A 109451-nucleotide genomic window follows, 5' to 3' on the forward strand; every position below is an offset into this window, starting at 1 on the left:
GGCTACCCAGCGCGGCCAAAATATAAGCAGGACCACGACGACCAACGCACGCCGCGAAGCCAACCGCTGAGCTTGTTGCGCATGCCACGTGATTGCAGGCCCAGACCAGGGGCCCTATTCTCGACTGCACAAATTCCCGGGAAATCTGGAAATTTGCCGGAAGTCTTTTCTGATTGGCTTTCAATTTTGGTCGCGTGCTTCCGGTTGACAAAGCGGTTGTGAGTGTTGTCGTCATTTTGACGTTTCATGACATTTACTGTCAACAGTTCTACAGTACGCCTTATTTCTCCCTACGTGAAGTGCACAATTCTTGGCCTGCAATGAAAAACTAGACTAACTACACCGGACATGACAACGTAAGCCTGTCTTTGCTATTCAACAACAATATTGTTTGTAATACACGTCCTCTCTGTGATTGGCCGAGAAGGCGTGACGTAATTTAAACAGTTGGCGGGACCTACACGTCACGCTTTGTCAACTTCAGCCTGCGTAAAAGTGACATGATGTTACGTTACATCTTGAAAATGCAGGCTGCTTTTGCCGCGAAATAGGTCAAAAAATTTCCCCGACCTTCGGCGCCGTGAAATGTCCGCGAATTTGCAGGAGGCGCAGTTTTGCATGCACGCGGTTTAGAGCATGTTTTCTACCGAAACAAATTATAGTTTCTACTGTTTCCAAGTCAGCGATCACGGAGCACACAAATGACGTGCAGTATTTTGCTTTTATGTTTGGCAATAAAATAAAATTATTTGTTTGGCGTAACCGCAACATAAGAGGGCAGTACAAGCCTCTCTATGACGAAGAGAACCCAAAGCATGGCATTTGTCCACACTCGTCCCAGTAAACTGCTGGGTCACATGATCGAAGTCAAGAGAAAAATAACAAAGAAAAGTGAATCTTTTGTTCATTACAGCGCTGATTGAAGTCGAGCTCGACGAATGAGTGAATTGGCGACATCTGTACGCTCCGCAGTTATCAGGCGTAGCGCTTGTGTCATACAAGCGATGGTCGCGGCCATGGTCGCGGCCGTCTTTTTCTCTGATCACGCCATGAATTTGTAACATAGCAGCAGACGATGTCGTGGCGGCGATGGCAGCCGGGAAGGTGATAATGCAACAAAGCTTGCATTAAAGCAGAGAGCCCAACTAGGTTACTAAAATCGATTGATATAAATAAATAGATACGGTAAAAAATTGTGTGGTGTTCTTTAGCTCGACATCCGCCTTTCGCTCGCTTTTGGATCAACGTTACTCGATCGCCTTGTGGTGTTGATGCCAATTTTGACCTGCAGAAATGTGTTTCTTTTGCCGGTCTCAGCTACCGTCTCAATTTTTATAGTACATGTCAAGTGTTTTTATATCTTTCATGCACAATATTTGATACATTGGGTGTGATCCTTATGAGTGTAGCGCCAAATTACACTGCATGTCGTCAGAGCTATACGTGCATCACGCCACTGATTTCTTACGTTGTGCTTACGCAAAAACATGGCGAATTTCCCGGGACTTTGTGCAGTCGAGAATAGGGCCCCAGCATAGAGTTAAGACTACTCAGACCAGCGACTAATACTACTCAACGGAATGCGCAGGAGCACTTGCTCCTAGAGTGTCTCAATGCCAGTGCCGCGGTACAGGGTGGAGACGCCCCTTGAATGGTCCGTGCCTGCGGAACTGGGTCAACGTGTTCAAACGTTGTCTTTTTTTTCGTTTCCCACGAGACCCAGCAACGCGAAACAGATAAGATGATTCAAACTTCGCCAGTAAATAACGTTACGGGGATAACTTTAGCGCGGTTTTGATACAATGACTTCCTTCAGCGGCGAGCGAGTTACCCAAACGGCGGCGCCAACGTACACGTGACTCCAGTGCTCTCCACCCTGTACGGCGCACGCTTGATTCAAGGCACCCAACTTGCGCCGGCGGCGCGGCGCCCTCTGCGAAAGCGAAATAAGCTGTCGCAGCATAACAACAAAAGAAAAAAACAACAGCGTAGCGCGCGCGCTACGCTGTTGTTTGTTGTTGTTGTTGTTTCGTTGTTTTGCACCTCAAGTTAATTTGGTTTGGCTTGGATTTGCAACACATTGTAATTACTCGTGGCCGATTTATTCTGCGAGGAGCGACGGAAACCAGAAGATTCCAGTTCAAATTAACTGTTCTGGATACCAACGCATTCGAATTATCGGGAGTTTTCCCCCTTTGAAATATACAGGGCTGTGCCAGGACCAGGGCGTCAGTTCGAATTAACCGTAAGGTCGAATTAAACGAGTTCGAATTAACGAGCTTTTACTGTATATGCAAAGTATTTGTTACGACGCGTACCTCTCTGAAGACTCTTCGAGACGTGAAGAGAAGGGGTCCACGCGTGGGCGTACATGACCAGCCAGCGCCGCTTGCGGCAGGAAGTGAGCGCATGCGAGGCAGAGCACCGTCACTATGAGGGGAATCATGTCGGTCGCTCGTCACGAAAGTATACCCCCTGGACAATTCACGAGTGCGACGGTCTGGGGAGTTCAAGGATCAAACCGACCGGACCCGCGTAGTCAGCACTCCGGAGCAACTGCGAAGAAAATTTTCGCGATGATCGCTTTAATTTTCACGATGCTGTATAATACCGCAAAATATCGAGACCCAGGGCAGACAATGTCGCTCCTATCTCAGAGTATGCTTGGTATTTTTTTTTTCATTTCATTTCATTTCACTTTATTTGAAATTCAAGTATGAAAGGTAAAAAAAAAAAGAACTCCTTATTGTACCTTTAGCCAGAGGCTAGTGTAGTGCCATAGACGCAGATTTAGTGTTGCAAGACCATTCGTTTTTTTTTTCTTTTCCATCAGTTTACCTCACAAGGCTTGTAGTACAGTCATGTCTCGTTAATATGGACACATCCGTTCCCCCCAAAAATCGTCCACAATGTGAGGTGTCCATAATAACGAATCATCGTAAAAAACGCAAACATTAAGGAACACGTGCTGAAGGCGTGTGACTTTTGAAGTGGCGTATTTCCTTTTTCGGCTGAGGGGAAAGCTCTTTGCGTTTACGCTTAACACCGTACGGATAAGAGAAGCGTACAGCCTTGCGTTTTACGCGCATCGAATATTGGCATGAAGTATTATCGTCCTCCTTTCTTGTTCTCAACCTCAGGAATTTCTTATTGCGGCGTATATATGCCGCACCAGGTAATCTTGTTTGATAGGCAAAGGGTGTCACCGTGTCGTCATTACCCTAGAGGGTTGTTCGCTGATCACCAACGTTCCTGATCTAGTTCGATGGCACTGGAAGGAAGGCCGTTCCGAGATAAATGCATACTTCGGCCAACAGTGAATTTCTGGTGCGCGCTGGGACCTCTCGGGGTCACCAGTCATACTTGCTTTTTTTTTTTGTGTGTGGACCGGTGTCCATTATAACGAGACGAAAATGCCTATATATTTACCTGTTTTGTCCCCAAAATATCCGTCCATAGTCTGGACTGCAGGTTTGTATATTAACGGGGGTGAATTGCATGGTGAGAGACTGGTCCCCGGAAATTTCGTCCGTATTGCGGGGTGTCTATATTAACGGGGCCCATATTAACGAGACATGACTGCATTAATTTTCTGGCCTCTATTGCATTTCACGGTGTATTCTGAGGACGTGCGCTACAAACCACGGTACAAACAACCGAAAAAATTTTCTGACTCTTTCCACAGTGAATACTTCTTCGGGCGCGGACGCACGCAAATTGTTTCGTTCCGTTGCCCATTTAAAAGGCTACTATCGGTGAAACCATTTTCTATGCGACCTTTTGTTATTTATTCCACCCTTATATTAATCTGCGTCATACAAAAAAGCTTAATTTGTGGCCAATAAGTGGGTTACATATCGAGAGTCTAGGCAGAGGACTACGCCAGAAAAAGGGTTATTACTTCATGCTTTCATTTTACTTTTTGCTCGTCGTAAGTTAACGGGAGGGGCGAAGAAAAACGCTCACTGAACTAACAAAGGCTTGCCTGTGGGCCAGTTGGTACGGTCTTGGATGGTTTCGCACCAAGGTATGCTTTGTCCTTCCCACTGTCCCTATACCTCGTTTAAGTGTATGCAGCGCACGATAAATTTGAATTCAAGCCCCCGGAACAAGCCCTGCAGACGGTGCACTGAGTGAGGCGTCTATCTTCCGGGCCGCACCCTACAATGAAGCGCCACTATTCCGCCCCCCTTGCCTCCCGAAAGAAAAAAAAGATCAGCCTTGATCCGCGCCATGACACAAGTATTCAACTAAACGTCACGTTTCCGCTGAGCAACCGATGGCCTCTCAGATTGGTTCACTTCTGTCCACCGTCCGGCCCCTGGCTCCAACCTCGGACAGGGCCCACTCCCGGGTCGTCGTCATTCGTTACCAACAGGTAACGGCCGCTCCTGGCCACACAACTCGACATTGAAACATTTACGCTAGCAGCACGCACACGAGCAAGCCTTGCTGTAGAGCGCAAAGATGAGAACGCCTACCTTCTTCGGTCGCAATATGGCGCAACTCGGGCGGAGCGTGAATACGAGAACGTCGTTTTCTTCTCGGGGGCTGCCGCAAGCCCAGGAGGGATATGGGTGACAAGGCTTAACGTCCCTTGCCCATGGAACAGACGCACGTAATTAGAAGCCGTTTTCAGCGGCAGCATGCGCGGCCATTACAATTGCTGCATTACACCGTATCGCCTAGTGTTGTTGGCTAGGTGGCAATGGATGATGACAGCGATAATGACGACGACAAAGATGATCACGATGACGATAACGATGATGCCCCTCCTGATATGGCGCATACCGCATGGCTCATCAGGAGATGAGCCCACGGCTGGAAGTTTTTGAACATTTCCATAAGGTGCACTAATAACCACCCGCCCGCGGCAAAAAAAAAAAAACTTCAAAGCCACCGTCAAAGATATACAGACATAGTTAGGATATACAAGGATATGTGTCGACGAAAGTTCAGCAAACTTTGGTTGATGCATACCCCTTTGCGCTTTCAATTTAATTAAGGCAAACTTGGCTCGAAAGTTATTGATTCCGCCTCAGTATCACGTACAGGCAACATGCTTCCGCCTTTCAGAGTGACATAGCGCTACTGAGCACGAGGACGCGGGTTCGCTTCCCGTCCGCGGCGGCCGCTCTTCTGATGGAGGCGAAAAGCAAAAAAATTCCCCCGCACCTCCCCGAAGGGAATCGTGCAGAAATGCGAATGCATTGGGTGCACCGATGAGTGTGTTGCGAGTAATGGCGTAATTAATGACGAGAGTGTGAACGTAATCATTTATTCATCAGCACCTGTTTGTGTTATCGTTGTACCTGACGGCCACAATCACTGCCTTGTGATCGCTAAAGTGCACGGTCAAAGGGTCTTTGAGAAGCATACGCGCGTCACAGTTTCGCGTAAAGACCAGATCAATGCAACTCCCGTGAATGGTAGTGGGGCACGTGTCGAAGCCGGCAGAGAGACAATGCATAGAGTGCCTGGTCTGCATGTACTCGACCAGCCACTCGCCACTCTTCTTGCGCACGTCAACGTTGAAGTCGCCAACCAAGACTATGGGGTCAGAGGGTTTGGAGCGCACGCGCACACTTTCAATAGCCGCGTCCAGAAATGCATTCGCATTTACGACGACGACGATGACGAAGGCAGAACTACGAGGCGCGAGCGCACGTGCGACGACGACGACGACGGCGAAAGAAATGCATTCGCATTTACCACGACGACGACGACGAAGGCAGAACTACGAGGCGCGAGCGAACGTGCGACGACGACGACGACGGCGAAAGAAATGCATTCGCATTTACCACGACGACGACAACGAAGGCAGAACTACGAGGCGCGAGCGCACGTGCGCGCGCTCACGTGCGCTCGCGCTGGAGGAATGCAGGCGCACGCCGGCCAACGAAGCAAGACAACTCCCGGCTAATAAATGCATTCGCGTTTAAAACGCCCGTGTGTACGAGATTTCGGCGCGCGTTAAGATCCCCAGGTGGTCAAAATCAATTCGGAGCCCTCCACTACGGCGCGCTTCATCGCCTGCGTGCGTCGCGCGTTACACCCTACAATCAATCGACATACAAGTGACAACACCAGCTCTGTCGACCGTAAATCTACGACAGCGCATATCTGTCACGTGAACGGATGGTGAGGTTCTTTACCAGCTGAGAGAGATGGACGCAGGAAAGCCGTTGATATGTTCGACACAACACAAATTTAATGCACGCTTGGAAAAACCCTAAAGCAAAGCCCTACAGCAATCAACTGCACAAAAACTATAACCAATCAAACGGGCCCTGATTCAAAATACAATTCAAAATACAATCCAAATCTAAACGCAAACGTCTCTACAATAAAGTTCTACACAATTATTTAGAATCCATTCCCGGTCGCCGGCGCTGACGTGTCGCACCCGTTGCGTGATCGCGACTCGGTGGTAGCCGTCCTCGTCTCTCTCCGGTGCCGGCGTTCGATGCGCGCGGTCACTCCTTGGACGGCGTGGGCTCCGCGCGTACCGACTGGTTTCCTCAGTGGCTACCCCCTGGTAGCCGCTGCCGCTGGAGGTCCTTGATGCCGGCGTTCGACTCGCGCGGTCATCCCTTGGGCGGCGTGCTTCCTCGTTGGCCATCCTGGTAGCCGCTGCCGCTGGAGGTCCCAGGTAGGCTCGGCCCGAACGTAGCCTTTCGGGGCCGTCGAGACGAACGTCGATGGAGCGTGGACGTTGGCCTCTGGTGCCCGACCGATGCCGCTGGGGCCACGGTGGTCGATGGCCTGGCCGCGTCCCCCTGGCTCGCTCCGTGAATCTCACGTGCTCCTGCCGCCTCCTGGTTTCTTGCCTCCCGGTTTCTGGGCTCCCCCTTCTCTTTGTGCGCCCCGCTTTTATCCCCTCTGTGCTTTCCCGTGGTGCACTCTCATTGGCTCCTTGCCTTTTCCATGTCCATATATGGCCATCACGCCACTGGTCTCCTGCGCGGCGTTCTCTGATTGGATGACCACTGCCCTGCCATATTTTACCATTATGTCTCGGGGTTTAGGCGCTGGCGTTCTCTAATTGGTGCGCTCCTGGCGCGCCGTTCCAATTGGCGTTTCTTTGTTCTTTTTTCCTTTATGGGGGTTTTGATACATCCCCTCTCGGGGGGTGACAATTACCCCCCCCCCCGCTTTAAGAGTTTTTTCTCAGAAAACTGCTTCATCTTGGTCACCGATGTCTTCTTTGTCGACCACCATTGCTCTCTTCTCATGAGTCAACTGTTTACCACCACTGATCACTTCCCACATCACACTTTTCAGTTGACACTTCACCTCACCACTTTTTCCACCCTTGTCGGTAGTTCACTCTTGTCTACGGAACACACACACTTGGCTCCCACCACGTTCCCGTTTTCTCACCAATACATCACTTTCTCAACCCCAGAGATACTCACTCTTTGTTAACATGTCACTGCAATCAAGCACTTCCAAGATATCTAATCCGTAACACCATTTCTCGATCCGCAAAAAATAACCTTTTTCCTCCTCCCACTCCTAAATCCTCGTTTTTGCAACTACTCCGTTTAAATCGACAGTTGATACCCTTAGAATCACCTTGCATTTTTACTCGGCTACCTCCTTATTCGTACACTCCATGCACGTACACCAACTTACTCATACAATCTGCTCTAACACCACCATAATGAAAAACTTCAATAAATCTCACATTTTCCACCACTATTTTTTCAATCTTACTTCCGCCACTAACTGATTTATCTCTACATTGCATACATCTACACCACCCCTGTTTTTCCCCCGACTCAATGATTTGTTTTACCACAATACACAACTTATTTGTCACCGTTAAGGGTCCTGTTCCTGTCCAAGTCAGCTCCGTGTTTTTGATCGGGGTTGTTGACCTATGGCTTCATCTTCACCTTCTTCCGCCTCAACCAGTGAGCACCCTTTGCTACTCGGTCAGCTTTGTTTAGACAATCGGCTTTTGTCACACCGCTAGATTGCCCGGGGCATGCAGCCTGTCTCAATAGTCTTGGTGGAAACCAGCGCCTTACCGTTTCACCCGCCACGCTGCGCTTGCGCGCTGCTCTTGGCCCCCTAAGAGCTCGCAAGCCGCTCAGCGCATTATTTCCTCTAATATGTGAGCTACCTTGCTCACCGTGCTCACTCTGAGCCTCGTTTTTGCCTACTCTCATTGTTCGTGGGTCCTCTGTCGTAGGGCGTGTTAAGCTTCGGCTTGAAGCTCGAGCGCCGCGACGTAGGTCCCACACTCACCGACCCCACCGCTACGGAGCCGTCCCCCCCTCATCGTTGCCTGACACTGTCTTGACGCGGCCGCTTGGCCGCAGACTGGTCCTGGTCGCCAATTTTCAAGTCGACGCCCTGTTGGGGGGCGGGAGTTTCCAACGCCGGAAACTGACCCGCCACGCTCACCGGGCTCTCACCGTCGCCGTCGTACGTCAGCTGGTCTCCTTCGTTGGCACTTTGCGCAGGTAGCACTACGACGGCGACCGACTCCTTCACCTCAGCGCTCTTTTCAGGCGGCGCGTCCTCCGTCACCGGGTCTCCACCGCCGCCTCCTGCAGCCGCCTCCGCCTCCTCCTTGTCCACGATATTCTCCGTTCGGTCCACATCCCCCACCGGTCCGGCCACCTTCGCGTACGTTCGCACGCACTCATTCGCTTCATAACCGAAGCGGCGGCAGAGAGTGCAGCGCGGCACCTTGCAGTCGCGCCTCATATGCCCCGTGCCAGAGAGAGAGAGAGAGAGAGACAGAAAACATTTTTATTGAGCTTCATGCGGCTCAGGGGACGGTTGTGGCCGCTGGCTTGTGCCGGGCGGCGACATCGGCAGCTCTGGTGACCAAGCAGGTTTGCACCTCTAGGTCTGAGCTCCCCAGCGCCTCCTCCCACTGCTCATCAGAGGAAATTAGGGGAAAGGGATCTTTAGGACACCCCCAAAAGATGTGGGGAAGGGTGGTGAGGGCTCCACATGCAGGGAATTCTGGGGAAGGGTATAATGAAGGGTGGATTCGGTGGAGTATAGCGGGATTGGGGAACGTGTTCGTCTGAAGGAGACGCCACGTGTGTTCTTCGGAATTAGTTAGCTTGACGTGAGCCGGGGGGTACCTACGGCGGTCGAGGCGGTAATGCACGGTTATTTCTGTGTACGTGAGAAGTCTGTCTCTGGCGGATCTGGCCCCGTGATAGGGTTCAAGGCTTGCCCCGGCTCGGATTGTGAGCCCTCGAGCCGTATTGTGGGCAGCCTCATTACCCGCGAGGCCAGCGTGCGCCGGAGTCCAGACAATTTCTACCGGGGAGTCGGGTGGGTGGCGTCTGAGAATTTTGGATGCCTGTGGCGAAACGTGGCCGTTGGCGAAATTTTTAATGGCCGCTTTGGAATCGGAGATTACTATCGAGGGGGTCGGCCTTTGGGAGAGGGCTAAAGCTATTGCCGCCTCCTCCGCCGTGGCGGGATGGGAAGTATTTAAGGTTAGGGAGTCGAGAGGAGGATTGTCAGGGTCGTTAATAACTGCAATGGCGAATGCGGCGCGGTGCCTGTATTCTGCAGCATCCACATAGACCACGTCGGATCGAGCGGAGAGTCGTTTTTGGAGAGCACGTGCTCTCTGATCCCTGCGGCTCGCGTGGTATATGGGATGCATGTTGCGGGGTATTGGTTTAATTAGAAGCTTTGCATGAGTTTCAGAAGAGAGGGGAATTTTAGCCTCAGGACAGTCAATATGACCTATACCTAGCCGCCTGAGGATATGATTACCAGTGGGAGTTTTAGACAGACGGACGACCTGATTGGAAAGGTGGGCTTCTATAAGCTCCTTTGCCGTATTGTGCACGCCAAGGCCTTCGAATCTGGCAGTGGGTGTGTTAAGGGGGAGGTGGAGGGCAGATTTGTATGCCTTTCGGATGAGCCGATTAACCTTATCTAATTCAGTTGCAGACGGGTTCAGGTAAGGTTACGTAAGGAGAACGTGATCCTACTGATAATGAACGCTTGGATAAGTCGGGTTCTCTCCTCCTCCTTCAGACCCCTGCGGCGGTTGGAGATTCGTCTTATGAGCCCTATAGTTTGAATAACATGTTCTAATTTCCGGAGAAATTGTGTGTTAGCCCGATTATTTTGTATAAGCATCCCCAGAATTTTAAGGGTAGAGACCTCTGGAATCGGGTTGTTTTCTATATGAACTCTAATGTCGGGTGGTACCTTGAATCTCCTCTTCGGCGATAGCAAAAGGAGTTCGGACTTACTGGGGGAGCAAGTAAGCCCCGCGTTGGCAGCTTCTTTTACTACTATTTGAACGCCCTCTTGTAGGGTCTCCTCTATATGGGAGTCGCTTCCACCATTCACCCACAGTGTGATGTCGTCGGCGTAAAGGCTGAATTTAAGATTAAGAATTAGCTCAAGGCGGCGGGGTATGTTAATTATGGCCAAATTAAATAACAAAGGGGATAATACCGCTCCTTGAGGTGTGCCTTTAGAGGGGAGATCAACCGTGCCGGAGGTAATGCTCCCGATTTGAAGGATGGCACTTCGATTGGACAGGAAGCTGCGAATATAGTTGTACGTACGAAGCCCCGGGTTGGTGCATTCCAGTCCAGTAATTATGGCGTCGTGAGACACGTTATCAAAAGCCTTGGCCAAATCTAAGGCAAGGATAGCCGCAGTATCTAAATTGTTTTGGGGGACTATGACTTGTCTGGAGATTTGGAGGAGGACGTCCTGCGTCGACAGGCCCGTACGGAAACCAATCATGGAGTGAGGGAGCGGGTAGAAATTCTGGATGTGGGAAACCAAGCGTGCATGAATGATATGCTCAAATAGCTTTCCCAGGCACGAGGTGAGAGAGAGAGAGAAAGACTTTATTGCACGATCCTGCGTGGGGATGGGGAATCAGGAGACCCTGTGAAGTAGGCGGTGTCCTCTTCCCATTCCTGCCTTGGTTAAGGCCTCGAAAGGTATTGGGCCAGTGGCCCGGCTCGAGCTACTAAGCTTCCTCCAGCCACGCAGCCTCTCCCCCGTACCCTTGAATGAGCACGGTAGTGAGTCGCGCCGGCGTCAGAGTGCTCCGTTCGCTCTTGCCGAGCCAGGGCTTCCTCGAGCCGCTGGATGGCTTGCCTCTGCTGCGCGCAGTTCGGGGATGTGATCATTGTCACTACATCCGGTGGGATGTCGGTCGGGGTAGTGTTCGCACTCGTAGTGTTCTCACACGTATCACTCGCGCACTCCGCGTTTGCGCACGCGTCAGCGGTGTCCGCGTTTGGGGTGTCACAGTACTGGGGATCGCGCACTGCACCGGTATTCACTCGTCCGCCACCCTGTTCGTCTCGGTGGTGGTGGTGGGCTTGCAGGATGTGGGACAGGGTAGCGGGTTCACTCGCGCACTCACTACACATGTAGTCTTTGAAGCGTCCTGGGCACACGTAGCGCGCCAGAGCCGGTGTAATCACAGTTCTTGTTTGTAGTTGTCGGAGTAACACCTGCTCGTGCCGGTTGAGTCCGGGATGAGGTGGGGGTTGTGTCCTTCTTTGCTCTTTGTAGTACCGGAGTATTTCCCCGTACTCCAGTAGTGGTTCGTAGTCTTCTTCCTCTTCGTTCTCCTCGTTGTCGTTTCCTTGCTCCTCGTCGCCTTCACCGTCATACCCTGCGGCCCGCGCCGTGTTCGAGAGGCGGGGGGGCGCCGCGCGGTGTGTAAGCTCGCGCGCGACGGCGTCCGCCCTCTCGTTCCGGTTGGCTACTCCGCCGGGTATGAGGCCGACGTGGGCAGGAAACCACCTGAGGTGTGTAGTGTTGGTCTTCGGGTCGGGTAGTGGTCGAAGGAGGCGGTGGGCCGGAGGACCCACGCTGCCTTTGCTGTAGTTGACTATAGCTGACTTGGAGTCGCTTAATATGGTGGTGATTGTTGGAGCACTCCTCAGGGCTAGCGCGATCGCCGCCTCTTCCGCTTGTGTAGCGTTGTCCGCTGCGAAGCTCGCCGCACTCATGGTGGTACCGTCCGTGGTTCGAATGACGGTCGCAACGTAGGTTCGGGGTCGGCGCGGGTAGCGGGCCGCGTCGACGTACACCGCAGTGTTGTCGGCGCTGTATGTTTCTGCCAGCGTCCTAGCTCTCGCCGTTCGCCTTTCCCTGTTCCTCTATGGATGCGTGTTACGAGGTAAGGGTGTGACGACTATCTGTTCGCACAGCGATCGTGGTAGTCGTTCGCGTGGTCTGGCGGCGTCAGCCCCGCCTTCCACATCCTGCCTTTCCCGCGGAGCTGTTGTGGCGGCGCGGTTCGTGCTGGGGTAGTGGCCGGTCCTGTGTAGTATCTCTCTTCCGGTCGGCGTTTCCCGGAGGCGTGCGATTTGTGCAGTTCTCTGCGCTTCGCATATTTCGTCCAGGGTATTGTGGACTCCCAGGGCTTCAAGCGCCCTGTTGCTGGTGCACTGTAGTAGTCCGAGGGCGACTTTGTAGGCTTTGCGTATAGCAGCATTGATCTTGTCTCGCTCCTGCGCCAACCACGTGTGGAAGGGGCCGGTATAGGAGATCTGACCAACGACGAACGATTGTAGTAAGCGGAGAAGGTTGGCTTCGCGCATGCCTTCGTTTCTTGTGGATATTCGGCGCACCAGTCGAGCGGCGTTGTCTATGCTAGTCAATAGCCTGCTCAGGGCCGTACGGTTGGTGCTTCGTCCTTCGTCAATGTGGTACCCGAGTACTCTTATGCTCTGGACGTGTGGTATTCGTGTGCCGTCGTGCGCGTGGAGGGCGATGTGGGAAGCGTCCTCGGCGGCTTTCTTTCTTCATGGGCCGGGCGGTGTGAGTATTAGAAGCTCAGACTTTTGCGGCGAGCACCGGAGCCCGGTGTCTGCGAGTCCGGCCTCGACCTCGTCTATCGCCCGTTGTAGTGACTCTTCTATGTGTCCGTTGGTGCCCCCAGCCATCCAGATGGTGATGTCGTCCGCATAAATTGTATGTCGGACTTCTGGGATTTGTTGTAGGCGCTCTGCCACTGGTATGAGGACCAGATTGAAGAGGAGCGGGGAGATGACGGAACCCTGTGGGGTACCCGTGCTCCCTCTCTTGCGCTCCTCCAGTTGCGTGTTTCCAATTTGTATGCTTGCGGTCCTGTCAGTTAGGAAAGCCCGAATATAGTTGTAGGTTCGCCCTCCCAGTCCCAGCTTGCTGACCTGCTGGAGGATGGCTGAGTGGCGGACGTTGTCGAAGGCGCTTTTGAGGTCGAGGCCCAAGACGGCTCTGCAATCCACCTTGCTCGGCGCTACGATGATGTCGTGCCAGATCTGTAGTATTGCGTCTTGGGTGCTGAGCTTGGGCCTGAATCCCAGCATGGTCGTGGGGTACACTTCGTGGACCTCCATGTAATGTTGCCATCTGGTGTTGAGGATGTGCTCAAGGACGTTGCCCACGCACGATGTGAGTGATATGGGTCTGAGGTTGTCAATTCCCGGCGGCTTGTTCGGCTTTGGAATCAAGACCGTCTTTGCGGCTTTCCATTGCTTGGGTAGTGTTCCGGTGCGCCAGCACGCGTTGTAGTATTCGGTTAGCGCCTTGATGGCCGTGTCGTTTAGGTTTCTCAGCACCTTGTTGTGTATGCGATCCGGTCCCGCTGCCGATTTGCAGTTCAGGGCTTGCACTGCGCTTCGGACTTCCCACTGTTGTATTTCTGCGTCCAACTCAGGGTTCTGCGGTCCGCGGTAGTCCGGGTGGGTGACGGTCGGTGTGTCCGGTAGGTACTGTTCGTTGAGTCTTTTCGCCAGTTCTCGTTCGCCGAGCGTTTTGGTCGCCTTGTGCAGGATTTGGTTGAGTCTGTGTTGTTGGTAGCCCTTACTTTTCGACTCGTCTTTCAGGTGTCGGAGCCACTTCCAGGCCTTGCTAGTGTGCAGCTTCCCGTCCATCTCGTTGCACAGGGCGTGCCACTGCTGTGTGTTTAGTTGTCGACTGTGCGATTCAATCTCTCTACCGATCTGCGCGATTTTCTTCCTCAACGATCGGAGGTGTCGGCGCTTTCTCCACCGCTTCTGCAGGGATTGGCGGGCCGCGATCAGGTGAGCGAGTTTCGAGTCGACGCTGCGGATGGTGTTGTCGGCGGTCACCGTCGTGGTGGCCGCCTCGGCCGCCTTAAGTAAGCCACCGGTCCACTGTTCGATGTCTTCCACTTTGGGTGCGATCGTTTGTTGCCTGAAGGCGTTCCAGTTCGTAATTTTGTGTTTCGTTTCATGCGTGGTTGTAGAATTTGTGGCCCGTACCGGAATCTCCACCTCTATAATGAAGTGGTCGCTGCCCACATTCACCCCGGTGTTTCTCCACTTGGCGGGTCTGCCGTCGGGTAGGTAAGCGAAGGCGAGGTCTGGGTTGGAGTCGCGCGAGGCGGACGTGCCGATGCGCGACGGCTGTGCGGGGTCCGTGAGTAGATGCAGGTTCCTGCCCTTGGCTGTAGTGTTGTTGTATCCCGTTTCTCTGTGGTGTGCGTTGAAGTCACCCGCGATGACGGTGGGCGCGTTCACGACTTTCCTGAGTGTTCTTTGAAATAGCGTTCCGAAACGTTGGCTTCTGTGCTTTGGATTACTGTAGGCGTTGACGACGAACAGTGTCTCCTTCTTCTTCTTCTTCCCGACAACCACCTCGGTAACGCACAGTTCGAGGGCCGTGTTGTTTCCCAGGAGGTTGTCGTGTGGTATGTGTACGACTCCCTTGCGGATGAAGGTGCATACTCCTTGTGCCGTACCGGTGGAGCTGGTGCGTGCGCTCGGAGGGGTTGCTTGCGTCCGATAGCCGGGGATGGTCGGCGTTCGTTCGCTGTGCGTCTCCTGCACCATCACGATGTCCGGAGGGGAGTCGAGGCTTTGGATGTATTGTTGTAGGGCTGCTCTTCGGCACTGGAGGCCGTTGGCGTTCCAGTGCCATATTTTGATGCTGCCGTGCGTTTCCCTACCCATGGTGTTGCTGTTGTGTGGGTTGTTCGGGCACGGGTGTGCCTGTGATCTTTGCGCTCAGTAAGGCGAGCGTTCGTTGTATTTCGAGTAGGGTTTGCTCCACCCTTCCCATGCGAGCGTCCATGCGCGCTTCTAGGTCGCTCATGCGTGCGTCCATGAGTGCTTCCAGGTTGTCCATGCGAGCGGCAATTCTTGCCTCGAAGTCGTCTTTTCGCTTGAGTAGGTATCCTTCTAGGCCTTTCATTGCCCTGTTGTGTGTGATGGTGCTCGTGGTGGTCTTCTTTGCGACTCTCCCAGTTGTGACTTTGTGTATTTCTTCTATCTGTAGCCGTTTCCTAGGAGGCTCGATCTCCTGTGTCTCTTCTTCGTTGATTTCCTCTTCCTCCACCTCGTTTGTGAGTTGTTGTAGTGGTTGTTGGGGCGCGTCATCTGCCTCCGCGTTTTCCATCATTTCTGCGGGAGCGTTGTACGTGTCGTGGCTGTCTGCCGACCGGGATGAAGCTGCAGCGGTGGCATTAGTTTTGCCTTTGATCTTGAGTGTGAGTGTTTCTATTCGTTTGGTAAGCGTGGCATTGGTAGCCTGTAGCGTTTGTATGATTTTCTCGAGCGCTGCAATTTTTTCTTCTTGGTCGTCGCGCTTGCGGGTGGCAGAGCGTTGTCGTTGCGCGCGCTTCGACTGCGCGGTGGCGTTCCCTGCGTTGGCCGGAGCAGCTGTCGCTATCTTGGCCCACGTCTTCGTATTGTTCTGAGTAGGGTTCTTCAGAGCACTCCGGACCGTGCTGCCGGATCTCTGGCGACTCGCGCTTCTTGCGGACGGCGAGCGATGTGTCTTAGTTACCCCTTCGTGCTTTGGGAAGTCGTCCCTGCGTGATAGTCTGACCTTTGGTGCTGTGGTTTTGGTGGCCTCGGCGGCCTTCTTTTTCTCTTCTCGTGCGTGTTTCCTCGTCTGGAATGACGTTTTGAATCGGTTCTTGCAGCGCGGGTCCCCGGTGGGGTGAGCGCCGTTACAGAGTTTGCAGTTCGGCTTGCAGTCATTGGTGTGGTCCGGCCCCGGATTACGTAACCCACATGCGAAGCACGCATTGACTTCGGGCGTGGGGCAGACGTCCCGTCTGTGCCCGACTTGGCCGCAGAGCTTACACACTTCTCTGTGTTGTTTGTACGCCGTGCACTTGACCGCGACTCCGGCGTATATCACGTATTGTGGTATCTTGTCGGCTTCGAAGGCGATGACTACCGCTTTCGTCATTCCTATGCGGCGTGCCGCTCTAAATGTGGAGTTGAAAGGGTAGCTGAGGTTCTGAATGATGTCCTCTTGCGTATCTTGTAACCCGATGTTGTGGATAACGCCCTTGACCATGTAGTCAGGAAGGGATCCGTATGCGAACACTTCGTACGCCTTGGTGTCGATCACGATGCATCGTATGCGGGCGTACATCAGAGCTCTGTCGTCGTCGGGGGTGCTAATTACGATGTTCTGTGCCGTATTGGGGTGTAGTGTATCTTCCGTTGCCGTCTGGCTGTCTATGCCTGCGGCGTTTACGATGGCTCGTTTGAGCGCTGTAGGTTGGAGGTCGGCTATGACTAGGCCGCCACGTGGTCTGACTATTTGGCTTCATCCCTGTCCATTACGCTGGGCATGCGGGCTGCCTTTTCCATTGTAGCGTTAACTTTCTTGATGAATTGCGCTCGAGTGAGGGAGCTTGTAGACTTACATTTGGCTGCATTGCCTTCGGCTGTTGTAGTAGTTGCTGTTGAGGGGGCCGCTTGGCTCGGCCTAGCATCCTCCCCAGTGGTGTTGTTTGGTCGACGATTGCGGCTGCGTCTGACGAGGAGCCAGTTTGCCGAGTCGCTTGCATCGCCAATTAGCTGTCGTGTTTCTTCGACAGTGCCCTGGACAGTGATTGATGTTCTTCCTCCGTGCTGGCCCAGCAGAGGGCCGCGTCGGAGGCGGCGGCGGGCGTCGTGTCCATCTCGACGGCGGCGGCGGTTGCAGCTGTTGTGTCGCCGGGCGCCATCTGGCGGGCGGCGGCGGCGGTGGCCGTGGCCGGTTGGAGGTGAGGGATATGGGCCGGAGGTGTTCCAATGCAAGGGGTTTTCCTGGTTTGGCAATAAATGTAATTTTAGCATGTTTCCAGGATTGTGGCAGCGTGCCCTGTTGCCAATAATGGTTGAAGTAACCAGTAATGGCTGTGATGGAGTAATCATCAAGATTCTTTAGCATCTTGTTGGTTACCTGATCAGGGCCCGGGGCCGAACCCGATCGCAGCTTGAGTAAGGCTCCTCGTACTTCTGCTTCAGTTATGTCCCTATCCATATACGAATTTGGCAAACCGGTGTATGGAGGGAGAGGGTTGCTAGTGCCTTTGGGCAAATACATGTCCTTTATCTTATTTACTAGGTCTGCATCCGTCCCTGGGAATCCCTGGATGATGCTGGTAAGGCGATGGGCTTGATCTGTTTTCGACTGGTTCGGGTTCAGGAGGTGTTTGAGAAGCTGCCATGTCCGTTTCATACCCAGGTTGCCACGCATCTGGTCGCAGATTTCGCCCCATTGATCCTGAGAGAGTTGTAATGTGTATTTTTGAATTTTCGCATCCAGTTCTGCTAATTTACGGCGCAACCTGTGGTTTTGTTTGTTGCTTCTCCAACGTTTTTGTATGCTCTTATATGCGTTCCACAGGTGTTGCAGGTGGGGATCTATAGTCTCCGAAGGTATGTCTGGGTCAACTGGTTTGGTTACGGCTCGCGTGTCTGCAACCAGTTGCTTTACCCAGCTGTGTAGATCTAATGGGTTATATGTTATCGATGTTTCTTTGTGGGCTTCTCGACAACTCCTGAACTCGTCCCAGTTTGTGAGGTGCTGCTGTCGGCGGTGAGTTCTAATGATGGGGGCAAGGGTGAGATCAGTTTGGATGATGAAATGATCACTTCCAAAGGTGCTGTCAGTGATGCTCCATCTGGCGTTTTTGACATGGAGTGTAAAGGTGAGATCTGGGGTGGAGTCTTTTTGAGCGCTGTTGCCAATCCGGGTTGGAGTATTGGGGTCTGATTCTAATGTAAAATGGTGGATCCGCGCCTAGTCCCAAAGGTCTCTTCCCTTTTTTGTGCACTTGGAATAACCCCACGCCGTGTGTGGTGCATTAAAGTCACCCACTACAATTAGGGGATTGGGGCCGGCTTCTTTCCTGCCCAGGGAAAACAAAAGATTGAATCTGTGATTGTGCACACGGGGGCTACTATATACGTTCAGAATGAAAAGTTTAGAACCTCCCCTTTTTATGGGAAGTACCGTGATCAGATCGTGGGGGATTTCGACGCTATCAAATTGGGTTCTCTCCGCCGGGATGTTTCTTTGGATTAGGACGGCTGTTTTCGGATCCACTTCGTTTTGGAATGCTGCTCATCAACGATCCTGCAAGGTACACCCGAGTCGGCTCATCCGTACAACGGGACACGAACCCGGACCTTACTTTCTGTAAGGCGACACGCAGCAACGCTGGGATACGGTGGCGCAATACCGGCGAAACGCTGGGCAGCGACCATTGCATCATAGAGATCACAGTACCGCTAAGGACCATGGGGCGCACTCCCAAAAAACAAAGCATAACGGACTGGACAGCCTATCGTAAAGCACTGGAGAACTCCCCGACCCAGATGGACGACATCGAAGAATGGATGCAAGCTTTAAAAAAAGCGGTTCGAACAGCCACCACAGACGTCGAACTCGACGACTCCCTCCCTCAAGCCGACAGCCGACTTGCTCACCTGCTGGAAGCAAAGAACTCGTTACACAATAGATGGAAGAAACAGCGGCACAACCGAAAGCTTCGTAGGAAGGTCGCGATACTCAACCGCGAGATTGAGAAACACTGCGCAGTCCTCTGTCGCCAACAATGGAACGCAGTGTGCAATGAAGCTGACGGACAGCTGCACAAAAGTCGAACTTGGCACTTGTTACGCCATCTGTTAGATGAGACCAAGAGCAAAGGGACGCAACACCATGTACTTGCCCGCATCATACACCGAGCTCAGAAAGAACTTGGCGAAGCCGAGGTCTGCCGACGTCTAAACGACAAATACTTGCCCGCTACTCCCCCCGAACCTCTCCCAGACTACACGGGAGCAAGCAACGACCTCCTCGATAGAGACATCGAGGATTGGGAAGTAAGGGCAGTATTGCAAACGATCAACAGCAATTCAGCAGCCGGACCCGACAAGGTCACGAACAAAGCTCTCCGTAACCTAAGCGATAATGCCATCTCCGCACTAACACGCTTATACAACAAATGCTGGAGCAGTGGCCGATTGCCCAAAAGATGGAAGGAAGCGAAAACAGTCCTTATTCCTAAACCTGGAAAGCCTCCTAACATCGACAATCTGCGTCCCATCTCACTCACATCGTGCATAGGCAAAGTTCTGGAGCATGTGCTGTTTAACCGATGGCAATTATACCTAGAGAACGAAGGATTGTACCCAAACACAATTCTGGGTTTCCGAGCGAAACTAAGCACACAAGATGCTATGCTGCTACTTATACACGAAGTCATAGACCAATCAACCAACACCCTCGACAACAGAGCAGTCCTAGGCCTGGACCTCCAAAGTGCGTTCGATCGAATCCGCCATTCGGCAATCCTGGAACAAATATCTCACCTTAATATGGGACACCGGACCTTCTGCTACGTCAAAGACTTCCTGTCGAACCGAACAACAACAATTCATGCGGGGGATATCCAGCTCCCCACAAAGTCGTTGGGCAGCGTCGGAACACCGCAGGGGTCGGTAATCTCACCCATGCTGTTCAAACTGGTAATGATTGACGTGGCAAACAGGCTTGCTAAACTCCCCGACGTCAGGCACACAATATACGCCGACGACATCACCCTGTGGGTGACGGGGGGCAGCGATGGCCACATAGAAGCCACCTTACAACAGGCAATTGACGTGATAGAAAATCGGCTGAGAGGTACCGGTCTAACATGCTCTCCCTCAAAATCTGAACTCCTCATCCTACCACCACGAGAGAAATGCGCCAGTACATCTACGATCACAAGCATCACCCTTCGAACAAGAGACGGGACTGCAATTCCACATGTCAAGACCCTGCGTGTCCTCGGGCTTCATCTGGACGGGAACAGAAGGAACGGCTCCACCATCAGCAAACTGGAAACAAAGGTATCGGCAGCCACCAGACTCATCCGAAGGGTGTCCACCCGATACGCAGGCATGAGGGAAGCAAGCCTCCTCCGCCTTGTCCAATCCTTTGCAATCAGCCATATTGCATACATCGCGGCCTTCCACAATTGTAAATCAGCCGAGCGCCAGAGGCTCGACGCAATCATCCGCAAGACGTACAAGGCAGCATTGGGGCTATATCCACACACTAGCACGGACAAGCTCCTTGAGCTAGGCATACATAACACTATAGATGAAATAGCAGAAGCCCAGCATACAGCGCAGCTTACAAGATTATCGCTAACAAGAACGGGACGCTACATACTGCAACGGCTCGGCTACCAAAATCAAGCACTACAAGACGACACGGAACATGTATCACTCCCACAGGACCTGCTCCGCAGACTCCACGTATCGCCGATCCCCCGCCACATGCACCCCGAACACAACCAAGAGAGAAGGCTCGCAAGAGCGAAGGCACTCACGGCATCGCACGCCAACGACTCGGGAGCGTACTACGTAGATGTGGCCAAGTACCCAAATCAGCCGAACACGTATGCGGCAGCTGTTATAGCCGCCAACACCGGCGAACTATACACCGCAGGCAGCGTCAAAGCCAAGTGTGTGCATCACGCCGAGGAAATGGCGATCGCTCTGGCACTCACAAGTCCGAAGTGCACCACTGTGATCAGCGACTCGAGGACAGCGATCGTGAACTACGCCACAAATCGTGTCTCCCACAGTGCAGTGAGGGTGTGCGGGGCCCTACCTCCCAAAGAAATGACGATGACTATTAGGTGGTTCCCGGCGCACGCCGGCCCGTTGGGTACGGGCAGCAACCGCAACGAGGAGGCGGACCGAGCAGCGCACGCGCTCACCGGACGCGGCGCAAGCTCCAGCCCCCAACTTGCAGAGCAAGAGCTCGACGAAGCGTCGTCACTCACCACCTATAGGGACATCCTTGAGTGGTATCGAGCTAACCGCCGGACCTTCCCACCACCGCACCCTCGTCTGACGAAACGAGAAGCGGTCGTGTACAGAAAACTACAAACTAATGCGCTAATGACTCCGGTGATAGCCAAACACATGTGTCCAGAAGTGTTCCCAAGCGACGTGTGTGTGTTGTGTAAGAAGGACAGAGCCACAGCATCTCACATTCTGTGGGACTGTAGACTACACCCCAGTGAAGCCAACACAGCCAAAACGCTCCCGCCGCTTCTCGCAAGTGCGACCAGAGACAAGGACTACGAAATACAACATACGGCCGTCCAGCAGGTGTTGGGGGCCCTCGAACGCCAGCGCCCCGAAACTGCTGCCTCCACTGGAGGCAATGCATGAGTAGGGAGCCGACGACGAGTGGCGGCCCGACACGACGACTAGGCTGCGTCCCAGCTGCCGGACTCAATAAAGATGTTTGCTCTCTCTCTCTTTGTAACCCGAAAGTTTAATAGCTTTGCCCGGTTCTTGGAGGGCTATAATGTCTGGGGGGTTTTCAACCGACTGAATATGGAAGTGCAAGTTGCTTCGCTTTCTACTAAAGCCCCTGCAGTTCCACTGCCAGACTCGGACGACCGCGGTGCTTCTACTCGAGGGCTGGTCCATATTAGTTGCCACTTTGGGGGACGACGTGCCCTGTTGTGCCAGAGCGCCTGGCCCAAAAGGCGTTGCACGAGGCGACGCGCCGACAGCGAGGCTGAGTCACGCCTCTCCCTTTGTCGCTGCGGCGCGGCCGAATCCTGCATCTCGAAACGCTGCGGCGCGGCCGACTCCTGCATCTCGAGACGCTGCGGCGCGGCCGAATCTCTCAGCGGAGAACGACCCAAACAAGGGCATGTCGCTACGCCCGGAGGCGAGATCACGGAGACGGCGGCAGCATCGCTCTCCCTTTCCCCATTGGCGGCGCAGCTGACTCACCGCTTCGCTACCATTCGTCGGAATTCAAACTTCAGGCAGCGAGAGCCCTGATTGGAGCATTTCGAACTTCTTGGGGCCACAACGAACTCCCGGGCTATAAAAGAAGCCCGGAGGCTCTCATCGTCGGCATTCCTCGGCGGCTTCTCTCCGGCACCAGTCTCTTCGGAAGCACCGAGTAAAAGGGTGCTGTCGCCTTTGTGCGAATGATTACTGTAACGTTTGCTTACCCTGTACATACTGTATATAAATGTTACTTCAAGTTTTCGTCGGCTCGAGAACTTCTTCGCTCGGCTCTGCGCCGCGTCGATAGCGGACGGAGCAAGGCAACATCGCTACACCGGTGACTGCGCTCGGGTGGCCAGTCGCAACAGCGGAGACAGCGTCGGGATGGCTGATTCCCAACGTCGGTGACGAGCTGAAGGCGAGTCACAACCTTGGCGACCGCCCTGGGATAGTCATTCCCAACGGTGGTGCCAGCGGTGGGATGGTCATTCCCAACAGTGGTGGCAGCGGTGGGATGCTCTTTCCCAACAGCCCAGACAGGTTGCTGACGCTGTTGAGAACCTCTCTTATGTATGTGAGAAGTTCAGCTCGGAGGTTATCTATGCTGCCTTGGAGGTTAGATTGAATTGTTAACATATTAGCCTGCTGAGCTTGGTGGTGTTGCTGAAGCTCGACAAATTCATTTTTCTGCTCGTGTAAGAGCTTCCAGGTTGACGCGACACTTGCTTCGAGGGCAGTGATTCGCTTATCATGCTGCTCGTCATGCGTGGCATTCTCAGCTGCGGCTTGGCAGGTTTCACCGACTGCTCTGCGTTTGGTTGCGGGGGGTGTTGGGCTCGGTTCTTCTAGAGGGCGGTTTTCAATTTGCGACTTCAAGGCTTTGTTTTCCTGACGCAAAGCGAAATTCTCCTGTCTGAGCAGGTTAATCTCCGCTCTGATGCTAGAAAGCTCCCTTATTAAGTCAGGGGGGAGAGAGGAGGGGGGTTGGTGCAGGGAGGATGAGCAGTGCGAGGGAGCACTAGAGCCGCTCACCTTTTTGTCGCCGCTCGGCTGTCTGTCTTGGGATGGTTGTATGGGTTGTTTCTTGAGCACTTGTAGTCCTCCAGGTGAGTTCTTTTGGCTGGGAGGGCGTTGGTGGCCGCTGGCAGGGTGCTTCCCTCCCCCGGGCTCTCTGGGTTGTCCTTGCTTGGAGGGTTGGGCGTCCTGCTGCTCGGGGTTGCAAGCTTGAGCGTAGGTTTGGGGGCGTCTGCGGGGTTGGAAGCGGCGGGGACAGTCTGTTGCACCGGTGATGTGAGGGCCTTCACAAACGATGCACTTGGGGAGGCAGGGGTGCTGGTCGTCGGGGTTAGGGGTTCCACACTTAGGACACCTTGACGGTGGCTTTGCGTTGGGGCATACGTCTTGACGGTGCCCCGGCTGCCAGCACGCGGTGCAGGCCTCCGTTTTACGTCGGAATGGTTTGCACCGGTACATCGCGGCTCGGTACCGGATCCAGAAGGGGACCCGGTTGGCATTAAATAGGATCTGAGCGTTATTGGAGGTTCCGAGCCGTTTCGCAGCGAGAATCTGTAGATCGGGATTGTAGTCACTCACGCTTCGGAAAACTTCTTCGGGTGTGTCGTTTTCGGGAATGTTGAAAATTACTCCAGTTGCCGTGTTGGCGGGAGCAGAAACATGCGAAACGATTTCGTACTGCTGTCCTTTGGATGAGAGGGACTGGATGGCAGAGTATTTTTGTGCGCGTTCTTCCGAGGGGGTACTTATCAACAGGTAGTTCGCCACTTGTTGGACCCGTATTTGGTCTACCGGGTTCTGAGGGAGGTTGGCTCTTTGAAAAATGGCATCCGCAAGAGAGGCTTGAGTGACTGACCTTAGATCGAGTCCCCCTCTCGGTCGGAGAACGATCTTGATGTCTGTTTCGGGAAGTGGCGATGCCGGTGGGTTGCGCCGCGCAGAGCGGTTGCGAGCGTCGCGATGGGCTTGGTGGTTCGAGGTTGGGGCCTGCAAGGAAGCGTTCCTGGCGTCGAGGTAGTTTCGTTGTCGGCGGCGAATATCCGTCCAGCCGCCTTGGTTGAGCTCGACAGGATCGATGTTTTCTCCGGCTACGGCGACTTCCATAGCCACGGTGGTTGGAGGGAGCTAGGCCTAGCGACTAAGCCTAGCTCCGATGTGAGGAACGAACGAGGTGGGCTTCCCACCAGAAAGATGCAGGAATGTCCGAAAAAACGTTTTCCGATCGTTCCTTACACCTTCCGGCGTCCGCTGGTACCGGCCTTCTGGGTCCAAGACGACGATTTCGGCTCAACACTCGAAAAATAGCGGAGCTCATGCGGGGCACGTCTGGTCAATTCGAGCGACTAGAGCCCCCCCCCCCCCCCCTCCCGTGCCAGAGCAGCGAAGGCACTGCGGGGCCCTGCCGGGCACACGGAGCTGGTGGGGCAGGTCCTCAGCCCTCACGCCCGCGTTGATCTTGAGGGTCAGGACCGCGTCGTCGAGCCCTTGTCATGGACGCCTTGTACACGCCAGCGCTCCCGTGAAACGTCGCTGACCCTCCCGTAGGAAGCCAGCGCAACTCTGACGTCGTCCTCGGTCCCGTTGTGAAGCAGCCAGTGGAGCTTCAGCCGCAGGTCCTGGTTGGCAGGGTCGATGACGAGGCGGTGTCGACCTTTGACGTGAAGCTTCTTTGCTTCCAAGATCTTCTTGACGCCTTGCTCCGACTTGAACGTCACCGCCCATACGTGACTCATTTGGAACGCCCCCACGGCAAGCACCTCAGGGAGCAATTCCAGCCGAGCCAAAGTATCGCGGAAATCTTCAACGCGATACGGGCGGGCACGCATGTCACCGTGCAAAAAAACGGTATTAAAAACAATACGTCCTGTAGGCAATGTCGGCAACGAAACTTGATAACCATCTTCCTGAGCAAGAAACCTGTTACCGCGGCCAACATTGGCCGCACTGCATCCTGCGTCCGTTCACTGCGGTGGCCGGAAGCAGAATCCGGATCCTCTACACTACAACGACAGACGATTTGGCCGGTGCTAGCTTAGTCTTAAATATTCGAATGTCGTCGGACGGCACTCTAGCCATGCCTGCAGCGATCAACTACAGTGCCGTCGGACGGCACTCCAGACAATGCGTTATAATTTCCCTTCACAACGCAGTACAGTCCTCCTTCCTCCTTCACGTTCATCGCGTCACCTGTTTAACTCGTTAAGTTTACAGCACCTACATGGCTCAGCTAACGCTTTAAACAAATTCTTTTTACCAGCACCCATAGAAGATTGGAATAAACCATTGTCAACGAACGCGACCGCTCAGTGTTCAAGCAGTGATTCACAAATCCTTTCAGTTGTTAATCTTTATTTTCATTGTTACGGTTTCTTTATGTTAATCTTTATTTTTATTGTTACGGTTTCTTTATGTATATACGTATATATATATATATTTGCTGTCTTTCTGCCATTTTATTACGAATCTGCCTCACTTCTACGCCTGTACCATCGAGCATCGCCTACTGTGGAATTTTTCTACTTGCTTCCCCCTTATTAAATACCCCGCAAGGGGTCCTTAACGGCACAATAAATGATGATGATCAGTTCAGAACACTGACATTAACGACGACGTAAACATCATTAAAAGCTTCTGTTTACGTTGATTCCCACATGTTCGTGGCATCCACAAAGTTTTTCGTTGTTGAGGCAGAGCTGTTCACGAAGAAGAAAAGTGCACGATCCCAGCCATAAACAGCTTCGCTGTAAAAAACTTTTTCTTACTTTGTCTATGGTCCTGGTTGGTTCCACGTAAGAAACTATTGCACGCTAACCGGAAATTACTGTGGCACATTTCTCAGAATACCGAAATCCAACTTCGCGCGTGGGACGCTACAACGCCTTCAAACACACAAACTGTGACACGCCAGGCAGAACTCATAGAATCGCCGACCTTTCACTTTCCTTTTCAAATATGTGGGAAACCGCGTCATATTTATTTCCGCCCGTGACACACGAAAGCAGGACGTAGTACGTTCAGCCTCCGGCGTGGCTTCCGTCTACGTGCACGGTGTCGCTGGGCGCCATCCATGTGGAACCGGTGGTGATGAGGATGCCCGTGGCAGAAGACGGAAGCTTTTTCTCTGTCACAGTGTTTCCCCATTTTCGCAGCTTTGTCACCTGCGTGAGGGCATACGCCCAGAGCGTTTCGTTAAAAAAGAATAAAGCATCGTGCTGCAGTATTCGAAAAACGTTTCGCGCTGAAAATATTCAAGCCTCGTTTGAGGTGGTTTCTTCTCATCATACAACAGATGGAAGCAAACGTTTCATTCCTAGATAAGCCTTGGTTTCTTCCACAACGCACACACCTCGCACAGGTAATCGTCGTTAACTTTAAAACGTGTGCAGCTCAAGGCTTTCGATGTCAGGTTTTAAGGCTACGGACTCGTACAAGGCGGTAAAAAATAATTGAAGATCCACTGGTTGGTCTTCAAGATTGCGTGACCATCTCGTTTCTCTCTCGCGCCGACTTGAAGTTAGCTCCGGTGCGCACGCCTTGTCAGCGTTTCTCGCACGTACCTCGCGCGCACTGCTGGCGCGCTCAGCGCCCTACGCGTTGCAGTGGTCGCGTTTGCTCGCTTTGGCAGCGGAACTGACTGCATTTAGCTTCTTTCGTTGTTCACCAGGATCGGCCTTTCATCGCAGTCATTCCCATTCTTTCCCCTTCGCACACTCGATTTTGCAACGCATGCAACAGGCCGCGGGAATCACAAGACCCGATGAGGCAGTGGCAGCTCTCTGGCCTCGCTGTCGCCACTGTTTTGTTCTTTTGCGCATCTGTTACATGCGGTGTTGACGAAACCACGCCATAACAAACACATCACAAGCGAAAATTTTAACACGAAAATGTTTTATGCCCGGGTAGACCAAGATCTCAGCGACGTCATATCCGACACGGAAGTGAGGTCGCCATAAAAAGTGCAATTGACGCAGCGGCGCCCAGATACGAGCCCACGAACTCTCTCGCCTCTCTGCACAACGGGAAGCACGTGGCACTCTGGCCACTGCGCTATGAACAGAGACGTGCGCAGCTCTACGAACGCGCCTTATGTCCTTCCCTATGACTCATTCTGATGGTGCTGCCGTCTAAGAGAGGCGAAGCTAAGCAGTGCATCATGACGTTAATGAGCGCCGACAGTTGGCGCCTCGATGCGAGTGCTTCCGTGCGCGGGGGGACGAGCGTGAATTGAGGAACCCTTCGCAGTCGCGTTGTTCCCATGACCGTTATTTGTTTCAAGCTGCTGCATGCATTTTTGGTTTTGTTTGGTTTTGTTTGGTTTTGTCCGTGCATGCATTTTTGGTTTTGTTGTCCCAGAATGAACCGGTTATTTTTTGTTTCTTGCGTGTCGGCGTCACTTCATCTGGCGGGGTCAGGCTCGCGAACCCTTCGCATATGGAGGAGGTTCCTTTAACATTCAACTGCTCCTGTGAAGGCCCCTTTCACTTTCGTGTTTTACCGATTCCTATGAAAGAGGGATCAACCACAATTTTTTTGCCGACATGGCCGATCTATTCCTCACGCAGCAATAACCAGAGCGCAGTATCTAATGGCAGTTTTCACGAAACACAGTGCTGCGCCTGTTTTTTCTTCGTTTCTATCCTCTAATAAACTCGGGGCGCTTCGCATGTGTGAACGGCGAAGTTGCGCACTGAGACGTTGCTCAGTGCCATCACGCCACTCACCGCATCAAACTCTGAGCTCTTCGGTTCTGCAAAGACCCGGTTCTCCACGTCGTCCCGGAAGGTGGGCTGCATGCGCACGTCGTCCTTGACGCATCGGGGCAGCGAGTAATACCGCAGGCACGTGATCAGCTGCGTAGATGACCAGCGGCCATAAGTGAAGGGCACAGCGCATCGTGCGGCAATGAACGCGGCATGCACTAAGCATGTGGGAACGGTTCATGGGCATCGGCAAGATTCTGTCTTGAGGGGGGCAAACCCATTGCATTGCCGTAGAAGGGGCAGAGGTTGGGGGGATAAAAATATAAGTAAAATTCCAGCGCACCCAACCGATATTAAAGAAAGCCCATTTGTGTTATTAGGTTTTTAAAATACGGAATTTTAGGTGTTATGTTTCAAGATGTTTATCAACGGTCATAAATGTACAACGATCGACTGGAGCATGCGTTACGTAACGGTAGCGTTTTCGATCGAAGGCACGGATTTCCGAAACAATTGCACCGATCAGATCATCAAGCAAAATTAAATGACATGTTGAGGCGTAGTTGCGAAAAGTTGGAATTTTCTGTGCAAACCCTTTATTCTGTACATCACGCATAAATACAAGCACCATGCGTCCACAGAAACGCGCAGCACAAAGTGGTTATTCCTGTGAACGCTCTTTGCCTATCCTCAATTTGTGTCCCACTAAACCGGAGACACCCACACCAGGTGTACGCATTACGAGGCACGAGCAATGGGAGGAGCTCCCAACCCGACATCCAAACAGCAGTCGTCCAGCTGGCGGAAGACGCCGCCAGGGCCCATGGGTTCCTGACCGCCGTCTGAAGGGACGAGGACACTGCCACTCCCAGCAGTGACTCCGCCTGAACAGGGGCGACTATAATATAGTTTTTCATCATCATCATCATCATCATCATCATCCATCACGATGTAGCTGAAGCATGCTGAGCCCAGCCAGATGCCTGTTGTATGTACATCGCCGACCGAAGCTGCGCTTTCACACGCCGATTAACGTTAACGAAATACTCGGTCAGGACAACATTTCTCGGGCAGTATAGGCTGTATTCACTGGCGAGGCACTCATGATGGCAACAATGTGAGTGCGCCGTTACTGGTTACGTCGGGCTCCGCGGGGTGGCGGTACTTGTCTGTGCTAAGCACATGATGTGCGTTACAAAATCTACCCCACCGAACGCAAAGTAATGCATCGACTCCAATGTGAGTGCGGTTAATAACGTCTTTGTTGACACCACCGTTGAGAATCGGGTTGAAACGAAGCAGACGACGCCTGCCGATGTTTTTCTGCGGCGTGCGGGCGCAGTGGCACAAGCCGCGCCATATACGTGGTCATTTCCCGTGTTGCCAAGCGAAGAAATTGACAGTTTAACTTTAACTTAATACCAGGGGGTGACTGATATCGAGATGTAATTGAATTGTGGGGTTTAAAGGGACACTGAAGTGAATTTGTCAAGCTCCCGTTTTTGCTTGCACTGTGTAGACTGGCTCAAATCAACACACTATTCATCGTTTATCCGGTTGACAAATCGGTAATTATTTTACAAAGCGCGAAAGAAGAAAAACTACCATGCGCGGTTTGCGGCGGCCGCACCAACTAAAGGCTGTGACGTCAGGAGGGGGGGGGGGGCACCGTGATTGGACGATGCCCAAGGTTAGCAATCAAACAAGTTTCGGTTTCGGTTTCGGTTCTGTAAAACAACATGCTTGACATCCGATGGCGTTGTTGGATGGCCATTCTCGATATCTCAGTAATCGCCGTACTGCGCTTCTGCCATGTTGTCGGCTGTCAAATGTCCAAGATAAACCTCCCAGGGCGGCTTGGAATCGTAGAAATCACTAGACGAGGCCTACGCAGTGGATGAACGCCCTCCGCGTCACCGCAGACTCTCAAATGCCATGCGCTTTTCCCGCATATTCGGAGGTTGCCTTACTCATGTCTGTTCGTAAAAAGCTAGTTTACGCCAGGCCAAGGGTGTGCTGATTGAGGCCTGGGCCCACTGCCCGCAAGCAGTCGGTGCTTGTGGCAACAGCACGCCAACGAGAACTCGCTAGCGCGTCATTGCCAGTATGCGCGCGTTCTGCGATCTTGCTCGTGGAGCAGTGAACGTTACGGCCAAAAAAGGGTGAACTCAGTTCAGAAAACATCGGCCGCATACGAAAAAATCAACTTAAAAAAAAAAACACATGTACTCTCGGGGATTCGAACTTGCGACTTTCAAAACAGTAAACCTAGCGCCTCAGACCACTAGGCCGTGAGCCAACACTGACCGGGATGGATATATAAGGTCTATAATGTATAACCAGTTTACACTTTTATTTATTTGAAGCATTTCAAGTACTTTATGTGACTATTTGTTGTATAGCGCTCCTGCAGTAAGCGTCTCCCAGACTTCCACAATTTCTCACGTCTAGCAATTGCATTTCTTTGACGGAAAAGCGTTCGCAGATGTGCGGTCGTGCTGCTGACCGCTGTGCTTGTTTACCCAGCGCAAAAGATGCTTCCTGCTCCCTAGTTTTGCGCTGTACGGTAAAAGTTTCAGTTGATTTTATTTTCTTAGCACCTATATTGACTTCGCTGACTCTTCTCCCGCCTTCAATTGGCCTTAGATTTTCCTACTAGCGTAAAGTCAGCGAAGCGTCGCATGTGCACTTGTGCAGCGCTTGTGTGGAGCGACCCGGACACTGAGTTTGACACAGTGTACAAACTAACAAAGTAAAGAAAGGCACATTCTTTCATTCACAAAGGTGTTGTGGCTTAGTTTCAATTGAGCGAGCGAATAGCGACGACCCGTCGGCGGCCGGCGGACGAAACGCTGGGCCGACTGACTCGATCGGTAGGTCGGCTGGTCGGCGAACCGTGCAGTAGCGCAGCCATTTTCCAGCTCATCTCCTGCTGACGTCACACGAAAACGCCACAGAAAATGGGCGAGCGTAAAGAGAGGAGGACAGCATTTTCGAATTGATTTTTCTACTAAATAAATTCGCGTAAACGCGGCCAGAGTGGTCGAAACAAGGCCTACGGACTCCGAACTACAATTTGCGCTAGTAATCCCGCAATGTTTAGAAATCACTTCAGTGTCCCTTTAACACGCCGAATCTACGCATGGGCTACGAGGCGAGCCGTAGTGGAGTGCTCTGAATTAATTTTGACGGCCTGGTGAACTTTAACGTGCACCGAAATATCAACAAACTGGCGCTTTCGCTTTTCGCATCCATCACAAAAGCAGCCACTGTGACCGGGACCGAAACCGCTCCTTCGGCTCAACAGCACACCGCCTTAGCGCTACTGAGTCACGCGGCGGGGGGACATCGGGATGTATCTTCTCGGCGAATGCCACCAAATCCACGGGGTATTTATTGAAGTCTGTGTTTTTTCCCGATCGACGCCAATGTTTAGCTTCATAGTCGAAGTTGCAAAACGGTAGTATTTCTTAACTGACTCGCAGTGCTTCGTTTTCAAATCTTGCTCGTTCCCTCGACGCCTTTAAGTGACGCAATAAAAGTAACACAAATGCATGGTGTCTCCAAATCTCTCACATCGTGCTGATGACAGAGGTCCGAGTAAGGGACGAAGATTTAAAAGTATTTGTCCGCAGTTACGGAGTGTTTGGCCGGCCTGTATTTGGCGTGCAATGATTCGCATCCCACTGAATTTTGTGCCAAGCTGTCCTACGGCCTCGTAGTTCTCTGAATGTAGGTGCGTAAAGCTGTCATCCGGTTTTATCTTGTGATCGTTCATTATTTCTGTCAGGAGGTGGAATGGGCTGCTGAACCTCTAAACTGAACATATCTCCATTGGAAATGTCTATTTTTTTACCGTAGCGCGCAGATGTTCTATACTGTTATTTGCTACTCATGCATAGGTAGAACACCAGCTTTGGCTCGTTCAACAAAACTAGGCGTGTTTAAGAGTTCTCTCCCTCTCCCGGTGAGAACCCGACGGGCGCCCACCGAATGCGACAGATTAAAACTAAAAATGCAGCTTTCGATAAAGCTATTCTAAATATGTTTTATTGAGTGTATGGTTAGAACCAACTAACTCAATAATTTATCCAGAGAGCATGTACATCGCCCGAAAAGAGGCGAATTTCACGGTCCATATTCAATCCATGGTTGCGCGTAACAAGGAGATTTGTTCGAAATAATAAAAAAAAAAATCGATAAATCGGTAAGAATCAGCTTTGAATCGTCTTTTACCCCAAACGTGGGCGTACCCAAAAAATTTGGTACGCGAAACACTGGGGCGACACTTCTGGGTCCGATGGAGTTTACCTCCGAGGGATAATTCGAGGGCGAAGTGATGTCGAGACGGCCCTGCGATGGTGGAGGTTGCTCCGATGCGGTGATGGTGGTAGAAACATCTTTGGATTCGGGATCATCAACAAGCTTGGAACGTTTTCTCTTCTTTATCAAGCAAGGTGCTACATTAATATAAGCATCGGGGCTTCCCCTCGGGTTCCTACACGCAAACCATTACAAACGAGCCCCAACATAATTCACAATCGAAAAACTCTTGCTCAACTGAATGCCCCTCGTGATGAAAATCAGGAGCTCAAGGCAGAAATCCTGAAGCGTAAACGAGCCCAACAACCTAGACCCCCGCCCTCCTCCTAATTGCCATCCCCCCAACCTCCCACATCGACGCCCCCTTCATCCCCAAGTACTAAACGCACTCCTACCTTTAAAACCAAACTGAACCCTCAAATTACTCAAGTACTGCAAACTATACGTACTGACGTCCGTCAAGAACGACTCGCTCGACAGGAAGATTGCAAAAACACGCACGGCCACATCGACACGCAGGTGAATCAACTTCGCAAACTTCTACAAATCATTACTCGCCTTCCGCTCATTAACATATTCAAGGAGCTCCCGAGGAAGATCCTATATCCGGGTCCGCAAATTGTCTTACGACTTCCCCAATAACTGCATTACAGTGGACCTGCCACAACTTTCAGCACCAACGCACTGCTTTACTGATCAAAGTTAAATGAACCCAACCTTACTTTATTCTCCTCCAAGAAACACACGGAACTCCGAGCGTCCCCCGTTATGTTGCACACACGAACCCATGTATCACGCAATTATCGCGCGCTTGCTCCAAAGTAAAATCAGATCTCACTCCAAGATATATATCGCTACCTCACCCATCATGCCTCCTAGAGGTATCGTTTCCTAATCACAAAGTCGTTGCAGTTCTCACACGCCTCCCTACTGGAAGCAAAATTATTCTCGCCTCAGCCTACTACAAACCTATCGACAGTCCCTCACGTTCCTCTGAACTTGCCTGGATCCTGGCTCTCAACACCCATCACCCGAATATTCTAAAGACTCTAAAACGTCCCACGTAAAACAATACCATCACCGACAAAATTCCTCATCAGATCTCCATCCTCAAATCTAACGGCATTAATCTCGCATCGACTCGTAGCCTGGAGACGAGGAGTCATCACCGGACAATCAGGCAGGCACTCGGCTCCACGGGAGTGTACTGTGATGATAAATTGAAGCACGAACAACGGAGCGCGTGGCTCTCAGTACATGCAGCGCACCCTGACAAAGGGCCGCGTATGCGCAGCGCGAACAAGTTACGAGAGTTGGGGACCGGTAGTGGTAGTAGAAAACTTTACTATAAAGTCGGGCTATCTAGCTCTCAGAGGGTGGTGCCCTTAGTCCAGGGCCCCATTTGCTGCTGCGATCCGTCTTGCGCGGTCCATCAGTCCGCGCTGGTCGTCCAAGGCTGAGCTGGAAAGAACGGCTTCCCATCCGGAGGGTGAGGGGCTGGGTATAGGCATTGGGTCGGGGGTTTGGGGCATTCCCATGTGGAATGGTACAGGTTCGGGTGTCCTCCACAGGATGGGCATCTGTCTGGGTACATGGTAGGGTAGAATTTGTGCCGGAGCGAGAGGCTAGGAAAGGTGTTAGTTTGTAGCTGGCGCCATGCAGCGGCTTCCTCACGGGTGAGTTGCGCGTGTGGCGGAGGAAGTGTCCTACGGGAGAGTCTGTAGTGTTGTAGTATATGTGTGTATGTGAGTGGGATACTTTCTGTCTTGTCTGGTTTGGGTTGGTCTTCCACTGGCGCCCGGAGAGTGAGGCCTCGGGCTACCGCATGAACGCGTTCATTGCCAGGGAAACACGCATGCCCAGGTGTCCAGATTAGACGCACTGGTGGACCAACCTTTCTATGAAAGACCACGTGTTTCCATCGGCCGTTGGGCGCTCAGCACGAAATAAAAAATCTATACCTATAAAAAGTAGTGCCCGACTGACTGACTGACTGACTCATCAACGCCCAGCCAAAACGGTTAGATTTAGAGACTTGAAATTTCACGAGTTTATTTGTGTCATTGAGTAGGGGCTCACTAAGGCGGGTTTTTCAGAAATTGCACTCCTTACCGAAGAAAAGGGCGAAATTGTGGCTTCGCGAATTCGTGATTTTCTCGGTCACCCATTCACATATCGAAGCGCTTTTTGCTGATATATGTAGCCCTTAAGAATATCTAAAAAGTGGTTTTTGGATTTCGCCCTAACCTACGCTAGCGAGGTGATTCCGCATTCCGGAAATAAAATGGTGTTCCTAAAGATTATCAAATAAATCTTTCACCGATCCAGTTATTCAACTGATTTTTGCTAGCATGTGTTACTCATACAAATGCACAGAACCGTTTTTAAGGATTTCGCCCTGCGATGCCGCTAAAAGAGTCAAATTGTTTTTTTACAAATGACACGGCTGGTGAGCCAAAAAGGCCTAACAGGTTATGTACACGTCTATCCAAACTGCTCTTTCAAACAGCAACAGATTGCAAGGGCACATTCTGATTACGGTGTTGGAGGTCAATATTTCTTAAAATTTTAAAAATTTCACCTTGGACAGAGTGAAAAGCGGTAAATAGTTTTTCAGATATTAATTTTTTACCGCCCGCCTTTTGAGATATCGAACTGGTTTTTGTTGAGATAGGCAACTTACTCACGTATCTTAACACTGTTTTACATTTTTCAATGACACCCTCCCAATAGAGGCAAGCAGTATTTCGGAAAAACATTGTGTTTTTGCACATTCGTAAATAACCACGCAGCCGGTTGATATCTCCCATTTGTTTTTTCTTGAAAATGCTGCCTATTTAATTGCCCAAAAACCACTTTCAGGATTTTGACCTAACATGCGGATAAGAAGGCGAGCGAGATTTTTTAATCTGCATCTTTTTGGACGTAAAATTCAGTTGCGTTTTCCGAGTTCGCTTAGCGACCACCATCTGTTGACACCTTCGGCAACTACGCGTCTCCCGTAGGAGCCGGTGTCATATATGATAAAAAAGAGAAGATGTACCAGTAAAAAGCGCAAACGTTAGCCCTCGGCATCTGTTGGGACTTCCTGCAACCCCGCGCCTCCCGTAAGGAGCCCGTGTTACTTATAAAGCTGTACTGATGAGCATCGTTCATATCTTCTGAGATAGCACTTCCTACGAGGAAGAATACCCCTCACCCAGCCGGCCTCCATCATGTGTTCCCAGCACAATCTCCTGCCGAATTCAAGTTGTGTTTGCAACCTGGCACTCTTCTGATATCATATTAGGAGTGCAAACAAACCAAGCTCCTCCTTCTTCCATCCACTTTTCCCAACCTAGAGCTGTGGGAGAACCTGGTGACTAACAGCGATCTGGATGTCCTGGCAATACTTCCTCAAGAGCGAAGGCTGCCCACTCATCACATGGCTTTCTGAAATTGGGAACCACTCCCACTTCACCGGCTCAATAAAACTTTTTTCACTCACTGACTCACTCACTCGAGCGCGCCATCTTGGTGCAGTTTATTTAGCGAGAGTATGAGTAAAACACGAGTGCCAGTCGTTTCACATTACCACGACGCGCCTGCGGTTGGAGCCCATGTACTGACAGCAGACAGGCGTTCCCGAGTGTGTACCACTTCCCAGTGAAGTAGCCTAATATAGCGAATAAGAAATAAACCAACTTGTGTTATACCCATTGCTGTTCTTAATATAATGGCCCACCCGGGCGCCGCCGAGTACTACCGCTAGTAAACAATTACATGCGTGCGCCACTTTCCCTCATCGCAGCAACATAGATAACGCTAGCGTGAGCGGGTGCCGAACGTGGTGGGAAGGCAAACCAAAACGCTCACACGCCGAACGGCGGTGTTTCCATATCAACGTTGGACACAAACTCTCGTAACGTGTTCGCACCGCGCATACGTGGCTCGTCGCCAGGATGCGCTGCACGTACTGAAAGACAGGCCGTCTTTGTAACGGCCGCCCGTTTCAAAGGGAAAGGCACCATGGCATCATCATCAGCCACGCGCTCGGTTGTTCGTATTTCAATTTATCACGATAGTACGCCCTCTAGATGTCGGCTGCTACCCGACACGGATTTTCCACCTTCTCAGTCATTACCGCCACGAATACGGCTTCTATGCCAAAAAAAAAAAGGGGGGGGGGGGGCGTAAATTCTTCGCTGTTCTACCGGGAGTCGCAAGCACGACGTCAGGCGATGCAGGAAACTCGGTGGTCCACTCACGGAGGAAAAGTGGTAGCGATAGATGGCAAACGGGGCCGAAAGAGTTTCAACCGTGACATTCAGCAAATGCTTTCGAGCACGCACCCAAAGGCTCTTGCCATGGTTGCGAAACGAAGAGCGCGCATCTCAGCCCCCTGTTGTGGACGCATGCATTTACTGTGCTTATGCTGCGCAGTCCCTCTAGCCTGTTGTTTGAAACACAACGGGGCCCCGCGGCGTCGGAATGTGTTATCATATTCACCAGAACATCGTTCCTCGCAGTGATGGCCTTGCAGTTTCAGCAAAGCTGTGCGGAAAAAGCAAATGCACGCTCCGACTCCAAGCCGCTGCTTCCGACCAGAATGGTTCGCAGGAGCAAGCAAACCGAAGCCAGTTTTTTAAATACATTTGACGCGGCCCTGGCGGTGCTCAGCACGTGCCGTTAGGCGAGGGGGGTCGTTAACAAATAACCCAGGCATTGCTAGGCCGGGGATGGACAAGGTAGGTTCGGAATTTGTCCAAAGAACATCAGTTTTTCCTCAAAAATGCGACGGGCAGAATTTGCAGGGTAAAGGCGCCCAGTGGTGGCTGGCTTAGACCTTTGTTTATGGTGCCTACTTGCGTTCCCACTGAAAGAACCCCAACAAAAGCGGCCCCTCTCCCGCTACCAATGTTTTGACGTTGAGGTTCCTATGAACATTCTGGGAAGATCCTCATCACCAGTTTTAGCGGAAGAAGAAGGAAGCGCAAATGAAGCAGCTGGTCTGAGGAAGCGTGAGGAAGAAGGAGGGGGGGGGGGGTGGTGCCCTTTTTGCACTCCCCTCCCGGCGCCCATGGAATGGGCTCTATATGAACCAGTGACCTTGAAGCGGCCTTGCGGTAGCTTTGCGGTGGCGGCGCTGCATGGTGCACGTGCCCTTGGAAACTCAAGATTCCTGAAGTTAGGCCCTCGGGTTCCATGAATGCTAACAGCCGTTAACAAACACCAGCCTCTGCTTGCTTGGCATATGCACGTACAAGCTGGATCACCTGCCCCCAGTCGTTCTGTTGTGCTTGAAACCTATGGGACCGCCACCTCTTGCCAGATGCCTGTAATGTTCCCGTGTGACGTCCCCGCCCTGCTCTGTGTCGAATTCAATTCCTTTCCGGCTTCGGCGTACGTCTTAATGACGCAATAAACAACACCGGCAGAATCGGCTGTGGTCCGCTGTGCCGCGCATGAGGTCCTGGTTAGCTTCTGGGAGCTTTCATTTCTTGGCGGTTTCTTTCCCTTTCCGGCGACGTTGCGGTGCGCTGTTTGTATGCGGCGCGTGAAGGCTCATGATGTACATGGGCATCCGCTACAGTGGGTCCGAAAGCGCTCCGGGCGATGCGCCAGGACCGCACTCCCTGTTGTTTCCCATAGAAGGGTCGGCGGCCTATCCGGACTGTGGTTAAACGGGCCATGCAGACAAAACACAAGTTTGGTTCATTCGAAAGATTGCCTCGTTAGAATAATACTGACACCACTTTTAACGCAAACTTCGGTCATATAAGCTATATATTTAGGAAAAAAGGGAATGGTCATGCGACCCACTAGCTCATTTCCCGTAACAGAACCTATGATGTCATATGCCCAGCTGTGCGATTGGCTGAGGCCGAGAAAAGCAAACGCAAATTAAGCAGAGCTTATCAGCTTGCCGAACGAGCTATTTGCGCTTAAATGTAATGCATATTCATTTTACAGCAGTAAGATTGGTGCGGTAAACAAGGAAAGTTGCGATAATACCCGTAAGCATAGAAGTACTTATGCGAACTGCTGTTGCTGCTGAGCGCATTATGCTTGATTTGTCTGCACAGCTGTCCGCCGCTTTGGAGTTGTCTACATGACACTGGCTGATTGGCGTAAGCGACGTTGTCTTACGTCACCCTGGGGATACCCCATGTTTTACGAAACGATTACTTTCTACAGTAAACAAAACAAACAAGGCAGGTTCAAATGCGGTCAGATACAAAGAAACGGCGGACAACGGTCCGGAGCTAAGTATGGTAGCGCCGTCTGGAAGGACTGGCGACAAGCAAGGCTGCGGAGCTGAATGACACAGTTGAAATTCGTTTGAATATGCGCACTTATGACTTCACGGCAGACGTCAAGGAAACATACGATTTAGCGGGAGAATCAAAATTTTAACCTAATGTGATTCATTTCTCCCTGAAGACGGAATCATTTGTTGCCGGCCAAGCGCTGGGGGCGCTATAAAGCGCAGAATCTTACGAATAAAACAAACTTGTATTTTGTCTGCATGCCCCTTTAAAGGGGCTGTGGTGAAAGTAACGAGAAGACCAGCGTTCGGCTTTCAAGGTGGTGATGGAGTCGGTTGGTACGCTGGTACCAGGAAATGAATGGCGCGTACCCGACAAGCGAGGCAGTGAGCGCAGCCGATCCTCGTCTTTCTCTCTTCTTACTCACGCCCCCTGCCAGCACACCTTCATTTCTCAACAGGGGCCTCGAACACAAGCTAGTACACCTTGGTTTCGTTAAAGGCACTGCTTCGTCACGATAAGAGCGCCGGCAATTTTATCGCAAACTTCGAACTAACAACGAAGATATGAGCAAGGAAAAAGTGAGCCAGTGGCGACTCCCCCGCCACTTACCGGCATTATCCCAATGACGGCACTTAATCTGGTTTGTGCGGTTGAAGCCACTCTTAACAAGCATGCCTCGGCGATTGCAGCACGACATCTAGCTCCATTTAGTCGTATCACTTGAACGCTAATTTAAACACTGGAAACCCCGCTTTTAGTGCTGGTCAATATTACGTCACCTCTTACCATATTGCCTCACTGCAACGCAAAATTTGAAGTTTTTGCAATACTTCACGCATTTTTCTGGTTAAATAAAACGTCTTTCGCAGCTGGAATGGAGTTTAGTGAGTTGCCAAAGGCTAGTCCTTTCAAAATGAGCAATGTTTTGTTTTGTCTTCATGGTCGCTTTAAACTTCCGATTCACGTTTACCGCGCAAAGTACCGCCCAGCCCACCCGATTGCGGTCCTTTCCGCCTAATATGGCTCACCTGGGCCATGGCCGAGATGCCCGGCAGGCCCCCGCTGGCCCCGAAGGCGCCGACCAGTTTCGAGGGCGTCTGGGACACGGTGAGCATGGTGGGCACCATGGAAGTCATGGGCCGCTTCCGGGGCCCCAGCTGGTTGGCCGGCGAAGGATCGAGCCCGAATTGCTTGCCCGGCTTGGCGAACGCGTCCATGTAGCTGTTGAGCAGCAGGCCCGACGTGGTCGAGAAGCCGCTGCCGAAACTGCGACAGTTCAGCCAGACGCGTCGGTTTTAGAGCGCAGCTCTTAAGCGCCCGCTCTGGCGGTTTCGCGTCTTTCGTCGGCGTGAGCCTTTCTACAACCGATAGAACGAAGGGGCCCCCTAAGATAGAGCGAGCATGAAAGCGCACGATGAAAGTACGGTGAAAGTGTAAGGGGGAGGGATGCACGGCGGGCGGAACGAGACATCTTCCCCGGCGACTCACGCCGTCGTGCATTCGCTGATAACGCGATCACTTCCTTAGGTGCAGCAGCTATTCGCCGTCGCCGATGAGACTGCAATTCGCGCTGCACTCAAATTTCTCATTAGGAAGAATCGTAATCGCCAGCAACTTTTAGGGGCGAAGCTCCTAAAGCCATGGGTCTGTCCATCCCTTGTGTCTCGTGGTACGTGACCGCCGCATGCTTTCGGAGATGTCGCAAAGTGGGCCGCGTTGCACGCGCAAGAACCGGCTGCAACCGGCTGCGCAAACTCGGCACCGGGAGCGCGAGCTTGTCTTGTTCGCCAACGGAGGCGCGAGCGCACGTGCACTGCGAGGGGGAGATCACGCAAGAGATCACGCCACGAACGCAGACAGTCGTTCTCTGAGATCGAACGAGACGCAAGGACCTTTGCTCGTTTCCTCTCGTCTTGTTCGGGCACAAGTTCGCCATAAATAAAAGTTCTTTCTTTACCGTTGTGTCCCATCCTACGTGACAAATTGTGGTAGGGGTGCGGGGTAGTCCTCGATGGCGCGGGGTCTTTCACCAGGTCTGTGCCTGGGAGCATTGACTCCGAAAATAAAAGTTGATTTGCACAATGTACGCACACAGTCTTACGTCTTTCTTAATGATGTAATGGGCGAACTTTCACGGGAGAGTTACGGTTACCGATGATCTCCCCCTCTCGAGCTTCGCCCCACTTATCATCATTCATTCCGTGGATATGGCGTGATTTTTTTTTAGTTTTTTTGTAGCATGAGCTGCACTGTACGAGGTTCAGCAGTTTCGCGTGGCTCCTGGAAAGCCGTGCTGCGCGAGCAGTAACGTCACACGGCGCACAAAACGTTGCTCGCTGCCCGGCGTCTCTCACACACCCCAGACGCCCAGCGTCTTCGCCGACCTCCGTTCCGCACGTGGCGGCCCGGTCCACTTGATGATCATGCGAGGGGTGGTCAGGTTTGGAATCGATGGGTCGTGCGTCACAGCAACAGCGACTTCCGCCTATGGAACCAGCTTAGCTCTTGGGCGATTGGTGACGCTGCGCCGGAGCCGCTTGATAAATATACATGTGTCACGTAATGCGTATACCGTGGGTGTGCCATTGAAGCAGCAGTAAGCATGATAATCAAGCTAATGCTAGACAACCAGGAAAGCTAAGAATAACCAGCAGAGCCTTAGCTCCCGCTACGTATATCCTGGCATAGCCGAGCTAAGCCCCTGCTAATATATTATTTTGCATGCCCTTCGGCTTGCTGCGTAAATGCGACTGCGTACGGCTTGTATTTTGGTTTCAAACGTCAAAAATTGACCTCGCGAGACGAAGAATTTGTGTAAAACCGCCTTGAATGCTTTGGGTCGTGCTCTTTGCGAACATGTCATGGGATGATCACGTAAGTAAGTTGGGTAGAACCACCACTTTCATTGGTCGTGGAATATACATTCTCCCCAATTCCGCGAAACGGATCCTATATATCTCTATTTTCTGTTCCAACTTAAATGATTGCCAGCCCCTACGGGGTACTGCAACGCATTGCTCTCCACTAAAAATTCCTGAGCACGAGGTCGCGGGTTCGATTCCCGCCCGCGGCGGCCGCTTTTCTGATGGAGGCGAAAAGCAAAAACGCCCGTGTGTACGAGATTTCGGCGCACGATAAAGATCCCCAGGTGGTCAAAATTAATCCGGAGCCCTCCACTACGGCGCGCCTCATCGCCTGCGTTGCGTTGGCGCGTTAAACCCCACAATCAATCAATCTCCACTAAAAATTCACTCAGAAAAACGAAAAAAATTCGTCTGTAATGCGAGTTATAGATTGCACGATGCAAACCATTGCTTATAAACGGCGTAATAAAAAAATCATGTCTAAGTATCGCTCGAGTGGTCGGAATAAAATAGAACACCAAGAAATATAAAGTATGGACGCAATCTGGCCCGGTTGCGACAAAAATGAACCGATTACCCTTAGAGAAATGAGGAACCCTAGGCGGTTCTCGTTTGGATACCGGACATTACACATTATTTAAACAATTATTGAGGAAGTTATTGTTGCTGAGAGGCCAGACAAACTGCTGATTACGCGGACGCGTCTACGCACTGGCCCCAGCCAGCGGCGCAGCAGTTGCCCGTTAGTTAAGGTAGTCGGCGCGCCCCACTGCCGGCACTGCATGCGGCCTCGTGCTCCTCTCGGGGCCAAACATGAGGGCACCCACAATACCGGCGTATTCGTTCATCGCCGCTTCACGCCCAGAACGTTCAATCTGACATTACTGTTTTCTTATTCAGACGTAATAAGAGGCGTTTAGGTGTTCTAGATGTTTTAAGTGCGGAGCACTTAAGGGGCTCGCCCTGTCGTCGTAGCTCGCTGTAACGGTCGGTGTCAAACGACTGCCGGAATCAGGCGGTGCTGTGAGATAACGGACCCATGGAGCCAGGCGTTCCGTCGTTAGACGTCCCGCAGAGGCTTCGAAAACCAAGAGGTTTATATAGTCGACACTACTCGAAACTGGTGAAAAGCTACCGCTTGTCATACATCTCGCGTTGTTCAGAGGAAAAGAAACTGCAGGTACCTCTGACGGAAAATATATGTAATTACCCGGCAGCGCCCGCATATCCATTTAGTTCGGAACGCTCGTTGGGGTGGCTTTTGCGACAGTAAGCGAAAAAAATTACGCCGTATTCCCATGGGGGGAACCCTGAGGAGGATGCGAAGGAGCAGTGGAGGTTGGTTGGTGTGTAAGTAGAGTTGAAGTAAGTAGTGTGAGTAGAGTTGGTGTGTGGTGTTAGAGTAAGCAGCTCGGCGTTTACGTTGTCGTTACCTCGCGTGCCTTCGTTGTATCAGTAGCCTCTTGACGCCGTTTTCGGCGCATCTCGGCTTCACGTACGCGGACGTCGGGATCCGCTGCTGCGGTTTCGCGACAGCGGCTCGGGCCCTCCTCTGCGCAGCCTTGTCTTCTTAAGCGGTGCTAACGTTGACATTAACGTTGGGGCTGATGCTGTTGGTTGTACTTGCGTCAGCACTCACGTTGACGGCGATGTTGGCACTGGCATTGACATCGGCACTCATCCTAGCAGCAGCGTAGCAGAACCGGTGAAGGCGGGGGTTGGAAGCAGACTGAACGGCGCGCAGCGCGTGTGCACACCTTTTAATTCCTTTTAAGATTCCGTGTTCCCCCCCTCACCCCAAGAATAAAGAAAAATAAAGTGGGGAACAATACCCGCTCCAGCAAGGCTATGGCAGGTTTAAAGCCAATATAAAATAAATGAATGGGGCTAAAAGCCAAACTTTCTCTTTTTTTAATGAAAGCCAATTTGCAGGGTTAAAAAAAAAAAGAAAAACTACTTTTCACGTTCCATATGCTCGGGCAGCAGGTACATAGAACGTGAGAAGAGAGTCGGCAATCAAGGATGTGAATGAAAGTAAACAAAGAAAACAGGTAGCAAAATGTCCTAATTGTGAAGTGCAGTTGAAAAATGTAGTAGCTAGCTGCGTGAAAAACAAAACCCGGAGAGGCAGCAGAGGAGAAAAAAAAATACAAATACATATGGTGTTTCACTTATAAAGTTCGCCACAAATGTCCGTCTAGAGGTAGCTGTTTTAAAATGAAAGTCCAGTTGGGGTATTCCCGTTCACGAGAATATCTAACTGTGACGCCCTGCTGAAACAGCGAACACATTATGCACAGTATCCAGAAAATACAAAACGAAGCACCGCCGAGGCACTGTAAAGGTAATAAATAGAAAGTCACTGGGTCCAGCGTAAACACTGCTGCCACTCACTGTCACATGGTACACGCGATAAAAAAAAACGATACCACGCTGAAGAAAGGCACGAATTGTCCCAGGGAACAGGACTCCAGAGAGAACACGTGTTTCCTGTCATGTGCACACAAAACACAACTTGAGGGAAAAAAAAAAACACACGCACTGGAGAGCCGCACAGATCACACGTGACATGTTGGGCCGCAGGAATGCCCAGGCTTGTGGATGGTACGTCGCCGATGAAGGACCATTGGAGACACACCGGCATCACACGTCGGGTAAGGAACGGGAAATGAAGTCGACGAGCTCGATTAGGATCTGGATGGCTTCAGAATTATCCAATAGATGCCGAAGGTTTGGCGGTTCAAGTGGTGGCCGCACGATGCGAAGCAGTCGTTGAATGTATGATGACGTTTTTTAACACTGCGTCAGATAGTGAGAGACGGAAGTGGCGGCCGCACCGCAAAAGCACAGGCAGTCCGGCGTAAGTTCGAGACGGAAGAAATAGTGAGGGAATCGGCCATGTCCAGTTATAAGGTGAGTAAGTTTTTTAGACGGCGGAAAAGAAGCAGGCAGATTGAGAACACTCGGAGTCCAGCGGAATAATTCTGTGTCACTGTTGTTCGATGACCACGCCTCCTGCCACAATAGGCGACCTGCTTTCAATAGCGACGAGCGGACAATATGTTTGGATATTTTCCCGCACACATCCTGTCCTCGCGTAGCAGCACTTCGCGCGACTGCGTCGGCGATTTCGTTTCCCCACACGTTAGAGTGCGCTGGCACATGGTACAAGGCCAAGGAGACCGAGTTCGAGAGCAAGAGAATGTCATGTTTCAATTGATGGATTGTGGAGGACTTATTGAAAGGATTGTTGAGTGCCAGAAGTACAGAAAGACTGTCAGAGTATATATTGACAGGAGAGGAAGGCCTATTGTCCAGGAGGAACTCGATGAGTTTTTGCAGGGCTATCACTTCAGCGTCAAAGGATGTAGTGGGAGAAACTAAACGGAACCTTCTTACGGCGTGCACGCGGTCAGGCCCGTTCAGAATGACAAAGGCTGCTCCAGCCGCAGTGTGTGTGTGGGAACCGTCTGTGAAAGCGTGGAGAGCGGAGAGATGAAGTCGCTGGTTCGCCTCCGCGCTCGTCAGGCGGCCACTTCGGACACGAAGACGTCGCGCAGGGTGAGTGGCGAGACCGATGGGAAGGTCTACGTCGGCAGGTCTGAAGGAAACCGAGTGGAATGTGATTGATTGTCGATGATGAAACAGTAAAAAGATGCGCACAGCGATGTCAAGGTGAATGTGTAACGGGAGCGCATTGGCGATAACCTCAAGGGCTGCTGTCCTCGTCGTGGTGTAAGCTCCCGTGATCGCGAACAATGATGACCTAAGCAATGAGTGAACTCGAGCTTTTAAACTATGGTGTTGATTTAAGTGCCACCAAGCGGGAGCGGCGTAGGAAATTGCAGGAAGGACGATCAGATGATGCAGTTGACGCAGATGAGAACGGTTGACGAGGGTGTGCATGCGTGCAAATCTAGTGAGTGAACCAGCCATTTTCTCAACAATTGATTTTAAATGGTTGGTGTGGGCCACAAAGGTCAAGTGGTTGTCAAATACAACTCCTAGCAGTTTCATTTCGGTGACTTGCTTGAGGGTTACACCAAGAAGTCTGATGGTACGCTTCCGTATCGCACCTCGGTCACCTCTTGAAACGAGGAGGCAAGAACATTTGGAAGGGTTTAGCCTTAGCTTCGCCTTCTCTGCCCAAGTAGTAATCTTGGAAAGCGTTTCATGGGCAGTGGCTTCTACTTGACGGCGCGTGCGCGCGTGAATGACGATAACCGTGTCATCTGCGTAGGCCTGTAAATACGTGTCTTCCGGCATGGGAATGCAGAGCATGTCAAAAATATAGGCATTCCACAAAAGCGGGCTAATGGGAGAACCTTGAGGAGACCCCTTTGTTGTGAAGTGGGTAATGTTTCCTGAGGACGCCTCGTAACGAACAGTGCGCCCTTCAAGGAAAGATTTTAGCAGCTCATAGATGTTTCTAGGGCAATTGTGTGTGCGAAAAAAGTACAAAAGTCGGGGGTGCCAAATAGTGTCAAATGCCCCAGCGAAATCAAGGGATATAACAAGAGACAGACCACCATGGTCTCGATGGTGTTGCAGACGGCTACGCAAATCAAACAAAGCGGTTGTTGTGTTGTGTCCCAAGGTAAAGCCATACTGATGTGGATGAAGGAGCCCTGAACGGTGTAGAAAATAGTAAAATCGTGAATTTAGCATTCGTTCTAGCAGCTTCCCAATCATCGACGTAATGCATATTGTCCTGTATGAAGAAGGCTCCGTTGGCGGACGTCCAGGTTTCAATAAAAATTTAACGTGGGCTTGCTTCCAGTGAGGAGGAAAATAGCCAAGAAGAAGGCAAGAGTTGAACACGTGAAGCAGGAACGAAGAGATGTGGTAAACAAGAAGATGAACCATGGGAGTGGTGATGTTATCAGGTCCCGGAGCAGAACCCAAATTCAGTTTTCTGGAGGCCAATCGCAACTCATCCAGAGTAAAAAGCTCGTCGTGGACTTCCGCGTGGTATCTGGTTGTGGCAATGACGACCCTCATTGCTTTGTGGGCCAGAGTGTCGTCTTCATGGCAATCAGAAGGGAAGTGAGTTTTCAGGAGGAGACCTGCCGACTCTAATGTGCTTGTTGTCGACGTATGATCCGGTAAGTGCAGAGGGGATAAAACAGAAGGTACTCGGTGCTTCCGAAACGCGGCTTTGAATGGTTGCCCGAACAAGCTCTTGCGGGACGCATCTGCACATGCCTGTCTTAGGGCCTTGTCCTTGGCGATCTGTATGTGCTCTCTGTAGGCGGCGAGACTCCTGTAATAAACAATACGATGATTTGCCCGCAAGAGTGGATCCCGGCACTTTTGGTGCCGCCTCCGCAATACTCGCACCGCCGATCTTTCCCTCGCCAGAGCGTCGCTCCACCACGCGTTTCCCCTGTGTTCCTTCAGGGGTCGTTCAAACTTATTTTTTAATCTGGCTAATTTGGAATAGAAAACGTCCAGAACTGTGTTGAGGGCGGACTTCGTACAGACATCTTGCGGGTTAAAATTTTGAATCCAATCATCCGCTGCCAATTCCTCAACCAAATATTGTAATGATGCCTTGGTAAGTCGTCTTTTCAAGGGCAGTGGAAACCGTTGCAGGCCGAATACTACGTACTTGTGATCTGATAAAGTTGGCGTGTCATGTACATTCCACAAACAATCACCTTCCCAAATGGGACCGGAAACAAGGGTAAGGTCGATCCAAGACTCCGAGTAGGCATTTTGTGCCTACTCGGGTGCACCGGTGTGCACACGGTGTGTACCAGGTTTATACCAGGTGTGCACACGGCGCGCAGCGCGTGTGCACACCTGGTTTATACGGCTATGCGGAGGAGAGGGAGGCGTGCTCGTCTCGTGGCGGCCCAGGAAGACACCGGCAACACTGTCGCTCCAGGAGCCACTGAAGGGTACGACACCACTGGGCGTTCAGGAAGCCGAGCATGCGCAGTGGGGGTGTGGACGGTGCAGCAACAACAAGAAGGGAGGGACATAGCCCCGACCATGAGATGCTACGCATCTGAAATTGGATGGCAATTACGATACTCCCTAATGGTATATTTGGGTGCAGCAGCAGTGGGCTGAGGCAGCTCTCACTCGTGGGTTTTCTCAGAGTTATCGATGATGAGCCTCTGCGTCGGAGGCGCGAAGTGCGTCTCAGGAGGGTACCGCAAACTGCGTCTAAGCGAGGGCGCATCATAAGTCACGCGCACGCCCCCCTCACGTTTTCGCCAAGCGTCGCGCCGTCGAGCGCCTCGTGCGAGCGCAGCATACCGCCCCCTCTCCACCCCCAGCGCATACTTCGGAGAGCGCTGGCTCGAGCCGCCACGTAAGAAAACTGCCGGTGCCTTTGAGGTAAAATATACGTAATTAACCGGAAGCACCCGCGTTGATGTAGTTAGGAACGCTCGTTGGGTTGGTTTTTACGATTGTAAGTGAAAAAAAAAAAAGTGGCCTTGCAAGAAAAAAATGGGGCGTTCCAAACTGCGCAGTAAATCAATGGAGGCGCCGGAGCATCCGGGAGGAAAAGCAAGCACAAAAAGAACAGAACTTCGGCTGACGCAGTTTCAGGCAGGGGGCGCACGAGCACTGCGAAGGCGGGAAATTTGAGTTGAATTGAACAAGCCTCCGTTGCATTCATCAAGAGAAGAGTGAGATACGGCGGCGAAGAGCGTGATGGGTGGTAGCCGTGAGCGGATAACGCCGCTACAGCCCATTATGGAAAATTACTGCTCTGCATTTCCGACAGCTTTCCCGTTCAGTGGAACGGCTTTAATATTCTTTCTTTAGTTTTTTCCCTCAAGTGGGCACAAGCACTGTGAGTTACACTACAGTTGCTCCGTTCGAGGGTTCGCTTTCACTCACATTCCGTTCAGCCCGGATGTCACGGACACCGCATCGCCGTTCGGTGCCACTATGGTCAGGTGGGCGCCGCCGAAATCTTCTTCGGGGGCGTACTTAATGCCATAGCTCGAACGCGTGGGCAGCGGCTTCTTGGGGTTCATAGCTTGGGTGATGAACCCGAGGATACCGGTAAGGAGGTCTTGCTGCTTCTGAAAGAATCATTTAACAAAACTTGTTGAGCCAGTTGGTCCATGCATACTGGAATGGATAACATGGGCGCTAAAGAGACGAAGACGAAGTAGACACAATGAAAAGGCGCCTGTATGTGTTCATTGTGTCTACTTTGTCTTCGTCTCTTTAGCGCAAACTTTATTCTTTACAGTGAAAGAGTCAGAATTCGCTCATTTACTGTTGCCAATATTCTCGGGTAAAAGACGAAACTTCGCGGCTGCTTCACTTTCTGGAACCGGCGCACATTTGTCCAGATCCTGTTCGAACTTCATAAGGCGTATCTTTTATCGTTCGCGATAGCCTAATGGCATTGACAAGAAATGCGCAACGACCAGGTTGGGTGCGCACCTCTTTGTCCGTACTAAGTAGTTGCGCATTCGCTTTCTTTAATGCAGTGAACCATTTCCTTGCTGTAAAGGAACAAAGTTGGACAAGCACACGTCTATAGTGGAAACCTAACCTACGACGTCACGACTACGGGTCTGATGCTTTACCTATTCCGCTATCTGGACGACTGTATTCTTCGATACTTTCTGTGGTGTTTTTTATTGCGGTAGTATGTCTTATGGCATAACGACTACATTAAAGGTACATGTGAACTCCCGTTTCGCAGAGAAATGCAAGGAGGTCAGGTGATCCACCAGGGTGGAGGCCTGTGCCTCGAAGGTGCCGCGTTCTGGCCTCTTCCAATGAAGCGCACGTATATACCAGGTGTTGTGTGTCAGCATTGTCAGCAGGATCCGTGCAGAAAGGGCAGTTCTGTGTTAACGGGGCATGGTAGCGTGGAGTCCAAGCCCGGGTCACAGCGGAATGTGGGGCTTCTGATAATATTAGTGAATCTTACGCGAGGGGCTGGTAGCCAGCACTGATACAATAAATAGAGGGGAACGAGACCTTCGTTTTAATCTCCGGCCCGGGGGTCGAGCGTCTACAGGTTGTTAAGGGCTTTCGAGTGACGGGAAACTTCTGAAGCTACCTTCGGCACAAACGCTGCCAGAATTGAGGCTCTCGCTATGCATGTAGCTTAACATGATTAGGAATAAAGCCATTCAGAAAGAAAGAGCTTGATATGTGAACCTGTTTGCCAATCACATCTTTAACTTTGGGCCATATTCCTCCCAGGCGGATGTTTATTTAATATGAGCTTAAGATTTTTTTTTCAAGCTTTTGTCGGTCGTTGTTATACGCGCGGCATAGCTTGGCGCAATTCGCTTGCGCACGAATGTGTCCGGACAACCAGTGGATATCAGGTTCTAGCTCCACTTACCTCTCGCACATCCTTGACGTCGCCGAGCTCGGGCCGCCGAGCCAAGGAGAACTTCAGCCTTTCCACGAAACTGCGAGAGAATCACCCGGTCGCAAGGCATTTTAGCGAGGCACGCTTACAACGCAGAGGGCGACTCAACGCACATGCCTTCCACAACAGAGCCTTGAGCCGTACCACGCTTAACGTAGAACGTTTCTCGCACGTGCACAAGCGGATACATTTCTGAAAGTTTCACGTCTGTGGACTGAGAAAATTTCGAGTGAAACATCCTGTTCGACGCTCCACCACCACCGTAATCAATACAGGGCGAGTTCAAGGCAACTTGCTTCAACTTGAAGCTTACAGCCGGGAGCAAGAGTCTGGATTCAATCTCTGCAACCTTTCCGTCTTTTTTTTTTTTCGGAATAAGTGCTCGCCGGATTGGCGGAGAAAACGAACTTTAAGCAGTGCAGGGAACCAGCAGTGCAAGGTCAAGAGGGCCCGCACTTTTGCGGTGGCTATGCGCTGCCCTTCGGCCGCTGCCTGCATGGACTCCAAACTCTTGGTCCCGACGGCCCATTACGACGGGGAGTTCACCGTTTTCTGCAAATACTAAGTAACGGCACTGCTCAGGCGCTCCCACGTTTGTGCTTAAACCGGTCTCTCGTGAACTAATGTTTGGCACTCTAATGAAGCCACAAGGATTTATAAATGTTACAGTTAAGCCTGGATGTAACGAATCTCAATGTAACGATTTCCTGGATTTGACGAAGTTTTTCAATTCCCCGTTTCCACCCTCACTGAAGCCGGTGTGTTTGCGACCTCTCTGTAACGAAGGAGTTGCGACGGTTCGCCTGGATGTAATGAATTCGCTACGCTGATGAGTCAAGGTTTTTTTGCCGTTTTTCCGGAAAATCGACTGGCGAAATGCACTAATTCAGCGAATGTCACCCGCACCGCAATCTCTCGTGCGTTTCCACGTGCGAGTGCGGTGTCGGTTAGGTGCTAGGCCTGCCTGTCGGCGTGTAGTCACGTGTGTCTCCTGATGTCTGTGGTATGGGTTCGCAAATGATCTATGCTGCCTGAATACGAAAAGATTTGTCCTTTCAAGACAAGCTCGCAATTCTAAATGCCGTCTCCGCCTGCAAGAAAAAAGGACGTCACCGCCCAGTACGGTGTCTCAGCCACTAGCATCCCTTCAACAATTTTCACTGCAGAAAAGAGAATAAAGTTCGCAAAGAGGCGCCCTTTCAGCATAAGTTTGGTTCTTGAAGCGCGTTGAGGCGCTGGAAAGTATCAACAAGCAACAGTGATACTTAGGGCCGTATTCTGAGTCCCTGCTCCACTACATTTGCTTCTTCCACTCGGCTGAGGAGAGGATTCCGCAATGCTAATGCATGGGCAAATCGATTTCAAGGATCCTCTCCAATGGAGGGTCGGGTAAAGGAAGGACTCAGAATACCAGGGTTAGTTACGTTTGCGAAATCGGGAGCCGTGTTGCAGCAGCAAGCGCAAATAACGCAGTTTTTCAGTGTTAAATATATCCTTGAACAATGGTGCGTTCAGCATCCCTGATGCCCAGCATTTTTGTTTTCGTTTCTGCTTCATTCCGGCGAGCTTTAACTCGAAACCTGGATGCAACGAGAACCTGGATGTTACGAAAAAATTAGAATTTTCGTCAACTTCGTTATATCCAGGTTTAAGTGTATAGGGCACTTTGCAGCCTAGGGTCTTTTCTTAAAAGAAACAGAACGCGCAGAAGTATTCGTAAGTATACGTTGCTCTTAATCTTTCTCCTACTTCTAGTGCAAATATGCCCTTCAACTGTTTCCTAGCTACGCCACCCAACAACATAGCAAACCCTGCGTCTGGTGCGTTTTAAACGGGATGATAGATACAATAGACCTACAAATTGCGATACTATATCCGGCATTAGGAACAAAGAATTGTGCCTGAACGGACACAACCAGTCACTTACTGATGCATCCTCGCCGAGCTCATGTCCGGCAGCTCCCTCCTCCTCCTTTTTTTCTTCAAGTTCTCTATCCTGCAAAAACATTAGAATCATAGTGTCGGTGCAGTCACATTATGTTGGAGATAACTTCTCCTTCGAATAACGGCCGCAATACCGAACTCAGCTGTGCGGACACGTTTCGGCTTTCAGTCAGGAACGGGGCCAGGAAGTCAGCAGTTTTCCTAAAGAGCTGAAGCTAGATAGTTTTGCTGGAATAAAGAACTGCCACTTGGTCTTTTTAAAATATCTCCCCGACAGGGCGCCGCGAGCGCTTTATGAATGTTTTGGTCACAATATTTTTTCAAGGCGAGTTTTCTATTTTGCTATCGCTAAAAATAAAGCATCCGTGTATTTTTAATTAAAAGAAAACTGCAAATATCATTTATGTATTGATGTCTTGCCTCAAATAACTAATGCTTTTTTTCTGAACAATGCTTACAAGTACGAACATGATCACACCGTTTAGTAGTTTACAAATTTGTAGGCTGCTAAACGTCTCGGTTATGAATTCTTTCACCTTTTGGCCAAACAGCTGAATCGAGGGACGGACGGACGGACAGACAGACAGACAGACAGACAGACAGACAGACAGACAGACAGACAGACAGACAGACAGACAGACAGACCAAAATGTTCGCGTTTAAGGGGGGCTTGATCACCTTGATCACAACCCTGTGGGACTTACGAATTCATGTCCCACGGGCTTCAAAAGCATTGCGTACCAATCAGAAAAGTTTTACAAACAGATATAAATATTCCTAGCATCCTAGTTAGCTTCTTTTTGATTTATTTTACTTCTTTATTGAAACAAAAAATAAAGAAGAAACATATTTTCGTCTATCTAGCTTTCATTAGACGGCGCTAGCTGTCTAGTAAGCCAGAGTTTTGTCTCTGTAAGGGTTAAGGCTTAAACGACCTGGTGCATGGTTACAAATAGGGGAACAGCGCAACACAGAGTAAACACAAGAAGAAGAAAGTGACAACCACGAGCGCTGACTTACAACGGATTTTTTTTTTCGGCTTGTCACATATAATTGGTAACAGTCAAAAATACAAGAAAAGCAGAAATAAGACGTAAGCTGGAGATAACCAAACCGGTCGTCACGCTTCACCGACGCCATGTGCCACAAACACCTGCTGAACTACTGAGGGGCAGAAAATACATCTCTTTCTGCGAGAGGGACGAGGAGGGTACGCTAACACATTTTGCTTTTCGGCGCTCTATTTCTGCGGCTTCAATTATTTCTGTAGTTATTCTATCTTTGTCTTTTGAAATGACCTGTGTTTTCTGAAAGATTGGGGCGCAGCCGTGGCAATCCCGACAGTGGACACCTAAGTGGCCACTAATTGCCTTATGTACGTTATAGTTATGTTTTTTTAGTCTTTCATTGAGGCATCGTCTAGTTTGGCCTACGTACGTTTTCCCACAGGACAGTGGAGCAGAATAGACGACGCCTTTACCGCACTCTACAAACCGGTTATCGTGCTTTACGGAGCAAGACTGCATTGTTCTTTTGGTTTTTTTACTCTCGAACACATGGATGAAAAGTTGTTGGGAGCAGAAAATACAACTGTTACGCTAGCTCTTTTGCCTATCTTTTTTCAAATTGTGGGCTATCTGGTGCATGTATGGAATAACAGTAAGCTTATCACCTTTGTTACCTTCTACAGCTGCTTGGCTGTCCCGTTCCTCTCTTTTTGATCTCTGCATTATTAATTCTGCGACCGATGCTAGCAGTTGCTTGGGGTACCCCGCTCTCAGAAGCCGATCAACCAGTTTACGAAAGGTTTCTTGTACCGAGTGAAAAGAAGACTTGTTAGGGGCATTTTTAAAACACATCGTTGTGACAGGCCTTTTCACGAGTTTAGAATGGGAAGAGTCAAAGGGTAGAAGCGGTTTACTGGCTCGTGGTTCGTACGCCCGGCAGATGTGATTGTGCGAAAAATGAAACTTAAGGTCTTAAAACTGGACAGTTCTGTCCACGGGAACTTCAAATAGAAGAACCAAAGGTTTAAAACATTGACGGGACTTTCAAAACTTGGGATGATAAGCTTTATATTCAGTCTAACGAAATCTGTATCGGATGCTGCATTGCACCAATTTTAATGTACCTCTTTTTAGCGCACCTAAAAAGAGGTACATTAACCAAGTAACCAAAATTTTCCGTTACGTCGACGACTTTTTATTAGTTTTTAACAAAGCGGGTCTTAATGCGTTAATGTTTCAGGTTTTAGGTCACTCCAGTCAATGTTTTAAACCTTTGGTTTTTACTTTTGAAATTCCCGTGGACAGAACTATCCGGTTTTTAGACCTTAAGCTTAATTTTTCGCACAATCACATCTGCTGGGCGTACGAACCACGAGCCAGTAAACCGCTTCTACCCTTTGACTCTTTCCATTCTAAACTCGTGAAAAGGTCTGTCACAACAATGTGTTTTAAAAATGCCCCTAACAAGTCTTCTTTTCACTCGGTACAAGAAACCTTTCGTAAACTGGTTGATCGGCTTCTGATAGCGGGGTACCCCAAGCAACTGCTAGCATGGGTCGCAGAATTAATAATGCAGAGATCAAAAAGAGAGGAACGGGACAGCCAAGCAGCTGTAGAAGGTAACAAAGGTGATAAACTTACTATTATTCCATACATGCACCAGATAGCCCACAATTTGAAAAAAGATAGGCAAAAGAGCTAGCGTAACAGTTGTATTTTCTGCTCCCAACAACTTTTCATCCATGTGTTCGAGAGTAAAAAAACCAAAAGAACAATGCAGTCTTGCTCCGTAAAGCACGATAACCGGTTTGTAGAGTGCGGTAAAGGCGTCGTCTATTCTGCTCCGCTGTCCTGTGGGAAAACGTACGTAGCCCAAACTAGACGATGCCTCAATGAAAGACTACAAAAACATAACTATAACGTACATAAGGCAATTAGTGGCCACTTAGGTGTCCACTGTCGGGATTGCCACGGCTGCGCCCCAATCTTTCAGAAAACACAGGTCATTTCAAAAGACAAAGATAGAATAACTACAGAAATAATTGAAGCCGCAGAAATAGAGCGCCGAAAAGAAAAATGTGTTAGCGTACGCTCCTCGTCCCTCTCGCAGAAAGAGATGTATTTCCTGCCCCTCAGTAGTTCAGCAGGTGTTTGTGGCACATGGCGTCGGTGAAGCGTGAAGACCGGTTTGGTTATCTCCAGCTTACGTCTTATTTCTGCTTTTCTTGTATTTTTGACTGTTACCAATTAAGCCGAAAAAAAAAATCCGTTGTAAGTCAGCGCTCGTGGTTGTCACTTTCTTCTTCTTGTGTTTCCTCTGTGTTGCGCTGTTCCCCTATTTGTATTTTATCTCTGTATTTCAGTACAGAACGGACATATTTCTAAAACAAGCAAACTAGGCTGTTGTGAACATACCTATGTATTTGTAAAGCTTTTTGTTTTAGGGGCGAAGCACTTTAGGACCTCGCTTTCTTCAGGGCTTGCCGTCCGTGTACACAGCGTTGCACATGCGCGAGTAGCATTGTATTGTATTGGATTGGATTGGATTGAAATGAATTGGAGTGGACTGGATTGAATTGGAATTGATGGGATTGGCATTGTATATGCTGTCACACGTGTTGTCACTCATTTACATGCGCGAGTGGGCAATGACACGCGTGATTTACGCTGAGAACGATCCCCGGTGCTTCGTTCCCTCGTCATGATTCACTTCGTGGAAATGCGTGCATGATTGTGCCCGATGGCTCGTAAAGGCCAACTGTACTCGAATTTCACTTCGTCCAAATTTACTTTGGATGTACATTTCCTACCACTAAACCAACTGAGATATGGCTGGTAGGCCCAGAAAATGCGTTGCTGATTAGCTAGAAACGTTTAAAATAGCTCCGTGGCAGGAAACGCTGCACCTGCCGGCGAGTCGTGCAAACAGCCATGAGTGCAAATGACACAGCGGCCGGCCCTGCGCTTTATCGTACGAACAGCCACGAGAACCGGTCGACCTCCGATCAACCAGCTTCTCCTAGGGCTACGGTGAGGGTGAAGCGTTGCGCGAAGGTTTGTTCTTGTCGGCGGGCGGCGTTCGACTGCTCTCTCGCCGGCTGGGCCGGCTGGAACTTCACGTCAGGCTGGCCGCAATAGCCGTGCTCTTCTCAATTTCGGTTAACCTCCGATTTTTGGTGGTCGTTTTCACCGCGGATACGCGTCGTTCAGCTGTCATATTTTGTATCTCAGAGTCGTTTTAGGCGGACTACTCGGAAATAACTTTTTCAAGAGGTTGAAATTTTGTGTGCAGTTAACCTTTAAGCCCGTTTTCATGAAGTAAAATTCCCATAGAAATGCTAACAGGTGAGTCCCCCTTAAGTAGTCCGAGAAAGACTATCGCCTTTTAAACGACGCCCCCTGATTTCCTTGCCACTGCGCAGAATATTCAAAATATGTGACCGTTGTTGCGTTCTTCTCTCTTGCGTTGGTGGGATATTTCATTTCTGCAACTGAAGGAAAGGAGGCCAACAACGGCGATGCGGTCACCGTGACGTCCCACTGGCGGACAGAAAAATCCCTGATCTTTCAAGAATATCGAGGAAAACAATAATTTCAGTTGTCTGTTGTGTGTAGAGCCGGCTACAAAATTTCATCGTCACCTAACCCAAGGACAGGATTTCTTCGACATGTTCTCTAAGCGCCACAGATGCTGCAAGAGATGTACGTGGTTTCCTCACTATACTTACTTAATCGTGTAAACGTGCTTTGAGTAACTTTCAGTTTTCACAGAACGAGTTTGTATGGTATGACTAACGAGTTATTTCCACGCGTGAACTGGCGCGTTGAGACGTCGTTGAAGCGAGCGAATCGAGAGTGGACACACAGGCAGGTAGAAAATAGTTAAACATGGAAATATGCAGAACTTGTCGAGTGAAACAGCGGAAGGATGTGACGTGCGCGGTTCCTTCGTTAGCAAGTGATGGTTTTTCGTTTTCTTTGATGATAACGTGCTTATCATGTAATTAAAGAAGGAACGCCCCTATTATTCTAAAACATGGTTCTTTTATGAGGAATTCGTGGAACGGCTAAGCTATGATGTTCACGCTCATGTTGTGGCTATAGAGCCATGCGGTTGCACTGCGTTAATGCAATGCTATTTTCTGTGTTTACTTCAGTTGACTTACGCAGTCCGCGATAACAAGACTGTTGAATGCCCATGTCGTTCTAGAACCGACTTTAAAAATATACGCCTTTTTTTATTCAATTTCTTTATGAAAATGCCTGCAAAATACCGTAATTACCCGATTCTAACGCGCCCCGATTTTACTGGCAAAAAAAAACAAACGAAAAAACTTGCACCTCTGATTGTAACGCGCACGGAACTTTGTGAGCAAGAGAAACGAATGCGAGAGAAACGGGCGATTTATTTCCCGAAGTAATCTCACTCATCTCACTCCTCGTCGCTCTCCGTTGACCACAACATCTCGTCCTCGGTGCCGTCAAGCGCGTTCGCGATGCCACACTTCTGAACGAACGTTCAACCATGGTCGCTGGGATTGTGGCCCACGCCTCGCACGCCCATCCCGCGAGCTTCTCCAGAGGCCCGCGCTTCAGCCGACCGCTCGTTTTGAACACGTGAGAGCCGCTGCTGCCGTTGCTTTATCAAGCGCGCAAGTGGAACGATTTGACGATTTATGTGAACGCCGATAGAAAAGCCTAGGCGCTAATGCTTCCTGCGTCCGAAAACTCGTTGCTAAAAGCTTTGGCGCCATCTTGAGATGGCGATGGGTAGGACGAAATTTCCGCTCTTTCGGCAGTTTCGGTTTCGTATCCGATTCTAACGCCCATGCGATTTTTTTACCTATTTTTCCGGAAAAAAAGTGCGCGTCAGAATCGGGTAAGTACGGTATTGGGTTCCGACCGTAAAATGATACCTTGAAAGCGAATATTTACAAAATTACACTCGAAGCATATACTTTGGGGTGAAAATGTAAGAAAATATTTTTTCGAAGAAGGTTTTAAACTGAAAGCAGTGTTTGGAGCCACATTATGTCAAACGAATGGCGCACACAGGAAAAAAAGGGCAAGTGCATTGTTCTGGTCCAATACGACAGGAAGTGAATTTCCACGGTCGGTACAGGACATCGGCCTCGATTTACAGTCATCCCCGCCTTCTGGAAAGCTGGCGATAACCGCACAAGAGAGGGTGCTTATGGAATGCCATCTTTTCAACAGCCGTCGCCAGGACAACAGCGGAAAGCAACAAATAGCCCGCTTTGTATTTATGCCATAGTGTTTCTTACTGTATACATTAGAGAGGAATCTGGCGCTAGCGTCTACGCGGATCATATCAAAGCCGTCTGTGTCGTCCTGGGCCGCCATTATACCATGCGCTCGCCTTAGTTTCGTCATTGGCTTGGGTTAAAGCGTTTTAGTCGCCATATATTCCAACACCGTGGCAAAAAAAAAGGCAAAGAATGGCGTCTTCGTATATACGTGAAAAATAAAACAGGCTGTTATAAGTTGAGGAAAAAGGAAGTAAAGCGTACTTTTGCCGGAACAGTTGTGTCTACTATTCTGTAGGCCAAACTGGTAGTTAATAACAATGTTAATATTTTGGGGAAACTAATTAGGGACTCTTATTTTATTATTTCTACCATTATTTCAAATAAAAAGTTATTTGAAGAGCTTGGAAACGTTTTTGAGCGTGCCTATGAAAACGTCGCCTTCGTGATGAACTGGTGCCCCGATCGTCAGCTACAGTTTAACAAAACTTGTTGCTGAGAAAGCGAAGATAAAAGAAAAATGGCAGCATGTCCACTCCGTGAATGATGGCGAGGGTGCGCAGTACGGGTACTCGAAATGATATCCAAGTTGCGCCCCGAGTGACATCCGATTTGCGCCCCGACCGTCATTCGATTTGAGCCGTGAGTTGCACCTTGATTATTCCCTAAAAGAAACTGCAAATCACGGCTTAAATCGAATTTCGCTTGATTTTCATTGAGGGTGCTGTGCGCACGGGTGGACGTGGATGGACACTGGGAGGTCCCAAGGTACGCCGCACCGTTACAGGTGAGGGAGTATGCCGTTTGACTCTCAGGAACTAACTCACGGTAGTAGCTCAACGGGTAAGACGAGTGAAACTAACTCTGTCTGGTCTACAAGACACAGGCTCGAATCCTGCCGGTGCCTGAGTGATTTTTTGCGATTGTAAATGCTAAGCGCACGGACGCGGACGGACATTGTGCGGCCCTAAGGTGCTCCGCGCCTAAACGGTGGTGTTGAAAAGTCGTGGACGAAGACAAGATAGGACGGATACAGTTTCCCATATCGGTCATATGGTCTTGCTTTCGTCTAAGTACGATTGATTTCTTTTTTCGTGTCAGCTACAACTTTCGCGGCGGCAGATTACCCGCTCAGTCATACGTTCCTTCGATTCCGGTATGACCAAAATTAGATACGATCATGCACTGCCTGCTATATACACGAACATAAAGTTGCCACGACTCACGGCTACCGCAGAATAGGGAGGATATTGGCTGCCTCGTAGCTCGTAGACGTGTTAATGTATAGTGAAGAAAGCAAATCGATAAAACCACTTAAGAATCCAATTGTCATGCCGAGCCCAAGCCAGGAGCAGGGGTCTTCCCATAACCCCCACGACGACATAAATTCCCAGGTGTTGCTTCGTGTCTAGTATACTTAGTAGGAAACTCAATGATTTATGCCGCAGCAAGCGGCCTAACGCTAGGGATACGATACATAGTCAAAACAAGAAGGTATAGATAACATAATTTCAAGGGACGCTTACTTCACCGAAATATTTTGTACAGCCGCCGCGACGACTATACCGGAGCCCGGGATTGGCGCCGAGTGCAGATACATTCCATTCGCCATTTTCACAGCCACGGGGAGATCTTTCCAGCTTGAAGGCTGGTAGTCAGCGAGGTCAGTCTTCTTCAGGATGCCGCCTGCAAGCGAAACATGAATCCTGGTCGGTGTCTCATTCGTTTAAACCTCTGACACCTTTGTAATGTATATTCCCTTGGTATTGCAGTTTGTTATTCTTGATGGGATCCACAATGGCCACATGGTTTAAAGTAGCGGGACGTGGATGGCTTGACAACCACGGGTAAAACAGCGGCCCTTATCACATAATTGGATTCCTCGTTATAAGTGTCGAAGAAACCGTTTGGCTGTGAGTCATACCTTGGTGCGCGGTGGGGGAAATTTCCTCTGCCACCAAAAATAGACATTGAAGTGAATCTGTCAAGCTTCTGTTTTTGCTTGCACTGCGCAAACGGGTGTAGCCCGAAAGAACCCATTCCCGTTTGACCCCTTCCCGTTTGAACCCATTCCCGAAACGCCCTTCCCGCTTGACCCGTCCCGTGTGCGCCCGTTCCCGAAACGACCTTCCCGTTTGGGCGCTTCCTGTTTCAGCCCGTTCCCAAAACGCCCTTCCCGTTACAACCCGCTCCCTGTGCAGCTTTCCCGCTCATGGCAGTCCTTTCAACAGTGATTACTCTGCAATTTTTTAGCGAAATGAAAATGTTATTTTGCACAGCTGATATTTGAGGTGAATACTTGCTTTGTGCACAGTTTCAAGTCGCGCACGTTGCGCGACTGGGTTCCTGAGCCATGGGAACTATCCCATAGAAATGCATGGGGGGCAAGATTTGACAGCTGCGAATTACACAAAAAAATATTCAGAAACCTGAAATATTCTTTTAGCGTTTTAATCTTCACGTTGACTTCTAGCTTTATGCCAAATATTATTTTCCTAAAGTGGTTTTTCTAGGTTCCCGAGAGGTTGTAATTTTGAGCGAGAAAGCTGGGTATGCCCAAAGCGCCCTTCTCATTTGAACCCGCATTGTTGCAAACCATTTGAATTTCTGAAAATATGCGTTACCGTCTTCGAAACTGTTCCCCAAAATGTGCTTACAAGCAACGGGTCATGCACTAAAAACTTCTATGCACCAAATTTTCTGGAATCGACCGGTATTTCCGGCCGATAAAAGTTTCCGAATGCCTTAGGTCGATACTGCCCTCTTGACACAAAATTTGTAGCGGCGAAAGTGTACTATAAAGATACCCAATATCTTGAGGAATGCACGCATTGGATTTTTCTGCAGTTGGTGTTCGTACGTGCGGCTGAAATTTATTTATCAGCCGCTCTTATGCTCATTGTTTGGAGCGTAGCTTTGTCTTCGGGTTCGAGAGATCTATAGATCAAAGATGTCCGTAGGAGAGACTTTAAAAAAAGGCAGAAACATGTGCAGAAATCTGATAATTGGCTACAAATGCCTTTCCTACGTGAGTAATGGGCAGATATTTTTATTTATTTACTGATACTTTACGGCCTGGTCGGGCTCATGCAGGAGTGAACATAAAAGCACATCAGTATTGGTTAGCGTAGTTTAAAAATAACGCCCCACACAAATAAGTAAAAGACATAAATATGTAAAAGACGCAAAGGGGTCCGAACAAGGATATGCATTCGTAATGTATTCCAATTTTAAAATACGACGATTCAAGCAGAACACATATTTACAATACGTGGGGAAAATTCTTCTAACGATACCGAGTTCACTGTTCGTTCAGTTAACGTATTCCAGTAAGAAATTGCACGAGGAAAGAAAGAGAACTTTCTAATAGTAATTGAGCTGATTGGCTGCCTAATAGTCTTACTATGATGTCTTCTGGCTGAACGTCTGAAAGGCCCTTGGCGACACTTTTAAGTTTCTGTAGTAAAGAAAATTTAGGCTAGAGACGACCCTGCACTGCTTAAGTTTTTGAAGGTTTGCCCTATTATGCAAATTGAGTACGCTAGAGTGACGGGAATAAACAGAATCAATAAAATCCAAAGCTAAGTTTATAATTTTCGCCGCTTCTCATGAATGTGATTTTTTTATAGCCAGATGTGGCATATGTATCCAGATACATAGGGTTACTTTATTTTTATACATCTTTTTATGTTTTATAGTTTTCATCTGTTTCTTTTCGACATTGATGTACACTTGCGCTAATATAACGATTAAATGTGTTAGTCCGCCAAATACGTTTTCTTTCAAAGTGAGGGTGTTTTTGCGATTTTTTATTTGCGCTTCCGCGGTGCTTTTCTGGGCTTTTTGGTTTTATCATTTTTTGGTTTGTTAATTTAAAAGACTTGTTAGTCATTTAAAAGATTTGTTTATTAATTTGTTAATTGTTAATTTGTTTGTTAGGCTTTGTTAATTTAAAAAAAAATTGTTAATTGATATGACTTGAATTGTAACCAAATTTTGTCGTCTGTAGATTCAAAAAGTGAAGCCCAGGTTTGAAAAGCAGTCAAAGACTCTGGATGTACTGAGCATGCTATCGCAGCGACAAACGGAAATAAATGAAAAATAATATGAAAATGTTTTTTATAACGTTTCATAAACTGGGTACGTTATTCCGGGAACGGGCTAAATAAATAGGAAAATACGAAACGGCAAGGTTCTTTCGTCCCGGGTTGAAATGGGAAGGAACAAACGGGAAGGTTGAAATGGGAACGGGTTCAAACGGGAACGGGCCAAGTGGGAAAGGGCGGAACGGGAAGGTCGTTTTGCGCCGGGTTGAAACGGGAGAGAACAAGCGGGAAGGGGGAAATGGGAATGGGTTCAAACGGGAACCTCCCGCGCAGACTGGCTGAAATAAGCACACTATCCGGTCGATAAGGCGATATTTATTTTATAAATCCTGAAAAAAGAAAAACTACTATGGGCGTTCCACGGCGGAAGCCCAAATTAGATCAGTAACGTCCATACGAGGTGGTACTGTGATTGGATGATGCCCAAGATTGGAATTCAAACCCCTTTTGGTTACGGCTTTGTGAAACATCATGCTTGGCATCCGACGTTATCGTTGGCTGGGCATCCTATAGACATCTCAGTAATCGGCATACCACGCTACTGAGATGTTGTCGGCAGTAAAATGCGTCAGATAAGCCTGCCAACACGGCTTGGAATCGTAACGATCACTAGCCGAGGCGTACGCAGTGGATGAATGCCCTCCGCGTCGCGGAGGCTCTCAAATGCGATGCGCTTTTCCCCCACCTTTGGAGCTTCCCTCGATTGTGCTGGTATATTAAGATGCGTGTTCGCATCAGGCAAAGGGTCGGCTGATTCGGATGTGTTCCCTCAAGCAGTCGGAACTAATGACCACACCACGCCAACGAGACCTAGCCAGCGCGTCAGTGCCAGTCTGCACGCGTTCTGCGATCTCGTTCATGGAGCACTGAACGTAACAGCGCAAAAATGGTGAATTCAGTATAGAAAGCATTGTCCAAAAACAAGTAAATCACTTCAAAAGCAATGCGCTATAGGGGATTAGAACTTGTGAGTTGCAAAACAAAATACCTATAGTGCTTCAGACCACTCGCCCATAAGCTGCAGCGCTGGCAGCGGCAGAAATATAAAATATGTAATGTGTAGCCAGTTTACATTTTTATTTACTTTTAGCAGTCACAGCATCTTAGATGCCGATTTTCGGAATAGCGTTCGTGCAGTAAGCGTCCCCAAAATTTCCACACACATGTCATCTCTAGCGACGGCATCCCTTAGGCGGAAAAGTGTTCGCTGCTGACGGGTGTGCTAGTTCATCCAGGGAAAAAAGTGCTTCCCGCATCATGGTTTTGCACCGTACCATGAAAGCGCCGGTTGATTTTAATTCCTTAGTATCTATATTAACTTCGCCGACACTTCTCCCGCCTTCAATTGGCCTTAGATATTTCTACTCGAGTACCATGCGAAGCGTCGCGTATGCGCTTGTGTTGAGCGACTTGGAAGGGTATGATACAGTCTACAAACTAACAAGCTAAGGGCACACTCTTAAGGAGCGAAGGTATCATGACTTAGTTTCAACTGATCGAACGAACTGCGACGACACGCGGGCCGCCGGCCTAGTAAAAGCTGGGCCGACTGATTCTGTCGGAAGGTCGGCGAGCCGTGCAGTAGCGCAGTCAAGCCGAGCCCACTTGTTTTGGCGTCATACGAAACGTCATAGGAAATCGGGAAGGAAGACCGTACCTCCGAATCGATTTTTAGACTTCATAAAGTCCCGCAAACGCAGCGAGTGGTCGAGGCAAGACTCCATACTACAATTTTCGCTAGTGATCCCTCAATGTTTCAGATCACGTCAGTGTCCCTTTAATTCTGCTTGCGTGCTTTGAAAGTGAAAGCCTAGCGATTATTAAAATTCTTCACTGCTTAATCGTGTTGGCGTCGCTTTCATGGCGTTTGTTTCTTCGTCCTTCGATTACTCCGACAGGCAGGGCGGCCACAATCGGTGCTCTCCTCGGCTTGCACCTGTTCTGCTCACGTGCCATCACTTTCACATGTCACGGGGCACGCACCAAACTGGTCCTTGCTCCATTCTGGCAGGGTGCCCGGTTAGTGCAGTTGATAGCGCACTTGTCTCCCGCTCTGGTTCAAATCCCTCATGAACCCAACTGGATTTTTATCTTCTTTCTATAGATGCGGACATTTTGGTATCATCGGTGTTGATGAACGATGACAACGGTCACTTTTCCCGTTTTATGAGACGTGTACGGCATTCGCCCACTGGGCAGAGCTGATGAATCATAAAGAGTCCACTGCAGTCTCTTCGGGGACGAAACGCAGCTTCATTCAAACTTTCTTTAGCACATACAGTCACAACCTGGGCATACCTGAACTGCACCTTGTCCTCCCAATTACGTAAGCCTGCCCACATTTCCTAGCGCACTTTGAGATTAACAGACAACACGCTATCCACACTCACGTATACCTTATTCTAAAGCGACATCTCAGCCTGTAGTGGTGAACTTAGCTGCCGTCGTTTCTTTCGCACTGTTTTAAATGCTCCAAATGTAACAGCGCTCATACACCCCAGCCTCCTAAAAGAGCGGTAATTCCGAATTGAATGAAATCCATGCCTAATGTAACTCTTAGGAGGCATTTACTTGAAGCTGAATCGGTGGGTTGTGGCACAAACGGGATTCTTGAAGTTCCAAAGTAGAGTTAGGAACATTTTGTTAGCTGCTACTAGAGCCCTGTGAAGGGGGAAATTACTATCCTACTTGCTCGAAGTTTCATTTAATTGACCATTATCGTCAAGGAAAGTTCACTTTTGAGCAACACACTAACCCATTTTCACCCCTTCTCGTTCCTGTTTCAACGATGCACTGAGAACTTCGTGAGTTTCTGTTTCAGGCAAGATATTCATTCGTCATTATTTTTTTTAAGTCGTGCCCGAGCATTGGTGGTCAAAACGCTTGAAACGTATCAATGTTCGTTCATCTTAAGCGCAGAAGAAAACAGGGACACAGTGGACAGGGACGCAGTGTGGAGGTGCAGGTCTCTCGGCTGAGCCGGTCAGGGTATCCTGAACACGTCATTGTGGCGGTCGTTGAGGCTGTCCGCAGGCGTGAGAAACAGGTAATAAAAGCGGCCAAAACAAATGAGCATGACTGCAACGAGCGCCGTAAGACGGCAGTTATACCGTATTTTCACGGTATCGCACATGGGCTAAAGAAAATAGGGCAGAAAGTTGGGGTTCGCGTTGTAATGTCCGCACCAATCAAGCTCGAGAGGTTTGCAGAGATGCATGTCCTGTACAAAAAGAACATACTGGTTGTAACGTTGGACACCAAAACAAGTACGTGAAATGCGATAGAGGGGTTGTGTACCGTGTTCCGTTAGCCTGCGGAAGGGTATATGTAGGGCAGACGGCACGGTGCGTCAACTCCAGGTTACGTGAGCGTCAAAATAACGTACACAAAAGAAAGGATGGTAACCTGTCGACTCACGGCAGTGAATGCCCCAAGTGTGAACCATACTTTAAAAACTCTGTGATTTTGTTTCACGACTCTGATCAGCGCACGCGTGAGATAGTAGAGGCAGCTGAAATGCAACTAGGTGATTTTGAGTGTGTCAGCACGACATCAGTAGCCTTGTCCGATGAGGAGGCAGGTTTCTTAAAAAAGAACTGGTCGTGGTAATGACTAGCTGACACGTGTGGGACAGCGGCAAGCGATTCTGTTATTTTAATCTGTGTATAATCGTAACCCTTTCTGTATCTCTTGTATTTTTGCTGTTATATATTTCACCTTGATTCAATAAAATTCAGTTGAAAGTAGCGCTTGTCCCTGTCCAAGGTGTCCCTGTTTTTTTCTGCGCTTAAGATGAAGGATATGGAATACCAACTAGCCCGAACGCAAGCCCTTCTTCAAGTATCAATGTTCGCTGCATCGTTTTCTTGTCATTTTTTTTTTCGCGACCAAAGGAGCACGAGCATTTCCCGTACCTTGAGCGGCAACGTCCTTCTCGATCTCGTCAGCTAGTTTCTGCTTGTACAGGTAGTCCGGTCCGTTCGCGGCCAGCTGTTCCAGAAGGGCGGCTAGGGCGGGCTGCACTAGCTTGTCGCCCTCGCGCAAGATGGATCCGGTCGCTTTGTTCGTGAAGCGTTCCCTGCACGCAGAGAGGGCAGTAAAGGCGGCAAACAGGTTGGCCTGTACCGACAATGTGAGTGTAACACTGTTGAAAAAATGCGTTTAGTGTGCTAAAATGCCAAAAATGGGCATTATCGGCAGATACAATTTTCGCCACTACGAATTATCTTGAAGCCTGTATGAAGCTCGGTTGTCAACATCAGTCAGGATTGAGTGTGGAAAACTAGGCAAGTTGGTGTACGCTCATGTGGACAACGGCGCAAGGGAAGACGAATATTTTCCTTTGCGCTGTTGTCGCCATCCTTTGCTGTGTTGTCGCTACGAATGTCAACCTCAGCACAGCTATCCAAAATTAACACGTTCTGGTACTCTCGCATATGCTTAATTTAAGTGATGGTTCAATAGCACGTCAGCACGGCGAGAAAAAAGAGCTGCTAGCAGACTGTCATTACTGCGTATTTGTTACTCCCGGTGCGCCAAGAATTCAGAAACGGCGTCCCGTGTGCGTACTTGAGGGAAGGCGACTCGCTCAGCAGATGCTGGTTGCTGGCTATGGCTTCGGCCAAGTGAGGCCCGATTTCGAAGCCATCCTTGGCCAGGCGGATGGCAGGTAGGAAGAGGTCCTTCCAGGGTAGCCTGCCAATCTTGGAGTGCAGCGCCTTGTAGCCGGCAACGGCACCAGGCACAATGGAAGCATTTGCGCCTGCAACAACGAGTACATTTTACCAACTCGAGCGTGCAGACGAGATAGAGGAAGTAGTACCTCGTACGGCGTTACTTTATGCCAAGTGATGGGAACGTTTTCATAAGGCAAGTGTGCATCGTGTGTAATGCGGTGTATGACGGCTGACCGGACACGAAACCCAATTAATTTTCTCACAAATTCTTCTCCTTCGAATCCTCCAAATTTATAGTTTGCTGAGTTAAACTGAACGCAATGCTCAGAGAAGGCCGCCATCCCCCTTCCCTCCTCCCCGGAAAAAAAAGAAACATGCGTGGGGTTTGTACTAAGATCATCCTACGACGCACGGCTCCCGTCCAGTTTCTTTCTCTAGTCCATATAAAACCGCCGTCCTTCTCAACACTTATACCATACATTTGTTTGCCAGGAAACCGTACACAAAAATATGCTGTCAGTGTCATCATTACGTCGGCTTTCAAGCACCTTTTAAAATACAGGTTCCAAGGGCATACCGTAAAGCCCCCGCTTCCGTTTAGACATTTCTCACAGCCCCGAAAACTGGCGCGCTGAATGTTGTCCCCGTTCGTACACTGGGTCATACAAAACGTCAACTCTCGGACAAGGGAACTAGGGTCCATAATATATATAAACTCGCAGTCGTTGTTACCACTGTGATTCGGCTGCTTCGAAGGGCTTTATATGTCCAAAATGGTTTGGGATAATGGTCTTTTCGTGATATATATATAGGAAATGAGTGGCTCGTTGATGAAATGCAGAAAGATAGGTCGGCATGTCTACAACGCCAAAGGAGGCATAGGGGTGTTGAGAGGCTCGTTTTTTACTACGGTTAGTGAATTTAACATTTTTTAAATATACATAGGAAATGAAGAAAGAAAGAAAAACACGCGCTCAAAGTGGGGATCGAACCCCCGCCTTTGGATTTGATCTTGAATGCCTTACCAATACGGTTATGTGGGCGACTGTGTTCTCCGTCACTTTTTGGGGTATTTATATTTCCTACAACTGTATCTGACGCTAGAGGGTGGTAGCCAGTGCCACTCTGAATAGGCCGGGAGCACGGGACTTTGTTTTCATTTCCCGGGGCGTGACTCGAACTTCGACAGCCTGTCATGAGCGGGTAACTGATGGGAAGCCCTCTTATGACACACAAACACGCAGACACGCACGCACACACGCACACAGACACGTGCGCACACACGCGCACACACACACACACACACACACACACACACACACACACACACACACACACACACACACACACACACACACACACACACACACACACCGAGTCCAGGATTCCTGCCCAAGCGCCCCTAGTTCTCAAAGCTGCCACCACGTGCCGTAGCAGAATGGAATTTTGTCTACACGGGCTATTTTCCCTCATTCTTCTCGGGGCGGTCGCCGCGTTCGACCGGTTTGACTGTCAAGTGCGACGGCGCGGTCAACTCCTTCTCCTCAAGTTAATTGTTCGTCTGTGAGCGGGGAGTCACTTCAATAGAGTTCCCCCGCGACTATTGTGGGATGGCAAGCGGATGCCTCAGAATAGTTGAAGCTTGAGCCGGTTGGTGCAAAAGTTGGGACGAAGCGAAGACGAGACACACACAAGCGCTTTACCTCTACTCTGAAAGCGGATGCCCTCTGCGTTAGAATTTTGGCGGAGCTTGGAAAGGTTGTCCGCTGCGAAGAAATTCACGACAACTACTAGATATACGGCTTATATCTATCTAAGACGCTTTTTTCCTGTTTATCGCACATTTCCTACCACCAGAAAAAAAAACAGCATTCGATAATAATTACTTATTTCGGACAGCTACAACTGCGGAACGATATTTTCGAGTAAAAAATGCTACGGCAGCAGCCGCCGTTTCTTTCTTCCGAAATTTGGTATTCTTGAATGGCTTTTGAGAAAATTCAAATTGCAGGGACGCATCTATTTACGTGAGCAGAAAGCATGAAATTTCAAAACGCGTTCAAAACAGTACCTGCGAGCGATGTTCCCGGTGCGTCACCTTAGCTACTTCAATGAAGTTCTGGAATTGATTCATTTTATGACATCGTGACGTATCAATAATTAGTTTTAGAATTCCTCTGTCACTGCTCATTATTACCTTTCCGCACGATGCGAACTCACGGACACACCACTAGAGATAAAGATTTGTAACTAGTGTTTCAACTAAGGGCTTAGCTTCCATATGAGTAATATTCTACATATATTTATTTATTTATCTATAACTATCTCTCAGTTTCCTCGATAAGGCATTGAGTAAGGTAAGCTAAAAAAGACAAGTACAAGTTTTAGCATGTGTAACAAGTAATGCGTGAACGGGGTATATAAAAATGAACGCTAAACATAAGAAACGCATAAAACAAACCTACACATAAATGAGGATCTCACCTCATGGCAGAACAAAAACTGCAATTCACTGCACGGATATCGCGTCTGATGAATATTAAATTCTACTGCATTTCCTGCAAACGATGTCGATCGCATGAAGACTCCTAACGTTAGGTGGCTTCATTAATTTATGTTGTCGGTCGCCCTCCAAGCCCGTGGTAATCGCGAGAATTATTCGTTTTAAAAGTATTCACATATACTGTTTTCTTTTCCGTTTTTCTTGTTTTTCTAGAAATAAGAATTCCCGTTGCCAACACGCCATTTACCACAGCAGAACGCCTTTGAGGCGATATAAGAATAACAAGGACACTGCGCGAACATGAGTGCTCACTGTATATGAACTCCGAAACGTATTGTAGAAAAATTCTGAATTTAAATCACCCCGAATATGTGTACTCCAGTTACAAGGCCGAATACAATCCGCGAATTGGAGTGAATTGGTAAACATTCATGTTGGATACACATAAAGAAGTGCGGGGGTCACGAGCAATAGCGTTAGGTCAAAAGGGGGAAATCCCCGCTTCACGTTTTATGAGGCGCACCACAGTGGATTCCTCCGGATTAATTTTGAACACCTGGGGATCTTTAAAGTGCGCCGACATTCCGGACACACGGTCGTTCTTGCTTTTCGCCTCCACCAGAAAAGCGGCCGCCGCAGCAGGGAATCGAACCCGCGTCCTTGTGCTTAGCAGCGCAACGCCTAAGCCCCGCTTTACCCACACCCTCTCTTTTCGGAACCGGCTTCCGAAACAACGACAGCGAGCCCCCTCATGACAAATACATTTTTTAGGCGAAGCTCATTTGTATATATAGTGTTTTTTGTATTTTGCATGTATGCAAACAAAAAGTTACGTATCTGAAGAGTGAGGCGTTCTTTACCGTGGGGCGTTCGAAAAAAAAAAATGTCCCGGTGTAGGCATTGTCAGTACACGGTCACCACCAATGTCACTCGCCGTTCTTGACCTCAAGCTTATGCGTCTCAACACTCGATCCGCACCATCAGTAGACTAGTTAATATGATGCGCCGTCTGCTCGTTCGCTAGAGTCAAAATAAAAGTGCGTGGATAAATGTACATGTCTTCCTTGAGGATGCCCATCGTCAACTTTCAACAGAAATTAAATTTGTTTACACCTTTCCGGTAAATTTGGTGCCACCTGCGTGTCACGTACCAAGATAAGCTTCGCTGGTAATCCACATTCACCTGGAATGTCTCGTGATTTTTCTTTTCGATTATTCCTCACAAAATTGGGAGCTATCAATCTACATTTATTCTACTATAACACTTACATGTTCCAGCGTGACCAATTCGACACTTATTGTTGCTGCAGACATACATTCTTACGCAGTAATATTACCACTCCAGGCACATCGGATAATCTCAAAAAAAAAAAAAAAAAAACTGCGAGCAAATTAACGGGGACAAAAACACACGAAGACAGCAGAGAACCCCGTTAATTTCCGCGCAGTTTTTTATTTAGATGCATTATTACCAACTCGCCCAAATCTCAACCCTTTTACATCCGATAACTTGGAAACCCGCTCAAAACATTTTAAAAGTGTAGCTTTTCTGTGTGGACTCAACACGCAAACCCTTCTGTCCGTCTGGGGTGCAGGATGTGCCAGACTTTCCTGCATGCGAAAATTGTAAGTATAAAAGGCCCTGAACCTTCGTGTTTTAATACAAGAGCACTCATTTCGGCCTTCCCAGGGAAATCGAGAAAACGGCCGCAACAGCACTCAATTGTCGTCGTCATGATTCCACAGCTCAGACGACAAGGACAGAAAGAAAAACGCAAGACAGGAGCTAAGTACGACCGGCGCATGCGATTCGCATGCGACTGATCCGCCAAAACCCGTCCTAACAATCAGTCGTAACGATCAGTCGCATGCGAATCGCATCCGCCGGTCGTTCATGTGTCTACCGCTTTAAACAAGTCCTCGCCAAAAACGAGCATCTGCAGTATCTGCGAGCTTCCAAAAAAAAGTGAAAGGTATGACATCATGAAAAGTATGTCATATATGTGGGCTTTTGTTTCCGTTCCATGGATGTATTATATATACATGGTGGTTTCGTCAATAAACTTTCAGCGCCTGTTTGGTGTCCTTTCTTTTATCTTTTTACTGGCCTAAAATAACGTAAAATTACGAGCAACAACAGTTGTAATAAACACGTTCGATTTGCGTGCTTGCAACTCCCATGTTAACAACGGGCGCGGATTTTGCTGCCTCAAACGCTCGCTCGAATTCGTTTTCGTACCGAAACGACCTGTACCGAACCGCCCTGTACCAAAATGTCCTGTACCGAAACGTCCGTGTACCGAAAAGACCGTACCGAAACGTCCTGTACCGAAAAGACCAGGACCCCCGAAATGTCCGTGCACCGAAATGTCCGTGTACCGAAAAGACCGTACCGAAACGCCCTGTACCGAAAAGACCTAGACCCCCGAAATGTCCGTGCACCGAAATGTCCGTCCACTGAAATGTCTGCGCCGAAATGTCCTACACTGAAATGTCCGGATCCCCATTTGACTAAAATGCCACCTTTGAGCTGACACACAACGTTTTTCAAGACCATTTGATTGAAATGCCGTTTGAGACAAAAGAGCACGACTATCGACCTTTAAAAATCTCCAAGGCCTTTGAAACGCGAAAGCTTGTACTCTCGCACCCAGTTTGTTCGTGCCGATTTGCAATTATTTGCGAGTAAAACTTTGTTATTAAAGAGCTCGCTCATAATCACTTTTCTTTTGTTTTTGTTTACTATCACTCGGTCGACTACTAGAAAGTAGCTTAGACTCCCAACACCGGTGGTACGAAAAAAGAAAAAAAACTGCCTATCTTGTGCAAGTTTTGTGAGCCGCGGGATGACGTGCCTTCGAATATCTCTAAAAGTTCGTATGCACACGTGCTTGTGGGGTCGCAAATGATCGTCATTCAGCGGAATCAATGGGAAATTGGGTAGGCCCATTACCAATTGGTTCCTCTGTAGGACCCACACAACATGCAGTGAAGGTAAACTTTTGGCTGCGACCTGTCTGGTTGGGAGGCTACAAATGAAAAGCTATAATTACACTGCAAACAATGGTACAATAAATGGAGAAGCCTACGTTTCACAACCAGCTTTCTTTCTCAGGGGTGACTGGGGTCAGCCTGCTGCCGCGTCCGATAGCCTTTCAACGCGTTAGGTATCTCACAAAGCCCCTCTCTGTCTAGCGCAGGCCATGCGTGTACACAAAAGTGAGAGTCCCAAGGTAGGGATTAAGGTATTGTGACGTTGTGCCACCAAGTTTTCGTTCTCGACGATGGCCGTCCCGACGAAGTCGTTTCTGTGGCCGAGTGCATGGCAGTGCTATAGCTATACATGCACCATGAGCTGACATAATCTCTTTACTGCACAACAAAGAGCCACCGAAGAAGCCCCCGAGGACACAATGACCAGTCTCATTCGCCCCAGTGTCGCCCATCTCAAGGAACAGGCTTGCTCCCTGCACCCTTCCGCGCGTCGCCGTCATACCGATGGCGCCCCTTTCCAGGAATCGCTCCTTTTTCACCCCGTTGGCCTCCACGGCTTCAAGCCGGGTATAATAACACTTCCGACATTGTTGGATGCAGACGTCTCCTCGCCTGCTCCCATTATAATAGGAAGGAACTTTTAATCGCCTGGTGTGGCGAGAGCTGCAACAGTTGTCTATAAGCTTTCGGCGCCCACTTTGCACAGTGGAAAAGCACAAATGGCACCCCCGACATAGGAGGCTGGTTCTCCAGCAACAACCCCCCCCCCCCCCTCACTGGTCAATCCCCTTAGCAACGCCACTGTAAGTGCGATCGCTGATTATTTTTGAGTAGAACCAGAGTCCTTCAATACACCGAATGCAACGACGACGGGGTGATAGAGAATATCAGGAAAGGCGAATGCACACGTGCTTTAATTAAAAGGCACTTTGGTTTCTTTCCTTTTTATTTTTTTCGTGACGGTTGAGGGGCTGATTAAACGCGGAAAGTTTGGTCTCTCTCTTGGTCTGTTTGTCAGCCTGTCTTTCTGTTCTTCGATTCAGCCGCCCGGCCAAAGTTAATGCAGAGGAGAGTTCTAAACAATTAAGTCCGCTGGCAATGTCAATACTTGTGATTATTGTTGAGCCGAAACAAAACATTAAGCATATGTGAAATAAAACACCAATATATAAAAGATATTTGCATTGTTCCTTAGAAAAATTCCAAATGAGTAGTCCTTGAGAAGTTAATTATCTGTACGTATGCTGCAGAAAACATTATTACAATGCATTTCCAACTTCTGATAAAACAAACAATGCAAACCCGCCGCAGCCCCTGCTAACAACGAAGCCGGGACGGAAGCGTGCGGCGATAAAAAGAGAGAGATAGAGAGTAATTTATTGCATGGAAAGAAAACACAGAGAGGTCGGCCTGATCGTATAGTCTCTGACCTGCTACTTTGTGTGGGGGTGGGCAAGGGGGAAAGAGCATAGATGGAGAGGGTGACAGGTATGACGACTATAATTGGTACCTTCCGTAATGCATTTCTAAAAACACCTTATTAAGCACTTGCGTTATAAAAAAAAAACCAACGCATACAAATGCGGAATGCCGAGAAATTGCCCTACATCATTTAGCGGTCACAGGTTCCTTTTCCCGCGCAGTGGCCCTCATTTCCGCAGCCTTTGTCGTAGGGGATCCGCAAAGTGTGAAAATAAAATAGTTACTCTCGCTGATTTTTGAAAAAAGAAAAGCGATAATAAGTCGTCAAAACACGACCGAGGAAATACGGTGATACTGTCACTGATTTGTTATATAAAATACTTAATAAGTCGCTACAAAAAGAATAATGAACAATTATGTTTTATAAATGCTACAAATATCCCAGCTAATATTCAACAAATAAACGGAAGTTTTTTTGGCAAGGCCGCACAACCAACTGCTGGCCTAAAATAACGCAGAACTGCGAACAGGAACATCTGTAATAATTAAGTACGAATTGCGTGCTCGCAACCACCCCGTAAATAACGCGCGCAGCCTACAGCGATGCCGGAATTCGCCTTTGTACCGAAACACCCGTGTCCAGAAAGGTCCGTGTCCCGAAACGCCCGCGTCCCGAAAGGTCTGTGCGCCGGTAAGAGCGTACCGAAACGCACTGTACCGAAACGTCCTGCACCGAAAAGACCGGAGCCGAGCGGGACGGCTGCCGGCGGCGGGCCGCCGCGGAGGCTATGGGGGCTGTAGAGGATGCCGGCCACTACGAGAGAGGGCACCACACGTTCCCACTCTCTAACCTGGCATCAGACTCCAGACAAAAAGTGCCCAGTAACATTTTTCTGTGAACCAATCACGTGGAATTTTATGGCGTCTTGAAGTTAACATACTGTAGTACTCAAATCCGGGAGAGCAATTGGATATCTGATCTTGCAGCGACACAGTGCTCGATTTAGGAGAGCCAAGTGGTCCATTTTTCAGAGACTGCCATAGACGCCATTGACAAAAAGTTATATGCCCAGGTAACACGCATCGTTCGAGTTACATGATTGAAAATATACAGTAATGGAGAGTGAAAGCTGTTCTGCATACAACCGGGAGAGCAATTAGCTCACTGGTTTGGGTGAGGAGCTATTGATTTTTCATTTTTCGCTCCCTTCAGTTACGGAGCGTCGCGCCGCCACACGCCGACAGAAGGCGCTGCTCTCCGCGGAGGCGCTTGGGCAGGAATCCTGGGTTCGCACACACACACACACACACACACACACACACACACACACACACACACGTGTGTGTGTGCATCGAATAAGAATAGGAAAATGAGGGGCTCGTTGAAATAAAACCTCGGAAAGAAAGAGGAGAATTTGGTAGGTTGTTGAACCAGGTAAGGAATTTAAAGACAGAAATGAAGTGGAGAAAAATCCCCGCCGGGTGGGATCTGTGCCAACGACCTACAGAATACGCGTCTGGTGCGAAGACGACTATGTACCGGCGGGACTATTTTCCCCTCCACTTTCTGGGGTATTTATGTTTCCCGACTATATATATGTATATAAAGTATATATATATATATATATATATACACACAGAAAGAAATGCCGGCAGTCTACAAGGCTAAAGAAGGCATAGGGGAATGGTTAGACAATTTTTTACCGTTAGTGACGTTACATTATTATTTTTTTTATTAATACGTGAGAAAGAAAGAGAAACACGCGCCCAGAGTGGGGACCGAACCCACGCCTTTCGATTAGATCTCGAATGCCTTACCAATTCGGCTATCTGGGCGATTGTGTTCTCCTTCACTTTCTGGGGTATTTATATTTACCACAACTGTATCTGACGCTCGAGGGCGGTAGCCAGCGCCACTCAGACTATAAATATAAATACCCCAGAAAGTGAAGGAGAACACAGTCGCCCAGATAGCCGAATTGGTAAGGCATTCGAGATCTAATCGAAAGGCGTGGGTTTGGTCCCCACTCTGGGCGCGTGTTTTTCTTTCTTTCTCACGTATTAATAAAAAAAAATAATGTAACGTCACTAACGGTAAAAAATTGTCTATCGATTCCCCTATGCCTTCTTTGGCCTTGTAGACTGCCGGCATTTCTTTCTGTATTTCCTAACGAGCCCCTCATTTCCAAACCTATATATATATATATATATATATATATATAGTCGTGAAGTGGAGTCCTTAGTTGCTGCAGGAATACGCACAAAGTAGAATTACGCTCTTCGGAGACTTTATTTCCAACGTTTCGACCTGAGACAGGTCTTCCTCAGGAGGAAGACCTGTCTCAGGTCGAAACGTTGGAAATAAAGTCTCCGAAGAGCGTAATTCTACTTTGTGTATATATATATATATATATATATATATATATATATATAGTAAGGAAATGAGGGGCTCGTTGAGGAAATACAGAAAGATAGGTCAGCAGTCTACAACGCCAAAGGAGGCATAGGGGTGTGGTTAGGCTCGTTTCTTTTTCACTACGGTTAATGAAGTACACATTTTTATTATTTTTTTTAATATACAGAAGAAAGAAAGAAAAACACGCGCCCAGAGTGGGGACCGAACCCACGCCTTTCGATTACATGTCGAATGCCTTACCAATTCGGCTATCTGGGCGACTGTGTTCTCCTTCACTTTCTGGGCTATTTATATTTACTAGAATTGTAAATATAACACGCGCCCCCACTCTGGGCGCGTGTTTTTCTTTCTTTCTTCTGTATATTAAAAAAAATGAAAAATGTGTACTTCATTAACCGTAGTGAAAAAGAAAAGAGCCTAACCACACCCCTATGCCTCCTTTGGCGTTGTAGACTGCTGACCTATCTTTCTGTATATATATATATATATATATAGTAAGGAAATGAGGGGCTCGTTGAGGAAATACAGAAAGATGGGTCAGCAGTCTACAACGCCAAAGGAGGCATAGGGGTGTGGTTAGGCTCTTTACCTTTTTCACTACGGTTAATGAAGCACACATTTTTTTTTAAATATACAGAAGAAAGAAAGAAAAACACGCGCCCAGAGTGGGGACCGAACCCACGCCTTTCGATTACATGTCGAATGCCTTACCAATTCGGCTATCTGGGCGACTGTGTTCTCCTTCACTTTCTGGGCTATTTATATTTACTAGAATTGTATCTGACGCTTGAGGGTGGTAGCCAGCGCCACTCTGACTACAGCCTGTCATGAGCGGTTACCCGCTCATGACAGGCTGTAGACGTTTGAGTCACGCCCCGGGGGTTGAAAAGAAGGTCCCCTTCTCCCCGTGTAGTCAGAGTGGCGCTGGCTACCACCCTCAAGCGTCAGATACAATTCTAGTAAATATAAGTAGCCCAGAAAGTGAAGGAGAACACAGTCGCCCAGATAGCCGAATTGGTAAGGCATTCGACATGTAATCGAAAGGCGTGGGTTCGGTCCCCACTCTGGGCGCGTGTTTTTCTTTCTTTCTTCTGTATATTTAAAAAAAAATGTGTGCTTCATTAACCGTAGTGAAAAAGGTAAAGAGCCTAACCACACCCCTATGCCTCCTTTGGCGTTGTAGACTGCTGACCCATCTTTCGGTATTTCCTCAACGAGCCCCTCATTTCCTTACTATATTATTCTGCGAAAGCCTAGCGAGGGTCTCGGTTCTGGCAGCCTTGATGCCTAGGTAGCATAAGAGGGCTTCCCGCCGGTTACCCGCTCATGACAGGCTGTAGACGTTTGAGTCACGCCCCGGGGGTTGAAAAGAAGGTCCCCTTCTCCCCGTGTAGTCAGAGTGGCGCTGGCTACCACCCTCAAGCTTCAGATACAATTCTAGTAAATATAAATAGCCCAGAAAGTGAAGGAGAACACAGTCGCCCAGATAGCCGAATTGGTAAGGCATTCGACATGTAATCGAAAGGCGTGGGTTCGGTCCCCACTCTGGGCGCGTGTTTTTCTTTCTTTCTTCTGTATATTTAAAAAAAAATGTGTGCTTCATTAACCGTAGTGAAAAAGGTAAAGAGCCTAACCACACCCCTATGCCTCCTTTGGCGTTGTAGACTGCTGACCCATCTTTCTGTATTTCCTCAACGAGCCCCTCATTTCCTTACTATATTATTCTGCGAAAGCCCAGCGAGGGTCTCGGTTCTGGCAGCCTTGATGCCTAGGTAGCATAAGAGGGCTTCCCGCCGGTTACCCGCTCATGACAGGCTGTAGACGTTTGAGTCATGCCCCGGGGGTTGAAAAGAAGGTCCCCTTCTCCCCGTGTAGTCAGAGTGGCGCTGGCTACCACCCTCAAGCGTCAGATACAATTCTAGTAAATATAAATAGCCCAGAAAGTGAAGGAGAACACAGTCGCCCAGATAGCCGAATTGGTAAGGCATTCGACATGTAATCGAAAGGCGTGGGTTCGGTCCCCACTCTGGGCGCGTGTTTTTCTTTCTTTCTTCTGTATATTTAAAAAAAAATGTGTGCTTCATTAACCGTAGTGAAAAAGGTAAAGAGCCTAACCACACCCCTATGCCTCCTTTGGCGTTGTAGACTGCTGACCCATCTTTCTGTATTTCCTCAACGAGCCCCTCATTTCCTTACTATATTATTCTGCGAAAGCCTAGCGAGGGTCTCGGTTCTGGCAGCCTTGATGCCTAGGTAGCATAAGAGGGCTTCCCGCCGGTTACCCGCTCATGACAGGCTGTAGACGTTTGAGTCACGCCCCGGGGGTTGAAAAGAAGGTCCCCTTCTCCCCGTGTAGTCAGAGTGGCGCTGGCTACCACCCTCAAGCGTCAGATACAATTCTAGTAAATATAAATAGCCCAGAAAGTGAAGGAGAACACAGTCGCCCAGATAGCCGAATTGGTAAGGCATTCGACATGTAATCGAAAGGCGTGGGTTCGGTCCCCACTCTGGGCGCGTGTTTTTCTTTCTTTCTTCTGTATATTTAAAAAAAAATGTGTGCTTCATTAACCGTAGTGAAAAAGGTAAAGAGCCTAACCACACCCCTATGCCTCCTTTGGCGTTGTAGACTGCTGACCCATCTTTCTGTATTTCCTCAACGAGCCCCTCATTTCCTTACTATATTATTCTGCGAAAGCCCAGCGAGGGTCTCGGTTCTGGCAGCCTTGATGCCTAGGTAGCATAAGAGGGCTTCCCGCCGGTTACCCGCTCATGACAGGCTGTAGACGTTTGAGTCATGCCCCGGGGGTTGAAAAGAAGGTCCCCTTCTCCCCGTGTAGTCAGAGTGGCGCTGGCTACCACCCTCAAGCGTCAGATACAATTCTAGTAAATATAAATAGCCCAGAAAGTGAAGGAGAACACAGTCGCCCAGATAGCCGAATTGGTAAGGCATTCGACATGTAATCGAAAGGCGTGGGTTCGGTCCCCACTCTGGGCGCGTGTTTTTCTTTCTTTCTTCTGTATATTTAAAAAAAAATGTGTGCTTCATTAACCGTAGTGAAAAAGGTAAAGAGCCTAACCACACCCCTATGCCTCCTTTGGCGTTGTAGACTGCTGACCCATCTTTCTGTATTTCCTCAACGAGCCCCTCATTTCCTTACTATATTATTCTGCGAAAGCCTAGCGAGGGTCTCGGTTCTGGCAGCCTTGATGCCTAGGTAGCATAAGAGGGCTTCCCGCCGGTTACCCGCTCATGACAGGCTGTAGACGTTTGAGTCACGCCCCGGGGGTTGAAAAGAAGGTCCCCTTCTCCCCGTGTAGTCAGAGTGGCGCTGGCTACCACCCTCAAGCGTCAGATACAATTCTAGTAAATATAAATAGCCCAGAAAGTGAAGGAGAACACAGTCGCCCAGATAGCCGAATTGGTAAGGCATTCGACATGTAATCGAAAGGCGTGGGTTCGGTCCCCACTCTGGGCGCGTGTTTTTCTTTCTTTCTTCTGTATATTTAAAAAAAAATGTGTGCTTCATTAACCGTAGTGAAAAAGGTAAAGAGCCTAACCACACCCCTATGCCTCCTTTGGCGTTGTAGACTGCTGACCCATCTTTCTGTATTTCCTCAACGAGCCCCTCATTTCCTTACTATATTATTCTGCGAAAGCCCAGCGAGGGTCTCGGTTCTGGCAGCCTTGATGCCTAGGTAGCATAAGAGGGCTTCCCGCCGGTTACCCGCTCATGACAGGCTGTAGACGTTTGAGTCATGCCCCGGGGGTTGAAAAGAAGGTCCCCTTCTCCCCGTGTAGTCAGAGTGGCGCTGGCTACCACCCTCAAGCGTCAGATACAATTCTAGTAAATATAAATAGCCCAGAAAGTGAAGGAGAACACAGTCGCCCAGATAGCCGAATTGGTAAGGCATTCGACATGTAATCGAAAGGCGTGGGTTCGGTCCCCACTCTGGGCGCGTGTTTTTCTTTCTTTCTTCTGTATATTTAAAAAAAAATGTGTGCTTCATTAACCGTAGTGAAAAAGGTAAAGAGCCTAACCACACCCCTATGCCTCCTTTGGCGTTGTAGACTGCTGACCCATCTTTCTGTATTTCCTCAACGAGCCCCTCATTTCCTTACTATATTATTCTGCGAAAGCCTAGCGAGGGTCTCGGTTCTGGCAGCCTTGATGCCTAGGTAGCATAAGAGGGCTTCCCGCCGGTTACCCGCTCATGACAGGCTGCAGACGTTTGAGTCACGCCCCGGGGGTTGAAAAGAAGGTCCCCTTCTCCCCGTGTAGTCAGAGTGGCGCTGGCTACCACCCTCAAGCGTCAGATACAATTCTAGTAAATATAAATAGCCCAGAAAGTGAAGGAGAACACAGTCGCCCAGATAGCCGAATTGGTAAGGCATTCGACATGTAATCGAAAGGCGTGGGTTCGGTCCCCACTCTGGGCGCGTGTTTTTCTTTCTTTCTTCTGTATATATAAAAAAATGTGTGCTTCATTAACCGTAGTGAAAAAGGTAAAGAGCCTAACCACACCCCTATGCCTCCTTTGGCGTTGTAGACTGCTGACCCATCTTTCTGTATATATATATATATATATATATATATATATATATATATATATATATAACTTGGAGGAAAGTGGGGAAGCATGAGGAAATAAACTTGCACAGGTCTCTGAATATCCAACGTTTCGACAAGTAGAATATTTCTTTTGTGTAAAACTATCGACATTTATTTAACCATTGCGTTTAAGGCTTTGAAAACAATCACTTACCGCGTTTTAATGCCGTCACGTTTTCTGTCACACCTGCCGGAGACACCCCCAGGGAATCCAAAACTTCAACTTTCTGTGTTGACCTGAAACACGCGCATGCGCAGAGATGGAAGTCGGCTGTCTTCCACGTGTTTGTGAGGAAGAACCTTCGATCGCAGATGCTGTATGGTTTATTCCTATGCTGTTTTTGGATTGCACGGGGACGAAAAGAGGCAGAAGATTCGGGGGACACACTTAAGACTCCTTAACGGGTAGGAATGCGAAGACCTTAGGGTACCCCAAGTGAGGAGTTTTCGAATAGGCAAGCTCCGGGATGCGGCTGGGGTGCCGCAGGTATTCCCCGGGTTTTAGCGCGACCGCTCACACGTGGCACATCAATCGTTGTGGCGATAAACCATCGATCGTTCTTGCGTCTCTTTCCACGACACGTATTGAAGCATTCGGGAGACCTGCACTCGCTCGCAAACGAGCGCAGACGGCGCGAGTGCGTCCAGACTAACCGTGCTCTTTCTTCGCTTTCGTTTCTTTGCCTTAGTCCTCAAATTATTTGGGCAGGCAAGGTGGATGGTACAGCGACCATTCCGGCCGCAGCTTCCTAGGCGGCCCTCTTCTTCTCACTTACCATCACCCTCACCTATCACGCGATGTGACGTCAGTGCCTCCCGCACTTGGCTAATCCTTGTTCTCCTGCTGATGGCAGGCTTCGGTAGCGTGGTGATTGCGCATTGAGCAGCTAGATGCGGAGTCTCGGGAATGATTCCCATACAAACTTCGATGTACTCGAATTAAGAAAGAACTCATCCATTTACTTTATTGGAATTAGCACACTTACCCACTTTGGCACAAATTCCAGAATTTTTTTAACAGGAAAGCGTTTTATGCCCCGCTACACAAAGATTTTGGCGACGTGACATCCGTCACGGAAGTGACGTCGCCAGAAAAAGTGCAATTGACGCGGCGGCGCCCGGTTTCGATCCCATGACTCTCTGGCCGGGAGGTGCGTGGCGCTCTTCCCACTGCGCTACGAACCGAAACGTGAGCATACGCTACGAACGCGCATTATGTCATTCCATATGACTCATTCACATGGTGGGCGCCGTCTAGAGAATTGAAGCGAACTAGCGTATCATGACGCTAATGAGCGCCGACAGTTGGCGCCTCGATGCCGGCGCCTTCGTGTACGGGGGACGCGCGTGAATTGAGGCACCCTCCCCTGTTTTCTGTTTCTTACGTGTCGGTGTCGCTTCGTTTGGCGGGGTCAGGCTCGCGAACCCTTCGCCCAACGAAATTTCTTTAACATTCAACTGCTCCTGTCAAGGCCCCTTTCACTTTCGTGTTTGGCCGATTCCTCTGAAAGAGGGATCAACCACATTTTTTGTTTTTTACTCTTTACAGGGATCGGCATTTTCCTCACAGCGGGGCACTTAATGGCTTTGCATTTCAATCGTTTGGGATAAAGGGGTTCTCTTTAACACATAATCTGAGGGCCACAGTGCAGTTATTTATTTCGTAGATATGGTTTTCTCTTTTATAATATTGCCGGGAACCATGTATGGGTTTGTTTATTTATTGTTTGTTTGTTTATTTAGGGCCATGCACGTCTCTGTTATTGTGTCCCAAGCGAAGCGCGTCTTCTATTCTTTATTTTTATGCCGCAGGGGCTATCTCATTCAGATAAGCAGACTGTATCGCCCTCACGTCAGTAGCCCAGAATAATCTTCTTTGATCTACAATGTTCTGGATGTAAATCGACGGTTTCAGAAACACTCGCGCCGAAAGATAAAAGCCTGCAGAGCAGACGCCGCGGCATTCGATATTCGCTGCTCGCTTATGTATACGCACGTCACTTTCTTGACTGCTGTCTCGCCACCTGCGTATTGTTTGAGTTGTTAGGGGAGCACAATTTCGCACCAATAAAGTCATTTTCTTTGAAGACAACTGCGTCGTCTTCGACTTCATGACATCTGGTCGTGGTGCGGGTTACGCACCCTTCATGCTCCCTACAACCTCTTGAAGCCGCCAAGGCAGTCCAACAAGAGCCAGCCTCCGCCTGCAAGGTTTACCACCCGAGCTCGCTCTACTATACCGGAGAAAGCGAAGAAGGAAGACGTCGCAACTAGCACCATGGTCAACCAAGCCAATCCTCCCGTCGTTCTGCAGCAACCTCGTGAGCCGCCATCATTCCGAGGATCCCTTGGTGAAGACCCGGAAGAGTGGCTGGAGAAGCTGGAGCGCGTCCGACGTTTCAACCGATGGGATGATGAAGGAACTCTGAGGCAATTGTTTTTCTACCTCGGAGACACGGCTCGAGTCTGGTTTGAAAATCACGAGAGCTCGCTAACATCATGGAGCATGTTCAAAGCGAAATTTTTGAAAACGTTCACAACTGTCGTACGGAAAGAACGAGCTGAGCTGTTGTTGCAGACGCGAATCCAACATCCTAACGAAGGTGTGTTGTGGTGTTCGTTGAGGAGATGAAGACGCTGTTCCGACGAGCTGACCCCAAAATGGCAGAAGAGAAGAAGGTGCGATTTCTGACGCCGGGAGTTAAACAAGAGCTCATGGACTCATTCGCAACCCACCGAAAACCGTCGCTGAGTTCGTGACCGAGGCTTCGATGATCGAGAGGACCCTGGACATGCGTTGGAGGCAATACGATAGACCACTGAACGCGTTTTTGGCGAACCCCGTCAACACTCCTGGGTTTGCGACGGAAGACTGGCGAAAAACGATCCGCGCCGTCTTTCGCGAAAAACTGAGGAGGATGTTCCCAACCACGCCGCAACCCCAGATCGCCTCCATGACCGACGTGATCCGAGAAGAAGTCCAACTCGCACTGGGGACTTCTACGCCGTAGGAAGCACACCGCGAACCACAAGCGATGACTACTCCGCGGCTGTTCGTCGACCCCGACCTGCTCCAACCCGTCGTCAAGAAGCCCCACGGTACCGCCGCCCAATGTCGCCCGCCCGACCCCCTGTAGCACGAACCCAGACGCCGAGGAAGACTGACGTATGGCGAACACCGGATAGTCGTCCTCTGTGCTACCACTGCGGAGAGGCCGACCACATCTACCGTCGCTGTCCCTACAAGAGGCTCGGTTTGCGAGGGTTCTCTGTCGACGCCCCACGCCCCCGACCCGCCCAGCGCCCTAACACCAACCGAGGACCAGCCCGCTTCAACCGTTCCCCGTAGCCCTACCCGTACCAGTCACCGAACCGCCGTAGCACTGCTGACTTCTCACGTAGAAGGTCCCCCAGCCTACGCGGGGGAAACTAAAAGCGACAACTTCTGGAGGTAAAGTTGCACGACCGCGGACAAACGAAAACCCTGCAACGACGCAGCGACTCGCTGAAGACCATGCCCTCAGCCCGACGACCCTATCTAACCCTGACGTGACTCCCGAACACGACGACAGCGAAACAGCGCGACGCATACCCGACATAACCGCACCTGCTGCTGCGAATACGACGAAGACGACGAAGCGTATATAGTGGCCGACCGTCAACACCTCCAAGCAGAGATACGACGCCACGACGCCCCCGGGACTCGAGGAAGGCGGCGCCCGACGTCCGAAGGCGTCGTCCGAAGGCGGCGTCCATCGACGGCTTTGATATAGTCGCCCTCATAAACACGGGAGCCGACTACTCAGCAATGAGCGGATCATTCGCGTCTAAGCTGAAGAAGGTTACGACCAGATGGGATGGTCCGCGCATACGCCCAGCAGGAGGCCACCTCGTGACGCCAAGTGGAACGTGCGCATCGCGCGTCACCATAGACGGCACAACGTACCCTGCGGCGTTCGTCATCTTGCCTAACTGCTCCCGCGATTTAATTCTCGGAATGGACTTTTTACGGACAATGGTGCAATAACTGATCTACAGGCCAAGTCTATAACATTTTCCTCCGATCACTGCATGACGCCGGAACCGAACCCCGAACACCGTGCTGCTATAAGCATCGCCGACGATCATGTCACCCTGCCAACTCGTGCAAGCTTGATGATCAGCGTCTACTGTGAAGATGCGGTCCCTGACGTCGACACTGTCGTAGCGAGTGACCAAAGGTTGCTACTCGACCGCGATTTCTCTGTCGCAAAAGGCATTATTGCACGCTTTAAGCAACGCCAGTTTCACACTTTGGTCACCAATTTACCCGACGAGTACCAGCATTTAATTAAGGGCGCTGCAATTGCGTTCCTCGAAGAAACGCAAGAAGCAAGTGACGTGATCCTGTTTGCCGAATATGAACGCGCACCCAAAGATACCTTCAAGCTTCCGAATCTCTTTGACGTGAATCCGGCGTCACCACAAGCAGAACAGCACAAATTATTGACTTTGCTGCGTCGCTACAGGTGTTTTTCGTCAAACTCAAAACTACGTCAGACACCTGTAGCGAAGCACCGAATAATAACCGAAGATGGAGCCCGACCTACCCGACTGTCACCGCACTGCGTCTCTTCACACGAGCGGGAAGCCATCCGGACTCAAGTCGACGACATTATACACCCATCGAAAAGCCCCTGGGCTGCGCCCGTCGTACTGGTGAAGAAAAAAGACGGCACATTAAGGTTCTGCGTTGACTACCGGCGACTGAACAAAATCACCAAACAAGACGTGTACCCACTGCCACAAATCGACGACGCCCTCGACCACCTCTGCCATGCGAAGTACTTCTCATCGATGGATGTGAAGACCGGCTACTGGCAAATTGAAGTGGACGAGAGAGACCGAGAGAAGACCGCATTTTTAACCCCGGACGGCCTATACGAGTTCGAGGTGATGCCGTTTGGGCTGTGCACGGCGCCAGCAACATTTAAAAGAATCATGGACACTGTTCTAGCTGGTCTGAAGTGGCCCACCTGCCTCGCACCTCGACGACGTTGTGGTATTTGCCCGGACCTTCGACGAACACCTTGCAAGGTTGGCGTCTGTACTTGAGGCCATTCGTACGTCGGGGTTAACGCTGAAGCCCGAAAAGTGCCGTTTCGCGTACGAGGAGCTCAAGTTTTTGGGCCACGTCGTCAACGCCGCGGGAGTCCTATACCTGACCCGGTAAAAAGTTCAGCCATTGCGAACTTCCCAAGGCCTAAAGACAAGAAGGGCGTGTGAAGATTTCTCGGACTGTGCGCATACTACCGGCGCTTCGTCGCAAACTTCGCTCGCATTGCAGAGCCACTCACGCGTTTGGCGAAAGATAGCACCCCTTTTAGCTGGGAAAGCGACCAAGAAAAAGCATTCTGCGAGCTGCAAAAACGCCTGCAAAGCCCGCCCGTGCTTGCGCATTGCGACGAAGACGCCGAAACGGAAATGCATACGGACGCCAGTGATATAGGATCGGGTGTCGTCCTCGTCCAAAAACAATTCGATTGCGAAAAAGTAGTCGCCTTTGCCAGCCGTGGTCTGTCGAAGGAAGAAAAAAACTACTCAGCCTCTGAAAAAAGAGTGCCTCGCTATTATATGGGCGATTTCAAAATTTCGCCCATACGTGTATGGTAGGCCATTTAAGGTTGTGAAAGACCACCATGCGCTGTGTTGGCTCGCCAATTTGAAGGACCGCTCAGGCCGTCTTGGGCGGTGGAGCTTGCGCCTGAAAGAGTTCGACGTTACAATCGTCTATAAATCCGGCAGGAAACACTCCGACGCCGACTGCCTGTCCCGCGCTCCCGTCGACCCACCACCACAAGATTCTGATGAAGACAGCGCGTTCTTCGGAATCATGACAGAGAGCGCCATAGCCGCCCAGCAGCTTGCCGACCCCGACTTACGCGTCGTAATCGACTACCTGGTAGGATGCAACGTCGCCGTGCCTAAAACCTTCAAACGCAACCTACCAGCATTCAGCCTGAAAAACTCCGTTCTCGTGAAGAAGAATTTCAGCCCCGGAACGAGAAAGAATTATCTTCTTGTCATCCCCGCAGACCTTCGTGACGAAATTTTGAAAGCGTGCCACGACGCCCCGTCTTCCAGACATCTCGGCACAGCCCGCACAATTGGAAAAATCAAGGCGAAGTTCTACTGGCCCCGCCTTCTATCCGACGTCACCCACTACGTCCGGGGCTGCCGTGACTGCCAGAGACGAAAAAATTTAGCTTTCCACCTATGTTGATTTTCTCTCTCAACCTTCTTTCTCAATCTCTCAACCTCCTCTCAAAATTTCCTCGCACTTCCCCGAGGGGGAGAGTGTGTAAGTGCGAATGCACGGTTGTTGATTGCGCGATTACGGTGGATATCGTGATCTTAATGAGTAGTCGAGAGATTACACACACGCACACAACTACAAAGAAAGATATTTCACTCGTTATTGCTGGTACCGTTGCCCGGTCCGCCATCATCGTTATCGAGATGCAGGACCAGAGACCGCTCTCGACGACGGCGCGCGCTCGACTAATGAGAGGAGGCGCCCAACACCCGCAGTCACTGAGCGGAGAGAGGAGGAGGAGAGTAGCGCCCGCCGTTACGGCGAGGGCTACACGAGCGCCCTCACGCGTCGGAATGCGGAGCGCCCGCTACGCGAGCGAGAGCTCTCCCGCCCGAAGTGGAGAGGAGGCGCCCAACACCCGCAGTCCCTGAGCGGAGAGAGGAGGAGGAGAGTAGCGCGCGCCCATCTCCCCCCGTTGCTAGGGAAGACGAGGAGCGCGCGCACCCGCAGCTGCTGCTATGCGGACGACGACGGCGGACGATTCAGGCTCGCTTAAGAAGTGCATTCGCACTTAAAACACCACAGGGGCACACGAGCGGCGAGGGCCAAGGCCCTAAGTGTCGGTCACGCAAGTGACGGCCACGCGGGGTACGTGGATGCGGCCGAGTATCAAGGAAACGAGAAGCGTTCGCGGTGGTCGTCGTCGAGGCATCGACTGGTTCTACGAGGGCGGCGGCGAGCGTTCCAGTAAAGGAGGCGACCGAAGCGGAGGAGGTGGCCATCGCCCTGGCCATTGCCGACGCCGGGTGCCAGACCGTACTAAGTGACTCGAGGAATGCGGTGCGAAATTTCGCCAGGGGCCGAGTATGCAAGGAAGCCGAGCGCGTGCTGCGGACGGCGAGGTTACAACAGGAAAACAGGAGCATACGCCTCAAGTGGTTTCCGGCACACGCAGGCGAAGACGCGTCGGCAACGAACGACAACTACAAGACGGCCCACGCGCCGACGCGAGCGCTAACTAACCGCGCCGCCGCAACCGACTGTCCGGAGTGGTGTGGAGTCAAGGACGGCATGACAGACTATAACGAGGTCACAAAGTTCCACCGCTTGGCTCGAAGGACTCTCCCGCCTACCTTACCCGGGGCTGAGCCGTGCAGAGGCAGTGTTGTTAACAGCTGCAGACTGGGTCGATACCCACCCCGGTCCTGAAGAAACACATATATCCAGAAGCCTACCCGACCGACACGTGCCTGGTATGCCAGCGGGGGAGGGCGGACTTCGTGCACGTGTTGTGGGACTGCGTCAAGTTTCCAGAGCGAGCGTCAACAAGAAGAGGAAGGCTTCCGTCGAGGCTAGAAGCAGCGATGGCGAGCTACGACCAAGAAGAACAATCATGGGCCATCCAGCAGGTCCTGGAGGCTCTCGAAAGGCAGAAGCCGACCGAAAACGACGGGGAGGCGCCTTCACGGGCGACAAACCGCGGGAGTAGCAGAAGCCGACGCCGAGTAGAGGACCGCACCAGGATGACATAGAGGCCCGCGTCACGGCGCTCTAGGGCGTCGATCTGCAGGCTATCAATAAAGTTGCCTCCATCCATCCATCCATCCATCCACCGACAAGGTCCGCCGTATTTCTGCAGCCGATCGCCGTCCCATCGAGGGCCATCCAACAGATTGGAATGGACCTTCTGGGCCCGTTCCCTACATCCCGATCCTGGAACAAGTGGATTGTCGTAGCGACAGACTACATGACACGCTACGCAGAGACCGCCGCTTTTCTGACGGGGACTGCACAAGAAGTCGCAAAGTTCTTCATAAGCCAAGTTGTGCTGCGACATGGAGCCCCGGAAGTGCTAATCACGGACCGCGGAACGGCCTTTACTGCGGAGATGATGCAAGGAATATTACGATACAGGAACACGGATCACCGAAGAACGACGGCGTACCACCCCCAAACGAACGGACTAACAGGACGCCTGAACAAGACAATCGCGGACATGCTGCCAATGTACGTCGACGTTAAACATAAGACTTGAGACGAAGTGCTCAGGTATGTCACGTTTGCGTACAACACGGCTATCCAGGAAACTACGCAGATGACGCCGTTCGAGCTTGCCTATGGAAGACGGCCGACTACGGTGCTTGACGCCATGCTTCCGCATGTAGAAGACGGCGACCTCAACCCCGACGTCCAAGGATACCTTCAGCGTGCGGTGGAGGCCCGTCAGCTCGCTCGAGTTCGTACAACGGACCAGCAGCTGGTGGATGACGGGCGCTACAACATCCGACGCCGAGACGCCGAGTACTACCCAGGGGATCGTGTTTGGGTTTGGACTCCTATCCGACGACGCGGACTCAGTGAGAAGCTTCTGCGACGGTATTTCGGACCCTACCATATTCTACGACGTGTCGGTAAATTTACCTACGAGGTGATCCCCGATGATGATTCCGGAACACCACGATGACGCCCGCGGCCCGAAGTCGTCGACGTGGTTCGCTTGAAGCCTTACTATGCAAGATGACAGACTTTTAAATGCAGAGCATTTCAGTAACTCACGATGTCACCCGCGTTGTCCCGTCGTAGTCCGCACCGTCCTTGTCCGCACCCCTCCCCCTACACTATATAAAAGAAAGGGCCCATGGAGGAAGAAATAGAAAAAAATGCGAAGTTTATTTAACTTCGCGTTCAGAAGGTTCAACGCTGATACCTGTATGTCGACTTTCGCGTACGTATTACCATCACGCTTAACGTTTACGCAACGCTTTAACGCGTACGTACACGTACGCACCGTATATATTTGAAAAACACCAACACGTCACAGTTTACTTCCCCTTTCTCCTAACAGCCCGGTTTGTATTTCGTGCGTTCGTTTTTCGCACTGCCTCGATAGTAGCTCGCGTCGCATCTGACAGATGGCGCCACCAGTCCACGGCGCGCGCACCGCTCGTTCTCGGCGGTTGCACTCGGTCTCTGCAGGAGGTAGCGTCAACATCCCCCTCGCGAGGGGCACGATCAAGGATATAAGGTGCGTCGGCTTTGTGGCGCAGTGGTTAGAGCACCATGTACATTGCGTTCCGCCCACAGGGTCGAGGGATCGAAACCTGGTGCCAGATAGTATTTTCTTTTATATAGTGTACGGGGGAGGGGTGCGGACAACGACGGGACAACGCGGGTGACATCGTGAGTTACTGAAATGCTCTGCATTTAAAATACCATCCGGCGCCAGGTTTCGATCCCTCGACCCTGCGGGCGGAACGCAATGTGCATGGTGCTCTACCGACTGCGCCACAAAGCCGACACAGAACGGGACGCTATGAACGCGCCTTATATCGTTGACTTATTCAAATTACTGCTGACGAGCGCTGTCTCGTCAGCAGTTGCCACAAGTGCAACTACATTAACGTAACGCAAACTACTTAACGTCGTGCGCCCCCGGAAATTCTTTGCATTTGATCGTGCCCCTCGCGAAGGGGATGTTTATACAGGGGGATGTTTATACTTCTAGCGGACTCCTTGCGCCCTCTTTCTGCCATTATAGAGACTATGAGGCGGTCTTCGAAGGGCGCCAAATTTGAATTCTACAAAATCGATTTTTACGATACAGGCATGAGTGAGGCAAGCTCCGAATATGCAGGAAAAGCGCATGACAATTGAGCGTCAGCGGTGACGCGGAGGTCGTTCATCCACTGCGTAGGCCTCGGCTAGTGATTTCTACTATTTCAAGCCGTCCTGGGAGGCTTATCTCAGGCATTTTTGTTGTGGTTTGTTCATACTGTCTTTTTTTTAGCATCGGGTCGATGCCCTCTTAGAGGGGGGGTAACGCGGGAACCCTGTATGGGTTTGTTTATTTATTGTTTGTTTTTACTGCCCGGCCATGCCCGACTCTGTAATCTGTGTCCCAAGCGAAAGGCGTCTTCCATTCTTTATTTTTATGCCGCAGGGGCTATCTCATTCAGATAAGCAGACTGTTTCGCTCTCACGTCAGTAGCCCAGAATATTCTTCTTTGATCTACAATGTTCTGGATGTAAATAGACGGTTCCAGAAACACTCGCGCCGAAAGATAAAAGCCTGCAGAGCAGACGCCGCGGCATTCGACTCTCGCTGCTTGCCTACGCACGTCACTTTCTTGACTGCTGTCTCGCCGCCTGTGTATTTTTTTGAGTTGTTATGGAGCACAAGTTCGCTCCAATAAACTCGTTTTCTTTGAAGACAACTGCGTCGTCTTTGACTTCGTGACAATATTCAGCTTTGCATCAACTCGGAATCAAAGGCGGTCGTAACTAAAATTGAAAGGGGGTGCCAAGTGACCGTTTCTGGACTGCCCTATTGAGCCGACTAAAGCCCGTCCTACATGGAGCGAATTTCGCCGGCGAATCTGCTGGAACGAACATTTGCACTTGCGAAGTTCGCAATGCCTGGAATTGTCGTCTACATGGGGCCTGCGAACGCCGCGATTTTCCCATTTCAGATGCGCCTTGTTTGCAGACTGAATTAAGTTTGCCACCAGCAAAGGTTGTGATTTTATCAAGGGGGGTTTTACTTTCTTTCTTGGCAAGTTGTTTCTGCCTGGTTTGCGGTAAATGTAAGTTTATTTGCGGCTTTATAAAAGAATCGCCAATTCGTTATCAATATACGCACACACAGCAGAGAAGACAAACGTTTTGGTGTGCCCGCGCTTTTGTCGCGCTCATACAAGCAATGCCATCTGGTTTCCAAACGTGCAAGTGGCATCGAGCTGTGCTCCTATTGGCCGCAGGTCCGGCCCCTCTACGCCGCACAAGCCGCACGAGCGGCGTTTGCTCGACCGCTCCAAATGTTTGGCACTTTGCCGCAGCAAACAAAAAAGGTAGTTTTGCCGCGCGAGCGGCGCCGCATCAGCGAATTCGCAGGCGAAATCGCTCCATGTAGTACGGGCTTAACTAGCTTACACCACGGACAACCGATACAGCGGGGCGCACTAACAAACTACCGACGCTCACTCCTCGCCGGTTGCTCTAGCAGCGCTACGTGGACGACCGGTAGGCTCCTGAAAAGCAATAGCCAGGGGCGGTGTAGCGGCAACCGCCGCTCTTCTCTTCGCTCTGCCGCCTTTCTCTTATCCTACGCTTCGCTACCTTGGCTATCCCATTTCGCCAACTTTTTTCGCCTCGCTTCCCGCACTCTAAGCATTCGCGCCGCATTTTAAATGCAGAGCATTTCTTTAACTCACGATGTCACCCGGCGTTGGCGTGCCTCGGCGTCCGCAACAGCCGTTCCAGGTGCGCCCTCTCCCCCACTCCTCCGCGCCTGCTCTCCGCTGCTCCTCGCGTGTTCTCTGCGTGCTCGGATCGCGTTCAGCAACAGGTGGGGCGCGCATGCGTCGTAGGTTGGCGCGGGAGCAACAACAGTTGTGGCGTGATCGTGACGTAGTCGTGACGTAGTCGTGACGTAGTCGTGACGTGGTCGTGGCGCGGTCGTGCCGTGATGGGGCGGTTCTCGGCGTTCGCTCTCGCTGTCAATTTCTTTCGAACCAGATAAAATCGGGTATGTGCGGGGCTCCAATCCAGTCATCGCCTGCGCTCTCTTCAGATGCTGTCGTCGGAGTCAGCGGCAACAAATTAACGTAACCCAACCTACTTAACGTCGTGCGCCCCCCGAAAATGCTCTGCATTTGACCGTGCCCCTCGCGAGGGGGATGTTTTCTTTTTGTCGTCTGCTTCGGCGACGGTAGTTTTTATCTTCTGTTTCGCTCCGAGTTAGCCCGAGGCTGTTGGTCATGCCGATGTGATACAATAATATACTGCTCAAAATTGGTGTAATGCAATGCTCGAAATTGTTGCATTATTACTCACCCGATCGTACGAAAAGAACTGAACTTGGAAAAAAATTTCATTGTGAGCTCGAGTACTTTAAGGTAAATCTCATTTTTCTTTCTCGCAGATGGTAAAGGCACTCCGCACGTTTTCATCGCCGGGAACGGTTTTACTCTCGCGGTGGGTTGGCTACAAGTGGAGGACTTTTGTTTTGGGCAATGCACTCACCTGTCGTAAAGGAGGGCGATCAATCCGCCACCCAGGCCAGTCAGGTGCGGCGCCGTGACGCCCATGCAGAGCAGCACGGCCACGGCCGCGTCTCCTATCCCACCGCTCTTGTCGAATGTCTCCCTGTGAGTAACCGCGTCAACATGTGAAAGCGGAAGCCTTATGCGTCTGGTCGTACTGTCGGCCTTCACCACCCTTAGCGTCGCCGCATATCGAAAGAAGAGCAAATTCACGTGCTACGGAACGCCTCGCGTTTCAGACATGTGGAGTCCGGGATGAGGGTGGTTAGGAGTACGTACGGGAGCGGGACGCGTATAGGCATTTCCGAATCTGCACAGCCAAGTTTAATCACTCAGAACCGCTTGGTCTCGTAGTGCAGTAGTTCCGCTCCTGCGAAGCGAACATCCTAACCCGCGGTTTGAATACCATTACCGCTTTTTTTTTTCATTTTTAAGGGTTTCTCATATTTAAATATTCACATTTGTTATAACGCATATAACCTATTTATGACATGTTTATGCATTATAAGTTTTCGGGCATTTTCGTTGCCTTTTGGTCAATTTTCAGCTTGCTTCTTCGGCGTTTTTGCAGGTTTTCCCCGTTTAGTTCGGTTTCGGCTATTTCTGTTAAATATTTTTCTACACCTTTTTTTTTCAATTATTTTCTACACCGTGGTTTTCAATCATTGCAGGCCCATTTTGGCTTTTATTTATTTAAGTTCGAGTGGTTTTGAAAGCTTTAGGTGCGATTATGCTGTGATATAACCCCAATAAGGAAGCTCAGGTGACGGCTGGCTGTACTGACTAGGAAACGCATATATACAAGCGGGACAGAAGCAGTAACAGGTGTTTTGTGTGTTTGCGGCGGCTTCGTATTTGCGATCTTCGCCGGCCACACGTCGCATCCCTACGTGTCTGACTTCTGCCGGCAGGCGCTGCTGCGTGGGGCCGTCGAGCGCAGGCTACCACTCACCACCGTACGCCCATCCACTGAAGCCCGTGCCAAGCAAACTCCGCGGCTCAGAAACGCCGTGGATGTCTTTGTACCACTTTACCAGCTTGCCTCGTTGCATCACCGTTCCCGCCGATATTCATCTCCCGGATGCAGTACGACGACAGGCCAGTGTTTGATGGGTTTTGTGGTCAGAGATTTCTAGCACAGTGGCGAAACTGTCTTCTACCTTTTCTGTACTTCCTCGCCTCTAAATTTATTTATTCGACCCTTTTCTACCACATACCACGATTCGAACGCGCCTCAGATTGTCCCCAGCAGGTAAGTTTACTTGTAAGAAATTGAAAAAGTAATTTGACGCCAGTTCTACCGCGCTAAAACACATTCTATTTGACGTACGCAACTCTGGCATTAAGAATTTCTTGCTCTTCATAAACTTGCTTATCCAACTTGATTGATTTATTGTAGTGTTTAACGCGCCGACGCTACACAGGCGATGAGGCGCTCCGTAGTGGAGGGCTCCGGAATAAATTTTGACCACCTGGGGATCTTTAATGTGCCCCGAAATCTCGAACAACACACGGGCGTTTTTGCTTTTCGCCTCCATCACAAAAGCGGCCACCGCGTCCGGGAAACGAACCCACGACCTCGTTCTCAGCAGCACAGCCACTGAGCCACCGCGGCGGGTTGCTTGTCCGACTTCTGGGAGCATTAAGACTAAAGCAGGAAACATTGACAGCCGATTTATGTTTCAAGACCGACTGTAACGCGCACGCAAATTTTGATGCTAGTTTAAGCGAAAGGAGGTGCTCGCTAGAATTGTGCAAATACAGTGTATTATCATCCCGCACTGGCTTAAATGCAGGTGAGCTCACAGCTGAGCTCAGTAATATTCGCACTGCAGCTTCTTCCGTCTTCCTTTAAGCAGAACGTAATCACAACGCACAGAAGCATTTACACCAACACAAGACGGGGCAAGGATTTGTTCAGCATTCCGTACGAGAGGGGCAGGTAAAGTTTTAACTCAGAACCTCCCGGTAGGTAATCGCGGGGCATGGTAAAGAAAACAGGCACAGAACATAGAAAACAAACCAAAATAAGAGGCACTGAATAGCGCTGAATTGATTGATTGATTATGAGGTTTTACGCGCCGACGCTACACAGGCGATGAGGCACGCCATAGTGGAGGGCTCCGGATTAACTTTAGCCACCTGGGTATATCTTCAAAGTGCGCCGAAATCTCGAAAACACGGGCGTTTTCGCTTTTCCCCTCCATCAGAAAAGTACCGCGGTCAAGAAGAAGAACGCTAAAGGCAGGACACCCGAATCGGGGAGTAAAGGCACTACAAATCTAGCAAGAAAATACTCCAAATTGACATTGTAATGAAACACAACTGCTTCACGCGTATCAAGACGAAAGAAAATCGGATATAAATGCAGTTAGAAAAAGAGAGCGAGCGGGATCGGGAAGTAGGTTTTACTCTCCTATAACGCGTGGACAAAACCCCAATTTGAATTTGTTTGTGCGAGAGAACTAGAGGCTCAAGTTTTAGCACTGACTGACTACCAGTTGTACATGGTTTGGCGAAATTTAGCATGGCACGCTGAGAAAGGGGGCGGGAACTATTTATGATGCAGTGCATATATTTCAGTCCTATAACCACGCCGGCGCTTTGAGAGGGGTGCCAAATTCAAAGAAGACAGTGCTGAAGACAGCGTTAAGTAACAGTCATAGCAGAGAGGACTACATCGTACAGCTTTCTTTTCAATGTCCTGAATTTGATTTCTGCTTGCTTGTAAGGCCCACAGAGTGGAGATGCTAATTCGAGAACAGGCCGGGTGATAGACTTGTAAAGCACTAGTTTAGTTTCTTTGGGAGAGTTTCTTTGTGTACGTACGGTGGACGTGACCTGCCATTTTTTAATTATTTGTTGAATATTTAATCTACGTGAGTAGCCCAGGACAGGCTCGAGGCAATTAGGACTCCTAAGCACTTGTATTCTTAGACCCTTTCAAGACAACAGGTAAGCAGTATCACGAAATAAATTCAGCCTGCTTCACAGAAATGGCGGATTTGTTACGTGGTCGGACATATGTGCCAATAATGTTCGTTACCTGCAAAAGCATCAACAACGGGGCCTGTCGGTATACACTTACAATGGTCCTCCTCGATTTACCAGTCCTGGACGATCCGCGCGCAGTCCGAGGACTGCGTTCGGACCGGACGCCCCATTGGAATACATTGGAAAATCGAGCGCCGGATAGCGTCTCGGGCAGTCCGCGGACAATCCGGGATTGATAATCAAAGAGGCCCAATTATGGAATAGCGTAAGCTAAGCGGGTCAAAAAGAAGTATGCTAGTGCTGCTATCCTCTCTTTGTCCCATAAAGTTCGCGCTGTTCATCACCACATCATTGGCGTTTCAGCTCATGTGATTCGTCTGGCCCCTAAATTCGTGATTTAATGCATCCTTTAAAACCATTTTACGCTTCGGGAAAGTCGGTTGTTCCCTCCTATTAATAAAGGTTTTTGCTTCATTCTCTTAGTACTTCATTCATTCACTTTGACTGGCTGGTGGACGCCGTTGGTCGGCTGCGCGCGCCATGCTCACTTGGCCACGTCGGCGCACTGGGGGGCGTCGCAGACCGCTGCCCACTTCTCGAAGGGGTCGTCTCCGGTCTTAGAGAACACGATGATGCCCAGAAAGGCCAGGATGGCCACAATGATGATGGCCAGCAGCAGTAGAACGCAAAAACACACGCACACCCCCAGCAGGACGGGGAGCGAGATCAGGCTGCGCATGTGGGTCAAGGCCACTGGGCTTAGCACTGTACCACGACGTGATGCGTGCGTTCGGGTCATCGACGGCCGATAAGGCGAAGTACGTTGGCTCAAAAGCGTGCTGGCACACGATTAAGCGGACTACAGAAAAAGCACGGACGCGACACAAATGCAGAGGGCGAGTAATACCCCTGCCACACGGCAAATTTAATGTTATTCCCATCGAATGTCATTCGTTCAAAATGGCATTGTTTTCTGCCAGACGAAAAAAAAATTGTAATGACATTCGATCAAAATGACATTAGGAACCTATTCAGTTTGCGAACCCATTCGACTGCGTTCTGCTTGCACATGTATTATCTCGACACCAGAAGATCGGTGGGAATGCCCACTTAATCAGGATTACTAAAGCGTCAGTAGCACAATATATATATATATATATATTCTTACGTGCGTAAAATTTAAGTCATTTATTTATTTATATGAAACAAGCCGAATGGAGTCGTACAAAAGAAAACTGCTACTCTCACTGCCAGGCCAGCCTCAGCAGGTGTGGTGGGTGCCAGCGGTCATTTTTGCTTATGCGCTCCACGCTGGAGCGACGGCAGTGTTTAACCGTGTTCAATAAATTGCCGGAACTATGCTTAAAGTGCATTCGAAAGCGCAGCAAAGGTGTTAAAGATCTTTTCGCTTAGTTTTCGCAAATATTGAAGCCCTTACTGATATATTTTCTCGAAGCAAGTTTTTACCCATCGCATCTGTCATCATTTACAAATGACATTAATTTTGCCGCGTAGCAGCGCGTCAAGAAAATGGCATTAAGTCGAGCGAATGAAATTCGATGAGAATGATATTACATTTGCCGTGTAGCTGTGATATAAAGCGCAAACCGAGCAAAGGACCAGTGTGAAGGGTCCCTATCACAAGAAACAAAAAATGGTTCAGGTTTAGCATTTTTAAACCAAGGGACCTACTCTCGACTGCACGAATTCCCGGGGAATTGGGCAATTTGCCGGAAGTCTTTTCTGATTGGCTTTCAATTTTGGTCACGTGCTTCCAGTTTACAAAGCGGTTGTGTTTTGTTTTGTCATTTTGACGTTTCATGACGTTTACTGTCGACAGTTCTAAAGTTTGCCTTATTTCTCTTTACTCAAAGCGCATAATTCTTGGCCGGCAATAAAAAACCAGACTAAAAGCACCAGATATGGCAACATAGGCCTCGTCTTTGCTATTCTTCAACAGTACTGCTTGTAATACATGCCCTTTCTGTGATGGGCTGAGAAGGCATGGCGTAATTTAAACCGTTGACGGGAACGACACGTCACGCAGTTGCAACGTCAGCCTGCGTAAAAGTGACGTAATGTTACGTAACAACTTGAAAATGGCGGCTTCTTTTGTCGCAAAAAAGGCCAAAAAATTACCCCGGCCTTTGGCGCCGCCAAATGTCCCCGAATTTTTACCAGGCGCAGTTTCGCATGACGCGCAGTTTGAAGCATGTTTTCCACTTAAATAATAGTTTCGACTGTTTCCAAATCAGCTATATGGAATGTTTCCAAGTCAAAAATTATTTATTTGGCGTAACCACAACATAAGAGGGCAGTACAATCCTCTCCATGACAAAGAGAACCCAATGCATGGCATTTGTCCACACACCTCCAAGTAAGTAAGCTGCTGGGTCACATGATCGAAGTCAAGAGAAAAATAGCAAAGAAAAGTTACCCTTTTGTTCATTATAGCGCTGATTGAATTCGAGCTTGACGAATGAGTGAATCGGTGACATCGGTACGCCACGCGGTTATCAGACGTAGCGCTTCGCTGCTCTTACGTGTCATACAAGCAATGGTCGCGGCCGTCTTTTTTTGTGATCACGCCATAAACTTATAACATAGCAGCACACGATAGCGTGGCGGCAGTGGCGGCCGAGAAGGTGATAACGCAACAAAGCTTGCATTGAAGAGAGCCCAACTGTGTACTAAAAGCGATTTAAAGAAATAAATAGATACAATAAAAAACTCTGTGATGTTCTTTCGCTCGACGTCCGCCTTTCGCTCGTTTTTGACCAACGTTACTTCATCGCCTTGTGGTGTTGACGCCAATTTGGCCTCCGGAAATGTGTTTTTCTTGCCAGCCTCAGCTACCGTCTTAATTTTGACAGTACTTGCGAAGTATTTTTATATCTTATGTGCGAAATTTGATACCTTGGTTGTGATCTTCATGAGTTAAGCATCAAATTACCCCGCAGGTCATCATAGCTATAGGTGCAGCACGTCACTGATTGCTTACGTCGTGCTTACGCAAAAAACATGGCGAATTGCCTGGGAATTTGCGCAGTCAAGAATAGGGCCCCTAGTCATCCCGAGCTAAAGTAAACACTATGCACACAGTATTTTGTTGAAGGTTTGCCTGTGCTTGAGATTTCGCCTGCTGGCGTCTGGCTACATCTACTGGTCGATTGGACTCAGCCTTTCTCCACTGCGCGAAGGGAATGCAGCGAGATTGAGGAACCAATCAGTGGCGAGATTGAGGAACCAAGCGGCGGCAAAGCAGCCGTTTTACCCTCGCCTACTGACCTGGTACCACGGCGGCGACGCTCTTAGCGAGCGAGGCGAGCCATCAAGACAAATTACAAGTTTGGTTCATTAGAAAGATCGCCTCGTTAGAATCAAACTGACACCACTTTTAACGTAAACTTCGCTCGAATAAGCTGTATAATTAGGAAAAAAGCGAATGGCCATGCGACCCACTCGCTCATTTCCCGCAACAGAACCTATGATGTCATACCAGCCAGCTCTGCGACTGGCGGATGCCTGAAAAAGCAAACGCAAATGAGGCAGAACTAATTATAAGCTTGCGGAACGAGTCATTTGCGCTTAAATTTAGGCCACATTCCTTTAAAGCAGTAAGAATGGTGGGGCCGACCATGGTACTTACGAAAGCACACCTAAACATGGAAATGCCGATGCGTACTGCTGTTGGTACTTCGCGCACCTTTAGCTGCACAGGACTGCGGGGCTTTGGGGTATTTTTAGAAGACACTGGCCGATTGACGCAAGCAACGGTGTCTTACGTGACCATATTTGTCGAGCGAGCACTCTGTTTCACGAAACGATTATTTTCTCCCTGACCAAAAACAAGCTTATTTCAAATACGGTCAAAAACAAATCATAAGCAGAAAACGGCTTGCCAGGGTATGGTGGCGCCATCTAGGTTCACTAACGGTAAACAAGGCTTTCCAATCGGCTGAAGAGCGGTCGGTTCTCTGGTGTCATTGCAGACCCCGAAAACACAATTAAGCGAGAAAATCAAGACTTTAACGTAAATTGATTAATTTCTCAGTGAATAAAACATCGTGTGCATCCGGACAAGAGCTGTGGACACTATAAAACACGAAATCTTTCGAATAAAACAAAGTTCTATTTTGTCTTGGTGGCTCCTTTTAAGGCACAGCTTGCGCGCCGACGGCACAAGGTTGCTTGCGACGCGATTGGATGGCCTTGAAAGATGTAGCGCAGTGAGCGTTCACTCTAGAAAGGAAATCTGCCTTAGATCCATTTGACACAGGTTTGGTAACGACACAGAATTTGATTGATTCGTTTCTCAGAATGCAAACGCAGGCACACACATCTTTAACCGGAACCTACTCCTCATGTCATTTGGTCGTGGTGATTACCAGAAGGAAGATTTAAATAACGCGATGTACGAACGACTGAGTCAATGTCTGTTCAGAATCAGGCATAGATCATATCCTACGACAATGAAATCACGTTTGGGCACAACACACTGCCCTTACACATTGGCTATTATGCAAGCCTTAATTCGTCCTAGTCATTACTTCGGGCTATCGGGGACTTTTTTTTGCTGACGTGATCCGGGAAATCTTTTACACATGGGAGCCCCCGCATATCGCCCTAATCCAAAACGCTACCTCGTCCTGAGACTTAGCTCGCCGAGGTTAACGTCAAGCGATTTTTGCAGCGAATCTACACAAATGCAGCGTAAAAGTCGTGGGACCAGCAGTAGGAACAGCGGTATACTGATCGTGCTCGACGTATTTTGTCCTGCGAGTTAGTCATGACTGTCGACCGTCTGCCATGCCAGCCAAGCGTCTGTCTTTCAGAGGGGAAATTGTTGTGCGTGTCTGGGGAAGCAGGATACAAAAAAAAAAAACTACGAAAAAAATGATTTTGACTTTAGAACGTCATTGGGGAAGCTGGACATTGTGGTTATGCGGAGATAGTATTGGGGAAAAGACACGGTGAAGGTGATCGAAATACTGTCGCAAGAAGCTGCGTGCTTTCTACTTAAACAGGACACGCCAGTTAGCAACCGCGGCGTCGTGTATATTCTGACGTGTATGCCAGGGTGGACGACCAGAGTAAGCTAGTCTCATAGAGGTAACAGGTCGCATTCTCCACAGCTAGATCCAAAGTCTGTGGTCTCTTGAATTTCACTCGCGCCCCCCTAATTTCTTTCATTTTTCGCAGCCTCTGTCTTTGCGCACCTTTTTAAGCTTCGCGAAACGCCTGCTCTCCCTCTACCCACTGCATACCTGCCTTTCCACCTCGTACACACGTTCGCCCATCTATCATTCCGCCGAGCACCGAACGCTGATAGCCGTGAAAACATTGGTGGAACATGCGCATCCAAGAACAATGGCTGCTTTTAAACGCACAGCGCAGGGAGCAGTTGCTCACGGACGCGAAAATTCTGTGGGACCCTAGCGGTACACAGCTTCACCATAAAAGATAACGTCTGTCTGTGAGTGACGTCGCTTTGAAACTGCACTCAGAAATGTTCTATAACCCTACACAATTATTGCTTGTTATACACACGGCATCGTGCAATCCTACGTGCATGGCTATACGCGCGACATCGTTATTTTCGTCAAGGCTGCGTCTCTTCTCGCGGCAGCACTGAGAATTACCTCCGAGAAATTCTCGCGGCAGTGTCCATATAAGCAAGGCGGCCTAAAATTTGATGAATAATAATTGTCCTCCCAACGTAACCTCACCTACCCTAACCGAACGAACCTACTCAAATCCAGCCCAACTGCAAGAAACGTAACTTAAGCCAGCCCAACGACACAGAACCCAACATATATTAAATTTAATACAACCCATTCTAGAAGTCTTCTGCGTTGATCTCCTGATGTAGTGAAGAAGAAAAAAGTGGCCGTTGGGGGAGTGGGGGAAGGGGACATACTGGATGGTAACTGTCTGGCGTTGCGCTGCCACTTCAACTAGTCATAACCATAAAAAAAATCGTTAACTTAATTACAATGAACGAAAACTTCAACTCTTAAAGCTAAAATAAATTTCCCCCATGCTGGGCTCGAACACGACTCATTTAGTTTAAAAATCAAGTGCAAAAGTGCATCGCAGCAGCTGTAGAAACGAGCTTTTAGGGAATACTTGGCCCAGGGAGTTTCCGGGTGACGTGCTTAGCCAGTCAGAGGTGACTGCCCGGAGAAAGTGATGACGGTAATTCTAATGGTGCCGGGATAATGGAAATTACCTTTCCGATATATAAGCATTTCTTTACCCACACACTGTGGACAGCGTTCTGAAAGGCACCACCCAACCCAGTCTTTCACAAAGAATACATATAAGTGTAATAGTTATGTGATTGCTCGAAAAAGGGTGTTCCCGTGGTGCAGGGCAGTGCTTCAGGTGACCCGTTCCAACATTGACCCAAAACGTATCACCAAACTCCAGATAAGAAAAATAAGGCCGAAAAATATCACTAATTACCTGGTTGCTTCAGAAAAAGGTGGTCATTGTAAAAAAACGTAAATAGATGACCATTTGTAAAAGTAAAAGGCTGGAGGACCTAGGATTCCAACACAGAGCTTCTGCGCAGAAGTTGGACGGTCTACCTTGGCATCATGGAGGCTATTCAACGGAGAAAGTTGAGCTAGTTGGCGATACGACTTCGACATGGTAAAACGCGCACTAGACGGGTACACAAGAAGAGACAGTTACACGGGACTATCTCTAGTCCCGTGTAACTGTCTCTTCTTGTGTCCCGGTCTAGTGCTATGTCGAAATCGTGGAGGCAAGCAGACGTTTAGGCTTCGTAACCGATGGCAAATAACAAACCTGGCCATGCGTATAGCCGCGGTTAAAATGCAAGGACGTACTCTTCGAGTCCCCCTTGCTCTGCTCCCGGCGCTCCTTGTTTCTGCGGAGGCTGTGGCGTGGTATCTGAGCCTAAAAGATCCATCGTGACGAAGCGTTTTCTTTTCGTCCTAAATTTCACTGCTGTTGCTGCTGCTGGCGATGAGGATGAAAGCTCAGCAGATTGTCCACGCGCCACTTCGTCTTCCTGCTTGTGGTAGAGAAAAAGATCTAGCAAGGAAAATGTTTCCGGCGAACAAAAATCACAGAAATAATTGAAAGACGGAAAACGACCCTGGTGTACCATGTAGCAAGTAGAAAAAAGTGTGGTTGATTCCTCTGTCATAGAAATCGGAAAAAACGAACGTGAAAGGTGCAGCGAAATCTGCAGCTGAGCATGATTTGCGGGTCGGCGGCTGTCTTGTGGTTGTGCTTGGCGAGCGACGCCCTGCGGGCGGGTCGCTGTCAGCATGGCGTCATTTCCGTGACTGAAATGACGTCAGTGAAATCTTGGTGTATCCCGCTGTAAAGCCTTTCCGTGTTAATATATAAAACCCGAAAACGAACAACGCAAATTATAACATACTCATAGTACTGAAGGTTGCTTCCCCGCAAGAAGACTCTTTGAGCAGGGGTGCCTCCCTTTACAGGCCACTTTCTTCGTTGTACTGGCGTCACTTCCGTGACGGATATGACGGCATGGATATCTTAGTGTATGCCGGAATAAAACACTTTCACGTTAAAAAAAGTTTGCGAACAGAACTGAATCGCAGCCTTTTTTGGGACTAAGGCGAAATTTTGTTCCCAGATGGGTACAATTTAGGCACTTCTGGTGCGCTGCAGGAAGATTATAAACGTGTTGATATGCCGTGCTCCGCCCCTAAGCCGAGCTGAATACCAAACCATCCTTTTTAGGAAACAAGTGCTGAGTACTGAGCCAAAAGAACAACTGGGAGCTAACAAAAAAATTAGCTGTTTCTTAGCTCGGCTATTCCAATATATACGTAGCGCAAGCTATAGGGTTCACCTGGTTTTTCTTAGGTTTCTTGGTTGTTTAGGATTAACTGATTATCATGATTACTGCTGCCAGAATGATCGCCAATCCAATCCAATTTTATCCAATCCATTCTAGTCCAAATCCATTCTAATCCAATTTAGTTGCGGCGGCGGCGGCTCCAGCGTGCAAGCTGTGAACCCTGAGACGTCACTGCTCCACGCGCATGCGTAGCACGGCTCTCCAGGAGCCACGCGAAACTGCTCAACGTCGGCCAGTGTGGCTCACGCGACAAAAAATCACGAGCCTTGCAAAAGCTAGGCGGTTTGCACCAACTCCCACTGACCTACCCCTGTTCCTGCTTGGTAACAGGGCTACTGCAGCCCGCGCAGCACACAGGCTCTGAGGAACCAGTCTCGCATTATTGCTTAATACAGCCTTTTACCTTTCTCTCTCTTCCCCTAGGCTTCTGAAGCAGAACAGCGGGGCCTCATAGCAGTTGTACCGAACAATCGAAATAGTGCCCCAAGGGAACCAGTAGATGGCGCTGCTTGGGTGCAGGATGCGTGCCGGGATTGCTTGCGGAGAAAACACAGGAAGAACTGTGCGCAGGCTGCGGGAGGGAGCCAGAAACCATGCGACATATTGTCACTGAGTGCAAAAGTATCCGTCCAGTCCTCAGTGAGGGAGCCGTCCAGCCTCCGGAAGCCCTTGGCTTTAAGGTTAACGGAAAAGGGAATTGGACAGCAGTATAGGTTAGCAAAAGAAGGTTAGGTTAGAGTGTTGGTGGGAAAACAGCAGAGAACAATCTGGGAAGACATGCAAACAAGGAAGTCAGACTAGCACAGAAATTTCGTAAAGGTATTTTTATTTCACTTTTATTACTTGATATTTATTATTCTTGTATTTTTTGGCGAGGTGATTGTACGTACAGTGGCGTTACGATTAAGGCTGCTGTGCAACGCCACCCCGTTACAAAGGGGAAACCGCTAAGCATCATCATCAAGCACCAGGCTTGTGCCCACACATGGAGGAAGAAAAATGTTAGGAGGGAGCATGACGTCAGTCGGCACAGCTTTGGCAAGCCAACCTCCTCTGACGCCGCATTCTCCTCTCCTCGGGCTCCTCCCGCGCAATGCATTATGGAAGATGCACCACTCTCAGGCCCGCGGTAGCATTTAGTGGCTCCGGCTGGCTGCCGGTGGAGGAGGAGGCGAGTGGCGTTGCCGAAGGCGCCGTACGCGATTTTTCGCCAGCGTTGCGCTCCCACCCTCGTATCCCTCGTATCGTGGAAGTACTGTCGCTGTTCAAAGCGACACGATACGTAGATCCCATGCTCACGGAGCACCTTCACGAGCTGCGAGCCGAATTTGACGCTTACCGCTGGAACCACGACCGGCTTTGTCGAACGCGCCGCTGTAAACATTCACCAGCACGGAGCGGCCTACGGGTGCGTGGTGTTTGCCAGGTGTGCTTTGACGATTGCGCTTCCAATTTTGCTGGGAGTTATCGCACCACCTTCCCTTTACATCATAGCGCCGGAACGAGTGTCCCATCAGCTAAGAGGTTGTGCGAGAAGCTTTGGTTTCGCTCGCGTGCACATTTGCATACATTCGCCTTATCGGTGCTCCGGCATGGTGGCACGTTGTAAATGCCACAATTGTGACGATGTCTGTTTTGCGTTGCTGTCTCCGTCAGTGCATTAGAAAAGAAAACGTGCAGAACCACTGACGTTGGGTGCGGGCGCGGGAAGAACAAATCATTTTCCGCCTCGCGTCGCAGGCAGAACGCGGGCTGGTTGTCCGAGTACTGCTCAATCCGTGCGATAGGTATATGGGTAACGAACGCTAAATTACGCCTGGGAGGTGAAAATATAAAATTACCAGAATCAAGGAAGTGAGGTGTGTTTGTGAAATAAAATGTGAGGCCCGGATGTCGTACTCTCCGCTTTTGCACTGCGGCTGAACACGACACTTCGACTGCGGCGCACTTCGACGGATCCCAGAGCTCAATAAATAAAGATGTTTTCTGCCTCTCCCGTCCGAACACTTTGCCTGCACGATCAGCCCGCTGCGCGTTTAGGGTTGCAGGCAGCGCTGCGCGCAACGCCCGGACGGGGACTCGTCGCCGAAACCCGAATACCCGGACGGCCCGGCAACCAAACGGAACGACGCAGCATAGCGCGGGCAGGCGGACGGCCACGTGAGGCGCAAAGAACTACCGCTTGCCTATCACGTGAGGCAGGGCATCTCCCATCAGTCGTTCCTTTTTATTTTTTATGACTAGGCTTCACGATAGTCACGTGACGCTCCCTCCTAAACTTTTCTTGGAGCAGCAGGCGCAGCACCAGCTGGCGCCCGGCGAGTTTCCGCCACTTGACGGCGCAGCCGGCGGCAGCCGCCTCCATGAGTCGCGAAGACACGTGCCGGCACGTGCATGGAACAGTCGCCTGTTCGGTGGGCTCCGCAAATTTTTCCATTTTTGTAGCCAAAATTCAACTCGGACGTCGAAATTCTGGCGTTAGCGTCTTCGCGAAGCTCAGCGGCACACGCGGATACCACGCTTATCAAGGTGGGCACATTTTTGAGCAAGCTCTGAGTGACTGAAGATGGGGCCCCGGAGGAGTTCGAGCTAACCTTGGAACGCGCCGAGCGCCGACCATGTGCTCGGTCGACGTGGCGCCTGTTAAGGCTCTCGGAGCCTCACCGGAGCTAATTGAGGTTAGCGGAGTGGAAGTAGAAGTGACTAGCGATGACCTGCAAGTCATGGATACCTCGTCAACCGATTTTGGAGCGGAATCGGATCGCAAACGGCGGCCGGGCCAGCTAGGCCTAACCGCCGCGAAGAAGCGAGCGACTCAACCGGCGAGGGAGAACGGCCACGACTACAGCGGAGGTGCCTCGACGAGCGTCGGAAGCGGTCTGCGCACCGCCAACGAAGCCGGACAGGACATTTTCGGTGCGGATAGTGACTGATCCAGTGAGCTCGTGTGCGGGGTGGACTGTAGTGACTCCACGTCGGCGCGGGAAGAAACTTCTAGAAACGGAGGCCTCATCGCAGCGAGGATCGCCGTCTACAGGTAAGCCAGGCAGCGCAGCCTCGGCTTCGAACGCTAAAAGCAAGGAAGAGCGTCAGAAGGAGCTGAGAGCTCAGTACGTGGCTCGGGTTAACGCCAATATGGCAAAAGCGGCGAGAATGCCGACTTTCGCTAGGAAAGACGAGCACCGGGTGGTAGTTAGGCCTCGCGGGGGGCTCGCAGTAAACAACGTGAGGATGTCTGTGCTGCGGGAAGCAATCATTGCTGCAGCCAAGATACCCAGAGAGGAAGCGCAGGATGACTCGTTCGCCCCAAACGCTGCCCAAAACATTATCGTGCTTAGCACCCCGAACGAGGGAAGGTCTTTCCGCTACGGATCGATCAAGAGCATCGTCATCGGAGACCGAACGTATGAAGCGTTCGCGTATAAGAGCACCCCGGAGAACACTTCGCGAGGAGTAATTAGCGGGGTAGGGCTTGACGAGACCGAGGAAGAAATCACCCGGTGCTTAGTTAACAAGCAAAATCCTACGATCATGGCGGCCCACCGACTCGGTAGAACAGAGTCGGTAGTAATCCTGTTTGACGGAGAGAAAGTTCCGTACTACGTGAAATATGGCGACTTCGTAACGAAATGCACGCTATACAGGCAGCACCGTGATGTGTGTAGTACGTGCGGGCAAGTCGGGCACAGGAGAGATGTGTGCCCAACGCCCAACGTGAGCGTGTGCTTTGCATGCGGGCGTAAAAATCCCGACGAAGAACACGTAAATCACTGCAGGCCACGCTGCAAACTGTGTGGCGGCTCCCATGTCACAGGGGCAGGGAGCTGCATAAACAAATTCAAAGTGCCACCGCAAATAAAGAAGCGGATGGCGGCAAAACTGAAAAACGAAACTATAGAAGGCAAGATGGCGCCGAACAAGATGGCGCCGGTTTCCCGCCCGGCCATCAGACCTTCTAGAAAGAGCGATTTTCTCGCACAGAAGGTTCGAGAAGCTCCTACGTCACATAAGGCGGCGAGGAGTAAAAGCAGGGATAGGCCACAAGGGCTGACGTGGGCAGACGTCACATCCGGTAAAGAGCAGCGAAGGCGCTCGAAGTCGAGCGGAAGGTCCGCATCGCGGCGCCGCTCGGTTTCCAAGAAAAGACCGGAGTCGAAAAACAAGTCTGACGTCAGCGCCAGGCCGGCGCCGGCGAAACCCGATCCACAGAGCGTTGCCAAGACAACGGAGCGAGGGCCCGGCAAAAGCGGAGAGAGCGGCAGCGGCGAGAGCGGTTGCGGCGAACAATGCAAAGCAGAAACTCGCGAACTCAAAGCGACGGTTAGAAAGATGCAAAAGGACTTTCAAGACCTGCAGACAGTAATGGCGGCTTTGCAGCTTACCATTAAGCAACAACGCGAACACATCGCCAAGCAAGACAACATCATAAAAAGGTTCCAGAATGGCGCGGGCAGAAGCAAGAAGCCGAAGAGAAGATGGCGACGGAAGATCCCGTCGAGATGGAGGGAACAGGACCGCAGGCAGCGGGCGGCTCCAGCCAGAAAGCGACGCACACGGTTAGAGGTAGACTCCAATCCAGGGCGGCGGCCATAGCGGCGTCCAGGGGGATCGAGCTACAATCCGACGACGAGAACGTCAGCGAAAGCGAAGTCGAAGAGGCAGAAGAAGAAGACGACGACGCACTATCAATGGCCACCGGATTAGAATGCAGGGAGAAAGCACCGAAACCCGTAGGGTACGCAGGCCTTAGTAATAGACTTACGAGGCTAGAACATACGTACAAGAAATGGGATAAGAATCTAGAAGCCATGGAGCAGAGGATCATCCAAAGATGCTCCCAGCTAGTGCAACAACAGATAGCTCAACAGTTCGAGCAGCTACAAAAGCAGATGCTGCAGCAATTTGCTAACATGCTACAGCAACACCGTTGCGAACCCAAACCTCAAGATGGCCAGCAACAATAAGATCAGAATATGGCACTGGAACTCAAACGGTTTCAGATGCCGCAAAGCTGTCCTACAGCAACATATCAGATCGTTGGAGCCAGCGAAAAGGCCCGACATAATAGCGATACAAGAGACTCACTTGGAGGAAACCCCGAAACTCTCGGGTTACCGGGCGCACGACTGCCCGCCCTCGGCTCGCACATGCGGGAAGGGGGAGGCACAGGGGGTGTGTACGCTGATCCGCAAGGGGCTAGCCCATGTGAAACACCAGCAATTTCTGGGCAACTCAAGCACCGCGATCGAAATGTGCGTAACCGAACTAGCGTTCATCGGCAAGGGAGGCAGATCGCGGGGTAGAAGGCAGAAGACGTCGACGTCGCTTCTTCTCGCCAACATCTACAGCAATCCAAGGCACAGCGGACAGAAGTTCAAGACCCTCTTCAACAAAGTCAAAGACGCCACGACCAAAGCGAAGCGAGAAATGGCCAAGATGGGAGACGCCGCGGCGATAGTCTGCGGGGACTTCAATGCGCAGCACCTCGAGCTAGGATACACGGTAACCACAGCAAAAGGGAAAGACCTGTTAGAAGACGCCGCCGAAGCGGGTTTCACGCTACTGACGAACCCAGCACAGCCATCAAGAATAGGGACGTCCACTGCCCGGGATACGAACCCGGATCTTGCCTTCGCGTTGCTACCCAGCGGTGGTACCGCGAGGTGGAGAAACACCGGGATCAACCTGGGCAGCGATCACTTTATAATCGAAATAGAGATCCCGCTGGCCCACACGAACGGGGACCAGAGCAGGGACAATTTAA

The 109451-nt window shown here is 49.9% G+C and overlaps 1 protein-coding gene across 1 annotated transcript; it reads right to left on the minus strand.

Annotated features, from left to right (window-relative positions):
* Positions 1 to 25966: 25966 nt before the first annotated feature.
* On the minus strand, positions 25967 to 96622 carry LOC144146927 (glutathione hydrolase 1 proenzyme-like). Its single transcript, XM_077678888.1, has 12 exons — positions 96366 to 96622; positions 92804 to 92926; positions 80642 to 80724; positions 66436 to 66628; positions 65781 to 65944; positions 59287 to 59446; positions 51470 to 51538; positions 49513 to 49582; positions 48036 to 48223; positions 39342 to 39579; positions 27761 to 27889; positions 25967 to 26197 (listed from the first exon to the last, which is right to left on the minus strand). The coding sequence occupies exons 1-12, from the start codon at positions 96614 to 96616 to the stop codon at positions 26054 to 26056; spliced, it is 1812 nt and encodes a 603-aa protein (XP_077535014.1). The 5' UTR covers positions 96617 to 96622; the 3' UTR covers positions 25967 to 26053.
* Positions 96623 to 109451: the final 12829 nt, after the last annotated feature.

Source organism: Haemaphysalis longicornis, unplaced genomic scaffold (assembly GCF_048455015.1).
Source record: "Haemaphysalis longicornis isolate Haplotype H1 unplaced genomic scaffold, Haemaphysalis longicornis Haplotype H1 scaffold_7, whole genome shotgun sequence".
NCBI lineage: Eukaryota > Metazoa > Arthropoda > Arachnida > Ixodida > Ixodidae > Haemaphysalis > Haemaphysalis longicornis.

What these genes read in the sequence shown, in the direction of transcription:
- LOC144146927 (XM_077678888.1), bottom strand. Translation starts at nt 96,616, where the DNA reads ATGACCCGAACGCACGCATCACGTCGTGGTACAGTGCTAAGCCCAGTG. An exon ending in ATCGCCCTCCTTTACGACAG is followed by an intron (nt 80,725 to 92,803) that starts GTGAGTGCATTG and finishes CGCGTGTTTCAG; the next exon opens with GTCAACACAGAAAGTTGAAG. An exon ending in ACGTCAAGGATGTGCGAGAG is followed by an intron (nt 48,224 to 49,512) that starts GTAAGTGGAGCT and finishes TGATTCTTTCAG; the next exon opens with AAGCAGCAAGACCTCCTTAC.